The following is a 142,724-nucleotide window of genomic DNA, read 5'->3' as shown; positions in this document are numbered from 1 at the left end:
AGTTTCTGGAGATGCTTCTAATGGAGTCTGCTTGCCTTGTGCTTCCAACAGATGCCTGTTTAGAAACCTTTCCCGGTTTTGAGCTGTTTTTCTCCCTTTTCTGGGGGGAAGAGCTGAATGCTTGAGTTAATCAGATATTGCAGAAAAGCAATGGGGCTGTGGCCAGGGGGAGGGAGGCACACAGAGTGTCTGCGGTGCCTGGTGTGAGTGGGGTGCCTGGGGCGACTGGGGTGCCTGGTGTGAGTGGGGTGCCTGGGGTGCCTGGTGGGTCTGGGGTGACCTGGGTGCCTGGGGTGCCTGAGGTATCTGGGGTTTCTGGGGTGTTTGGGGTTCCTGGCATTGACTGGGGTGCCTGGAGTATCTGGCATGTCTGGGGTGCCTGGGGTGCCTGGGGTGACTGGGGTGCCTGGAGTGTTTGGGGTGTCTGGGGTGCCAGCATCTGGGCAGCTGTGGGCAGGCCCAGAGCCACTGGAGCACAGAGGACATTTCAGCCCAAATAGAGGACAGGGGTGCTCAGGGTGCTCCAGGGGGTACCTGTGCCAGATCCAAGTTAGCTGTTCCAGGCAAGTGGGGTGGAAGGAGGGGTGCAGGGCAGAGGGGACCTTCCTGGCAGCTATGGGACAGGAAGGGGAGGGTGATGGTCAGCAGAGGTGGCCAGGACTGGGTCCACATCCCATCCAGCTGCCAGCTCCCTCCAGCCCCTCCCTGGTCCAGACACATAGAAATGCTGACCATGGCATGACAACTGCAGGGACACATGGAGGAGACTGGAGCTGCCAGGATCCAGAGCTCAAAGCTGGCCTGGGGGTTGGAGAGGGATGAGAAGCAGCAAAGACTCTGATGTGGGCCTCAGGGGCTGGGCTTGAGGCCCACACTGGCACCACAGCCAAGCCATGGAACTGGGCTTGGAGGGGAGCAGAGGTGAGTGCACTCCTTACATAAGGTTGGGAGTCCCAAAGAATCCCTTCTTGTGAAAAAGATTAAAAACCTCACAGCCAGTCTGAGGAAATGGCAAGGCAGCCAGTCAACTGCCAGGGCTTGGACTGGAAATAGAAGCCAGCCAAGAGCTTCGCTGGGCATGGACAGGTACTCAACAAGTATTAATATTTATCAGTGGAATGAAAATGGGTGGCCTTGGCCTGAACCACGGTTGTGTGTAAAGTTGGGGTTTACACTCCTTGTTCCATGGGAAGAACTAGTTAAATTAAAATGCAAACACACCTAGATCTAGTGGAAACCCCTCAATCATGTAAGAAGAGAGTTCCACAAATCAGGGCACAAGAGGCTGCCATGAAGAGAACCCATGGGGTGTTCTCACAGTGAATACACAAACCAGGTTAGGCAGTGACTACTCGAGGCAGCCCTAGGGACTGGCCAAAGAACTGGAGAATGTGCACCCCAAAGGCAAGAGAAAACAGAACTGTTAAGAGATACTTTAAAATAATATGTTCAAAATGTTTAAAGAAAAAAATATAGAAACAATAAGGCAAGAATAGGACACTATGCTTGTAATCCCAGTTCTTTGGAAGGCTAAGGCAGGAAGATTGCTTGAAGCCATGAGTTCGAGACCAGCCTGGGAAAAAAAGCAAGACCTGTCTCTACAAAAAAAAAAAAAAAAATTAGTTTTAAAAAATTAGCCAGGCATGGTAGATGCACTGTTGTCCTAACTACTCAGGAGGCTGAGGCAGGAGGATTACTTGAGCCAAGGAGGTCAAGTCTGCAGTGAGCTATGACTGTGTCACTGCACTCCAGCCTGAATGATAGAATAAGACCCTGCCTCAGAAAAAAAAAGGACATTAAAAATAAAGGAGGTAGGCCAGGCGTGGTGGCTCACACCTGTAATCCCAGCACTTCAGGAGGCCAAGGCAGGCAGATTACAAGGTCAGGAGATCGAGACCATCCTGGCTAACACAGTGAAACCCCATCTCTACTAAAAATACAAAAAAAAAAAAATTAGCTAGGCATGGTGGCAGGTGCCTGTAGTCCCAGCTACTCGGGAGGCTGAGGCTGGAGAATGGCATGAACCCAGGAGGCAGAGCTTGCAATGAGCCAAGATCGCGCCACTGCACTCCAGCCTAGGTGACAGAATGAGACTCTGTCTCAAAAATAAACAAACAAACAAATAAATAAATAATAAAGGAGGTAGATTGTAAGCAAATGAAAAAGAAGCAGAAAGAATTTACAGAAATAAAAATATTGAGTGTAAGAACTAATAGGCTAAATAGTCCATTAGACACAGCTGAAGAGAAAAATTGTGAATTTAAAGGTAGATCTGAGGAAGTCACTTTCTCACAAGGAAAACGAAAACAAGAAAGGGAAATTGAATGAAAAATTCAACACATATTTACTAAGAGTTCCAAAAGAGGGAAAAGAAAGAAAAGAGTGCACAGGCAATGTTTGGAAAGAATCAATGGAAGTTTTCTAAGATTGAAGAAAACATTTTTTTTTTTTTGAGACAGAGTCTCACTCTGTTGCCCAGGATGGAGTACAATGGCACAATCTCAGCTGACTGCAACCTCTGCCTCTTGGGTTCAAGTGATTCTCATGCGTCAGCCTCTAGAGTAGCTGGGGCTACAGGCATGCAACACCAAGCCTGGCTAATTTTTGTATTTTTTGGTAGAGATGAGGTTTCACTATATTGGCCAGGTTGGCCTCTAACTCCTGATCTCAAATGATCCACCCATCTCAGCCTTCCAAAGTGCTGGAATTACAGGCACGAGCCACCACGTCCAGCTGAAGAAAACATTTTCTACTAGAGAATAAATAAAAGCAAATACATGCCTTAATCATACTGAAATGAAAGACTTCTCATCAACCACAGTGATTGCTGAGGTCAGTGGGATAATATCTTCAAATCTTCAATGTGCTGATAGAAAGCAACTGTCAATCAAAAATTCTACACCCAGCTAAATTACTCAAGAGTGAAGGTAAAGGCAGTTTTAGACCAAGATCAAAAGTTTACTATCAGTGAAAGAACGTGATAGATATATTTTTAAATGAAGAAATAGGATTCAAGAAATGATCATGATCAGATAAATTGGTAAACTTGATAGCAAGTCTAAGTATTGAGTGTAAACAAAGTGCATAATATAGAAGTGAAGGACTTCTATATCCAGCAGTATGGCAGATGAAGTACATAATATGAACCAATTAAAAAGAACTATAAATGCTAGATTTAATATGCTTTAAAGATCTTTTTCAGTAAATCACAAAACTATCTGGAAAGTAAGACATCCTCAGAGTCCAGAACCACAGTGAAAGAGGACATCCTGTCAGGTGAATTCACATTGAACATAGGCTCCCTGCTGAGGAAGGGGTAGAGCTCTGGTGACCAGACTTCAGGTTTGGCGATGTGGAGAGGGTCTAGGAGGAAATTCACAATGTAAGTGTATTCATGAAAATGCGTATACACACATACACGTGCACACACAATTTATATGTGCGTAATCGGTATAAAACAAGTATATATACCCATCAGCAGGATTTTAATAGAGTTTGGAATTGCAGATTAAAGGGAAAAGGAAAGGTTATTCAATAATTGATGCTGGGAAAATAGGTTAATATCTAAAAAAAATAAGGAAAATTGATTTCTACCTCCTTCATACATAAACATCAGTTCCAAATGAATCAAATACTTAAACTGGCAACAAAAATGTTTACAAAACTTCGAAGGTCAACATAGAAGAACATACTTATGACCATGGCCTAAGGAATACTTTCTTCAACAAAACCCCAAAAGTGCAAATACTGAGAGAAAAGATTGACAAAGTCTGCAACATTAAAATTCATCAAAGGCAGCATAAATAGATGGGATGCAGACCCACCAACTGGGAAAAGATACTTGCAATGCATTTAGCTGGCATGAACTAGTGTCCAGAATGCATAACTAACTCCACCAAATGAATGAGAAACAATCAAAATTGAATGTGGAAGAGGAATAGAAGCGTCCAGTTAAGAAGTACCTGGTATTCAGGTGAATGCAAATTAAAACCGTCATTTAAAAACGTGTTACAGAACTGTCCACAGTCTGGAAATATCAAGTGTTGGTGAGAATATGAAGAAGGTGCCCTAGGGCAGTGAACATCAGTTTGGGTCATTTTAAAGAAAACTAAGTGAAATTGAGTGATGCTGAGATTGCACAATTGCACGTGCATTCCTCTGAGCGGCTGGAATGTTGGGCACATGTGGCCCCATAAGCAATTTCCCATGTTTCTCACTGTAGCACAGGTGGAAAAGGGCAGAGTGAGGGGAGTGGTGAGGGGCACCAGGCTTGGCCAAGTCACCCTGCAGGTCAAATGGGGGGCATCGTGACCTCCCTGCCCACCTGTGGGAAGCACTAGAGAAACTCCCACTCTGGGCATGTGAGGGTGTGTGCAAGAATGCTCAACGTGGCAATTTCTGTAATGTTGTCAAAAATGAGAGCAGCCCAAGCTCCTAGCAGCGGTAGGTTAGATACATCAGCTGTGGTTCATCGAGACGGCAGAACCCCATGTGGCTGTGGACAGGGCAGAAACCCATGCAGCTGTGGACAGGGAGGAACCACAGGCAGCTGCAGACAGGGAGGATCCCCATGCAGCTGTGGACAGGCTAGAACCTCAGACAGCTGTGGACAGGGCAGAACCACAGGCAGCTGTGAACAGGGTGGAACCCCAGGCAGGTGCTCAGCGTGAGGTGCTCTCAGGGACATCACCCCAGGAGAGATAACGTCAGCAGAATGTGGAGGTACAAGTCCCAGCCAGTGATCCATCTAGGACTAGGCGATCCGGCAAGACATTGCTTAGGGGTCCTTGCCAATGTGGAAACATTATTTTAAAAACCAGGGAATGGGAAACAAAATTCATGGTGTCATTTTCCCCATGGGGGTGGGAGATAGATGGAGCTGAGCAGGGTCCCCACAGCGCTCTTCAGGAATTCTTAGGTTTTTCTGACTGTTTGAGGCTGAGTGGCAGATGTCCAGGTTGGTCTGCATTTCTTATAGGTGCCATGCATTTAATCTAAACAGCCTTCCATCTATTGAAGAAGAAAGAGTGAATCCACACGCCACACGCCTGCACCAGTCAGTCTCCCTTGGCTGCACAGCCACCCCCAAGATAGCAGCTTCTCACAGCAGCCATCAGGACTCTCGAAGCTGTGCACCTGCGGCCCCCTCGTGTGCCAGCAGCCCAGGCCAGGCTCGGCGGGGTGGTTTCTGATCTCAACTTGACCCTCACATATCGCTGGTCAGTGGTTGGCATGGCTGGGGCTGTGCTGGTGGAGGCCTGGTGTGAAGACCCCGGCTGGGGTCCTTGCTGCTCCACCGGCCTGGGTCCCTTCACGAGGCAGTTCAGCAGGGATCCCACAGTGAGCAGGAGGCTCTCAAGCCCCGGCTGGGCCTCACAGTGATGCTTCCACCACATTCCCTTGGCCAAGTAGCCACAGGCCAGCCCTGGCTGAGGGAGTAGACAAGAAGCAGAGTCCACCTTTTTATGGGAAGGGCTGCAAAGAATGAAGGCGGCTTCACACCCCTCTGAAAGCCTGGAGTCAGGGGGACAGATTCAGAGGCATCTGGGTCTCACCACGTTTCTGATGCATGATCCCTGGGCAGAGAAGCTCCCCCTCTCCTGCCTACCGCTGGATCCACGTGTGCCACCAGGCCCCAGGGAGACCCTGGAGGTCAGGTCCCCCCTGAAGGTCTCAGGGGTACCCTCTCGGTCTGGCCCCAGTTCCTGCAGCCTCTCCTGAGCCCCATGGGTTGGAGGAAGTTGCTGCCCACATCGGTCCACACTTAGCCCCAGGCCTTGGCAGCCTGCAGGATCCAGCCCTCCACTCAGGCCTGCTCTGAAGTCACGGAGCCTTTGGAGGAAACCCCGTCCCTCCTCAGTGTGTCCTCAGCCCACCCAAGTGGCTGCATCATGGAGGACTGTGGACTTCTGTGGGCTGTCCTGCCTGCCTTCTTGCACCACAGCACTCACTGTCACTCTCACTCTCTGTCTCTCACTCTCTCTGTCTCTTTGACATGGTTTGGCTCTGTGTCCCCACCCAAACCTCATCTCAAATTGTAATCCCCATAATTCTCATGTGTCAAGGGAGGGACCAGGTGGAAGTGATCGGGTCATGGGGGCGGTTTCCACGTGCCGTTCTCATGATAGTGAGTGAGTTCTCACGAGATCTGATGGTTTTATATGCATCTGGCATTTCCCCTGCTTGAACTTCTCTCTCCTGCCACCTTGTGAAGAAAGTACTTGCTTCTCCTTTGCCTTCCTCCATGACTGTAAGTTTCCTGAGGCCTCCCCAGCCACGCTTAACTGTCAATCAATTAAACCTCTTTCCTTTATATTCAGTCTCGGGTATTCCTTTATAGGAATGGGAAACCAGGCTATCTTTGTGTCTATCTCTCTGCTGTGTCTCTCTATTTGCCTCTCTGCCTCTCTCTGCTGCTCTCTGTCTGTCTCTCTGTCTCTGTCTCTTTCTCTCCTTGTCTCTGCTGCTTTCTCTCTGCCTCTGTCTCTGTCTCTGCCTCTCTCTGCTGTCTTTGTCTCTGTTGCTATCTGTCTCTCTTTGTCTCTGTCTCTGTCTGTCTCTCTGTGTCTGCTGCTGTCTCTATCTCTGTCCCTCTCTTCCTCTCAGGCCCCCTCTCACCCTCAGCCCCCATGGTCTGACAGCCCTGACTATCTTTTGCCCCCCAGAGGAGTGACCAGTGTCCTTGCTGTGGACGCTCCAGGATGGGTTATAGAGGAGGAGAAGGCTCCCATGTGCTTTTAAGAACCAACTGATGTCCTTTCTGAGGGAAAAAATATTGATTGCTGATATCTGCAATAATGAACCCCAGCAAATTACACAAATTACCTCAGACATCCTCTTGACAAGTGTCATCCCCAGAGGTGTCCATAGAAATGTCATTTGCCAAACTCAAATTAAACATCCTCCAAGACAGATTTAAAACAACTTTGGAGGTAAAAGTCTAAGTTGCACAGACATAAAAATGACAACATATGCTAGCTGGAATTATATATTTGTGAATTAATTCTTGTATAAAATTAGAATTTGAGGACTCAACTGCAATGTTGTACATTTTTGTTGTTAGCAATTATCTTGTAACCAGTTTGAATCTATCCTCAAAAAATTCATTTACATTTTTCTCACAATGTGCTGTGTAAGGGAAATTGGCCCTTTAAGAAAACAACTTAAGGGAAGTTTATCTTTTTTTAAAGTCTGAGGCTGTGTGCAGCACTTTGAATCTACTGAGAGTCACGGGATGAGGAGGCGGAGCTAGGAAAAAAATTGTATTTGAATCATGGGAGATCTGGAGCTCAAAGCCACAGGAAGCTGAGGAAAAAGGTGTTTGGGTATATGCTGACTCAAGGCTTGCCCTGGCCCCCTGTAGCCATTACTCCAGGTAATGGTGCTTTTGTTAACCCCGTCAATAACAGACTACAAGCTTACACGTAGGGTTAAAACTCACTGCTCAGATGTTGGTGTTCAGACTTCAACACTGCCTCCTGGTGGCAAGAGATCCAAAATGCAGGAAAAGAAAGAAAATAGCTGCAGAGTTGTTTTGTTTTGTTAGTACTGAATGGCACATCTCAACATATAGCAATACAGGGAATTAATGTTCTTTTGCCCTCTGTCTTTTTCATTTGCTTCATCTGAACAGCACTAACTGATGGTGATCGTTGTAACGAGAACCAGAGGAGGGGCCTTTGGCTGCTGGACACCAAACAGTAGGTCTGGGGAGGTGTGCGCCTGTCCCTCAAGGCTCAACAAGACACTGCAGTGCTTTATCCCTGAAGCATGAGAAGCCAGAGGCTGCTGAGAAGGGAGTCCCCAGAATGGGTGTGATGGCCCTCCTGCAGTGCAGGCTGTCCCCTTGCTACATGTGACATTGGTTCAACCAACAGTTTTAGGAGCTTTTGGAATTTCGGTTCCTCCAGGATGAATATCCTCAAACCCCAACATGGTAGGGTGGAATCAGGAAGAATTTGCTGCATTTCTAAGATGAAGACATTTGTGGAAATTAGAACCTCTTTTCCCATCTTAAAATTAGTTTCCCTGCCAACATTCAAGACAAGCAGAGGTTAAAGATAAACTTCAGTGAGTTCTCTGAGAATGACTGAAACTCTTGCTTTTGTGAAATGTTCTGATCTCATTACAAGCAGGGAATCTACCTTAAGCCCTGGGTTTAAAACAAAATGACCTGTCTTTCCTGCTCTCCCTGCAAGGTGGGGCAGGTCTTGGCACTGGGCTTCAGTGTCGACAGCCCCTGAGTCCTGGCACAGAGCAACTTCTAGAGCGTTGACTTCACATCCCAGTTTACTTAAGAAATCAGTCGCTCTCCCCTAGATTTTTTAAAATGCCTTGTGTTTGACATCTCTTCTCTTTGGAAAACAGTTTCCCTAGATGCAGAATCTGAAAAATAAATTGCAGTCTCTTATGTCTTTTATATTATTTCCTAAATATTTTTGCTCATTATGTTTTTATAGTTTCATATGCCTTTTTTATTTTTGGAGGTTTGGGGGCAGAGTCTTGCTCTGTCGCCCAGGCTAGAGTGCAATGGCGTGATCTCAGCTCACTGCATACTTCACTTCCCGGGTTCAAGTGATTCTCCTGTCTCAGCCTCCCAAGTGGCTGAGATTACAGGCACCCACCACCGTGCCTGGCTAATTTTTGTATTTTTAGTAGAGACGGGGTTTCACCATGTTGGCCAGGCTGGTCTCCAACTGCTGACCTCAGGTGATCTGCCCACCTCAGCTTCCCAAAGTGCTGGGATGATAGACATGAGCCATTGCACCTGGCCTTTGATTTCTATAGAGGAGAAAAAAAAAAAAAAAAAAAAACTTCACTCACATTTTCAGAGAATTCAATTGGAATCTTGAAAGACTCCAATATCTGCTTAGAAGCTTCTTAGGTAAGTGAAGTTTGTTCTTAAAAATCAGTAAGTCATTTCACTCACTAAGTATCCTCCCTGTTTAACATTTCATTTTGAAACAATGGATTTACGTAAGAGTTAAAAATATATTAAAATATTACAGAGAGGTCCTGTATCCCTTCCACTCAGCTTTCTCTAGTGTTAACATCTTATATAACCATGAGGTATTTATCAAAACTAAGACGCTAACATTTGTGCACACTGCTATTAGCTAAATGACAGACTTTATTTGGATTTCACCAGTTTTCCCACTAATCTCCTTTGTCTGTTCCAGGATCCAGTCCAGGATCCCACATTTCATTTAGCCACCAGTTCTCTTTGTCTTCTCTGGTCCACAACAGATTCCCAGAGGTAGAGGTGGCCCTGAACAGAGACCAGGAGACCACAGAAGCCACCTGTGAGACACAGGGAGCGGCATGGGGGTCACTGCAGAGCAGCGTGCATGTGCATGCATGCATCATGTGTGGATGTATTTGTGTGTGCATGCATTTGTGCATGTGTACGCATTTATCAAAACTAAGACACCAACATTGCTGCACACTGCTATTAACTAATGACAGACTGTATTTGGATTTCAACAGTTTTCCCACTAATTTCCTTTGTCTGTTCCTGGATCCAGTCCAGGATCCCACATTGCATTCAGCCACCGGGTCTCCTTGTGGTCTCTGGGGTGTATATGCACATGTGTGCATACGTGTATTTATGTGCTTGAGCATGCATTCATACGTGCATGTGTGAGCACGTGTGTGTCTATGTGTGCAATACACTTGCCTGTGTGTGTGTGCGTGTGGTGTGTTCGTGTGTGTGTTGCATGCATGTGTGTTTGGATGTGCCTGTGTGGCTCCATGTGTTCTGTGTCTCCATGCTCATGCATGTGTGTGCACGTGTTTGTGTGCACGATTGTGTGTACAAATTTTGGTGCATGTGTGTTGAAGGTGTCTGTGTGTGCTTGTAGTGTGCATGTGTTGTTGAGTATGTTGGTGTGTGTACATGTGAGTTTGCGTGTTTGGTGTTTGCACGTGTGTCCGTGTGTGTGAATGTACATGTGTATCTGTGTGTATGTGGTGTTTGTACATGTGTGTACATGTGTGTTCTCATGTTTGTGAGGCCTCCCCAGCTCAGGAGCCAGCAGAGCTGCCACCAAAACCTCTTGACCCTTCACCAGAAGTTGTGGTCAGAGAGGTCAGTTGGCTACAGGCTCCCAGATGACTAAACAGAAGGAAATGCAGAGGCGTAGCCTCAACCGGAGATGCCGCCCCAGGCATAGTTCACAGTGTCTGGAGCCATTTCTGATGTCAGGACTGGGGGTGCTAGTGGCACCCTGTGGGCAGAGGCCAGGGATGGGCTGGACATTGACCTCAGTGGCTGTCTGGAGTCTCCACTGTGAAAATGGGGAGCCTCAGTCAACAGCAAAGCCCTGGGTGGACGAAGAGGGCTGGACGGCAGCCCAGGGCACCAGAGTCATCGGCCACATTGCCCTTTCTCCCATTGTCTGACCTCAAGGTCAGGGGTCACCAGGACACTGAGGCTCTGAAGGGGGGCACCACTCCCAAGGCCTGGGGTCAGGTGCGGCAGGGAAGGGCCACAGGCCTGGGCCGGTCCCAGCATCAGCCCCTTCCCTGCAGTTCATTCTCCTCACATGTGAATTATCAGACGCATCAGTGCCGCCAATAACTCAAGAAACACAGCCCCTTTTGTGAATCATTGTGTCGGCATTCACAAATAATCTGCCCCTGCTTCTTACTGACATAACGGAATCGCAGGCAGGATAATCAGGGTCACCACACGCTCGTCACATCGTTACGATCCCCCCGTTCCAGCCGCGCTCGCTACAGCCCATGATTTATTTTGTTTATGCATAAAAATGTATTTCTGTGGAGAATTGCGACTTCTGTTTTGAGTATAACTACACACCATTTTAAACACACATATCAATTACTTATAGAAAATACTGACTTTTTCAAAAGACTCCCCAGGAGAGAAGAAGGGGTGCAGCCTGGGGGAAGCTCAAGGAGAGTCTGCATCATTAGCGTTATTTATCATTATCATTGTTCTTCTCCTGAGCAAGCAGTAAAGTCCTGAAAAGGAGCAGGCAGAGTGGCCTCCAGGTCACTGAGCCGAGGGAAGGGGTTGCCTGGTCTGAGCAGGCTGAATTTTTCCCGGTGCCTGGCCTGCTACGGGGCTGGGTCCTGAACAGGTGAATAAACGGCGCTACTCCATCCAGATTTGTACCCACGTTCCCCGTGTGGCCAGCGGGGCCTGCTTTCCTTCTCAAAAGGTCCCTGCTGGCCCCTCAGTTCTAGGTACACCCTACAGATAGGGCCGTGAACTGTACAGGGTCTGAATGACCAGAGGACATCCCGGGAATCACAGTGGCTGGGTGAGAAAGTGGCCGCAGTACCCGGGTGCAAGGCAGGGAATGGTGCAGACTGACCGGCGGGCCGAGCTGTGAGGGTCCAGCGTGTGGGGTGAGGGCTGAGACGGCTTCCCCTGTGGCCTCCGGGCAGCCAGCACACTTGCCAACCGCCCTGCCCACCTCCTCCCGCCAGACCGGGGTTCACACAGAGAAAGACGCAGCTCCAGGCCAAAGCAGCCCCCGGCTTCCAGACAGCTCATTTGTCTTGATTATCTCCGCTGCTGCCCCCAGCCCAGCCTCATTTCCGGTAGGTTCTGGAGGCCAGAGAACGGTTTCCAGGAAGATAATCAGCAAGAACAGCTGCTCCCAGCCCAGCCGGGCCTCAGCACCTCAGCCCCACTCAGGGCTCCCCACTCCTGGGAGGGGCTGTGTCCACTCCCCACCCCAGCCCCAGGGGCCTGCTTTGGGGCCACTCCCGGCCCTGGGAGAGGGAGGTGCCTGCTGGGGAGACAGCAGGCCAAGGGACCCCGGCCCCTGAGAGGCCCGCAGCAGGAAGCAGCGCAGACGCGGGGGCAACAGACAGCGTGGGTCTGGCGGGGCTGGTCTGGGGTGGAGGGCAGAGCTCCTACCTGCGGTGCCCACGTAGACTCCCGTGAAAAGGAAGGTTCCATGAGTGCGTCCTCAATACAGCTCCAGGCCTGAGACACCCTTGCGCCATCGCCTTCCAGCCCTTCCAGCTCAGGTGCCTCATGCTCCACCCACGCTGCACAGGTGGCCAGGGGCTCCTTGTCCTGCGGACTCCGCTTCCAGCTCAGGCGCCAGCCAGGTGCTGGGGTTGCTAAGCGGGATGGAGGAGGCATTCCTCACCTTCCCTTTGGGGTGCAGGGCAGGCCCCAGCTCCAGCTGTGGCAGCTACCCGGGGAAGGGGTTTCTCTGCCCAGAGCCCCCAGGAGAACCACGAGGAGGACGGGAGTGTGTGGGGCAAGGGGCCCCTCAGCCCAGGCAGAGCAGAGAGGCCGAGAGGGCGGAGCGGAGTGAGAAAGGGCTGCTTCGTTCTCCTAATGAGAAAACTGGCTCAGCCCAGGCACCTGAGGGCAATCAGCAATCAGTACTCACTCACCGAAGGCTTATCTGCATTACGGTGGCTTCTGTTCCCTTCTGAGATTTTGCATCCCTTTAGATTTCTTTTTTCTCTTTTGCCTACTTGGGTGTATTTTCTGAATTAAGTAGTTTGCTGATGAACACCACTGCCTTAATTTCAAGCAACAAGTAGAATCCAACCTGCTAACGGACAAGGAGGCCACGCAGGGAACCAGCCCTGGATATGCAGGACAGAAGGGCCGCTCTGCCCCAAGGGGAGGGACCGGCACCCCTCAGGTCTCTTCCTGCACCCGCATGGGAGGGGCCGCTTCAGAGCTGGGCGCAGGCACTGGCGCCGGCATAGCAGCTCGGCCTCAAGCTCCCCACACCCTCCACTCAGGGCACTGGCTGACTCACAGCCCAGAAGATCTAAAACCTCAGGGAGAAAATGGGGGAAACAGAAGACAGACAAGCATGGAGCCTTGCAGGGGAAAGATTTTGCTCAGCTGAGAAACAGCAACAAAAAGGCCGAGGCTAAGATGGAGAAAGGGGAAACCATCAGGCCAGCATGAGGCGAGAGCCGCACACGCGGACCAGGCGCAGGTGAGGCCTGTTGCCTCCAGGTGCGCAGCTCCCAGGCTGTCCCAGAAGAGCAGGTGGGGAGCATTCGGTACCATTGCTAGAAACATTGGAGACTAAATCACGTGTGTGCGTGTGCCCATTAACCCGCCTTTTAAAATAACTAATCCAGATCATAAGAATCCTTATGCGCAAAGATATTCGTTGCAGTCTCATTCACGAGATAAAAATTCAGAAAAAACTTCAGTGTCCATCAATAAGGAAATAGGAAAATTACTATATATCCATCTGCCCAGTGACATAGGCACAGATAGGATCTCCGAGTGGCTAAAATAGCATGGACACTATGTTATTATATCACTATTTACATAGTGTATATGTAAATACACTTTATTTACAATAAAGTGTAAATTTAAAATGACAATGTCTTTAAAACATGAGCATGTCTCCGTGTGTGTGTGTGTGTGTGTGTGTGTGTGTGTGTGTGTTTTTTAAAGCCCATAGAGGAAAAAAAAAACCCATTCAATTGAAATAGACCAAACTATAGCAGAAGTCATCTTTGGTCAATGAATCTAGAGATGATTTTTTAAATTTTTTTCTAAGTTCAAGTATTTTACAAATTATTTTAAATAAGCACACACTACCTTTATAATATGGTAATGTACATATTTTCAATGTAGGCAGACAGAATTGGGATGGTAAGTATTCTAAGATCCAAGATTTTTATTCTTTTGATGCATTTGAAAAGTGCAAGGGAGAATCCTGTTTCCCTTCCTCCTCAGGCAGAGGCTTCCTGGGCTGTGCGAGGCTCTGCAGGAGGGGAGCCCTGCCCCTGTCTGTCCCGGATGTGGCCCCTGAAATTTGGTAGCTCTGGGAAACAGGAGCTGAATAAATGAATGCGTTATTGAGGGCCTGCTGGAGCCAGGCCTTGTTAGATTAAGAAATACTGTTAACTAGGTGGGTGGATCACTTGAGGTCAGGAGTTTGAGACCAGCCTAACCAACATGGTGAAACCCCGTCTCTACTAAAAGTACAAAATTTGCTGGGCGTGGTGGCGCATGCCTGTAATCCCAGCTACTCGGGAGGCTGAGGCAGGAGAATCACTTGAACCCGGGAGGCAGAGGTTGCAGTGAGCCGATATCGAGTCATTGCACTCCAGCCTGGGCAAGAGAGTGAGATTCTGTCTCAAAAAAAAGAAATACTATTAAGAAGGCAGAACCCAGACCGGAGCAGCCCCTGGATATCTGCAATCTGGCTTAGCAAATCCATCAGCTAAGTCTGCAGGTGCAAGCCCCCCCAGGGTAGATGACAGCAAAAGAATAAATCCAATTTCAAGAAAAATCATTTGAACTACCAAAGTAAGTCAGAAGTACTCTACAAAAGCAGCTAAAAAGTTCTTAGATGGCGCTGCTGGGCCAGCCTCTCCAGGCCTCTGATGATTCTGGGGCCACCTAAGTCCACGTTGCCTCAACCATCTGGAGGCGCCTGGACCAAGCCAGGGCCCGAGCCTGGCAGAGGAAGCAGCTCCTGTTTTCGTCTCAGAGTCAGAATGTCCTTCTCCATGCAACACTCACACCCTGTCCCGGCTAATTTTTGTATTTTTAGTAGAGACGAGGTTTCTCCATGTTAGTCAGGCTGGTTTCGAACTCCTGACCTCAGGTGGTCTGCCCACCTCAGCCTCCCAAAGTGCTGGGATTACAGGCACAAGCCACCATGCCCGGCCTTCAGTTCAGTTCTGATACTGTCTACCTGGAGATAGCATCAGAGCCACAGGTTGAGGGCTCAGTCCCCAAGACTCTCCCCACTTTCGATGCCAGTTACAAGCCCTGGGTTGTTTTGCTTGCGCTTCTGACTGAAAGGCTATAAATCAGGGTTCCCAAATCCCTTCCTTGGGTTAAGAAAATTAATAAAATTTGCTGGAGGGCTCACAGCACTCAGGGAAACAGTTAATTACATTTCCCGGTTTATTATAAAGGATACTACAAAGGTCACAGATGAAGAGATGCGTAGGGCGAGTTGTGGGGGAAGGGGTATGGAGCTTCTGTATCCTCCTCGGCCACATCACCTTCCAGGTACCTCCATGTGTTCAGCTGTCCAGAAGCTCCCAGAACCTGTCCTTTTGGGTTTTTATGAAGGCTTCATTATTTAGGCATGATTGGTTAAATCACTGACCATTGGTGATTAGCTCAACTTCAGCCCCTCCCCTTCCCGCAGATTGGAGGTGGGCTGATATTCCCAAACTCTCATCCTGCCTTGGTCTTTCCAGTCACCAGCAGCCATCCTGAAGCTACCTAGAGGATGCCAGACATCCGTCAATTCATTAACGTACAAAAACACACTCATCACTTTGGAAAGTCCAAGGATTTTAGGACTTGTATGCCAGGAAACTAGATGGAGATCAAATATACACTTCATGGTGTCACAGCCTGGGATAAGGGAATGTTTTCCTGGAGGAAGCATCAGATAATTTGAACTTGGAGATACCATGAGGTAAAAATCCCGCTGGGAGCTGCCCATCTAGCCTTCAGCAGGGTCAGCACCACCACCCACTCCCCACCGTCCTTCCCAGGCCCAGGCCCTGAGCCCATGCTTTCCCAGAGGAATAAAGGTGTTCCCCTAGGACTCAGACCCCAGTCCAAATGTCAATGGTCCCTTTTCTTTTCTAGGATTTGCAAAGAAAAGAAGAGCTTACCCTTACCAGCTGCCACTGGAATAAGAGGTGCCAGGTTGTCCCTAGTAGGAGGAAGGACACCTGTCCCCAGAAGATCCCATGTGCCCAGTAAGAATGGCCATCTCAGTAGGCATTGGCCCCGGAGCTGTCCTTGCTGCCACCTCCTTCCAAGGGCAGCCAGGAAGGGGCTGGGCTGACCCCACATTTGCACAGTTTTCCAATCACATGGTACAATTATTCTTTCACTCGGGGAAATTAGTCAGAGGCCTGAAATCAGGCATTGACTGGACCTCAGGAAGCTGCCATCAAGAATAATCAGGTAAAGAACTAAGGTCACAGATTCTTAGGAAGGAATAGAAGAACCTGAGAGTGATGACGTATCGCCAACAGCTCACTTTGGACTAAGAACAGGGTCATTTCTCTGGTTACAAACCTATTATTTAAAATGTCACGACAATGAATTTGAAAATTTACATGCAATAGAAAATGTCTTAGATAACTCACCAAAACTGACATAAGAAAAAGAAAATGTAAGTAGCCCGATATCTATCTATTAAATATATTATATCTTATTTAAAACCTTTCCACAAAGAAAACTGTAGCCCCAAGGGACTTCAATGAATTCTGCCAAATAGTTAAGGAAGAAAATGCTGATTATATCCAAACTCTTACAGAGAATTTTAGAAGCATGAAAATGCTACAAGTCATTTTTGAAGCTATTGTGTCATTGATACTTAAGTAAGACTAAGAAATTACAAGAAAATTGAAATAAAGGCCAATCTTCCTCATAAACTTGGATGAAAACTCCACAGCAAAATATTAGCAAACCAGACCTACTAATATAGACAAACAGGAATGTATCACAAATACATCTGGGAGTGTGTTCATCTAGGAATGCAAGGATGGTTTAACATTTAAAAATCGATCCGTGGGATTTGTCACATTAATGCTGAGCTGAGGGGTTCACCACATGAAAAGATTCCTGGAAGGTGAAAACATTCCTTGCCTCCCACTCTGTTGACAGATGTTGATGGCAATCAACCGGCCAACAACCTGTGGAGAAGCAAGGTGGAAACTGGTGGGCTTGGTTGACTGGGAAAAAAATGGCCAGAGGAAGAAGAAGGGAGACAAGGAGGAGGCATTCTCTAAATCTCAGGAAAGCTCCCAAATGCTTCCCAAGCCGGGAATCCAAGACCCACACCTCCCACCATGGGCATTGGTCCCCAAGACCCCTGTCTCCTCAGCAGCAACATTACCCTTAAAGCCCAAATGTAATCAGGTTACTTCCCAATTGACTGAAACTTTAATTGCAGAGGATGAACCCAAAATCCTACTCGGCCTCCAAGACCCTCGGCAAAATGGCACTACACTGCCCTCCAGAGTTACCCACCTGTCTACCTGTGGACCCTCAACCCCCCAAACACTCATGTCCTTGGGAACTTTGATCACACACACCCACCTCTCACACTCCTGCCTCACCCGACACCCACATATTTCTCTTCTGAGTCAAGCCCAATCCTGCCCTCCCTGAGTGCCCTGCATGTCCACCCTCCTGTGTTAGGCCCCACTGTGTCCCAGCACCTGTTCTCAGGCCAGCTCTTCCTCCAGTCCTGGCACCGCACCTCGGTTTTGCATCCCCAGTGCTGGGCACATATGTGATGTCCTCATCTGTTTGGGCTGCAGCAGCAAACTACCATAACTTATAAACAGCAGACGTTCATTGCTCACAGCTCTGGAGGCTGGGAGTCCAAGAACAGGTGGCCGGCAGGCTCTGTGTGGTGGGGACCCACTTCCTGGCTCATAGATGACATCTTCTTGCTGTGTCTTCCCATAGTGGAAGGGATGAGGCTCCTTGGAGAAATGGTTGATTGCAGGCCTGGGGTAGGATACAGACCTGGCGCCTTGAACATCTTGTTATAGCAGAGAGAAAAGAAGCCTTCAGTGACAGCTGCATCACATCAAAAGGATTCAAAACTCAATCTTGTAAAATCTGCTAGTTCAGAACGGTAAGAAAGAAACCCCACTGTTCCTAGTTTTTTGAAAACCAGTAAATAAAAAGGAAGAATCAAGCCCTAACCTGACTTTCCTGCACAAACGATATCTTGAAGTAGTCAAGTGGTCAAGGAGGGAAAGAGTCTCCCGAGAGAAGAATTGCAGCCCTGCATGGGGAAGGAGCAGTGGAATCGTTGCTCACCCCTTTGCAAACTCCAGCAGCAATGGTGGGTCTGGACACTGACCATCAACAGCAGTCATGTGGCCAAGGGCCTGCCGGGCACTGAGTGCACCCTGATGAAGAGCACAGGACCACCGTGGGCCATGCTTCTCCCCAAAAAAAGCCATCCTGAAGCCCACCAGGCCCATGATCTGACTGTAACCTCACAGGGAATTCAGGGCAGAAGAATGCATCTGAAGGCCGGGCGCGGTGGCTCAAGCCTGTAATCCCAGTACTTTGGGAGGCGAGACGGGCGGATCACAAGGTCAGGAGATCGAGACCATCCTGGCTAACACAGCGAAACCCCGTCTCTACTAAAAACACAAAAAATTAGCCGGGCGAGGTGGCGGCGCCTGTGGTCCCAGCTACTCGGGAGGCTGAGGCAGGAGAATGGCCGGAACCCGGGAGGCGGAGCTTGCAGTGAGCTGAGATCTGGCCACTGCACTCCAGCCTGGGCGACAGAGCGAGACTCTGTCTCAAAAAAAAAAAAAAAAAAAAAAAGAAGAAGAATGCATCTGAAATCAGCACCACAGAATGCAACCAGCAAAATCCTCAATGTAGAGAAATCAGCAGGCCCAGCGACGCGGCCTCCTCAACGTGTTCCAGAGAAAAAGGAAGGAAGAGAGCCATTTCCGCAGAACTCTGAGACACACCCAAGACCCGCCTGCCAAGGCAGCCCGAGGCCAGGCTTGGGCCCTGACCAAACCAACCAGCACATGAGATGGGAGACACCTGGGGAAATGTGGACACTGACCGGATATTTGTTGATAGGAAGAAATTGTGGGCAATTTTAGAGGTGGGAGTGATACTGCAGTTGCTTTTAAAAAGGAGTTTTTGTCTTTCAGAGATACAAACTGGAATGCCCCACCCATGAAATGCTGAGCTCTGATGCTTCCTGATGTTCCAACAAGAGGAGCTCTGAAATGAGAGCATCCGAAGGCCCTGTCAGAGGGGGATGGGTAGAGCGGGTGATGGTGCAATGCTTTTTCTAAATACATTCGAATTTTTTCATAATAAAAGGCTCTTTTTAGACAAAGCTCCAGGAGGGGCTCAAACCAGCCCAGCTGGGATGCGGGCCCCTCTTGGCCCATGCTCTGTGGCCGGTCAGAACACAGGTCAGCCCTGCCCGCAGACAGGCCAACCCCAGAGCCCCGCCAGGCTGGGCCTGAAGTCAGCACCACGGACAGCTCTGGCTGGGCGGCGAGGAGGAGCCCCTTCGACGTGGAGGCCACGGCTCCCCGGCCAGCTCCAGCCTTCCCAAACCAGAGTTTTCTCAAACTCGGGATTCCGAAAGAATTTATGGGGAGACACAGCCCCCTATTCGGATAACATGGTCAGAAGGGCTTTTCCCAGAGAACGATTGAGCGGGGCACGGCTCAGAACAGCAACGTGGCAGCCACCGTGGCAAGACCCAGTGGGCTCTGAGCCGTGGCTGGGGCCAGGGCTTTGCCTAGGCTGCCCTGAGAGAGAATTCAGAAAGCTCACTTCCTAACTGCAAACGTCTTTTTACTGAACTCATTTCTAATCCTCACGGATACCAAGAGCTGCTTCCACTAAAGCCCCCTCTTCCTCCCCGGGTCACCTGGCACCTCCTCCCAGAGGCCTCGGACACCAGGACAGGGCTTCTGAAACGAGGACTGAGGCAGCTGCCAGCTCCCAGGCTGGGGCTCTGGGTCTGGTCTGCGGGAGGAGGCCGAGGAGGCTGAGGAGGCCGAGGATGTCTGAGTTAAGGGCCGGAGACTCGAGGCAATATTGATTATGCATCTTTATCACACGAAATCAAATTCCCTCCACAGAGAGCTTGAATTGCCGGGAAGAGCCGCAGAGTCAACACGACAATCACATACCCCATCCTCGGCGGAGAATTGGAGATTGTATATATTTATTTGGAAAAGGCCTGGGCTACTTGTGGCATCCTGCCAAGACAATTTGAAAGGTATCAACAGTTTAAATGACATTTTCACCTTCAGCAAATACATCTCTGCCTGCTCAGCTCAGAATGGGACGCTATCCTGCCCGGGCAATCTATGATACAGTCGCGTCAGAAATAGGTGTCAGCTCTCATTACATTCCCGAGGATAAATCCCACTTATCAGGGCCTGCAGAGTCCCAGGCCTCCTGACATCCCATTTCAGACAGCGGCCTCCCAGCCCCGCCCCTCCTCTCCCTAAGAGATGCCTTCGGAGTTTTCAATCACTGAGCTCCTGCTGGATGGGAGGAGACGGGCAGGCAGCCTGAGATTTTCGGGGCATGGTGGACAGGGCACCCTGTGTTATCAAAGACACCTCGGGTGATCGAGCCCCCAGCCTATCTGCTCCCTTGCTGGAAGGTTTTCTATTGTCAAAGAGAAAGACTCTGTTGCTCAGAGGCGTGAGTCTCCAGGTCATAGTCTCAGCTACCCCAAAGGGCATCTTCCCTAATCCCAGGGGCAATGAACTAAGAAGCACAGGGAGCCGTGGAGTTATGGAGCCCCCAGGGAGCAAGAGAAGTGGGAGAGCACAGCCGGCGGAATCCTGAGAGTCAGACTTTGCAGGTGGAGGGAAGTCTGAAGGGGCAGATGAGGGTGTGTTTGTAAAGCATCAGACGCCTGCTGACTCCACCAACCCTCCCTTCCCCAAGGGCCCTGCACTCTCAGGTGCTTCCTCCCTCAGCCACTGACCACACAGCCACACAGATGCATTCCCTGGTGACCCATCCCAAGGCAGAGACCAGCACCCACCACTACCCAGGGGCACTGGAGGAAAGAAATCCCCAAATCCCACCCACAGCCGGTCACCACTTGCTGGGCGCAGAGAAGGAGAGTGCGGAGGGTTCCCCGGGGCCTTCCTCCTCTTGGTGGGTGCTCAGGCCAGACACCCTGGCCAGGTCCTGGAAGCGTCGTGCTCCAGTCCACCTGCCCCAAGAGCCTCCCTGGAGGCCACTGTCCTGAATTCAGTGTGAGGCGCATGTGCCTTTCTGCAAGGCCCACTTTGCCGTGGGATGTGGTCTGGTTGGTGAGGCTGGAATCTTGGCTTGTGGAGCGCAGGGCATCCAGGAGGCAGTCGAGGTTGGCACAGCCAGAGCTCCTCAGCACAAGTTCAGCCTGCACCAAGGTAGGGAGGGCTCGGGGCAAGGGGTGCAGGCTGCCAGGATTCAGGCAGGCAACCCTCAGTCTAGCACCCCAGAGAGGCCTGTCCTCCCTGAGAAAGCCCTCGTCGAAGCCTGGCAGTAGCCCGAGTGCGGGAGAAGCCTCTGGAGAGGCCCAGGAGGATGCCAGAGGCGCAGGCAGGGCTGGGGTGGGGCCTAAGCCAGGGCCACACCCAGCGCTTGTCTCTGCTGAGACCATCAGGACTAGCCTCACCTGAGGCCGCCAAAGCCTGTCGTGGAGTGAGAGACACCTGCTCCCATGCAGGTGCTGGGCTGGCGTGAGGCTCCGAGGCCTGGACGTGGCGGCTTCCTTCCGGGACAGGCTCTGTCTCTAGCTCCTGAGTGACTGTGAGTGTGGGCAAGTCTCACCTCTCTGAATTTTAGGTTTCTCATCTAGAAAATGGGAACAATAGCTAACGAAGGCTCAAAAGGGTCTTTCCCGAGCAATAAAAAGGCCAGCTCTTGAAGAGGCCGTCACAATGCTATACCTCACACACTTAGTAACAGGACCACAAACACCTGACACAGGAACTGATCTAATTTCCAGCATAAACAGACAAATCCACAGTTATGGTAGATTTCAACATGCTCTCAACATGCCCTCACAATTACTGAGAGAACAAGTAGACCAAAAAAGTCAGTGAAGATAAAGAACACTTGAACAGCACTATCAAACAATGTAACCGAAATAACAGTTCTAGAACATTCCACAACAAGTGTGGAATTACATTCTTTCCAGGAACCATGGAACACTCACCAAGGTGGGCTATGTTCTGGGCCATAGAATAAGTCCCAACATGTTTAAAAGGATGCAAATCATTCTAAGTCTCTCCTGTGACCATATTGAAATTAAATTAGAAATCAATAACAGAAAGATATCTGGAAAACCTTCAAGTACGTGGAAATTGAGTAACACCCACTTTGGAATAACCCATGAATTGAAGAGTATTTTTTACTGAATGAAAATGAAAATACAACATATTAAAATGTGTAGGATGCAGCTAAAGCTACTCAGAGAAAAGTTCATAGCACTAAATGTATTAGAAAATATAAAAGTCCTCAAATCAATGGCCTGAGGTTTTACCTTAAGAAACCAGGGGCAGGGAGCTGGCAGGAAGCTAACATATGAATTAAAAGTATTCAGTATAAAAGAAAAAGATCAGAGAGAAAATCAATGGGATAGAAAAAAGAAAAAACAATAGAGAAAATCAGTAAAACCAAAAGCAAGGTCTCAGAGAAGATCGATAAAATTGTAAATCTCTATCCAATTAATAATGAGAAAAGAGAGAGAAAACAAATAACCAGCACTGTGGGAGGCCAAGGTGGGAGGATCGCTTGAGCCCAGGAGTTCGAGACCAGCCTGGGCAACATACTGAGATCCTGTCTCTAAAAAAAAAACAAAAATAAATTCATAAAAATTTTAAAGACATTTTTAAGCATTGAAAAGACAATCCACAGCCCAGAAGAAAATATTTGTAAATTACAAATCTGATAAAGGAATAGTAAGAAAAAATAAACACACAAAAAGTTTGAACTCATATGTCACCAGATATACAAATGGCCAACAAGCACGTGGAAAGATGCTCAACACTGAGTCATCAGAGAAATACAAACTATGAGGTATCTCCAGACCACACCTTTTCGAACGCCCAGAACTCCGACACGGGCTGTAGCAAGGGCTGGTGGGAACTGGGGGCATCAAGAGGCAGATACCCTGCTTGCCGCTCCAGCACTTCGGAGATGAGTTTCGTGGTTTCTGCAGAAGTGAGGGGGACGCACCCATAGGACCGGGCCATCCCGTGGCCAGTGATCTCCCGAGAGGGGTGAACGCATGTGTCCAACTGAAGACACGCACGTGTTCACAGCAGCTCCCCTTGTAATAGCCAAAACCCAGAAACAGCCCAATGTTCCCAATGGGAAAATCATAAACAATGTTTACTACAGCCAGGCAGTGGAATACCACTCAGAGATAGAAATAAAAGACTTATGACTGATACACAAGATGACATCCATGAATTTCAAAAAGATTAGGCTGAGTGAAAGAAGCCGGATAGAAAAACTAAAACCCTGCAAGGCACACGACTCCATTTGCATAAAGCCCTGAAAAGGCCCCTACACGGCCTCACATGGTGGCTCACACCTGTAATCCCAGGACTTTGGGAGGCCGAGGCAGGCGGATCACAAGGTCAGAAGTTTGAGACCAGCCTGGCCAACATAGTGAAACCCTGTCTCTACTAAAAATACAAAAAATTACCTGGGCGTGGCGGCCAGTCCTGTAATCCCAGCTACTTGGGAGGCTGAGGCTGGAGAATTGCTTGAATCCGGGAGGTGGAGTTTGCAGTGAGCTGAGATTGCACCACTGCACTCCAGCCTGGGCAACAGTGCAAGACTCTGTCTCAAAAAACACGGTTGGGGGGGCCCTACACCCTGCACTCAGGGCAGTGCTTACCTGGGGAGGGGTGTGGGGAGGCGGGTGGGTGAGGGAGGGCGTCTGCAGAGGGGCACAGAGAAGCTTCAGGGGGCGACCTGTTCGTTCTTCCAGTGGTGGGCATGGTTTCACGTCCAGCCTTATCAAAGTGCACCCTGCTCAGTCCTGAGCAGCTCCTGCGTGTCCGCTACACACGGATAAAGCCAGACCCGACTCCTCACTGGGCACAGGGCACCAGCAGCATCCCAGATGCTTTGGGGATCCATGAAAATGTTTTCATTTCTTTTAAAATGTGGCAGAGTGTGACCCTGGAGACTCAAAGCAAGTGTTTTAAAATGTGGGGGAGTGTGACCTGGGAGATTCAAAGCTAGTGTTTTAGTTTTTTCTCACATTGGAAAACAAAATGAAAACTTCAGGGCCCATGAAAATCTGTTGAATTCTGCCTATAACGGGGAAAAAATAAGATGTCCAAAGATTGAGCTATGTCCAAAGTAACTTTTAATGTTGATACTATTCTGAGGCGAGGAGCTCACAGTGGCCAAAGCACCGTGGGTGGTGAAAGTCACACTGCAGCCCTAGGGAAGGCTGTTCTGTGTTTTGTGTTTTCAGGATCCCAGCACGGAGTGTGCGGTTCCGGGAGCAGGGTTGGCCGGGCAGCAGAGGCCAGCGCAGCCCTACGCTGGCGATGCAGGGTGGCCTGTGTCATCGGGGTCCTCAGGCTCCCACCAGCACCCACAGCCTGACCTCACCTGAAGGTGGCCCCAGACCCCTTGCAGGCCTTGTCCCCAAGGCTTGGAGAGGAGAGGCCAGCACACCTCAGAGCCGGCTGGGGAGGAAGGTGCTTGGAATCCGACGTTTTATTTTCCCAGGCGTTTGGGAAGTCCTCGGTCTCCCCTTGCTTGCTTTTAATTTGTTGTTGTTGTTGTTGTTGTTGTTGTTGTTTAGAGACAGGTCTCGTTCTGTTGCCCAGGCTGCAGTGCAGTGGCTCAGTCATGGCTTCCTGCAGCCTCCACCTCCTGGGCTTAATCGATCCTCCCACCTCAGCCCTGCGAGTAGCTGGGACCACAGGCACACACCACCATGCCTGGCCATCAGCTTTTTGATTTTATCAGAGAACTGACCTGTAAAGGGAAGGAAGCAGTGCCTGTGGTTTAGGAGAAGACACCACCACGTAGGTCACCAGATGCCGTCTGCGCCATCTGCCCGGAGGGCCCCAGCAGAGGGTGGATCCCACTGTGACCCGGTTGAACGTCCGCATGAAATACATCAGGCCGTGTCCGGCCGTGGCCCTCTCTACCCTCACAGACATGAGCCTGAATCCATTGACATTCACGTCTCCTTTACTGAGTCTCCCAGAACAGCCCTCCTTCCTCCTCCCAGAAGTCTCCGATTTCCTCCATCGCTGCTGCTGGTGCTGCAAACCTGGGGCGCACCTGAGTCCCCATCCTCGGCACACCTGCTGCTCTGGGGAGGCTCTCTGTGAATGGCAGACACTCTGGGCTCCCTCGCTGGGCTCCCAGCACCTTTGAGAAGGAAGACGTGCATTAGCAGCAGCATCTCAGGACAGGGGAGGGGAGGGGAGTGCCCCAGGGGCGGGGCCCGCTGCTTGTGACGCTTCCCACTGCCAAGCCCTGTCCCCAGCTCTTTCTCCCCAGTGCGAGAACGGCCCCAGCACAGAGCCTTTGTTCTGGGCAGGTTCAGAGGAGCATCCGGCCCAGGGAAGAGGAGGCCCAGTCAGGTGGGGCCCGGCAGCCCCGAGTGACCAGAGCCAGGACGATGGCAAGGGCCTAGAACAGAAGAACATGAAGACCCAGGGTCAGGAAGGGAGGGCCAGCAATGCCACCTGAGCAGGTGTGCGACCAGACCAGACACAGGAACGAGGGCTCCGGGCAGGTGCCAGAGTGGGCAGGAGCCACACGCACTTAAATCCACACACTTCACACAGAGACACTTAGGCACATGCATGTATGACACATACCTGTGGTAGTGTATGACACCTGTGTATGACACACACTACACAGACACACACCACACAGGCATGCACGCAATATGACATGTCTACACACACACACAAGGAGACACATGCACACAACTTAGGCACACATCACCCACGAGGACATGTGGTACACATGTTCACACCACACAAGACATACAGTCATCCCTCCGTATCCGTGGGGACGGGTTCCAGAACCCCCCACAGACACTAACATCCACAGATGCTCACGTCCTTTATAGAAAACAGTGCAGCATTTGCTTGAAACCCAGGCACATCCTCCTGGATGCTGTCAATCATCTCCAGGCCCCCTGTGACACCGAGTCCGATGTAAATGTTATGTAAACAGTTGTTATATGGCACAGGTTTTCTAATTTGTTTGTATTTTTTTAATTGTTGTTTTGTTATTTTTTAATTTTTTTGATATTCAGTTAGTTGAATCCACAGACAAAGAGCCCACAGATGTGGAGGGGCCGTCGTATACACATGTGCGCACATGCACACACAGACACATGAACACTCACACACACACCCAAACAGCATGACACACGTACACACATGTGTCCACACTCACACACACACACGCCCTGCAGACCCGGGGACTTGGCTGTGCCCTGGGGTCCACCTGAGGGTGGACACTGCCCGTCCGCCCTCCCACATAGCCACGGTCACTGCTTTCGGAAGTGCTCATGAAAACCTTCTGCACACGAGAAGCAGCAGCCGAGCCACCTGGAGCCCAGCAAGCCTGTCCCTGGAGGCCGAGGCCGATCGCCATAATCCACAGTCCTATTTACATCTTGATTTCATTCTGGGAGCCGCAGCTGCCGGCATTTGCATAACTCACGGCCGGTGGCGTGCGCCCTGCCCCAGGGAACGCAGACCGTCTCCTCCCCATCAGGTCTAGGACCCACCTGATTGGCAATTTGATTAGGAGACAGAATAATGCCAGGCAATAGAGTATGTAATTTATTTAAATGGAACAAAACGTGACACGCTATCGCTGGAACCCGGGACCGCACCTGTAGGAGCTTATTTGACACAAATTGAGATTTCAGGGTTTACAGGTATTGCAAATGAAAACTCCCCATAGGGTGTCAATAAGAGTTCAATGGTTCCTTTTATTTGGTTCAAATTAATCACAAAATAGGGAAAAAGTAGGTTCTATTTTTTGAAGGTTTTTTTTAATAAAATCATTCTAAGAAGCATATATTTCTTCCGGAGATATAATTAAATTTCCAAATTGCAGTTTCCGGCTCTCACCCTCTGCAGTCAGTGCTGGGAAGGAATCTTGCTAATATTCAGGCACCAGGAAAGTTCTCACTCAGTTCCTAGCCCGGCAGAGCCATTGTGCCCTCTCGGGAGCCACAGAACACCCATGAGGACAGCGCCTGTGGCCTTCAACCAGAAGCCCAGCCTGCACCTCCCCTCCGCCTCCCCTTCTTCTCCTTTCTCTTCCTTTCTTCTTCCTGGCAAACTGCAGAAATACCTTGCTATGAGCTAGGCCTGGACTCCTATCTGTGCAGCCACTCACGGTGGGCGGTTGCATCCGTCAGCCACTGCTGTGTAACAAGCATCCCACGCTCAGTGGCCTGAAGTGATCAAAAAGGGGGTCCTGCTCACACCTTTGTGGACAGCTGGGCAGGTGTGGTCTCAGCTGGGTCCACTCACGTGTCTGAGGTCCGTCCTGGGTCCCAAGGCGGTTCTCTCCCACGTCTGGGGGTCAGCGGGGTGCCAGCTTGCCTAGGATGGCCTCGACTGGAACAAATGGGCACTCCTCTCTCCTCTCTCATCCTCCAGCGGGCCAGCCCCCGGGTCCGGCAGGGGTCTGAGAGAGCAGAGACGTGCAGGTCCCCTTGAGGCCCCAGACGACAGCACATTCTTGTTTCCCCCACAATCTATTGGCCAAAGTAAGCCTCAGGTCCGGCCCAGATTCAAGGCATGATGAAAGAGCCTCCGTGTCTTTTGGGGGGCAGAGCTGCAAGGTGACAGGACAGAGGGTGTGGGTCCTGGGAGACCTTTCTGTCCTCCACAGCCGAGTGACTGCAGTGGGCCCCAGAGCTGCGTCCCCTGGCCTCAAAAGCAGAACAGCCATTGCTGCCCCACTGCCCACCCTGGTGCCTCTTCCCCAGACCACACGTCTGAGTCTGGGGCCGCTGGAGAAGATGGCATCATAGCCCAGCCAGCCTGGCACACATGACGATGCTCACGGCTGGTTGATCCTGCCTGGCACACGTGGCGATGCTCACGGCTGGCTGATCCCGCAGGAACCGCAGGGAAGCGGCTGATTAAAGGCATCTCAAGGCAAATACTTGTAAGTGGCAAAACTGCCTGGGGAAGAACAGACAGTGAGTCCACTCTGGTCCGTCTCTAAATCCTCCACTTGCTCAAAGCCAGGGCCTCAAGCTTTTAACAAGTTGATCTGCTAAACACGTCTCCCCGTGAAGACCCAGGAGGTCAACAGCAGTCTCGGCTCTATCCACGGTGGTGTCCTCCAGAGCCTCCTGACGGTATAAACCGGAAAGGTCTCAGTATTACAGGGAATAAGGAATTCCTTCTCTTCGATGGGCCATCAGTAACCCTGCACTTAAAGTTAATTTCCAAACTCACGCGAACAGCAGGCTGCGGGCATCCGTCTTGCCCGCGTTTCATGAGACAGGAACACGAGCGTCGCCTCTGAACATCGCTGCCACTTAGAGGGGCATGAACTAAATTAACCCACAGAATCAGCGTCGTGGCTGAGGGCTCTTCTATGAAATGTCTGTAAATAGGTTCGATGTGTGTGTTTAACATTTGCCTGCTTGACCACGAAGGCAAGGAGTGGGCGTTGTCACGAGGATGAACAAACTGAGAGGGAAAGTCGCCACCTCGCAGTCAGGTATTTCCGAGAAAGAGACGCATGAAACGTATGTGGTTTTTCACATTTGGAGAATGTGACGACTCTAAGAAGCTGACTGGATAATAGTGGGGAAAGCTCTGAGCGTAGGTAGCAGGAGTGCGCCCGGCATCTGCCGGTAGCTACACGGGCTCCTGGGAGAATCACCTTGACTAAGCGTCGATTTCACAAAGCTCCCAGGTCCAGGAGGGATTTCCGCCTCTGCCTCCCTTTGCGGCAGTGACTGTTCTGGGGAACTGGCCTCAGGTGGCCCCTCTGCCCGTGGCGCGGCTCCAGGCGTGAGTCCTGCCTGTGCCCAGGGTCCCACAGGCCCCGGCTCGGTGTGGCTGGGCATGGCTGGGGGATGGGCCCAGGCACAGGCTCCTGTCCTTGGGTGGAACCCAGCAGCCCCCACCTCCAGGACTGGACCCCTCCGGGGGCCTGCACTTCCCAGCTGAGCAGGTAGGGAGGCTGCCACGCAGACGCTGTGGTTGGAGCAATTCCAAAGCACAGGCTGCCGTGTGAACAGGAGGCGAGGATTAAACACAGAAACAAGAAGTTCTCTCTCATCAAGCTTGGCAGTGACACACAAGGTCCTTCTTGGCAGAGTTTCGCTCTTGTGCAATGAGAAGTTCTCTGCATAGAGGGTGGTGATGACCACACAATGACGGGCCTGCACCTGGCACCAACTGACTGTATGGAGGCCTAAACATGGGCAAAATGGGGAATTTTATGTATTTTACTAGAATTTGTAAAAGTCATAATGAGCCCAGTCTTTGCAGCAGAGGTATGCCCAAGTGCCCTGTTTTCTTTTTTTTTTTTTTTTTTTTTTTTTTTTTGAGACGGAGTCTCACTCTGTTGCCCAGGCTGGAGTGCAGTGGCACAATCTTGGCTCACTGCAACCTCTGCCTCCTGGGTTCAAGTGCTTCTCCTGCCTCAGCCTGCTGAGTAGCTGGCATTACAGGTACATGCCACCACACTTGGCCAACTATTTTGTATTTTTAGTAGAGACAGGGTTTCACCGTGTTGGCCAGGATGGTCTTGATCTCCTGACCTCGTGATCTGCCTGCCTCAGCCTCCCAAAGTGCTGGGATTACAGGCGTGAGCCACCACGCCCGGCCAAGTGCCCATTTTTTTAAAAGTCCCTCTGATGGTCGCCCACTCACATGAAGACAAGGCACTGAGTGCCCACATCGGGAGTAAAGCCAACGGCCCCAAAGGAAGCAAGCAGGGCTTGTGGGCACCTGAGGCCACATGAGGGAGACGAGTCTGTCTATTTCCTCTCTGTGAATCTGGGTGGGTCACGTGCTGGGGCACCAGGTCAGACGTGCTCCTGGGTGGGCTCCCAGCCTGGACTCCAGGGCACCCAGAGCCTCTGCTTGCCCATCCTGGGACCCCAGGGCCGTGGTGCAAAGAAGCCCCAACTGGACTCCCGGGTGGAGAACTAAGGGCTCAAACCCCCAGCTCTGCCAAAAACAACTGGAGACTCCCAGAAGCAGAGCTGCCTCGCTGCCACGGGGGCCACAGAGCGACCTGGCTCACCCACCCAAAGTGCCAGCCCTCCGAGTCCTGAGCACGTGAGCGCTTATTGGTTTTCACTGTAAGTTTTTATTTTGAGCTGGTTTGTTACACAACAAAAGCTAACTGATTAACCGATAAATGTGAAAATTTAGATAGCAAGAACAAATATAGAGAAAATGTACAAAAGTGATACAAGAGAAACGGAACATCTCAATGATCTTTTGTCTGTTAAAGAAAACGAACCTTCGGGCTGGGCTTGGTGGCACACACCTGTAATCTCGGCACTTTGGGAGGCCGAGGCGGGCAGATCACTTGAGGTCGGGAGTTCGAGACCAGCCTGGTCAACATGGTGAAACCCCGTCTCTACTAAAAATACAAAAATTAGCCGGGCATGGTGGCAGCTGCCTGTGATCCCAGCTACTCAGGAGGCTGAGGCAGGAGAATCGCTTGAAGCCAGGAGGCGGAGGTTGCAGTAAGCTGAGACCATGCCAGCCTGGGTGACAAGAGCGAAACTGCATCTCCAAAAGGAAAGGAAAGGGAAGGGAAAGGGAGGGGAGGGGGAGGGGAGGGGAGGGGAGGGGAGGGGAGGGGAGGGGAAGGGGAGGGGAGGGGAGGGAGGGGAGGGGAGGGGAAGGGAGGGGAGGGGAGGGGAGGGGAGGGGAGGGAAGGGAGGGGGGGAGGGGAGGGGAAGGGAGGGGAGGGGAGGGGAAGGGAGGGGAGGGGAGGGGAGGGGAGGGAAGGGGAGGGGAGGGGGGGGAAGGGAAAAGAAAAGGGAAAAGAAAAAAAAGAAGAAAGAGAAAAAAGAGAAAGAAAGAAGAGAAGAGAAGAGAAGAGAAGAGAAGAGAAAAGAAAAGAAAAGAAAAGAAAAGAAAAGAAAAGAAAAAAGAAAAGAAAAGAAAGAGAAACTTCAACCTAAAACTTTCTCACAGCAAGTCTCCAGGCCAGGTGGGTTCCCTGGTGAAATTTTTCAAACATTCAAGAAAGAAGTAAACCCAACACACTGAATGATGCCAGTGTAATCTTGGTACCAAAAGCTGACCAAAGGAAAGGTGGCTATGGGGCCAGCCCTCATGAGCAGACGTGCAAATCTAAACAGGTGTCAGCAACCAGACCCAGTGATGTCTTAAAGGATCTTGAACTGCAGCTAAATTATTTGTCTTTTCTGTATTAATTTTTCCAATATTGAACAAATACCCTTTCACTGACACTAGTCCTCTATTTAGCCACATATGAGCTTTTAATTTAAATTACTATGTTTTGTTTTTAACATTTTGGCTGGGCGCAGTGACTCATACCTGTAATCCCAATGCTTTGGGAGGCTGGGGCCGGAGGATCAGTGAGCCCAGAAGTTCAAGGCCAGCCTGGGCAACACAGTGAGACCCATCTCTACAAAAAAAGTTGGGGGGAGGTGGGTGTGGGATTACTGGGATTACGGGCTGGGATTACAGGCTCACGCTTGTAATCCCAGCACTTTGGAAGGCCAAAGCAGGCAGATCACCTGAGGTTGGGGGTTCGAGACCAGCCTGACCAACATGGCAAAACCCAGTCTCTACTAAAACTACAAAATTAGCCAGGCGTGGTGGCACATGCCTGTAATGCCAGCTACTCAGGAGGCTGATGCAGGAGAATCACTTGAACCCGGGATGTGGAGGTTGTGGTGAGCCAAGATCGAGCCACTGCACTCCAGACTGGGCAAGAAGAGTGAAACTCCATCTCAAAAAAAAAAAAAAAGAAAGAAAAAGAAAAAATTAACCACGTGTGGTGGCATGCACCTGTGGTTCCAGCTGTTCCGGAAGCTGAGGCAGGAGAGTGTCCAGGAGGTGGAGGCTGCAGTGAGCTGTGATCACACCACTGCATTCCAGCCTGGGCAAAAAAGTGAGACCCTGTCTCAAAAATAAATAAATAAATGATTTCTACTTTGTTCTTTGTCTAGCCAGTTGTTCTTGTTCCTAATACTCTGTTCTTGTTTTATGAATGAAATCTTTTTTCATCTCTCTGAAGATGGAATTTTGAGCGGACTCACTGTGAAGCTCTGACTACTCTGATTACCTCTGGTTTCTCCGCTGTGACTCCTCCTGTCTGTTGAGGCAGCAGCCTCTTTCCAGAGCGGGACTTCTTTGGATGTTCAGGGATCCTGGCTCCTGGGGTTTCTCTCCCGCACGTGCCCAGGCTTGAAGAGACCTCTGTCTCCAGCACTTTCACTGCTCTGCTCTTGCCCTTCAGGTTGGATGTCAGTGCCTTGAGTTACAAACCTGTGTCGGGGGCTCTATCTGTCACCACAGCCGGACACAGTGACACACACCTGTGCTCTCTGATACTCATGGGGCTGACGCAGGAGGATGGTTCGAGCCCAGGAGTTGGAAGCTGTAACGCACAGTGACTGTGCCTGTGAAGAGCCACTGCCCTCCAGCCTGGGCAACACAGCAAGCCTGTGTCTCTAAAAAAGAAATATATATATATATACACACACACACGCACATATATATATGTGTATATATGTGTATATAAATATAGCCACAGCTGGTAACGCAGTGGGTTGAATAGTTTCCAAGATGTTCATCCAGAACCTCAGACTGTGACTGTATTTGGAAATAGATTCTTGGCAGCTACGAGTGATTAAGTTTAGATGAGGTCACACAGGAGCAGGGTAGGCCCACAGTCCTACAGTCCTATGACTCGTGTCCATATAGGAAGCGGAGGGGACACAGAGAGGAAACAGGTGCCCGGGAAGACGGCCGTGTGCAGACAGACACAGAGATCAGAGCGATGCAGCCACAGACGAGGACACCTGGGGACACCGGGGCGGGAAGCTGGAAGAGGCAGGAAGGAGCTTCTCCCGGAAACCGCTGGGAACGCAGCCCTGCCCTGAAGTCAGACTTCTGGCGGAGGATAACATGTTTCTGCTGTTTTAAGCCCCGCAGTATTGGGGTCTTTGTTCCGGCAGCCCCGGGGCACCCTGTGGACACCCTGCCTGAGGGCGCCACTGACCCTCCCCGCCCCGTTCTGTGCCCAGGCGTTTGTCCCACCCGCACCCTGTGGACACCCTGCCTGAGGGCAGCACTGTCCCCCCGGTTCTGTGCCCAGGTGTTTGCCCCGCCCGTCCTGTCCTGAAGGATCCTGACCGGGTCCCTGTGGCAACACAGTTGGTCCCTGTCCCCACAGAGCAGCTTCAGCAACTCGCATGACATCAGGCGCCGCAACCTCGGGACCCCAGTGACCAGGAAAAAAGAGACTTGTGCATCAGCAGAACCAGCATTTTCCAGAGAAACTCCAGAACAAAAAATATATGCAGGGCATTTTGGAGAAGGAGAAACGGGAGTTGAGACCTGTCAGAAACAGCAGGAGTCAGGGACCTGCACCTGCAAACCGTCGCCGCTCTCTCCCCCTCCACGGGAGCAGGAGCCCGCCTGGTGTCCCCCACCGCGCAGGGGGCAGGGAGGGCGGCCTCCCACGTCGCAGCTCCGGGACCCGGGCCGACCCCTGCTCCAGGCAGCCGCAGCCTCACACCAGCCGCCGCCGCAGACAGCCGAGCCCGGCCCGACGCTCATTCCTGGAGCTCCTGCTCCCTCCTCCGGGCTCCCCGGGAACTGGGCCCGGACTGCGCCGGCCAGGCCTCTCCCTGCACCGAGGCGCTGGGTGCTGTTTGCAGAACGGACCCGTGTGCAGAGACACCCAGGCCGGCCCGCCCCGAGAATCGCCCGGGAGCCCGGCCAGGTGGTCCCCACGCCTCCCTGGCCTGTCCCAGTCAAAGGTCCTGATTTATGGGGGGATTTTGTAGGACTGGAAACTGCCTGGCTGAGGGAGTGGGGGGAGGACCTCACTCCACTGTCTGAGGTCTGGCTGCTGATGGCTTTGAAGGCTCCCCTCTCCCTCCTCCCTGGGCCCCACACCGGGCGGGGCTCCCTTTAGTGCCTGTGAAAGATTCCAAGTACAGAAGCCCCTGGCATCCCGGGGACCCCCCGCCCCGTCCCGGCCCCACCCCAACCGCGATAAACCCCGGCCTTTGGACCGGCTCCGGCGGGGCGGGGGGGCTCCTGCTCCCTGGAAACCTCAGTGGTGTAGGGGATGGGACGTCCTCACCCTCCTGGTGTGCAGGTGGCATCTTCAGTGTTGGCATGCGAACATGGGCAGGGGTCCCTCCTGTCCTTGCAGGGTGACCGTCACCAGGATGCCCCGTCTCCAGCTGAGCAACAGCTTGTGCGTCCCAGACCTGAACCGCGAGTGGAGATGGCACCTCTGTGCCACCGCAGGGCTCCCCCCGCTGCCTCGGCCGCCCAGGCCCTCCTGGGAGGGATCCAAACCGCTGACCAGGAATCACTCCTGAAAACCGGAACCCGGGTCCGGGGGTCACACACAGCCCAAGGGACGGCCTGGGTGTGGGAAGGACGGAGGCCACAGAGCCCGGCTGTGAGGGCATCATCTGGGCTCGGAGCTCAGCCGCCCTGTCCCCTGACCCCCTGCAACTCCGCATGTCAGGCGGGCAGTCTGGTTTTATCCCCAGAGCACCGTCCGGGAGAAAACCAAGGACACAGCTGGGTATGAGGAGCACGGGCTCCTGGTTCAGAATGAGCTTAGACAAAAGAAGGTTTATTGGCTGGATTTGGCTTTCCGTCTGTTTATTTGCTTTTTTCTCTGGTGTAAATGTCATGAGGAGGCTGAAAACTGAGAATTAATTAGGAATGGTCCTAAGTTACTAGTGTCTGAAACTGAAGGGGAAGTCCAGGGTGGACCCAATGCTAAGTGGCTTGGAGGCTTCAGGAATGGCTGGATCCAGGAGCTTATGTGACATTATCAGATCTCTCTCTCTTTCTGTCTCTCCTCTCGCCCTGTCTCCCCTTCTGCCCGCCGCCATCAGTACCCATGAACCTGCTTCTCTTTGAGTCAGGCCAGGCCCCTGGACCCTCCTGACCCACAGTCATGAGGAAGACGCTCTTCCCCACAGCCAGCTTCATGCAGACTCCCCAGTTGGCCCTGCTGGGGCAGGAAGATGAGGCACCTTCCCTGGCCAGCCATGGACCAAGTGGTGGCCCCTGGGGCCAGGAGGCGAGGGGGTCCTGTGATGACGGCGTGGGTGCAGCGCAGCTGCCCTCATGAAAAAAAAGAAGACTTCAGGCAAAGATCTAAGGGACTCCAGAGTCTACAGTACCCCAGCACCTGGGGGGGATGCAAGAAACACACGGCGTAGAGTTCAACTCAGCAAGAAGGGGCGGCACGGCTCAGAGTGACGGACCCTCACACCCACCGCCTGCCTCCCACCACCCGATGCCCACGACGGCTGGGCAGGCTGGGCTGGGGGAGGTCAGCGTCTCAGACGATGGTGCTAGGCCACCTGATTAACCCTCGAGTCCGCCGTAGTCTGCTGCGTGGAAAGGTTACTCAGCACTGGGCTTTTGCAAGGATTTCACGCGTTGGTTCCTGATTAGAATCTGGCCCCGACCACAGGCCTGATGAGGCTTTGCCCGGCAGGCCTCAGAGAAGCTGCCCTCCCCGCGCCAGGCTTCAGCAGCCAGCGCATCACAGCATCTGCAGGGAGCCGCAGTCCCGGGCCCAGCGGCCACCCCAGCCCCAGCCGGCCAGGCTCCCACTCACGTCCAGAGTCCTAGGCCAGGCACCAACATCCAGAGGCCTCCTTAGCGGGGTGGGGGTGGCAGCTGAGCCACTTTCCTCCCCTCACACCCTTCCTGCCCCTGGCCCCAGAATGTGTGTTTTTAGAAGCACTGTCTTGCTGTGTTGCCCAGGCTGACCTCAAACTCGTGGCCTCCAGTGACCCTCCCGCCTGGCTTCTCCAAGTGCTGGGATTGCAGACGTGAGCCGCCACTGTGCCCGGCTCTGCCAGGAGCCTCTAGTTGGCGGCTCCTCCTCTTGAGGCAACCCCCACATCTGCACTGCACCCGGTCAACCCTCACCCGTCCCCTCCGTGGGAGGAACGGGAACGGGACACGGGAGCCGGTGCCTCCCTCTGCCTCTGGTCTGTGGCCACAGTGGTGAGTAAAGGCTTGACGGCCGCGGTCAGCCTGGCTGGTCCTCCTCACTGCCCTCCCAGACACCTCGTGGCTCAGCAGCATGTAACAGCCTCCGTAAGCCCCAGCGCAGGACGCACTCTCCAGGTAGCCCTGGTCCCAGGCCTGAGCCAGCCCTCTCACACCAAGCTCAGGCCAGCTCCCAGGAGGCACCACTGCCCTCCACCCTGGAACAAGAAACCGCAGCCACCGTGAGATTCCGGCTCCCTGCCCGCAGCCCGTCGGCCATCCGGTCCCTTCCTTCCAATTTTGTCCAGCACTGCCCCAGCCCGGTCCTCCCGGGCCCTGCTTGTACCCATCCCCACAGTGCCGAGGAGACGCCTGCCCAAAGCCGACCTCAGCCCTCTCACGGTGGCCCCCAGTGCCCGTTTAGAGAGCGAGTGAGTTCTTCGGAGGAAAAGGAGAAGACGTCTGAGGCAGCCTCTGCAGGGCGAGTGTTCTGCGGGGCAGGTGTGGGGAAGCTGGGAGTGGTCCCAGCCCTCGTTGGGAGGCCTGTGGCAGCCCTGGCTCTGGAGTCGTCAGCCCTCCCTCCTGGGAACCGACAGCTGTCTGTGAACTCTGACCTGGCAATTCGGATGTGGCCGAGGGGACCGTGTGTTTGGAATAGGGGTCTCCATTCCTCCGTTAACTGGAGACGCAGTGGGGACAGTCCCTGAGACCCCAGGGGAAGGGACGCCTCACAGGAACCAGAGCAGAGAAAACACAGGCCTGTCTGAATCCGCTTCTAGCATCTCAGTAATTCCAGAACATCAAGCAGAGCTCAGCCATCAGAGGCAACAACTGAGGCTGGAGGAGGTCCTGCTTCACCCCGAGAGGTTTCCCCAGCCCCGTGAACCGTTGTTCTGAAGAAGTTCCCCACCTCCTTCCCCGCTCCCCACAGCCCCAAGTCGTGAGCAGCTTCCCCCGGGTGAGAGACACCCCTCGGCCTCCACTCTCCCTTTAACGTCGGTTTCCTCTGCACGGGGCACAAAACGGGCTGCTCAGCGGCTGTTGATTTGTTTTCTGTGGAATTTGTTGAAGAATCATGTAAAATGGACACTTACACGGGAAAGTAAATTTAAACCTTCAAAAGAAAAGTATACACCAACCTGGCTGGGGTTGAGGAGGCCCTGCATTCTCTCCAGTTGTTGGCTGTGTTAGTCAGAGTTCTCCAGAGGGACAGAGCCAGGGGGTCGTGTGCAGGGAGAGGTTGATTATTAGAGATTGGCTCCCATGGTTAAGAAGCTGAGAGCTCACCATCCGCAGCTGGCGAGCCAGACACCTGGGAGAGCCGGACAGCCGGGAGAGCCGGACACCCGGGAGAGCCGGAAACCTTAGGGAGTCGGACACCTTAGGGAGCCGGAAACCTTGGGGAGCCGGACACCCGGGAGAACCGGAAACCTTGGGGAGCCGGACAGCTGGGAGAGCCGGACACCCGGGAGAGCCGGACACCTTAGGGAGCCGGACACCCAGGAGAGCCGGACACCTTAGGGAGCCGGACACCCAGGAGAGCCGGACACCTTAGGGAGCCGGACACCCGGGAGAGCCAGACACCTTAGGGAGCCGGACACCTTAGGGAGCCGGACGCCCAGGAGAGCCAGACACCTTAGGAAGCCGGACACCTTAGGGAGCCGGACACCCAGGAGAGCCGGACACCCGGGAGAGCCGGACACCCGGGAGAGCCAGAAACCTTGGAGAGCCGGACAGCCGGGAGAGCCGGACACCCAGGAGAGCTGGACACCTTAGGGAGCCGGACACCTGGGAGAGCCGGACACCTTAGGGAGCCGGACGCCCAGGAGAGCCGGACACCTTAGGAAGCCGGACACCTTAGGGAGCCGGACACCCGGGAGAGCCGGACACCCGGGAGAGCTGGATACCTTAGGGAGCCGGACACCCGGGAGAGCCGGACACCTTAGGGAGCCGGACACCCGGGAGAGCCGGACACCCGGGAGAGCCGGACACCTTAGGGAGCCGGACACCCGGCAGAGCCGGACACCCGGGAGAGCCGGACACCTTAGGGAGCCGGACACCCGGGAGAGCCGGACACCCGGGAGAGCTGGAAACCTTAGGGAGTCGGACACCCGGGAGAGCCAGACACCTTAGGGAGTCGGACACCCGGGAGAGCCGGACACCTTAGGGAGCCGGACACCCGGGAGAGCCGGACACCCGGGAGAGCCGGACACCTTAGGGAGCCGGACACCTGGGAGAGCCGGACACCTTAGGGAGCCGGACGCCCAGGAGAGCCGGACACCCGGGAGAGCTGGAAACCTTAGGGAGTCGGACACCCGGGAGAGCCGGACACCTTAGGGAGTCGGACACCCGGGAGAGCCGGACACCTTAGGGAGCCGGACACCCGGGAGAGCCGGAAACCTTAGGGAGCCGGACACCCGGAAGAGCCGGACACCCAGGAGAGCCGAAAACCTTAGGGAGCCGGACACCCGGGAGAGCCGGACACCCGGGAGAGCCGGACACCTTAGGGAGCCGGACACCCGGGAGAGCCGGACACCCGGGAGAGCTGGAAACCTTAGGGAGTCGGACACCCGGGAGAGCCGGACACCTTAGGGAGTCGGACACCCGGGAGAGCCGGACACCTTAGGGAGCCGGACACCCGGGAGAGCCGGAAACCTTAGGGAGCCGGACACCCGGAAGAGCCGGACACCCAGGAGAGCCGAAAACCTTAGGGAGCCGGACACCCGGGAGAGCCGGACACCCGGGAGAGCCGGACACCTTAGGGAGCCGGACACCCGGGAGAGCCGGACACCCGGGAGAGCCGGACACCCAGCAGAGCCGGACACCCGGGAGAGCCGGACACCTTAGGGAGCCGGACACCCGGGAGAGCCGGACACCCGGGAGAGCTGGACACCTTAGGGAGTCGGACACCCGGGAGAGCCGGACACCTTAGGGAGCCAGACACCCGGGAGAGCCGGACACCTTAGGGAGCCGGACACCTTAGGGAGCCGGATGCCCAGGAGAGCCAGACACCTTAGGAAGCCGGACACCTTAGGGAGCCGGACACCCAGGAGAGCCGGACACCCGGGAGAGCCAGAAACCTTGGAGAGCCGGACAGCCAGGAGAGCCGGACACCCAGGAGAGCCGGACACCTTAGGGAGCCGGACACCTGGGAGAGCCGGACACCTTAGGGAGCCGGACGCCCAGGAGAGCCGGACACCTTAGGAAGCCGGACACCCGGGAGAGCCGGACACCCGGGAGAGCTGGACACCTTAGGGAGCCGGACACCCGGGAGAGCCGGACACCTTAGGGAGCCGGACACCCGGCAGAGCCGGACACCCGGGAGAGCCGGACACCTTAGGGAGCCGGACACCCGGGAGAGCTGGAAACCTTAGGGAGTCGGACACCCGGGAGAGCCAGACACCTTAGGGAGTCGGACACCCGGGAGAGCCGGACACCTTAGGGAGCCGGACACCCGGGAGAGCCGGACACCTTAGGGAGCCGGACACCCGGCAGAGCCGGACACCTGGGAGAGCCGGACACCTTAGGGAGCCGGACACCCGGGAGAACCGGACACCCGGGAGAGCTGGAAACCTTAGGGAGTCGGACACCCGGGAGAGCCGGACACCTTAGGGAGTCGGACACCCGGGAGAGCCGGACACCTTAGGGAGCCGGACACCCGGGAGAGCCGGAAACCTTAGGGAGCCGGACACCCGGAAGAGCCGGACACCCAGGAGAGCCGAAAACCTTAGGGAGCCGGACACCCGGGAGAGCCGGACACCCAGGAGAGCCGGACACCTTAGGGAGCCGGACACCCGGGAGAGCCGGACACCTTAGGGAGCCGGACACCCGGCAGAGCCGGACACCCGGGAGAGCCGGACACCTTAGGGAGCCGGACACCCGGGAGAGCCGGACACCCGGGAGAGCTGGAAACCTTAGGGAGCCGGACACCCGGGGAGCCAGACACCTTAGGGAGTCGGACACCCGGGAGAGCCGGACACCTTAGGGAGCCGGACACCCGGGAGAGCCGGACACCCGGGAGAGCCGGACACCTTAGGGAGCCGGACACCTGGGAGAGCCGGACACCTTAGGGAGCCGGACGCCCACCCGGACACCCGGGAGAGCTGGAAACCTTAGGGAGTCGGACACCCGGGAGAGCCGGAGTCGGACACCCGGAGAGAGCCGGACACCTTAGGGAGCCGGACACCCGGAGAGAGCTGGAAACCTTAGGGAGCGGACACCCGGAAGACCTTAGGGAGTCGGACACCCGGGAGAGCCGGACACCTTAGGGAGCCGGACACACCCGGAGAGCCGAAAACCTTAGGGAGCCGGACACCCGGGAGAGCCGGACACCCAGGAGAGCCGGACACCCGGGAGAGCCGGACGCCTGGGAGCCGGACACCCGGGAGAGGTGGACACCTGGGAGAGCCAGCACTGCCAGCTCCAGGCCTGGTCCGAATCTGAAGGCAGGACAAGCCCACGTCCAGGGAGAAGGCTCCACACCTCCAACAAGTCCCCGCACTGGGAGAGGAACCGCTGCATTACTCACCCATGAACTCAAGTGTCCTCCTTACAGCCCAGCCACAGTGACACCTCAGTTCCGCATCACATCAGCAAGTGCACGGCCTCCAGGTGGCTGCGTGCCCTGCGTACTCATCACGCTTAGCCCAGCGGAGCCTGAGTGGCTTCACCTGACCTTGTCTACTGGGCCAACTTACCTGCCAGGTCCCCAAAGCCAGGGTCTGTGGCGCCCCTCCCTCCTGTCCTGCTCCAGACAGCGAGGGGCTTCTCCGCGGTTGAGGGCAGGGAGCGTGGTCTTTGACAAGCCCACAGGCTGCTCCCAGGACGGCAGGCAAAGGCAGACGCAGCCCGGCCCCGGGGGCAGGTGTGGGCTCTGGCTACACAGAGGAGATCTCAGAATCAGGAAATACGGCCACTCTTGGCACCCAACTTCTTTTTGAAATATTGAAATATTGTTCTTTTCACAAAAATGTGTTGCGTTCAAATGCTATAGGTTTACTTTTGTTATATGGAAATGAATGAATACTGTCTAACTTCTCGGTTTTAATTTCAATAGTGTAGATATCAGTAGACCTAAGCCACATAAACCGAAGCTTGCTGGGGTCCTCAGTAATTTTGTTTTTTTGAGACAGAGTCTCACTCTGTCACCCAGCCTGGACTGCAGCGGCACAATCTCAGCTCACTGCAGCCTCAGCCTCCCTGGATTCAGGTGATCCTCCCACCTCAGCCTACCGAGTCACTGGGACCACACCTGCCTAATTTTTGTGTTTTTTGTAGAGATGGGGTCTCACTTCATTGCCTAGGCTGGTCTTGAGCTCCTGGGCTCAATTGATCCACCAGCTTCGTCCTCCCAAAGTGCTGGGATTACAGGCATGAACCATCACACCCAGCAAATAATTTTTTTTTAATTTTTTTATTTTTTGAGATGGAGTCTTACTCTGTCGCCCAAGCTGGAGTGCAGTGGCATGATTTTGGCTCACTGCAACCTCCACCTCCCAGGTTCAAGCGATTCTCAGGCCTCCGCCTCCTGAATAGCTGAGATGACAGGTGTGCACCACCATGCCTGGCTAATTTTTTGTATTTTTAGGAGAGACGCCTGTAATCCCACTGTAATCCCAGCACTTTGGGAAGCCAAGGGGGGAGGATCTCTTGAGCCCGGGAGTTCAAGACCAGCCTGGGCAACATGGCTACACCCCATCTTCACAAAAAATTTTTAAAATTAGCCAGGCATGGTGGTGAAGGCCTTTGGTCCCAACTAAGGAGGCTGAGGTGGGAGGATCACTTGAGCCCAAGAGTTGGAGCTTGCAGTGAGCCGTGATCACACTGCTGCACTCCAGCCTGGGCAACAGAGCAAGACTCCATCTCAAATAAATAAATAAACAAATAAATAAAATGTACCATCTTAGCCACTTTTAAGCGTGTGCTTCTGTGGTGTTAAGTACACTCACATCCCTCTACAGCCATCACCACATTCATCTCAAGCACCTGTCATCTGCCCAGACTGAGACTCTGTCCCCATTAAACACTGACTTGTAATTTCCCTTCCCCACAATTTCTACTTTCTGTCTGTGTATTTGGTGACTCTAGGCTCCTCACATTGTAGCAGGACGAGCCGCAGACAAAACTCCTCAGACACCGGATTAAAGCAGGAAGTGGTTTTTATTCGGCCGGGAGCGTCGGCAGACTCGCGTCTTAAGAGCCGAGTTTCCAGAAAAAGAAAATCTTGGCCTTTTTAAAGGCTTACAACTCTAAGGGGTCCACGTGAAAGGGTCGTGATAGATGGAGCAAGCGTGAGAAACGTGACTGGGGGCCACATGCATCAGCTAACAGAACAAAAAGTTTTACAATGCTTTTTTCATACAGTGCCTGAAATTTACAGATAACACAAGTCATTTAGGTCAGGGGTTGATGTTATTATTGTTACTTTTTTAACTCCTAGGGCCGGGTGGTGGTGCCAAGGTTGTCTGGCTATTTATCTTACTTTTGTTTTTTTCCAACTTTTTGCTTTCTCTCTTTCCTCCTGTCTTGTGAACTAGGCAAGGTGGGGGGAGGAGGGCAGCAGGAGTAGCAGTGGTCTCCTTCCTTAACATGAGCGGAATTATGCAGCATTTCTCTTTCATGTCCAGTTTGTTTCACTTAGTAAATTTTTAAGGTTCATCTATGTCGTAACATATATCAGAATTTTCTTTTTTTTTTTTTTTTTTTTTTTTTGAGATGAGGGCTCACTCTCTTACCAAGGCTGGGGTGCAGTGGCATAATCATGCCTCACTGCAATCTCCCCGCTCCCAGCTCCAGGTTCAACCAATTCTCGTACCTCAGCCTCCCAAGTAGCTGGGACTACAGGTGTGCACCACCACGCCCGGCTAATTTTTTGTATTTTTGGTAGAGACAGGATTTCGCCACATTGCCCAAGCCGATTTTCTTCCTTTTCAAGGCTGAATAATATCCCACAGGACGCGCGGACCACATTTTGTTTACCCATTCATGCACTGACGGATGCTTGCGTTGCTTCCACCTTTTAGCTGCTGTGAACATAAATGTATAAATATCTGTTCAAGTCTTGCTTTTAGTTATTTTGAGTGTATACTTGGAAATGGAATTTCTGGATTACACGGTCATTCAGTTTGATTTTTTGGGAAGCCAGCATCCCGTTTTTCCATAGCTGCTGCAACGTTTTACGGCCCCACCAAGAGTGCACAGAGTTCCAATTTCCCTCTGTCCTCGTCAACACTTGTTATTTTCTCTGGCTTCCGTAAGAGCCATCCTAAATGGCATGGGGTGGGGTCTCACCGTGGTTTTCGCTTGCATTTCCCTAGTAATTAGTGATGTGGGGCGTCTCTTCATGTGCGTCTTGGACACTTGTGTAACTTGTTTGAAGAAATGGCTACTCAACTTCTCCGCCCACGTTTTATATTGTGGTGTTTGGTTTTTGTTGTCGTTGAGTTGCAGAAGTTCTTCACACATTCAATATATTAATCCCTTATCGGGTATATTATTTGCAAATATTTTCTCCCTTTCCATGTGTTGCCTTTTCACCTTTTTGATAGTGTCCTTCAAAGCACAAATGTTTTTAATTTGGGGCCGGGCGCGGTGGCTCACACCTGTAATCCCAACACTTTAGGAGGCTGAGGTGGGCGGATCACCTGAGGTCAGGAGTTTGAGACAAGCCTGACCAACATGGTGAAATCCCGTCTCTACTAAAAATACAAAAATTAGCCGGGCGTGGTGGTGGGCGCCTGTAATCCCAGTTACTCAGGAGGCTGAGGCAGGAGAATAGCTTGAATCTGGGAGGCAGAGGTTGCAGTGAGCCAAGATCGCACCAGTGCACTCCAGCTTGGGTGACAGAGCAATACTCTGCCAAAAAAAGAGAGAGAGAGAGAGAGAGAAAGAAAGAAGAAAGAAAAGACAGGAAAGAAAAAGAAAGAGAAAGAAAGAAAGAAAGAAAGAAAGAAAGAAAGAAAGAAAGAAAGAAAGAAAGAAAGAAAGAAAGAAAGAAAGAAAGAAAGAAAGAAAGAAAGAAAGAAAGAAAGAAAGAAAAAGAAAGAAAGAAAGAAAGAAAGAAAGAAAGAAAGAAAGAGAAAGAAAGAAAGAGAAAGGAAAAAAGGAAGGAAGGAAGGAAGGAAGGAAGATTTTTAATTTTGATAAGGTCTGATTTACCTATCTTTTCTTTTGTTGCCTGTGCATTTGTGTCATATTCAAGAAATCCTTGCCAAAATCAGTATCATGACGCTTTTCCCTTATGTTTTCTTCTGAGAGTTTTAGCTTTTACAGGTAACTCTTTGATAAATTTTGAGTTACTTTTCATGTCTGGTGCTAGGTAAAAATTCTATTTTATTCTTTTACATGGGGATAGCTAGTTTTCTCGGCAGCATTTGTTGAATGGACTGTTCTTTCCCCATTGAATGGTCTTGGCACCCTTGTCAAAAATCATTTGTACATCTGAAGGCTTATTTCTGGGCTGTATCCTATTCCCTTGGTCTACATGTCTGTGTTAATGCCGGTACCACACTGTTTTGATGACTGCAGCATTGTAGTAAATTTTGAAATTAGAAAGTGTGAGTTCTCTTACTTTGGTCTTTTTTTTTTTTTTTTTTTTCCAGACAGTTTTGGCTAGTCAGGGTCCCTTGAGATTTCACATGAATTTTAGAATGGGTTTTTCTATTTCTGGGGGAAAAAAAAAAAGTCGTTGGAATTTTGAGAGGAATTGTATTGAATCTGCAAATTGCTTTGGACAAGATGGCTGTCTTCACTCTAATAAGTCTTCTAATTCATAAACATGGGGTGTTTTTCCATGTATTTATGTCTTTTTATTTTTTCAGCAATGTTTTGTACTTTTCAGCGTACACGTCTTTCACTTCCTTAGTTAATTCCTAAATATTTTATTCCTGGCCGGGCGCGGTGGCTCAAGCCTGTAATCCCAGCACTTTGGGAGGCCGAGATGGGCGGATCACGAGGTCAGGAGATCGAGACCATGCTGGCTAACACGGTGAAACCCCATCTCTACTAAAAAATACAAAAAAAAAAAATTAGCCGGGCGAGGTGGCGGGCGCCTGTAGTCCCAGCTACTCGGGAGGCTGAGGCAGGAGAATGGCGTGAACCCAGGAGGCGGAGCTTGCAGTGAGCTGAGATCCGGCCACTGCACTCCAGCCTGGGCGACGGAGCGAAACTCCGTCTCAAAAAAAAAAAAAAAAAAAAAAAAAAAAAAAAAAAAATATTTTATTCCTTGGAGTACCATTATGAATGGAATTTTTAAATTCCTTTTTTGGATAGCTCATGGTTAGCATATGCAAATGCAGTTGACTTTTGTGCATTGATTTTGTGTCCTGCAACTTTGCTGAACTCACCTATTCTGTTAGTTCTCACAGGTTTGGGGTGGAATCTTTAGGATTTTCTACATATTCCATCACGTTGCCTGTGAACAGAGATAATTTTACATCTTCCTATCCATGCTGGATGCCTTTTGTGTGTTTCGTCCGACGGCTCTGGCTGGAACTTCCAGCGCTGTGTTGAACAGCAGTGAAGAGCATGGGCATCTTTGTCTTGTCCCTGGTCCCACAGGAGAAGTTTTCTGCCTCTCACCATTGAGTACAACGCTCACTGTGGGTTCTTCCCACATGGCCATTGTTATGTTGAGGTCCTTTCATTCTAGCCTGGTTTTTTCCATGTTTTTATCACAAAAGGGTGTTGAGTTTGCTCAAAGGCTCTTTCTGCATCGATTAAGGTCACGCAATTTCTTTCCTTCATTTGGTTACCATGGAATACAACATCGATCGGTTTTCGTATGTTGAACCGTTCTTGCGTTCGGGAACAAATTCCACCTGGTCCTGAAGTAGAATCCTTTTAACACACCGCTGAATTGGGTTTCTGCTAGTATTTCATTGAACTTTCCATTCTATTTCAAAATAAAGTGTTTTTATGTTTCATTGATTCATTCTCCTATTCGGAAAATACCGAAAATGCACATGGAATCCCTTTCATATGTGTCTTCGGTATCCCTGTGACCAAGAGCAAGAGAGAGTCACAGAGAGGCAGAGATCCCCGGAGACCCAGGGCTTTGAGCTGGATGCAGGACTGGCCAGGCCCCTGGGGCGTCCTGTGGCGGTGAGGATGGGGTCCTGTGGGTTCCACGTATGGGAAAAGTGGTGAAGCCACGACTTGATCATCTGATGATCAGAAGAGTGTGGGTGGCAGGAGCTGGCAGGTGTCACCAAAGCCACTTCCTGTTGTGCTTAGGCACACAACCAAACTATGTTTTCCAGCCTCCCTTGAGTTTGAAGATTATCACAGGACTGAGTTCTGGCAAAGGAGTATGGGCATCGGGTGTGCCAGCCTGGTCTCCAGGACACCCTGGGAAGCTGCCCCCAGGTTCTTTTCCCCTCTGTCTGGAACCAAGGTGATCCCAGGGCCATGTCTGGAACCCCATATAGAAGGTGGAGGAACCCTAGGAGAAGGAATCCCGTTCCTGACCGTTAGGAACAGAGCCATCCATGAGCAGCATTGGACTCAAGAGCAAAATACACTTGACTGTGTGCGGCAGCAGAGATTGTTAGGGTTTTCTATTATCCTCACTGAGGTATTAACCCAGGTAGCCGTGCCACCATCTCTGGGTGTTGAGCTGCACTGGCCCTTCCTTCTGGAGCACTCTGGCCTCTCAGTTCTCTTCCTTCTGAAACACTCTGACCTCCCTGTCCCCTCTCGCCTGGCTCTGCTGCCTGCTAGGCTGTGTCCCAAGGCCAGGGCTACAGAGGAGAAGGGGAACCTCAGTCTCTCAGGTGGAGAAACGTTGGGGAACTGACTCAGCCTCACGCCTCTGGGGCCCCAGTCATTCTCCCACCTCCCCGCTACTGTACCCACCCCACCCCTTCGGTTGTACACCTGCCCCACGGGAACACAGTGGAGCCTCTAGAAAAGGAACACAGCGGAGCCTCTAGAAAAGGGATCACGGCGGAGCCTCTAGAAAAGGGATCACGGCGGAGCCTCTAGAAAAGGGATCACGGCGGAGCCTCTAGAAAAGGGATCACGGCGGAGCCTCTAGAAAAGGGATCACGGCGGAGCCTCTAGAAAAGGGATCACGGCGGAGCCTCTAGAAAAGGGATCACGGCGGAGCCTCTAGAAAAGGGAACACGGCGGAGCCTCTAGAAAAGGGAACACGGCGGAGCCTCTAGAAAAGGGAACACGGCGGAGCCTCTAGAAAAGGGAACACGGCGGAGCCTCTAGAAAAGGGAACACGGCGGAGCCTCTAGAAAAGGGAACACGGCGGAGCCTCTAGAAAAAGTCCAGGTGCTGCTTCCACACAGGGGCCGAACCTGAACAGCAGCACAAAGGAAGGCGCTTGCAAGACTCACCCAGAGATAATAATGCTGCAGTTTCCACAACTGCTCTGTTTTAATATCAACTCCCACGAATTGAGGAGATGTCATTTTCCTTATTTACAGATGAGGAAAGTGAACCCGGGCAGCCCATCCCACGCACCCTCCTGCAGCAACACCCCCAACACCCCTCTGCCCACCCTGCTCCGGATGCCTGAGCCGCCTCCCCTACGTGACGGCCTCAGAGGTCTCAGCCGAGGACCCAGGGGTCACCTGTGCGGTCCAGTGCATCTGAAGCCACATCCACACGTGAAGACTCAGGCTCACTGAGAAAGCTCAGCCTCGGCTCGGCTGCTGGGGCTGCAGGGGAGGCCAGGATGACCCGGAGGGAGGAACCAGCACCAGGTTCCAGGGAGGGGGTGGTGGAGAATACTGGAGAGGAGAGTATGCAGCAAGTCCCAGCTCCGCCATGTGGCCAGGGACACCCCTGCGGCCTGGCGGCCTGTCCCTGCCCTCCAGGGCTTATTCTCCCTCAGGTCACCCAAGAGGAGAAACCTTCCCCTGCCCTCATACTCTCACTGCAAAGTCTGGGTAGGGCTGAGCCATTTCGGAGGGAGGCCCACTGCCCGCAGAGAGGATCAGCCTTCTCCAGGGTTCTGGGGAGGGGACGGTGGCAGGAGGCGCCTGGTGAGATCTGGTGAGCACCAGTTCCAGAATGAGGGGGCGGCGGGGGAAATGTGGGGCGCTGTCCGAGGTCCTGACCCTCCCTGGAGGACCTGTCTATGTCAGGTTCAGGACTCAGAGGACCTGTGCAGCAGCGAGAACAGAGGGGTCCGAGGTGGCAGAGACGGGGGAGATGGGGCTCACAGCAGCACCTGTCGTGCAGACTCGGGGCTCCTGGGCATCTCTGATACTCAGGGGCCATGGGGTCAAGACAGGTTCAGGGATCTGGCCCGGTCTAGGGACTGAGCGGCCTCAGGGCTGCCTCCACCCACCGCACTCACAAGTCCCCACGCGGTGTGAGTCAACCCAACCTGGAGCTCCGGCCAGGGGCAGTGCAGGACTGGACAGAGCCCCCACCAGAGAGGCCAGTGGTGGTGGACACGGAAGGGACACCAGCCTTGGAAGGAGAAAGGGTTTATCTCCTGGAGGAGAGCCGGCCGGCCGGGGACGTGACAGCGGCCTGGGGTCCAGAACGGAGGGAAGGAGTACTGGGCTTGGCGTCCCGGCTGCACTTCAGCCTTCTGGGAGACTCAGCCCCCTGGGAGGCTGCCCACAAACGGGCCAGGCGTCTGCCTGGAGGAAGGGGCTCCCTGTCAGCTCTGTGGCTCCCCAAGCTGGCAGATATATCCAAGTCAGAAGTCAGAGAAGTGTGGTCTCCACGTGGAGTGGCACCCAGACCCCCTGCCCGGGCCCCACTGGGAGACCTTAGGCCCCTTCCAAGCCATTAAGCCCTCATCCCAAAAGTCAGACGTGCTGATCCCTGAAGCCAGGCCTGACGCCAGGGGCCTGGTTTTCTGCTCTTGACGGGAATAGCTCACAGCTGTGTGTCTATATCGGAAGCCACTTCTACCAAGCCCAGTTATTTATATGCCTCCTTCCCAAACGGAAATATAAGGAAATGTGTTAGCAATTTTGACTTTATTTCATAAAACACAGGATGAGGCCAAATGGAAGTCTGTTTCTGAATAAGATTACAGATTACAGATCTGAAAAACCAAGTTCACTTTCAGCTGCAAATATCATTTAGAGAAAATGTCTTGTTTTGTAAAAAGAAGCTGTGTGTTGACAGATTTCTTCCCCTCAAATTCTAGAGGGATTTCAAAGCCCTCAGTGGGCGTTCTACCTGTGGGGGAGGCAGTGCTCTCATCCCAGACACACCCTGACGCCGTAGGCCCGGTGCAGTGGAGTCCCCAGACACAGCTCCGTGGCCACAGGCTTGGTGGCAGGGGCAAGGCTGGCTGCCATGGGGGCAGGGGGGACGCCACCTCCACCCTGACCAAAGCCTCAGGTGCACTGGCCCAGCAGTAGGATGTAGAGGTTCCGGGGTCCCCATAGCAAGACAAACATCCTCGCCCTTCCCTGGGAACCTGGAAACCCAGCCATGCCGTTGAAGCCTTCCAGGGAGGTGCATGTTGCCCACCCCCAGCTTGTCCCCCATCCCTGGCTTGTCCCCCATCCCCGGTTTCTCCCCCACCCCACATTTCCCTTTAACTCTCGCTCGGCCTCATGTAGAGGTTAAAGGGAACACCCCCGGGCAGGTGACGCCTCCCCACCATCGGGTGACCCACCTGCTGCCTCCCACAGCCCTCCCACGTGCCCCCTCCCCCCGCCGCAGCAATGCCCCTGAGTTCGCTCTGCCCACCCTGCTCGGCAATGCCTGAGCCGCCTCCCCTGCATCATGCCTGAGCCACCTCCCCTACATCATGCCTGAGCCGCCTCCCCTACATCATGGCCTCAGAGGCCTCAGAGGCAAGTCTGACGCCCCCCGTGCCATGCCCACCCTGCCCACAGGACCCTTGAAGACCCCAGGTGTCTGCGGGCTCCCTCATTTCGGTCCCCCAGTTCCTCACTTGCTGGTGGTCTCTCCTCGCCTGCCACCTCCCCGAAGGTTTCCTTGGTGTCCAGGTGCCTCGCAGTCCACACCTTCCTCTTCCCGCCCCAGGTGTCGCATCTGCACACGTCAGTCAGCGCATTTGCGCTGGTCTCTCCCTCCCGCTGCTGGTCAACCCCGCCAGGCATCTACCATAGGCCCTACACCCATGACAAGGACTGGCAGAGCCCTGGGGAGGGCACCGAACCTAGGAGGGCTTCCTGGAGGTGGGTCAGAGCGGAGCTGGGAGTGGGAGGAGGACCATCACCCCTGGACTGCGCTCCTGCATATGTGAGAGAGGAGAGCGAGCCGTTCCCGCATATACAGATAGGAGACTGTATCATTCCCACATACACAGAGAGGAGAGCGAGCCGTTCCCGCATACACAAAGAGGAGAGTGCACCCTTCGCGCACATGCGTAACCTCATTGCATGCTGATGAGAAGCCCCGGGCGTGCATGTGCACGGGCAGTAAGTGACACGCAGCTCTTTCCAGCGATGTCCCTTCTGTCTTTAAAATTATGGTTAGTAATTAGCACAGAATTTTTTCTTAAAAAAACAAGAGTAAGAAGTCATTTAATGATTTCCAAACTAATTACGAATATGGCCATACTTGGAAAAGCCACTCCCTAAAAGCGATGATTTGGCTCGAGCTGCTGTGAGAACCTGAGCGGAGTCATCCTCACTGAGAACCTGCCCAGGAGGCACCGGCAGTGAGAACCTGCCCGGGAGCCACCTGTAGTGAGAACCTGCCTGGGAGGCACCTGCAGTGAGAACCTGCCTCGGAGACACCTGCAGTGAGAACCTGCCTCGGAGGCATCCATGGTGAGAACCTGCCCGGGAGACACCTGCAGTGAGAACCTGCCTCGGAGGCACCCACAGCCGTCAGTGCCACTTTTCACCCCGGCCCGAGGCAGCGACCCCTTCGCATCCCCACCCCGCCTGCCCTGCCTCCTCAGTGGGGTGAATGGATAAAGGACGTTGGTTCTGGTTATCATCTTTGAGCTGCCAGGTTTTTTAAGGGCTGCATGGGGATATCATTTGCATATCCTCAAACTCACACACTTAACGTGTCCAATTCAGTGCCTTTTAGTATATTCACAGAGCTGTGCGTCTATCACCACAATTTTAGAACATTTTATCACCTCAAAAAGAAAAGAAATCCTGGCCGGGCGCGGTGGCTCAAGCCTGTAATCCCAGCACTTTGGGAGGCCAAGACGGGCGGATCACGAGGTTAGGAGATCGAGACCATCCTGGCGAACACGGTGAAACCCCATCTCTACTAAAAAAAATACAAAAAACTAGCCGGGCATGGTGGCAGCGCCTGTAGTCCCAGCTACTCGGGAGGCTGAGTCAGGAGAATGGCGGGAACCCGGGGGGCGGAGCTTGCAGTGAGCTGAGATCCGGCCACTGCACTCCAGCCCGGGCGACAGAGCCAGACTCCGTCTCAAAAAAAAAAAAAAAAAAAAAAAAAAAGAAAAGAAAAGAAAAGAAATCCTGCTTCCCCCAGCCATCACTCTGAGTCCCCCGTTTTCCCCAGCCCCTGTCCATCATGAAGCCACTCTCTGTCTCTGTAGATGTGTCTGTTCAGGACGTTTCACATCAATTCAATCATACACCACGTGGTCCATGGAGACCAGCTTTGTTCACTCAGTGTGATGCTTTCGAGACTCTGTGGGGGCGATCTGGCTGCGGCATCTGTCACCCCATTGATTACCAGGGTTGATTCCACTGATGTGGCCAGCTCAGCACTGTTCCCTTCCCACCTCACCGTTCCATGTGCCTCCTTCCCAAAATTGTGTGCTCAGCCAAAGAAAATGACCTTCCCAAACAGAGAAGGACCATTCTTCAGTCCGGGGTGTCCGAGCAGCCACACTCCCCTGCTAGAATCTCCAAAGAAGCTCTCGAGGTCCATCCATGGTACAACTGAACTCAGACCTCTGTTGCCTTTTAGGGTTTAATACAATTCTATCGTATGGATTACATCACATTTTGTGTAACCACTAATCCCTTGGCAGAAATTGGGGTCATTTCCACTTTTTGGCTATCAGTAATCAATGCTGCTGTGAACACGTATGTACAGCTTTGCCCGTGGACACGCCTGCCCTTCTCCTGGGTAAATGCCTAGGAGTAGAATTCCTGGGTCATCTGGTAACTCTACATTTGACATTGGAGGGAAAATGAGACTGTTTTCCACAGTGACTGCACCATTTGCCACTCCTGCCAGTGACGGATGAGGGATCTGGTTCTCCACATCCTCCCAACACCTGTCATTGTGCCCGTTAGACGACAGCCGTCCCAGTGGGTGTGAAGCACTGCCCCTTTGTGGCTTTGATTTTCCTGTTCCTGAGGGCTGCTGACGTTGAGCATAAGTCCACGTCCCTATTGGTCATTGGTGTGGTTTGGTTGTGTGTCCCCACCCAAATCTCATCTTGTAGCTCCAGTAATTCCCACATGTTGTGGACGCGACCCAGTAGGTCCCCACCCAAATCTCATCTTGTAGCTCCCATAATTCCCACATGTTGTGGGAGCGACCCAGTAGGAGATGACTGAATTTTGAGGGTGGGTCTTTCCCGCACTGTTCTCGTGGTAGTGAATAAGTCTCATGAGATTTGATGGTCTGATAAAGGGAAACCTGTTATGCTTAGCACTCATTTTCTCTGGCCACTGCCATATAAGAATTGCCTTTCACCTCCCACCATGATTCTGAGGCCTCCCCAGCCGTGTGGAACTGTAAGTCCAATTAAACCTCTTTTGCTTCCCAGTCTTGGGTATGTTTTTATCAGCAGCATGAAAACAGACTAATACAGTAAATTGGTACCTGTGGCGTGGGGCATTGCTGAAGAGTTCCCCGAAAACGTGGAAGTGACTTTGAACTGGGTAACAGGCAGGGGTTGGAACAGTCTGGAGGGCTCAGAGGAAGACAGGAAAATGTGGGAAAGTTTCAGACTCCGTAGAGAGTTGTTGAATGGCTTTGACAAAAATGTTGATCGTGATATGGACAATGAAACCCAGGCTGAGGTGGTCTCAGATGGAGATGAGGAACTTGTTGAGAACTGGAGCAAAGGTGACTCTTGTTATGTTTTAGCAAACAGACTGGCAGCATTTTGCCCCTGCCCTAGAGACATGTGAAACTTTGAGCTTGAGAGAGATGATTTAGGGCATCTGGCGGAAGAAATTTCTAAGCAGCAAAACATTCAAGTGGTGACTTGGGTGCTGTTAAAGGCATTCAGTTTTAAAAGGGAAACAGAGCATACAAGTTTGGGAAATTTGCAGCCATCGATAGAAAAGAAAATCCCATTTTCTGAGGAGAAATTCAAGCCGGCTGTAAAAATTTGCGTAAGTAGCAAGGAGCAAATGTTCATCCCCAAGACAATGAACAAAATGTCTCCAGGGCATGTCAGAGATCTTCATGGCAGCCCCTGCTTTCACAGGCCTGGAGGTTTAGGAGGCAAAAGACGTTTCATGGGCTGGGCCCAGGATCCCCGTGTTGTGTGCGACCCAGGGACTTAGTGCCCTGCATCCCAGCCACTCCAGCTGTCACTGAAAGGGGCCAATGCAGAGCTCGGGCTGTGGCTTCAGAGGGTGGAAGCCCCAAGTCTTAGCAGCCTCCACTTGGTGTTGAGCCTGGGAGTGCACAAAAGTCAAGAATTGAGGTTTGGAAACCTCCACCTAGATTTCAGAAGATGTATGGAAACTATTACTGCTGTAATTGTACCATATATAATTCTTATACATTCTAGATGTAAATTATCAAATATTTGATTTGCAAATATTTTCTCCCATTCACTGGGTTGTCTTTCATTTGCTATAATAGACATAGTGTCCTTTGATGCACAAACGTTTTTAATTTTGATGAAGGTCGGCCGGGCGCGGTGGCTCAAGCCTGTAATCCCAGCACTTTGGGAGGCCGAGACGGGCGGATCACAAGGTCAGGAGATCGAGACCATCCTGGCTAACATGGTGAAACCCCATCTCTACTAAAAATACAAAAAACTAGCCGGGCGAGGTGGCGAGCGCCTGTAGTCCCAGCTACTCGGGAGGCTGAGGCAGGAGAATGGCGTAAACCCGGGAGGCGGAGCTTGCAGTGAGCTGAGATCCGGCCACTGCACTCCAGCCTGGGCGACAGAGCGAGACTCCGTCTCAAAAAAAAAAAAAAAAAAATTTTGATGAAGGTCAACATAGGTGTTTTTTCTTTTGTTGCTTGTGGTTTTGGTATCATATGTAAGACACCATTACCTAATCCAAAGATTTACACGTGTGTTTCCTTCTGAGAGTCTTATAGTTTTATCTCTTGCAGTTGGATCTTTGACCTGCTTTGACTTAATTTTTTGTATGTGTGAGGTAGGAACTCAAATTTATTACTTTGCATATGGATATACAGCAGTCCCAACAGGGTTAGTTGAAAAACTATTCTTTTCTCTCAATAAATGGTCTTAATGTCTTTGTCAAAAACCAACTAAGGGTTTAATTTCTGGGCTCTCCATTCCACTGATCTGTGTGTCCAGCCTTGTAGCATTGTCACACTGTCTCCATTACTGGTGTTTTGTATTCAGTTTTGAAATAAGGAAGTGTGAATCCCCCAACTTTGTTCTTTGTAAAGTTTTGAGTGTTGAGGTTATACTCAGAGTCTTTTTAGATTCCATACTAATTTTAGGATGGATTTTTTTCTGTTTCTGCAAACAGGTCAACTTGGGTTTGGATAGGGATTGCACTGATTCTGCAGATCAACTTGGAGAGTATTACCATCTATTCAGTATCAATCTTATGGTCCATGAACTTGAAATGTCTTTCATTTATTTAGGTTTAATTTAATTGCTTTCAGCAACGTTTTGATGTTTTCAGAGTTTAGGGTCTCCACTGTCTTGTTAAACGTATTCTTAAATGATATTCCATCTTTTATTTCTGATTTTAGTAAGCCCAGTCTTCTCTCTTTTTTTCTTAGTCTAGCTAAAGGTTTGTCAGTTTTGCTGATCTTTTGGAAGAATCAGCTTTTATTTTACTGATTTTCTCTATTTTCTAATCTATATTTCACTAACTTTTTTCTATTCTTTTCTATTTCCTTCCTTTGTCCTGCCTGAGGTTTAGTTTGCTCTTCTTTTGTCACTGTCTCAAGTTGGGAGGTTAGGATGTGGATATGAGAGCTTTCTTCTTTTTAAATGTAAGTGTTCTCAGACGTAAACTTCCTCTCTGCCCTGCTTTAGCTGCATCCCATACGTTTTGGTATGTTACATCTCCAATTTCATTCATCTCAAAGTATTTTCTTATTTTCCTTGTAATTTTGTCATTAATCTGTTTTGTTATTTAGGAATGAATGTGTGTTGCATAATGTACACATATTTGTGAATTTCCCAAGTTCCTTTCTATGTTTTATTCCTAATTTCACTCCATTATACTCAGTGATTGTGTTTTGAATGGTTTCAATCCCTTGAAAGTTAATGAGGCCAATGGATTTACAGCCAAATTCTACCAAAGGTACAAAGAGGAGCTGATACCATTCCTTCTGAAACTGTTTCAAACAATAGAAAGAAAGGAACTCCTTCCTAACTCATTTTATGAGGCCAGCATCATCCTGATACCAAAACCTAGCAGAGACACAACAAAGAAAGAAAATTTCAGGCCAATATCCCTGATGAACATCAATGCAAAAATCCTCAATAAAATACTGGCAAACTGAATTCAGCAGCACATCAAAAAGCTTATCCACCACAATCAAGTCAGCTTCATCCCTGGGATGCAAGGCTGGTTCAACATATGCAAATCAATAAACATAATCCACCACGTAAACAGCGCCAATGACAAAAACCACATGATTATCTCGATAGATCCAGGAAAAGGCTTTGATAAAATTCAACATCCCTTCTTGCTGAAAACTCTCAATAAACTAGGTATGGATGGAACATATCTCAAAATAATAAGAGCTATTTATGACAGACCCATAGCCAATATCATACTGAATGGGCAAAAGCTGGAAGCATTCCCTTTGAAAACTGACACAAGACAAGGAAGCCCTCTCCTATTCAACATAGTATTGAAAGTTCTGGCCAGGACAATCAGGCAATAGAAAGAAAAAAAGGTATTTGAATAGGAAGAGAGGAAGTCAAATTGTCTCTATTTGCAGATGACATGATTCTATATTTAGAAAACTCCATCGTCTCAGCCCAAAATCTTTTTAAGCTGATAAGTAACTTCAGCAAAGTCTCAGGATAGAAAATCAATGTGCAAAAATCCCAGGCATTCCTATACACCAATAATAGACAAGCAGAGAGCCAAATCATGAGTGAACTCCCATTCACAGTTGCTACAAAGAGAATAAAATACTTAGGAATACAACTTACAAGGGACATGAAGGACCTCTTCAAGGAAAACTACAAACAACTGCTCAAGGAAATAAGAGAGTACACAAACAAATGGGAAAAAAAATTCCATGCTCATGAATAGGAAGAATCAATATCATGAAAATGGCCATACTGCCCAAAGTAATGTATAGATTCAATGCTATTCTCATCAAGCTACCATTGACTTTCTTTGCATAATTAGAAAAAAACTACTTTAAATCTCATATGGAACCAAAAAAGAGCCTGTATAGCCAAGCCAATCCTAAACAAAAACAACGAAGCTGGTGGCATCACACTACCTGATTTCAAACTTTACTACAAGGCTACAGTAACCAAAACAGCATGGTACTGGTACCAAAACAGAGATATAGATCAATGGAACAGAACAAAGACCTCAGAAATAATACCACACATCTACAACCATTTGATCTTTGACAAACCTGACAAAAGCAATGGGGAAAGGATTCCCCATTTAATAAATGGCGCTGGGGAGAACTGGCTAGCTAGCCACATGCAGAAAACAGAAACTGGACCCCTTCCTTACACTTTATACAAAAATTAACTCAAGATGGATTAAAAACTTAAATGTAAAACCTAAAACCATAAAAACCCTAGAAGAAAACCTAGGCAACACTGTTCAGGACATAGGCATGGGCAAAGACTTCCTGACTAAAACACCGAAAGCAATTGCAACAAAAGCCAAAATTGACAAATGGGATCTAATTAAACTAAAGAGTTTCTGCAAGCAAAAGAAACTATCAGGGTGACCAGCCAACCTACAGAGTGGGAGAAAATTTTTGCAATCTATGCATCTGACAAAGGTCTAATATCCAGAATCTACAAGGAACTTAAACAAATTTGCAAGAGGAAAACAAACAACCACATCAAAAAGTGGGCAAAGGATATGAACAGACACTTCTCAAAAGAAGACATTTATGTGGCCAATAAACATATGAAAAAAAAGCTAATCATCACTGGTCATTAGAGAAATCTCACACCAGTTCGAATGGCAACTATTAAAAAGTCAGGAAACAACAGATGCTGGCAAGGCTGTGGAGAAATAGGAATGCTTTTACACTGTTGGTGGGATTGTAAACTAGTTCAACCATTGTGGAAGACAGTGTGGCAATCCCTCAAGGATCTAGAACCAGAAATACCATTTGAGCCAGCAATCCCATTACTGGGTATATACCCAAAGGATTATAAATCATACTACCATAAAGACACATGCACACGTATGTTTATTGCAGCACTATTTGCAATGGCAAAGACTTGGAACCAACCCAAATGCCCATCAGTGATAGACTGAATAAAGAAAATGTAGCACATATATACCATGGAATACTATGCAGCCATTAAAAAAAGAATGAGTTCATGTCCTTTTCAGAGACATGGATGCAGATAGAAGCCATCATTCTCAGCAAACTAACACAGGAACAGAAAACCAAACACCACATGTTCTCACGCATAAGTGGAAGTTGAACAATGAGAGCACATGAACACAGGGAAGGGAACATCACACACCAGCGCCTTTTGGAGGGTGGGGGGCAATGGGAGGGAGAGCATTAGGACAAATACCTAATGCATGCGGGCTTAAAACCTAGATGATGGGTTCATAGGTGGTTTGATAGGTGCAGCAAACCACCATGGCACATGTATACCTATGCAACAAACCTGCACATTCAAGTACAGTATCTCAGAACTTAAAGCAAAATTAAAAATTAAAAAAAGAAAGTTAGTGAGGCTGATTTGGTGGTCTAGTATGTGATCTATCATGAAGAACAACCCACATGTGCTTGAGAAGAATGAGTGTTCTGCTGTTGTGTGGAGTGGTCTGCAGATATCACTTAGATCTACTTGGTTGTAATGTGTTTGAGTTTTTCATTTCCTGTTGCTGTTCTGCCTGATTGTTCTATCCATTATTGAAAATGAAGCATTGATGTCTTCGTTATTGTTGAAATGTCTATGTCTCCATTCAATTCTGTCAGTTTTTGTTTTACATATTTTGGGGCTCTGTTGTTAGGGGCTTATGTTTACAATTGTTATTTTACCAGAAGAACCGGCTTTTATCTTTGTAAAATATTTCTCTTTATCCCAAGTAACAGTTTTTCTTTTAAATTGCTGTTAGTACTCCAACTCTCTTCTGGTTGCTATTTGCATGGTATGTACTTTTCATCCTTTTACTTTCAGCTTTTTTGTATCTCTGAATCTAAAATCTGTCTCCTTTAGACAGTATATAATTGGATATTGGTTCTTTATCCAATCTATCTCTACCTTTTTATTGGATTGTTTAATCCATTCACATTTAATGTAATTATGAATATAGTTGAATTTATGTCTGCATTTTACCTTTTGTTCCCTATATGTCTCGTGGTCTCCTGTCTTTTTGTTGTTATTGTTGTTGTTAATCTATTCCTTCCTTACTGATTTCTTGTTTAATTAAGTGAATATTTTCTGGTGCAACTTTTTTTATTCCTTTAATGGATTTTTTTGCCAAATTTTAAGTCATTTTCTTAATGGTTGCTCTACAGCTTACCACATACACTTAGCATATCAGAATCTATTTCAGATTTATATTAACTCCAATTATATGTTGACATGTTATCTTTATGTTATTTGTTACATTTACCTTGTTTATATTATATTTTCTTATTTACCACTTATTATTCTCTTCATTTGTCTTTTCTTTAACTTTATTTTTTTTATATATATATATACACAAGGCCTCACTGTGTTGCCCAGGCTGGTCTTGGAACTCCTGGGTTCAAGTGATCCACCATCTCAGCCTCCCAAAGTGCTGAGATTACAGGCATGAACCACCCTGGCCACCTTCATTTGTTTCTGTGGGTCTGAGTTACCATCTGTTGTGACTTCTTCAATACAGTGTTGTTCCCCATACCTCCTTTGTGCTATTATTGTCAAATATATTAAATTTTTATGTGTTACAGGTCCAGGAATACAACCATATACATATTATTTTACACAACTGATTTTCAAATCACTCAAAGAAAGAAGAAATGTGCGTTTATACTGTCTTTTATAATTCATTATTACATTTCTAGTGCTCTTTTTTTGGTGTGGATTCAAATTTCCATCTGGGATCACTTTTAAAGCAGATCTGCCAACCATGAATTATTTTGACTTTTGTTTATCTGAGAACCTCTTATTTGGCCTTCATGTTGAAAGATCGTTTTCGGGCTATGACAATCTGGATTTACAGGTTTGTTTGGGTTTTTGTTCAGTCCTCTGAATATGTCATCCTACTGCCTTCAGGCCTTCATTGTTTCTGATGAAAAGTCACCTGTCAATCTTGTTGGAGTGCCCTTACCCATGACCATGAGGAGTCATTTTTTTCTCTTGCGCCTTTCAGGATTTTTTTTATTGTTTTTGTTTTGTTTTGTTTTGTTTTCTGCTTTTAGCTTTCAGTATTTACTATGATGAGTCTGCATGTGGATTTCTTTGCATTTATTCTGCTTTGAGGTCATAGGGTTTCTTAGATGTATAGACTAATGTGTTCAGCAAATTTGGGAAATTTCCAGGCATTATTTGTTCAAATATTTGTCCTGTCTTTTATCCTTTTCTTCTCAAGTAAACCTGTGATGAGGATGTTGGTGGACTGAAAGTTGTCCCACATTTCTCTGAGGTTCTATTCATTTTTCTTCCATTTTCTATTTTTCAGATTGCATAATCTCTATTTATCTATCTTCAAATTCACTGATTCCTTCTTCTGCCAGTTCTAAACTACCATTGACCCCCTCTAAAAACTCTTTTTCAATCATTGTATTTTTCAACTCCACAATTTTCACTTGATTCTCTTTTACAGTTTCTATCTTTTTATTCATAGTCTGTATTTGAGTCTCTATTGATAGTTTCTCTTCATACTCTCACTGTCTTCATATCTTCCTTTACTTCTTTCTTGCAGAAAGTAAAAGTTCCTCTTGAAAGTTTCCCTTCTTGTTAAAGAATAAATCATAAGTATTAGAAATAATAGTTTCCTTTAAAGACTAACTTTATGCTAGACATGCTCATGGACATGTAGTACGTTCTATGTCCTTGTACTTTAACCAAGATACCTGTGCTGGATGTGCTCGCAGACGTGTCCCGGCTCACAGCCTATACCCCTTCCTTATTTGGGAATGTTATTACTTTTCTAATTTCTTTCATAGGCAACTTCCTCTTTTCCTTTATCTTTCCATTACTTTTACCTATTTAGAAAAGTTTTAAACTGTTAGCCTATCAGGTTTGAGTCTAAATTGTGCCATCTGGCTCCAGCCAATGGAGACAGGACACAGTAATAGGGACAAACTGCGTAAGGGATAACGCTTGCTTCCCTCCTTTGTTCAAGTGTGCTCTTGCCTTTATTCCATCTGCGAGGAGCACCCTTACTGCAGGAAGTAAAGATTGCCTTGCGGATAGAATTAAATTTATGTTCAAGTGCTATTTCTTTGCAGCACCAGGGAGCAAGCATTTACATATAACATTTCTGCGTGGTTTTCTTTAGTTCTTTGAATGTCTTAATGACGGATACTTGGAGGTCCCTGTCTGTTACGTCTGGCGTCTGATCCCTCCCATGCGCAGCTTCCATTACTGCTCTTTTCCCTGTGCATCGGGTCATGCATTCCTATTGATTTTAATGTCTCTTAGGTTTTGTTAAAAACTGGACATTTTGGATAACATTTTGTAGTAACTCTGGATACTGATTCCCGACCCCCACTCCCTAGGGCTTGTTTCTGTTGTTGTTTGCTTATCTATTTTCTGACTTGCCCAGGTTACTATGTAACATTTATTTCCCCCGTAGTGGGAAGCCTTCAGTGGCATTATCCGGTGGGCTCAGCCCTGGGTGTATACACAACCACCCTAGATGACAGCAGTTTTGTTTTCACTGGGGCCATGCTTGTCTCTTTCCCTGATCTCTCTGCTAAGTTCTCTGCCTCATTTGCCATTACACTCAGACTGTTAGGCTCCACTAATTACCTGCTGGCTGCTCTATTGTTTTTCACTAAGCCCTGGGGCATTAATTGCTCAGTACATTAATTCAATTAAATTCAGGCAGAAATAGTTTTGAGTCCAGTCTTGGGTTCGTTCTGACCCAGGAGGGCACCTCTTAGCTCTCTCTTTCCTTAGTTCTTTCTAGCAAACTAGCTGGTCCATGGTAACAGCGCATTGCTGTTAATTAGGAACTATTGTTTTCTTTCTTTTTAACTTTTATTTTAGGTTCAGAGGTCCATGTGCAAGTTTGTTATACAGGTAAACTGTCATGGGGGTTTGTAGTGCAGATTATTTCATTACTCAGGTACTACGCCTAGTAACCAATAGTTATTTTTTTCTTATCCTCTCCCTCCTCCCACCCTCCACCTTCAATTTTAATAGCACCTGACATATGGAAGGAACTCAACGGTTTCCTGAATTTTTGACTTAGGTTTCTTACAATAACATATGATTTACACTTGTCTCATAAAAGAAAAAGAACTATTTTTTCAAGAGCACTCAGGCTTAAACTTCTTAATACTCTGTTTCAGATAAAGTCAGTTCCTTTGGTGAGAGCTTTAGGGTTCTCTTTCCCTATGAGCTGCCTCTCCTCCTGGACAGAGTCTCTGAGTCACCACTCCGGGCATTGGGCAGGGCAGCAGTCCGTGGTCTCTGGAGTTTGTTTCTCCTGGTGGGAAATCTCAGCTCTACAAGTGAGCTAGGGAAAGGGTGGCCAGGTCCCCAGAGTTCTCAGCCTGCCACACCTGGGGAGAGCCTGAAAGCTGTGGATGTGCCTCACATTTTTTTTTTTTTTTTTTTCTGAGGCAGTCTCACTCTGTTGCCCAGGATGGAGTACAATGGCACAGTCTTGGCTGACTGCAACCTCTGTCTCTTGGGTTCAAATGATTCTCGTGCCTCAGCCTCTGGAGTAGCTGGGACTACAGGCATGCAACACCAAGCCTGGCTAATTTTTGTATTTTTTGGTAGAGATCAGGTTTCACCATGTTGGCTAGGCTGGTCTCAAACTCCTGACCTTGTGATCCGCCTGCCTTGGCCACTGCACTCCAGCCTGGTGACAGATTGCACCACTGCAGTCCAGCCTGGTAACAGAGCAAGACATTGCCTGTGCACTCTTTTCTTTCTTTTCCCTCTTTTGGACTTTGGACTGTGGACTTTTGAGTTACTGCTGAAATGAGTTAAGACTTTAAGGGACTTTTGGGAAGGCATAATTTGTTTGAAAAGTGAGGACATGAGATTTGGGAGGGGCCAGGTGTGGAATGATGTGGTTTGGCTGTGTCCCCACCCAAATCTCATCTTGAACTGTAGCTCCCATAATTCCCATGTGTTATAGAAGGGACTCAGTGGGAGATCATTGAATCATGGGGTGGTTTTCCCCATACTACTCTCCTGGTAATGAATAAGTCTCACAAGATCTGATGGTTTTATACGGAGTTTCCCCTTTCACTTGGTTCTCATTCTCTCTTGCCTGCCACCATGTAAGACATGACTTTTGCCTTCCACCATGATTGTGAGGCATCCCCAGGCTCACGGAACTGTGAGTTTATGAAATCTCTTTTTCTTTAGAAATTACCCAGTCTCAGATATGTCTTTATTAGCAGCGTGAGAACAGACTAATACACCTGGTGTTCTAAGGTGAGAGCCTCGGTGATTGATGTTAGATCTTTTTCTCTAGTATTTTCATCAAATGCTATAAATCTTGCTCTATTCCCTGCATTTGCACATCCCACCAACTGTAGTAAGTTGTATTTTCATTTTCCTTTAGTTCAAAATATTCGTTAATTTCTCTTGAGACTTTTTTGATCCCTGTGTTATTTATTCTTCAAATATTTTAAGATTTTTTAGCTATTGATTTCTAGTTCAATTCCATTGTGATCTGAGAACATATCTTGTATGGTTTCTGATCTTTTACATTTGTTAAGATGTGTTTTGAGGCCTGGAATGTGGTCAATTTTGGTGAATGTTCTGTGTGTGTCTGGGAAGAATGTGTATTCTGCTGTTGTTAGATGAAATCTTTTATAGCTGTCAATTAGACCCAATTGATTAATGGTGCTGTTCAGTTCAAATATCTTTACAATTTTCTGCTTGCTAAAGCTATCAATTACTGACAGAGTGGTGTGAGCGTCTTTAACTGTAATAGTGGATTTGTCCATTTCTCCTTGAGGTTCTACCAGTTTTTCCTCAGTATCTGGACACTGTTTTAGTGCTAGGCTAACGCATATGCTTTTGCCAGAAGCCCAAGGTTGGCAAAGAGAGGACAGTGCACCAGAGAGAGTCAATAACAAAAGCAAAGGCTGAGGAGACTTCGTAGGGGGCAAGGCTGGAAAAAGGAGGGGTGGGGTTCAGGCTGGACAGAAGAGGGGGCGGGGATCAGACTGGACAGAGGAGGGGTGGGGTTCAGCCTGGATAGAGGAGGGGGTGGGGATCAGCCTGGATAGAGGAGGGGTGGGGATCAGCCTGGATAGAGGAGGGGTGGGGATCAGCCTGGATAGAGGAGGGGGTGCAGTTCAGCCTGTACAGAGGAGGGGTGGGGTTCAGGCTGGAGAGAGGAGGGGGTGGGGTTCAGGCTTGTTCTGCAAACCCCACGTGAGTATCTTGGCCTTTGTTTTTCTTTTTTCTTTTTCTTTTTTTTTTTTTGCGGGGGATGGAGTCTCGCTCTGTCACCCAGGCTGGAGTGCAGTGGCGCAATCTCAGCTCACTGCAAGCTGTGCCTCCCAGGTTCATGCCATTCTCCTGCCTCAGCCTCCTGAGTAGCTGGAACTACAGGCGCCCGCCACCTCGCCCCGCTAATTTTTTTTTTTTTTTTTTTTAGTAGAGACGGGATTTCACTATGTTAGCCAGGATGGTCTTGATCTCCTGACCTCGCGATCCACCTGCCTCAGCTTCCCAAAGTGCTGGGATTACAGGCGTGAGCCACCGCGCCCAGCCAATCTTGGCCTTTCTTATTCCCAGCATGCACTTGGAGCCTGTGCCCCTCACCTGAAGGCACCCCCAGCTCGAGGGATTTGTACCCCTGACTGGTCTGTCCCCTCCCCTTGGGTGTTGCTGGGACCTGTTCCTTGCTCCTAAGTCACATCGTAGGGATGAAGCAATGGAGTGTCCACAGCTAAGTGTGTGTGTGTGACCACACCACGTACAACTGACCCCGCCTTGCTGGAGCTGCTCTCTCCTTTGCTAAGGGAACACAGCAGCCGTGTTGGGCAACACCGCATGCCTAGGACCTTCAGTGGCCTCTAGCACCAGAGTGCAGCCTCTGGACAAAAGCCAGCAAGAAAATGAAGCCGTCAGTCCTACAGCTGAAAGGACAGATGGGTGCCAGCACCCAGAGTGAGCGTGGAGGTGAACTCTGCCCCAGCTCAGCCTCCAGCCCAGCTGCCACCTGATGGCAGCCTGCGGGCCGAGCAGGGGACACCACTAAGCAGCACCAGACCGCTGGTCACAGAGACTGTGTGATGACAGATGTGTGTCATCTCGAGCTGCGAGGTTTGTGGTGACCTTGTTACACAAGGACAGACGCTAATACGACGGGTTCCCACAGCGGGTCTCCAGGGCTCAGGCAGTTCTCATCACAAGACCTCAGGGGGTCTCTTGGCTGAGTGCAGAGGATAATGCAGCTGAAGGTCATGGCCAGACTCCTGGGGACAGATCACCAGCCCCTGATACCCTCAGCATCAAGAGTTGCTGCCGAATTGTGGCCAGGCCCGTTTCTTTTCTTTTCCTTCCTTTTTTTTTTTTTTTTTTTTTTTTTTTTTGAAACAGAGTCTTGCTCTGTCACCCAGGCTGGAGTGCAATGGTTCGATCTCAGCTCACTGCAACTTCTGCCTCCCGGGTTCAAGCGATTCTCATACCTCAGCCTCCCGAGTAGATGGGATTACAGGCATGCATCACCACACCCAGCTAATTTTTGTATTTTTTGTACAGGCGGGTTTTTACCATATTGGTCAGGCTAATGTCGAACTCCTGGCCTCAAGTGATCCGCCTGCCTCGGCCTCCCAAAGTGCTGGGATGACAGGTGTGAGCCACCACACCTGGCCAGCCAAGCTCATTTCGAAGAAAATCCATGGGAAGGAAGGAGGGACGGAGCGAGGGCCAGCACCACTCTAAGAGCAGAGTGATGGGTGCGGGTGGGGAGTGGGGCTGGAGGGGGCCCAGGGGCTGTGGTTCGTGGACCCAGGCCCTGGCCAGTCCCCAAACGCTGCAGCTCCTGCCTCTCAAAGCGGTTTCCTAGGGACCATCAGTATAACTGTGACAGCAAACCCATCCGTAATGTGATTTAATTAAGAGATAATGACAGTGGGACCGGGAATTGTGTTGTGCGGGTAATGGGTTCTCATTGCCTCACAAGCCCTGCAGTAACTCGGAGCTCGGGATATTAATTCGTCACCGTGTCATTGTTTGGGGAGAATTGCCATATTTCTCAAATGCCTTCAAACTTTTATTTTCCTTCCACGGTCTCTGAGTTTGCTCCAGCCCCTCACTGATTAGTTCCAGCTAAATCTGCCTTTTCTCATTAAAAGAAAAGCTCATGCATTTTATTTTCAATTAATTTGCAGGAATCTATCAGGAGAAAGTCCAACTGAACCTCGTCATTCACAATGCAATTTCTCAGAACCACCAGGGACGGCAGGTGTAGTCCAGGGTGGAGCTGGCCTCCCACCTGCTGGGGCACGTGCACCCTAAGGGCTCTCTCGGGCCAGGGCCGCTGGGCTCAGCCTCCTGCACAGACCCACCTGCTGGGGCACGTGCACCCCAAGGGCTCTCTCGGGCCAGGGCCGCTGGGCTCAGCCTCCTCCACAGGAGTGTGGGGAGAGGCCTCATCACACTTCCCACCTGGTGGCAGGTGCCAGGACCCCTGAGTCTCCTCCGCTCTGCCCTCCAGTCTTGTCCCCTTGAAGACACATGGGGCAGGGCCGGGAGGCTAACGTGTTAGGATATGGGTTCTGGCCTCTGGCAGCTCTCAGAGCCTGCCTGGCACTCCTTTAGTGAGCATCTCGCCTCCGGGCACCTCTTGACTCCCCTGGCAAGATGGAGTGGCCTGAGGGAGCCATTGGTCCCAGGGGACACTCGCCAGGACCCTCCCGCAGGCTGTGGATGTGTGTGGCCTGTCCTTGGTTTCCCTGGACCAGACCTGCCCATCAGCCTCCATTACACATGGGTCCAGTGGGTTTAGCCACTGAAACCTCACCTTCCTCACAGCTCTTTCCTCTCATAAGTTCGCACCTTTCTCTAGGCCCCAGCTGTGCCCAGTGGCAGGGGTGAGATGAGATGTTCTGAAGCACTCATCCAAGGCCCGGAGAAGCATCATGGGGGACAGGAGGGGAAGGACTCCTGGGGGCCCACCCTGGGCCTCTGCCCGGAGGCCCGGTGTCTTCCTGCCAGCCTCTGCTGCCGGGCAGCAGCACCTGCTCCAACACCTCATGCCGAGCATTCGGTGTTTTGTTTGGGAAGTCGCCGGGCACAGCCTCTCTTGTAGGATGCAGGAGAGGACACTGGAAATATCATCACTCGTCATCAGGACAACCCTATTCTCCAGGGCTCAGCCCTCACCTCCACTCCTCAGGACATGGACAGGTGGGCAGGGCCGGGAGCCTCTGCAGCCCGCACCCCTGTGAGGGGTCTTGCAGGAGGGGAGGCATCTGCGGCAGAGCCCAGCGTCCCCACCGCCGGCGTCCCTGCCTGTCTGCAGTTCAGCCTGGCTCCCAGCAGGCCCGGCAGCGTCTCCTCTGTGAACCCCCAGCCCCTAAACATCGCAGGGCAGCCCCATCTCCCCATCCCCAGGAGGACAGGGCCCCTGAACATCGCAGGGCGCCCCACCTCCCCATCCCCGGGAGGACAGGGTCCCTGAACATCGCAGGGCGCCCCACCTCCCCATCCCCGGGAGGACAGGGCCTGAACATCGCAGGGCAGCCCCACCTCCCCATCCCCAGGAGGACAGGGCCCCTGAACATCGCAGGGCTCCCCACCTCCCCATCCCCGGGAGGACAGGGCCTGAACATCGCAGGGCTCCCCACCTCCCCATCCCCGGGAAGACAGGGCCTGAACATCTCAGGGCAGCCCCATCTCCCCATCCCCGGGAGGACAGGGCCCCTGAACGTCGCAGGGCAGCCCCATCTCCCCATCCCCGGGAGGACAGGGTCCCTGAACATCGCAGGGCGCCCCACCTCCCCATCCCCGGGAGGACAGGGCCTGAACATCGCAGGGCAGCCCCACCTCCCCATCCCCAGGAGGACAGGGCCCCTGAACATCGCAGGGCTCCCCACCTCCCCATCCCCGGGAGGACAGGGCCTGAACATCGCAGGGCTCCCCACCTCCCCATCCCCGGGAAGACAGGGCCTGAACATCTCAGGGCAGCCCCATCTCCCCATCCCCGGGAGGACAGGGCCTGAACATCGCAGGGCAGCCCCATCTCCCCATCCCCAGGAGGACAGGGCCTGAACATCGCAGGGCAGCCCCACCTCCCCATCCCCGGGAGGACAGGGCCTGAACATCGCAGGGCAGCCCCACCTCCCCATCCCCGGGAGGACAGGGCCCCTGAACATCGCAGGGCAGCCCCACCTCCCCATCCCCGGGAGGACAGGGCCCCTGAACATCGCAGGGCAGCCCCATCTCCCCATCCCTGGGAGGACAGGGCCCCTGGAGCGGACACAGGAGTGGGGCCGCCTCACATTTGCTCCCAGAGCAGACCCTCCTGCTTCCCTCCACTGCAGGCAGCCCCTTCCATGCCCTGTCCCCCACACAGCAAACCCCCCACCTTCACCCCAACCTGCCCCACCCCCACTGCAGCCCCTTTCCAGCCCAGCTCCTGCCCCTCCAACCCTCCTCCTTCCAGAAGCTTCTCCCCTTGGCATTCAGGTGAAGTAAGAGACTGGCAGGACTTGCTTTCTGGTCCCAGCCCCACTGACCCAAACAGGACCTGGTCCAGGCAGGATGAAGTGAAGAAACCAGCAGGAACCAGCAGACGGTGAGAGGCGGATCCCTGGCTGCCCTCACTGTTCACTGGCATCAGACACGCCCACCAGCACCACGACAGTTTACAAATGCCATGGCAACAACCCATAAGGTGCCAGCCCTTTCCATGGCAATGACCCAGAAGCTACCGCCTTTTTCCTAGAAAATTCTAAATAACTTACCCCTCAATTTGCATTGGCCCATCCTTAATTTGCGTGTAATTGAAAGTGGGTTCACAGGGGTATAAATACAGCTGCCAAACACCATATGCTGTGGGTGCACTGCCTAGAAGTTAGCCCTCAAGAAGCAGCACCGTTCAATGGAAGACCGCGGTCCAACACCACCAGCTCACCCTTGAATTCCACTTGGGGAAGCCAAGAACCCTTCCAGGCTAAGTCCCAGTTTGGGGTCTTGCCAGTCCTATAACATGGGGGGCCTTCCTCTGCCACTTCACTGGCCCTTCCTTGTTCCCCCTCCAAGTGCAGTGCCCAGAACCCCGACACCATCCACTCACGGGACCTCCCCATTTCCAGAGAATTCTGGGTCTTGGCCTGGCTGTCCTAACTCCCCTCCCCACAGCTTTTGACTTTCACCTCCACTGGGCTGGGCTCCAGCCCAGCCAGGAGCCCAACCTCCGGCCCCTTCCTGTTACAGCTGGAGGGTCCTGACTCCCACGTCCACCACAGGGGCCCCCAGCCAAGCACAGCTCCAGACTTGTGGGCCCCAGGCAGGTGCCATGGTTCATACCTGTAATCCCACCACTTTGGGAGGCTGAGGCAGAAAGATCTCTTGAGCCCAGGAGTTACAGACCAGCCTGGGCAACACAGCAAAACGTTGTCTCTAAGGAAATAAAAGCAAAGATAAAGAACTTCAAGATGGCAGCAGCAGAGTAGATCCTCCTCTACATGCTTGCCCAGTGCATGGCTGGAGTCCTGCCTGCTCTGCCCCTCGTGGCCATGCCCCTCTCCCTCGGGTGACTGATCAGAGCGGGTCCCCCCACGCCTGGCCGTGTCCCTCTTCCTCGGGTGACTGATCAGAGCGGGTCCCCCCACGCCTGGCCGTGCCCCTCTCCCTCAGGTGACTGATCAGAGCAGGTCCCCCCATGCCTGGCCGTGCCCCTCTCCCTCAGGTGACTGATCAGAGCAGGTCCCCCCACGCCTGGCCGTGCCCCTCTCCCTCGGGTGACAGATCAGAGCGGGTCCTCCCATGCATGCTTTGCCCAACATGTGGCTGGAATCCTGCCAGCTCCGCCCCTCTTCCTGCAGGTGACTGATGGGGACCCTGCACAATGCCCCCTCCTCAGAGACACCTGCCCTGATGTCCGCACAGTGACAGCCCCGCCCTCTCCAGCCCCTGCTGTGTCCCTCCACCTTCACCCCACAGCGACTGTGTGCTTCTGTCCGAGTCCCCACACACAAGCCCGTGATTGAGGGTGTCTGCCTGTTGCTGAAGCCCCAGTCCCTGGTGTGTCCTCCAGGCTATGGTAGGGGTCCCAGAGCATCTGTCGACCACTGTAGCCAGTTCCAGTTTCAGACATCAGTGTCCACAGGGGCTTCAGTGCGGATGCCAGTGCTTTGGGCTGGCCTCTTCTACAACTCACCTCCAGCCATGTCATGGCCTCAGCTTAAATCCCTTCAGATGCACAACTGACCAGGCCAGCACAGCAGCCCGTCCACCTGTCCGGGTGACCCTCCTGCCCTGCTGGCCTTCTCTCGGGGCCAGGCTGCAGGTTAAGGCTACAGTGAGCTGTGGTTGCATCACTGCACTCCAGCCTGGGTGACAGAGCAAGACCTTGTCTCCAAAAAAATTATCAAAATCAAAAATGAAAGATGGGATATCACTACAGATCCTCCAGAAATAAAAAGGACGATAAGAGAATGCCATGAACGATTGTGTGCCAACAAATTAGATAACAGATTAAATGGACAAATTACTGAAAGAAACTACCAAGGCTTACTCAACAAGTAAACAGATTGAAATAGTAATTTTTGAAATTTCCACACTGAAAAGCACAAGGACGGATGACTTCACTTGTGAATTCTACCAAACATTTTTTTAGTTGCTGTCAACAAGTTTATTGTCTTTATCTGGAAAATCCTCATAGAAATTGTTTGGTTTAGCTTTCAGCAGCCTGCTCTCGAGCTCTGAGGAAGCTTGCCTTCTTTCGAACTACCCGGTATTTCTTCTGAGCAAGGGACATTTTCACCTCTTCTTTTTAACTTCTTTCTTGGGCTTCTTTTCATAGACTGGATTATCTCATATAGCAGCATGAGCTTTCTTTTTTTTTTTTTTTTTTTTTTTCTGAGATGGAGTCTCACTCTGTCACCCAGGCTGGAGTGCTGTGGCGCAGTCTTGGCTCACTGCAAAACCTCCGCCTCCCAGGTTCAAGCAACTCTCCTGCCTCAGCCTCTTGAGCTGCTGGGATTACAGGCATGAGCCACTGCACACGGCCACAGCATGAGCTGTCTTATACATCTCCTCCATCGTGTCTGGAGTTATGCTTTTTTTCTTTTTTTTGATGGAGTCTCACTCTGTCATTCAGGCTGGAGTGCAGAGGCATGATCTCAGCTCACTGCAACCTCCACCTCCCAGGTTCAAGTGATTCTCCTGCCTCAGCCTCCCAAGCAGCTGGGATCACAGGTACCCACCACCACATCCAGCTAATATTTGTATTTTTAGTAGAGATGAGGTTTCACCATGTTGACCAGCTGGTTGCAAACTCCTGACCTCAAGTGATCACCCTGCCTCGACCTCCGAAAATGCTGAGATTACAGGTCTGAGCCACTGTGCCTGGCCTACCCTGTTCTTTATGTATTGAGAGAACTGCTTCTTGTAAGCATCTTCATCTTCCTCCATTAAGTAGCACATGTAATCTGAAATATTCTGGCCTATGATGTGCTCCCATTGCACTTCTGCATTAAATTAGTTGCTTTCAGAATCATGACCAGGGAATCGTTTGGTACTGAGAAGGATAGACCAGCCTCCACCCACAGCTCCCTTCAGGGCACCAAAAACTTCATTGCCAGTGGGAGTTCTGGCAAGGCCTGCATCCAAAGAGCAGGTGAAGGCACCTGGCTGACCATCTATGCCTTCCACGTTGTATTCATCACCAGTCACTTCCACTTGGCCTTCCTAGATCTTGTCCAGGCCAAACCTATTGAGAAGCCTGTGGGCCAGCAGCAGGCCAGGGCAATATGCTGCAGCGTCATTTGTCAGGCCAACCTTCACACCGTATTTCAGCAGTTCGTGGGCATATGCTACGCAGACTATCACATCCCCCTCGATACGGGCATAAGCAACCTGACAAATGGTATCTCTGTTTGTTACACAAACTATCATCCCGTATTTGGGTGTAAATATCCCGTATTTGGGTGTAAATATCCTGTATTTGGGATAAAAGTCGTATTTACTTTCATCCTGTACCACCAAGCGTTTCTGAGCATAGTGACCAGTTTTACCTCTCCTCATCTTCCACATTTCACTTGGTATCTCTTAAAGTTGGCCTTATTCTCAACTTTAACAAACTCCATCCTGTGGAACAGACACCCATGTCTGTGGCTCAACAGAGACCTGCAGACCCAGCAGTGCTGGGCAGGGAAAGGCTCTACCAAACATTTAAATAAGAAGAAATGCTAATCCTTCAAATATTTTTTCAAAATAATGGAGGAGAAGGTAAGACTTCTAGATATGCTTTGGATGTCTTGTCCCCTCCAAATCTCATGTTAAAATAAGATCTCCAACGCTGGAGGTTAGGCCTGGTGCGAGGCGTTTGGGTCACAGGGCTGGATCCCTCAAGAACGGCTTGCAGTAATGAGTGAGGAGAATTCACTCATTATTCCTGAGGCCCTTACCAGAAGCAGATGCCAGCATTCTGCTTCCTGTGTAGCCTGCAGAACCAAAGCCAAACAAACCTCTTTTCATTATAAATGACCCAGCCTCAAGTCATTCTTTACGGCAGTGCAAATAGGACTAACATGTTTCCCAACTAATTCTGAGGCCAGTATTACCCTGAAACCAAAACCAAAGATACCACAAGAAAACTGCAGACCAATATCCCTTCTGAACACAGATACAAATATCCTCAACAAAATACAGAATTCAGCAATGTATAAAAAGGATTATATCCTAAAACCAAAAAAGAATGTATCCCACGAATGCAGGTTTGGCTTAACATCCAGAAACCAATTAATGCATTACATTAATAGAATAAAGGACAAACCACATGATCATCTCAAAAGACACAGGAAAAAACAGAAAATTGCAAGTGTTGGTGGAGATGTGGGGAAATTGGAACCTCGTAAATTGCTGGTGGGAATGTAAAATGATGCAATTGCTTTGGAAATCAGTCCAGCAGCTCCTTAAAATGTTAAACAGGGCTGGGCACAGTGGCTCACGCCTATAATCCCAGCACTTTGAGAGGCCAAGACAGGCAGATCACCTGAGGTCAGCAGTCTGAGAACAGCCTGGCCAACATGGTGAAACCCCATCTCTACTATAAACACAAAAATTAGCCCAGTGTGGTGGCTCATGCCTGTAATCCCAGCTACTCAGGAGGCTGAAGCAGGAGCATCACTTGAACCCAGAAGATGGAGGTTGCAGTGAGCCAACATCACGCCACTGCACTCCAGCCTGGGCGACAAGAGCAAAACTCCATCTCAAAAAAAAAAAATCATCTGTACCCACACACCCTCACATCTGTACACACCCACACACAATTTTGTTCTCCCAGGTGAATGATTCAACAGCCAGCTCCAGACTTCATATGATGTTACCCTCCCATATTTCAGCATATATCTCTAAAATAGAAGGGTTCTAAACAAAGATAACCACAATATCACTAGCAAACCTAACACTTTTATTAAACAACTGTTCCTGTCATCAGCTATCTTGTCAATGGTCAGATTTCCCCAGTCGTCTCATATATTGGATCAAATCGGGATCCAAACGTTGTCTACACATTCCAGCCAAATCTTTACGGAGACCCCAATAACTACCCAAATTTTATAAACTCAGTTTCACATTTAAACACAGCTTCTTCAGTTCAGTTTTCTTTTAAAATGTAGATTCTGAATGGCTGGTAGTCTAAGCTCGTCTGGGCCCTGAAGCTCCCCTTGGTTGCAAGTGACATCAGCCCACACCTTCAGGTTGAATAAGTCCATCTTACAATCTAGTTAAGAAAAAACAGCCAGGCCTTTTAAAAATGTTTTTATTCTTTCTTGTCAGGGAGTAGAGAAAGCAGCAACTGTCCTCCAGAATATAGAGCTTATTTATGGTAACATTGTTTATGACAAATTCAGATGCGAGCTAACCCAAATGGCCATCAGAAAGAGCTTGACTAAACAGACTAGGTTACATTCAACCAGTGGAAAACCATGCCACATTTAAAAACAATGAGGTGGCCAGGCACGGTGGCTCATGCCTATAATCCCAGCACTTTAGGAGGCTGAGGCAGGTGGATCACTTGACGTCAGGAGTTCGAGACCAGCCTGGCCAACATGGTGAAACCCCGTCTCTATTAAAATGCAATAATTAGTCGGGTGTGATGGTGGGTGCCCGTAATCCCAGCTACTTGGGATGCTAAGGCAGGGGAATCGCTTGAACCCAGGAGGTAGAGGTTGCAGTGAGCTGAGATCGTGCTGTTGCACTCCAGCCTGGGCGACAGAATAAGACTCTGTCTCAAAATAATAATAATAATAATTTAATTTTAAAAATAAAAAATGAAAACAGTGAGGTCACTCTACCTGTGATAACATGAAAGTGCCAAGCTATGCAGGTGAGTAAAAAATTAAACCGTGTGGGAAAAGCAAACTTGTACACAAATCTTCACAGCAGCGCTATTCACAGTCCCCAAAGTGTAAACAGCCCAAGTGTTCGTCTGCTGATGAATGGATAAGCAAACCGTGGAAGCCCCATGCAACGCAGTGTCCTTCAGTGAAGCTCTGACACCTGATCCAGCCAACGCGCTTTCAACCATCGCACTAGGTGCGGAAGCCGGGCACGAGAGGACCAGTACCGTGCGCTTCCACCCACAGGAGCCGTCCAGAACAGGCAGCGCCACACACTCAAAGTCGATCCGTGTTGCCCAGGGGCCGGGGGCAGAGGAAGGAGGAGGGACTGCTGATGGGACGGGTGTCCTTTGGAGGTGATTAAAAGATTCCAAAATGGACTGTGATGATGGTTACACAGCTCTGAGAATGTACTAAAAACCACTGAGTTGTGTGCCTTAGATGGATGAATTTTCTCATGCCAATGATCTCTCAGTAAGGCTGGAAGGACGCAGACCTGGTCAGCTAGGAGGAGGGCCTGGTCCTTGCTAAATTGGGCAGAGTCCATGGAGTCCGTTGGCCCAACCCAGCCTCTCTGTGCAGCCCTGGGGTCTGGCTCCTGCTGCTGCACCCCAGGAGCTGCCGCCTCTCCCCAGCCAGGGCTCCAGGCCTGCTCTTCTCTGGGCTGAGCATCACCTTTGCCAGGGGAAGGTCAAAGCACCTGGACCCCAGCACCCCAAGGGCCTTCACAGGCCTCTTCCGGGTCCCACCTCTCAGTGAGCGCCGCGGGTGAGCACCCCTGGGCCTGAGGGCTGGGCATCCCCCAGGTGTGCCAGGGGTTCTCCGTGTAGGGCTGTGAGCAGAGTGAGAGGAGCCTGCTGGCGTCCCCACCAGCCCCCAGCCTGGGCACCCGACCCAGGGAGCCCGGCTCCCAGAGTCAGGGGCACTGATTAATATTGGCACAGGCAGCAGAGAGCTGCTGAACCCTTCTGAACACGGGGCAGGGGAGAAAGTTGAAGCATCTGCTATCTATCAATCAAAACGAATTTACTGTTGCTCTAAGGATGGCCGCTGTAACAGGCCGCAGCCAACAGGTCACACGGTGTGATTTGTGCACGGGAAGCCAGTGCTCACGCCGGGTGCAGAAGATTCGAAACCCCGAGGGGACCCGCTGCTCCACGGAACCCGATAGAAAGCTCAAGGAAGGCCGGGCTTCAGGGGTCACAGGCCGGTGCTGGAGCTGCTCACACGGGCGGTGCTCCAGGGAGCCCTGGGAGGAGCCGTCAGCCCAGGCAGTGGGTGCAGATGGGCTCCGCCTTCACCGGCTCCGCCCAGCCCCTGGGTCGCCACCACAGCCCCGGCCGAGACGCGCAGATGCCAAGCCACACTCGCCCTTAACTCACATCCTCACTACAACGTAGTTGTCGAGTAAATGCTCTCCATGGGTTAAAAATATAAGTAGAGACAGCCAGGGCGGTGGCTCACGCCTGTAATCCCAGCACTTTGGGAGGCTGAGGCAGGTGGATCGTGAGGTCAGGAGATCGAGACCATCCTGACTAACTCGGTGAAACTCCATATCTACTAAAAATACATAAAACTAGCTGGGCGTGGTGGCGGCACCTGTAATCCCAGCTACTGGGGAGGCTGAGGCAGGAGAATGGCATGAACCCAGGAGGCGGAGCTTGCAGTGAGCCGAGATCGTGCCACTGCACTCCAGCCCGGCGACAGAGCGAGACTCTGTCTCAAAAAAAAAAATACATATATATATGTAGAGATATGAATGTCAATTCTTATGACACTTATTTATTCATGAAACCAATGGCTTAGAGGCCAGAAATTCAGTCCCTGGGTTGACACCAAACCCCACTGTTGACTTTTCCTGCTGAATGGAGGAGCTGGGAGAAGCCTGCCTCCAGCTGGAGCCTCACACCTGTGTCCACCTGGCAGGCCCCCACCCAGGCAGGGACAGGCCACTGGGCAGGAGGCACTGGGGCATTGCTGGGGCTCAGGACACTTACAGGATGAGTGAAGGAGGAGGAGAGGGAAGAAGGCAGAGAGGACCACCTCAGCCACTCTGACCTTGCGTCCTGGCCATGCCTGGGTTCTTAGAGGCAGGAGCTGGGGGGCCACAGGGCTGGGGGCCACAACCTCTTTCAGCTGCTGCCACCCTCCTTGGCAACGAACCCCAAAGCCCCCCTCACCTTGCGGGTGCCACCCACAGGCCTGGCGCAGGTTCCACATGATCCGTGTCAGTGTTTCCCACACAGGGCCAAGAATTACCAGGAAGCCACTATCATGGCCCAGCTGCATCCATCAGCCACCATTCACCTCATTCTGGCCCCAGCTAATCATGTCAGGGTGGGGAGAAGCCCAGGAAGCCGGCTCCCCACAAGCCCCTGGCTCAGCCCCACAGCCTGACTGCATCATCTGAGCCCTTGGTCCTGGCCTGCCCTGACCCTCCTATCCCCAGGCCTGTTTCCAGCCTCCAGTATCTGAAAACAGAAAAGGACAGCACCCTGCCCAGGGGCTTCCCTCATGACGGCCCCTGTGGGGACTGAGGCCACCCCATTGCAGGTGGGCCTGTGCCAGCTGCACCTGAGGCAGGGTTGGGAGGAAATGACCACCCAGGTCAGCCAAGCCAAATGGGAACAGGATGCGGAGGAGCCCAGGGGGCCCGTGGCCTGCAGCCACCCCCACAGCAGCACGCCCAGGGCCGGGTGCATGGGGACCCCAGGCCCTCAGGGGAGAGCTGGACCTGAGTCCATAGTGGGCACGGGAACCAAACCAACCGGACTGCTGGACAGGGGCCTTCCAGCCCCATTGACCAGCCCCGTGGCCAAATGGACATCAAAGCAGGAGTGCCGCATGTCCACCAAGAGCCAGAGCGGGAGGCTGGCACAGCCCTCAGGCAGGTGTGGGCACGCAGCCCCAACCTCAGCAAGGTCTTGCCTTTTTTTTTTTTTTTTTAGTCTAATTAAAGGTTGATCAATTTTGTTTATCTTTTCAAAAAGCTAACTTTTTGTTTTGTTGATTCTTTGTCTTGTTTTCTAGTCTCTATTTTGTTTAGTTCTATCTCGATCTTTATGATTTCCTTCCTCCTATTAATTTGGGGTTTGGTTCATTCTTGCTTTTCAATTTCTTTGATACGCACTGTTAGGCTGTTTACTTGAAGTCTTTCTATCTTTATATATATAAAGTGTATCTCTTTATCTATCTAGATAGATAGATAGATGATAGATAGATAGATACAAAAAGACAGGGACTCACTCTGTCAAACAAGCTGGAGTGCAGCGGTACAATCATGGCTACCTGCAGCCTCGAACTCCTGGGCTCAGGTGCTCCTCCCCACTCAGCCTCCCAAATAACTAGGACCACAAGCACATGGCACCACGCCCAGCTAATTTTTGTATTTTTAGTAGAGACAGAGTTTCATTATGTTGGCCAGGCTGGTCTTAAACTCCTGACCTCGTGATCCACCCGCCTCGGCCTCCCAAACTGCTGGGATTACAGGCATGAGCCACCATGCCCAGCCCTGACTGTGCATTTTCCAGTAGCTTGTCTTTGAGCTCATCGATTCTTTCCTCTGCTTGACCCATTCTGCGGTTGAGAGCCTCTATCAATTTTCCAGTTCAGCAGATGTTTTTCTCAGTTCCAATATTTCTGTTTGATTTTTTAATTTCAATATCTTTGTTAAAATTCTCTGACAAGTCTCTGAATTGATTTTCTGGGTTGTCTTGGAGATCACTGAGTTTCCCCACAACTGCTATTTTGGATTCTTGATCAGAGGCTCACATGTGGCTATCTCATTAGGCACGAGATACTTCGTCCCATTAAGTGGTTCGTAGTTCCCCGTTTGCTTGTTTCTTGTGAATGCACATCTATGTCTTTGCATTGAAGGATTAGTTATTTATTCCAGTCTTCTCTGTCTGGCTTGCTTTGGTTTTTACTGGATATGTTTGTTTAGAGATTCTTTGCAATGTACCTGTTGAATTTTTTTTTTTTTTTTTTTTTTCTGCTAGGTTGCTGCCTCCTTCTTCGGCACTAGAGGGCAACATAAGCCCAGGTTTTGCTCAGCTCCAATAAAGGATCAGAGTGAGGCTTCCCGTCCCAAATCGGGGAGGTCCCACAGGTGGATACCCCGGCAGTGTGGGAAGACTGGCGGGAGGTCTGCCCAGGGAACCTATGGACTGTGCCTCCTGCCGTGTAGCTCAACAGGCTGACTTGGTGCCTCCTTTGGCTGCATTACAGGGCAGCTTTTAGGGCTGGAGATGCTAGTCCCACCTCTTCCCTTTGTCTCTGGCTGGCCTCAGGGGTATTTCTCCTTTAAGCATTCTGAATGCTTCCCTTGGGTTGAAACAGAACAAGTCTCCTGCCAGGGAGCCCAAGATAGCAGGGAAGCTGGTAGTCCACCTTAATCTCATTTTTCCAGTGCAGAAGCCGTGAGTCAGGGGAGATGTGCCCATGCTTGGTGCAGGTAGACTGGGCAAAAGGGACATCATAGATAGAGAATTCCAGTTCTCTTACTGCTTGCTCAGAGTTTATTCACTTCTCTGTGGCCCTGGGAACTGTCTGTCTTCGTATCTGAGTTCTGGGATGTTGCTGGAGATTATCTTGGTGCTGAATATTTGTCTTGGATTTTCTGTGGCAGAGAGTGAAGCCAACTGGCTTCTGTGCTGCCGTCTTGGAACTAACCATCTCCTCAATGTTTTTTTCATTTGCTTTTAATTCTAGGTGATAATAACAACTGAACTCCATAAACCAGCAGGTGCCACATGTGGGTGCATTTGCCACATATTGATCCTCCAAGGTGGGGGTTGGTTAACCCACCCTGGGCTCTACTTCCCACCCCCACCTGGCTATCCCGTGGGGGTTGCTGAGCCCCAGAACCTGGCTGTCCTCACCTGTACAACAGGAGGGGGTGGGGAGTCAGAGGAGGCAGGGGGGCCCTGGAGGGTCTTGGTGCTTCAGGGTGGGAGTCCCCACAGCTGGGCTGATGTTAAAACTCAGGCAAGGGACCAACAAGAGATGTGTTTCATTTGCAACAGGAGAAACACTGTCATGAGATAAGGTAGAGCTGCATTAAGAGTCGGTGAGCAGAACATTGTAAGTGAATCATAATTTCATGAAATATCCACGCAGGACACTTTGGAATCATCGCAGCCTCTCTGAGCAGCCCGCCCTCCCGCTGACAAGGCCCACGACAGCCTCAGAAACGGGAAAACAGATCGACTTTCTCCAAACTGCTCACGCCCCAAGCTAGGAAGGAGCAGCTTAACTTTGAGCCAATTCCAGAAGCAAACAGTGCTGGGTTTAGGGAAGGCGGAGCCAGACTCCATGTGAGGGCGTCAGATGCCAACCCTGCACAGTTGGGTGGGGGGCTGTGCCCAGGAGGAGCAGGTGCGGGGGACAAGGCCAGCTGGACACATCTGAGCGGGAAGCTGGGATCCCACGCTGGATACGGAGCCCCCTGCCTGCACCCAAGACCCCACCAGCCAGTCATCGTGCAGACTCCAGACCCCCAACAGCCAGTCATCATGCCGACTCCAGACCCCCACCAGCCAGTCATCGTGCCGACTCCAGACCCCCACCAGCCAGTCATCGTGCCGACTCCAGACCCCCACCAGCCAGTCATCGTGCCGACTCCAGACCCCCACCAGCCAGTCAACCCAGGGAGGTGAGCATGACTCAGTGGGCGCCCCCACAGTGGGTCAGCTTCGCTAGGGCACAGCCCGGGAACCCAGGGAAAGTGAATTGCTGTGCTCTATTTTAAAGGCCTTTTCACATCAGCGTACTAAGCTCCTCCTCATTCTTTTTAACCCACTGCCAAGGGTTTTCCAGCCAAGGCAGGGCCGAGTGGTGTCAGAACAGGAGGCCACACTGTGAACTTGATTCCCAAACATGGCGGCTTCGTGCCCTGAGTGTTCCGGGTCTCAGCTGCCCACCTCGAGGTGCTCCTCTGGGGCCTGGGAAGAGGTCCTAGCCAGGTGGGGAGGCTGCAGGGAAGTCAGTGGGGTGGGGGCGGTGTGGGCAGCCCCCAGCCCCAGCCAGCTCCGGTCCTGGTGGTCTTGGGCCAGAATGGATCTGTTCATGAGGTGGGCGCCAGGCCCGTGGGCTCAGGGAGATGTCAAAGCCTCTGGTTTTGGTGGGAAAGGTAGGGGACCTCTTGCTCCCTCCTCCTCCTGAAAAGCCAAGACGCACCAACCTCCCGAACCTACACTCCCACCCTCCCCACACTGAAGCGGAGTGCACCGCCCTGGAGGACTGAGGACCGTGGCCAGGGCGCGCCCTGGGAGAGACAACCCTGGAGAGCAAGACCGGACGGCGGGCGAGTCCGGGATCTGCGTCTGAGCCGCTGGGAACCCCTGAGCGCCGTCCACGGAGCTGAGGAAGGGGTTCCCCGACGGGATGAGAGCCGTCTACACAGCGCGCTTCCTCTTCTCTCGTTAGCGCCGCGGAACCAGCCTCTGGTTCTGCACCTCGGCTCTGGGAGCAGCGCCCGGCTTTGATGAGCGCTACCCCGGGACTGCCCAGCCTTTGCTCCGCTGGCCCCGCCAGGCCCGGCTCCGCGAAGCCCCCCGTGTCCAGCCCAAGGCCCCGATTCCGCAAGGACAGGGCCCTGGGGCAGCATTGGAGCAGGGCGCGGAGGCCAGTCCTCCGAGCATGAGGTCATTGCAGGTTTTGAGAAAAAAAACAGCGACCCCGCCCCCTCTAGAACGCGGTACCTTGTTTAAGGAAGCTCCTGGGCCTTCAGGGAGTCCCGCCAGCTCCTCGGCACACCCCTTCCCTCCCTCCCCCGCACCACCGCCTCCCTGGGAGCCTCCCCTCGGGCTGCGCTTTCCGCCAAACACCGGGAGGTCTTCCAGGAGCCTGCCCAGTCCCCACAGCAGCCCAGAGACGCGCACCCCCACCTGTACCTGCCAAGCCCTCAGAGACGGCGCCTGGACACGCCCCGCATGGGAGGAGCTCCGCCTCAGCACCCCTGCAAGTGGCACAACCCTGAAAACCTGTGAGAGGCCTCTGAGCAGCCCAGAAAGTGGCTGGAAGACGCACAGCAGCTCACCCCTCTGTAAGGGCAAGGACCAGACAACACGCTGAGCCCTGCTTTTGCAGAGGGGCGACGCTCCAGGCCAGGCGCGCTCGGCAGGTGCCAATCCTATTTCACACCTTTGTGTTTACATCATCTTATTTTGCATTTTATGTCTAATTAATAATATGCAGCTGGCCAGGTGCAGTGGTTCGAGCCTGTAATCCCAGCACTTTGGGAGGCTGAGGCAGGTGGATCACTTGAGGGCAGGAGTTTGGGACCAGCCTGGGCAACATAGCAAAACCCCATTGCCAATAAAAATACAAAAATTAGCCAGCCGTGGTGGCAGGCATCTGCAGTCCCAGCTACTCCGGAAGCTGAGGCAGGAGAATCACTTGAACCCAGGAGGCGGAGGTGGCAGTGAGCTATCGAGCCACTGCACTCCAGCCAGGGCAACAGAGAGAGACTGTCTCAAAAAAAAAAAAAAAATTGATATGCAGTTGACCACATATTATGTGGTCAGTCCAGGCAGTACCGCTCCCCCCCCCACCTCAGCCCTCTGTCCCTACAGCTCCAGGCCCTCCCCAGCGCCTCCCCTGGACAAGACATGATGCCCAGAGGGTGAAAATCCACCAAGGTTAAGCCAGAAACAAAAAGCTCAAAGCTTCAGCATCTGCCTCCGCTCAGACCCATACTTAGAAAGCAGATTCCGCTCGACAGCACCATGAGGCTGTGGGTGGGAAAGAGAAGGGACACAAACTGCACCCGCCCTTAGCTGGGCCTCTCAGCAGCCCTGAGTGCTCCTGGGCTCCACCTGGCTCCTGCATCCGATTCCCTTCTGCGTGGGCGGTGGGTGATTCTGGGGGCCACCAGCTGCTGGCGGTGGGGAGGGGCCTGCCGGGCGGGGCTGGCTGTGGGAAGGAGAGCTACGACAGATAGGAAGCACCTGCCAGATGCAGGACAGAAACTATCTAAGGAAAGCTTTATTTCCAAGTTTATTTTTATTTATTTATTTTTTTTTTTGAGACGGAGTCTCGCTCTGCCGCCCAGGCTGGAGTGCAGTGGCCGGATCTCAGCTCACTGCAAGCTCCGCCTCCTGGGTTGACGCCATTCTCCTGCCTCAGCCTCCCGAGTGGCTGGGACTACAGGCGCCCGCCACCTCGCCCGGCTAATTTTTTGTATTTTTTTAGTAGAGACAGGGTTTCACCGTATCAGCCAGGATGGTCTCGATCTCCTTACCTCGTGATCCGCCCGTCTCGGCCTCCCAAAGTGCTGGGATTACAGGCTTGAGCCACCGTGCCCGGCCTATTTCCAAGTTTCTATGGAGATGTTACCAACGGTGTAGGCTTAAAAAGCATTTAAAACTTTTATGTAATTAAAATTTTAAAATAAAATATGATCAGGTGAAATAATACATACTGCCATCCCATAACAATTTTTAAGATAAAGGCGTGTCCCCGCCCCTCGCAGTCAGCACCCTACCTGTCCTCGGGGCTCACCCAGCCGTCTAGGGCTGTAGGAATAAAATGGCCACACCGTCCAAATCTTGACTTTATTTTTAATATAAAAAATGCAAATTTGGAAACCCACCCTACTTTCCCCAACATAATGCTTTACCTCTTAAAAATAAAAATAAAGTACTAATTCTATATACATCACATGTACCATACAAAAATGTATCCAAAGTTTCTATTGCTACCAAAGTGTTCTAAATTAAAACAAGTTACAGAAAGCCCCTCATTGTAAACAAAAGATTACAAGTTATAAAATCAAAGTACACACAGGCCAGAGTCATTTATACAACGCAATGCATTCTGCTCCCAAGCCGAGTTGAATTTTTATGTGCCTGTATAAAAATGCATATCAATATACCTTTGCAAATGTATTTTTCATTATAAAGCAAATGAATACACTTTCTACAATAAATAATCCGCTGGGAGGCACACCTGCGGGGTGGAGGCGGGCGGGACGGCGGGCGCGGGCAGCGGGCGTTTTTGGTGATCTGCAAGTGATGTGCACAGCATAACTTTATTCTCCCCTTTCCACAAAGTACCATTCAAAATAATGTCCTTTTCTTTCTTAAAATACACATTTGTCATTGTAAATTTACATCCCGTCTTATTAAATAAGTGGTACTCTGTGTAAAGAGGATGATTTACAAAATTATTAAACATTCAAAAGTCTTTAAGAAAAAGCTACATGTCAAAGACAGTGACGCCAGCAGCACGGCCCGGGGTCGTGTGACAGACGCACTGTGCTGCCCGGACGCGCCCACCCCACTCACAGCGCCCAGACGGAGATGGGTTCCTAGAAAACGTGGAAATAAAACCTCCCCCTCCCTGGGGAAAAAGAATTAAAGAGCTACAACTAAAAACCAGAATAAGTTAAGTTTTGAACAATATACAAACATGTACAGCTTATCAACACTATGGACAAGACCCGTGCTGGCAGCCGGGCCGTCAGTCAATGTCACTGAGGTCGCTGGTTGGCTCCCCGTGGACGCGGCTCAGGTGGTTCATAGCGCGGTCAAAAGCGATCCGCACGGCCTTCCGGATGCTGGAGTTCCTCCCTTCCATCATCTTTAACTTGTCTATAGTTTCGTCGATACCAAGGGGAACCATTTTGGACTTAGGAAGCCACTGCCTTTTTAAAAGGAAAAACATGGGGAAATCATTGCTTGCATGTGGTGCTTCAACGTGCTCCATGTAATCATCTAACACATCCACTGCCCTCTGATAGAAAGGGACCCTGCTCAGCACCACCAAGACAGCTGGGCCCTGTGTAGGGACAGGCCCGAGGCCAGGGGTGCACCCCTCCCTTCCCCTCCCTTCCCCTCCCTGGCTTGGGGATATGGGGAGCTAAGTAAGGCAGAAAAACCATCACCTCCTCCTCCACCTCCAAAACGTTCCCAGTGCCTGCCGAGTGACAAGACATGCACACACGAAGCCCAGAGCCAGGGTGGGCCCCGGAGCAGGGGCCGGTGGTTGGGGAGACCCCATCAAAGGGGCCCTCGATGGACAAGGTGTGGGCCTCGCTCAGGGCCTGACAAGGAGCAACGGCCGTGTGGCCAAAGAGGCAGAGGTCGGGGCAATGAAGAGAAAGACGGTAGGGATGCCTGTGTTGCCAGCCATGCTCCAGGCACACCATACGCAGGTGGCCCTGAGCCTCTGCGCCAGGTCCCCAGAGCAGCCAGCTCCACGGGGAACCAGGAAGCACCTGCCTGGGCCACGTGCGCAGGGCACAGCTGGGGCTACATCTCTTCCCAGAGGCATGTGCTGCCAGTGCGTCCCACACAGAGGCGTCCTGGGGTCTGAACCCTGGCACATCAGAGTCCCAGGCACTGTGCGAAAAAGCAGCCCAGGGCACAGGGGGAGCCTCCTGTGATGGGATAGACGTCTGAGCAGAGCTGGGTGACGCCAGGACGGAAGGCTCTAAGCACAGGGCCAGAGGCCAAGCCCGGTCGGGGGCCGTGTCCTGCAGCACAGGGGTCCAGGAGCCCAGCAGTGGGACCCCCAACACTATAGCCGACACGGGTAAGGAATAGAGAAGAGATAGCCCGGGCCAATGGGCTCAGGTGAGAGTGAAACAAAGCCATCAGACAGAGACAGACCCTGTGCTCAGTGCCCATCCCACAGTCCCAGCAGGGGTGCTGGGCAGTGCCCTTCTCCACCAGGCAAACAGCAGAGCACCCACCTCCAACTTTAGCTCTGCCAGGGCCCAGCAGATAAAGAGGCTGCTCACCACAGGGACACTCGGGTCACCAAGCCCACGGCCCCCACACAACCACCCCAGCCGGTCCCCGGAGTCTAAGGCCTCCTGACTCACCAACTTCTCTTATTATCAAAAAAGAGAACGAGGAACAGCTTCTCGTCGGACTTGGTCTGCATGTGCTCCCCAATCTTCAGCACGTCTAGGGGTGGGGCCGGGATGGTGACGCCATTGTGGTGGCCAGGCACGCGCGGCATCTTCGGGTCAATGATCTGCACGAGAAGGACCCACTGAGGTCACTGTGAGGCTCACACCCACAGACGACTGCACCTGTCACCGCACCACCCCCACCCCCCCCCAGCTGTGTGAGCCTCCTCGGACCACCCCCACCCCCCAGCTGTGTGAGCCTCCTCGGACCACCCCCACCCCCCAGCTGTGTGAGCCTCCTCGGGACCCACAGGTGCTGGGGCCCTGGGCACCACGAGAGCCATACTCACCAGTGCCGGGTAGGAGGGGTAGCCGCTGCACTTGGCCCACACCACCTTCAGGGGCTCCAGCACTGAGGCGGCAGCATCGGTGGAGATCCACATGCTGTTCTGGCCAACTTCTGCGGAGAGAGGCACGGCGTCAGCAGGACAGAGGGGGCGTGCCCTGCCCCCCAACAAAAGGTACACAGCAACAGGGTGGGGTCTCCGGAGCACAGCCCAGTTCCCAGGCCTTTCTCACCCACCCCCGGCAGCACCACTGCCTCTCTTGTGGAGTCCAGGCCCCTGCATCCCCCCCGTCCCTGCAGCCCACCTGGGGACCCACCAGCCTCCCCCGGACCCAGAGAATTTTCTGCCCTCCGGGCTGGAAGGCTCTGACTCCAGGTGCCCAGCACAGTCCCTTCTGAGACCTCCTTGCCCCAAGGACGGGGCTCCCAGCGTGCTCCTGCCTCATTTATGCAGCTGACACCCCAAATCCGAAACCAAAGTCCTGGCTCCCCCTCCGCCAGACCAGCTCCCTGCTGTCCCTCCCACCGGGGGGGTCTCCGTCCTGATGCCCCCTCACAGCATGGCTGCCTTCCACAGTGAGGGCCGTGCCAACCCCAAACCCCAGGGCCTCCCCCTCTCCCAGGAGCCTGAAGCTGGGGGCACCCCCTCTGCAGTCAGTCCCCTGTGCAGCCACAAATGACCACTGAACCTCAACAACCCCAGACAGCCTTGACAGTGCCCGGCAGCCAGGAGCCACACAGAGCTGGACGTTCCACAGGGAAACGAAGGCAGGATGGAGGAGGCGCCACCTCCACAGGCACCCCAGCAGGGCTGCAGCCCAGAGCCCCTCGGCGTATGATGAACCCCTCCCCAGGAGGCTGGCCAGGGTGGGGCTCCACACAGGGCACCGTGCTCCCTGAGCCAGAGTCCAGTCCCCAGCAGTCGAGCCCTAAGACGCTAACCGGGAGGTGTGGAGAGCCACGGACGCAGGTCCGGGCGACTCACCGGCTGCGATCCTGGCCGCCTTGGCGTAATTCCCATTCTCGATGCAGGAGATCAGCTCACTGCGGTCCTCCAGCGTGTGCCTTCGCACAAGAGCCGGTTTGCCCCGCCCACATTTGGGCACACTAAAGCTTTGGGAGGAAGAGCAGAGGGAGTCAGGTGTCCCACCCCTGGCTTCAGCCTCACTCAGGTTTCGTCCCGTGGGCTGCCCGCCACCAAGCTGGCCACGCGTCCTGCCTGACACCCCTGCAGCCAGGCAGGCCTGTGGGTGCACAGGTCTGGAGGGAGTGAGCCTGTGGCAGGGGGTACTCAGGAGGCCAATGAGACAGGCAGGGCTGTGCTCACTGCCAGATTCTGGGAGGAAAAGATCAAGTATAAACTTAATTGCAGTTTCTAAAATTGCATTCCTATTTCACGTTGTGTTTTTCCTACTTCTGCTTGAATTCTACAAAGCAGATTGATATGCAGCACGGGAAACCACCCACAAGAGCAGAGCACACATGAATCCCAGGCCAGAATTTTTCAGAGGGCACTAAGATGGGAGCTGGAACGTCCTGGTCTCCAGGACAGCCAGGCAGGGCGGGTGGCTCGGGAGCTGCGTGGCAGGAAGTGCGGGGCCGCGGTGCCCACCTCGAGTCGCAGAGCGGGCTGTTGCTGGAGGAGATGCTGGACTCGGAGGCGCAGCGTCGTCGGGGTGTGGCTTTCCTCCCCAGGCCGCCGCCTGGCTCCTGCTCGCTCCTCGTACCCCCAAAGCCGTTGGTGAGACCTGGAACACAGGCAGGCCAGCCCTGAGCTCAGCGCAACCAGGGCGCGCCCAAGCAAGACTCAACTAGGTTTCACTTGGGACACATCTTACAAGGAACGTTTCACAGACAGGTAAGACAGCATCTTCCTCTCCACTCCCAGAGCACAGTCCTTACAGTAACAAACACCAAAGTTACTCGTTAAATGAAATCAATGTAACACATTGCAGTCAGCTCTGACCACAGTAGTTTGCTGAGCACCGTGAAGATGCTCCCCTTGACAAGCCCAGGTCTTTAAACAGGTTCTGTGAAGGCGAAGAAAGGATGCCGTGAGCCTGCCACAGGAGCAGATGTGCAACCTGTGAGTGCAAACACGGGGGTGGCCTGTCCACGTGGGCACACGCCGCATCGGGACGGACCCTTCACCAGGCTGAAAGGGTCACCAAAGACACAAAATCGTGTTCACAGGAGCAGAGTTCCAGGGAACAGGAAATCAGGTTTTAAAAAGAAAAAACCTTGGTTCAAAAGACAAGTGTTAACATGAAGTCAAAAATGCTGACGAAACACTTTAAAACAGAGAATCCGGGGCCATGGCCGTGTCTGAGTGTCTCCGGCCTCACTCACTATGAAGCTGCAATCACTGGCATTCAAGTATTATACACAGCTACACAAAACACAGTCTACAATTCCATCATCTCAACATTTGAAAAATAAGGCATATCTCAGTCTTTTCCCCCTAAAAAGGCCTGACTTTATGTCAGTCAACAGGAAACAACACATGTGCCCAAGGTCCCCCCCATGAGATCCCCCACGGGAGTCACAACGGGGGACGATGTTCCCGCCAGGGCAGCCTCTGGGTGTGAGAGCTGAAGCGGTGTGTAAATTTTTTTTTTTTTTTTTGAGACGGAGTCTCGCTATGTCACCCAGGCTGGAGTGTAGTGGCGCGATCTCAGCTCACTGCAAGCTCCGCCTCCCGGGTTCACGCCACTCTCCTGCCTCAGCCTCCCGAGAAGCTGGGACTACAGACGCCTGACACCACGCCCGGCTAGTTTTTTGTATTTTTAGTAGAGACGGGGTTTCACCGTGTTAGCCAGGATGGCCTCCATCTCCTGACCTCGTGATCCGCCCGTCTCAGCCTCCCAAAGTGCTGGGATTACAGGCGTAAACCATCGCACCCAGCTGTGTGAATTTTTTTTATCCAAAAAGAACCCCATTTTCTTGCCTACCTCATCCTTAAAAATTTTTAAATCTATTTCCAAAGGAAACTGTGTAAATTTGTAAATAAAGCATTAATGTAGAATTTTTTTTTTGGAAACGATGTCTTGCTCTGTCACCCAGGATGGAGTGCAATGGACTCCACAGCTCACTGCAACCTCGACCTCCTGGGCTCAAGTGATCCTCCTGCCTCAGCCTCCCGAGTGGCTGGGAGACATGTTTCAAAGGGAATGGCTGGACTGTGGGGTTTTCCATCTGATTCGAACGCTTCCCGTCTGTTCTCAATGAGCACGACTGACTGAAACAGAGGGGCTAAATCAACCTCGGTGAACAGCTCAGAAGGAAATGCGCAGACTAGGAGGGCACCGTGCTGCCCTCCACAGACTCAAGTCAGACACTCGCTCTGTGTCTGCTGGACTGGAATGTACCGTGAGCTCCAAACGAAGCTCTGTGTTTCTCATTTTAACCTCGGTCATTTTAAGGCAGGAAATACGGCCAGGTGGGGGTGTCATACTCATTTTTGGCAAGGGAACAAATAAACGCAAGAATCTACAGTAGAAGGCCTTGAGCCACATGCTGAGCTGCCCCAGGGCTCCACATCCTCCCCACACTTATCACAGAGCGGCTCAGACCCTGCACACTCAGGCCCTGAAGGTGTCTCAAGAGGGAGTTTAAAGTCCTGTCCTGGCCCCTGAGGACCCCTCAGGAGCAAGGACTCCATCCCTACTCCCACCTGAGTGGGTGAAGGCAGGGGAAGCCCACCTGGCTTGCATCAGCAGTGGACGGATGGAGCCCAGCACCCCTGCCAGCGTTCAGCCCACAGGCCCAGGGACGGGTCTGCCAACGCGTGTGAGCCGTCTCCAGACAGCAGCCACCAGCCTGGCGACCCACACCCCACAGCCAGGCCCCCAGCGCACTTCAGACCCCAGGTACAGGGTGAGCAGACGTGGCCCAGGGCCTGGGTGGGGAGGCTTTGAGTAGTTACTGCTCCGCCGAGCAATGGCCACCTGGGGGGAGACGAGGACCAGTGCAGCCTTCACAAGACTGCCCAGTGACGCCAGCCTGAGGGCCCCAGCACCAGAGCACCCGCAGCTGTGCCGGCACCTGCAGCCCCAACACAGCCAGGCCATGCACAGGCCACTCACTAGCCATGACGGCCCCAGCTCCATGAGCACCACCGCATGGAGTGGGGCCAGGCAGGGGATTAAAACACAAGGCAAGTCCTTAATTCTCAGGAAGAGAAGAATGATAAAATGCCCCTCTTAATTTTCCTAAGCATTCAGTGAGTGCACATATGACGCAAGTACACACAGAGGTTCCGCGTGTCACCCGTGAAAATGTGACAGCCCCCAGGAAGACGTGGGCAGCACGGACAAACCCAGACCAACCAAGACGCCACCCAGCGAGAGGCCTGGTGGGGGCGCGATGGCCGCAGGGCCTGACAGGCAGTTCGGGAGCTACAGCAGTGCAGGGTCACCCCAGAGGCCAGACCAGGCCACAGACACGGCCCGGGAGGCTCTGCGGCCACTGCCTGGAGTCCCCAGAACCTCAGGGGAGCTTCGAGGTGGCCTGTGCTGCCCAGACCCTCCCAGCCTCCACCTGGGCCACCAGAAAATAATCGAAGACAGCTATGGTTCTGAGATCTCTCCATCTCAGCCCTGCCAACTCCCGCCCTGTGAGGCTCTTCCGGCCAGCTGGGAAATGTCCATCATGACGCGCACCCTCGGCACCCCTGCAAGGACCTCAGCCCAGAACATTCTGAAGCCCAGGCCAGCCTTGAGGTGGGAGCCAACGTGGGGAACCCAGGGCCTGAGGTCTGCAGAGAGGGGTGCCTGGTCCATGAGGCATTTGCAAACTGCAAGCACTGACATCGGGCCCAAGTCTCTAAATTGTGTATACAGCAGGGGGCAACTTTCAGCAACTTTTTCAGCACGAGGTGTTTTTTTAATGCTGAAAGTAAAGCTAGTGATCGTGCAAAATACATTAAAAGAGGCGGCGGCTGCCAGGGAAGGGCCACTGTCCCGTCAACACAGGAGCTGCACAAATTCCCACAGTGGCCAGGGTCTGCCCACCCTCAAGGGGCCTTCCCAGTGACTTCCTAGGAGGCCAAAGACTGAACACAGAAACGTCCCTCTCTGCTCCCAAAGGAGATGGCACAAAGGAGATGACGCAAAGGTGTCCCACAGCCCAGTCAAGCGTGGTCCCTGGAAGCCTGCCTGTCACCAGGTATATCCACAGCACACCTGTAACTGCCCTGGGAGGTCCCCAAAGGGTCTTCTGAGAGACTGCAGGCCACGGCAGCTGGGACATCGCCCCTCCCCACAGGCAAGAGAAGCCCCAGGGCCCACCTGGGGAGGCGGAGGCCTGCAGGTCTGACTGATGGGCCATAGTCTCCTCTAGCCTCAGGTTCCCAGCCCCTAACCCATATGGACACCACAAATCCTCCAGGCCACAGGTACAAGAACACCAGGCCCTGATCAGTGGCTGCCGAGACGCCTGAGGGCAGGGAGCCATGGGAACACATCCCCACAGCCCAGGATACAAGCCCGCCCCTGCCCACCCCTGCCACCAGCACCCAAGCTGCCGCCTCGGCTTCTCTGGCTCATAGGAAGCTTGGCTGTATGAAGCAGGTGGGCTGAGCCTGCACCCCGAAGACCTGAGCCCTGAGGGCCCCACCCAGTGGCAAAGGCTCCAGCATCCACGCTGCCCCAGAGGTGGGAGAGCCCATTATCTTCTGTTTTCAGTTTCACTTTTACCGTCGTTAAAAGGAGAGCATTTTTGGTGCATTTTTCAACCTCTCAATAAAAACACACACAGAAGAAGAGTCCAACAGCACTCTGCTCTCGCTGGGACCCGCTCGTGATAACACAGCCGGGACGGTCAGAGACAGACCCAAAGCCCAGGCCAGACGCCTGCACAAGACTTGCTGGGACCTGCTCCATGACAGTGCAGCTGGGGACAGTCAGAGACAGACCCAAGGCCCATCTCGCCGGGACCCGCTCCGTGATGATGCAGCCGGGATGGTCAGAGATAGACCCGAGGCCCAGGCCAGACGCCTGCACAAGATCCCAGGCGTCCAGGGATGCCCCATCCAACGAGCAGGACTTCTCAGTTGGCCGCAGGGACACTCAGCGTGGCAGCCAGCAAGAGATAAACAGCAGCACTGCTCAAGAATCCACTGGGGATTATGGGGAGAAAACAGAGGAAGGGGAAGTAAGGGGAGAAGAAAATCAGGTAGAAAACCCAGAAATAGAGAAGATGCTAGCAAGTGAGTGAGCACGCACTGTCCATGCCACATCCTCAGATGGCGCCGAGCCAAGTTCCTCCATACCCCACGGCACCAACACAGCACAACGCGCCTGGGCATGGCCGCGGCACGCGAACCAAAGGTCACTACGGGATGGCTCCACACGCTCAGGACAGCCTCAGAATGCTGTCCACTGTGTCGTCGGCTGCAGCAGGCTCCCAGCCGGTGCCGGGCTCTCCTCTGCGTCCTTTTGTGACTATCCAGAGGGAAGGCTGAGGCGCCGCGACATCCCACCAGCTCCAAGCGTGCACCGGGCGCCAGCACCATTCCCACTGCCGGGCTGACTTACAGAGGGGGCGGGCTGGGGTGGGGGAGAGCTCCTCCAGGGCTGCTGTTTGTGTTTGTGTTTAGAGGATGTTTGAGCTGATGATTCCAATGGGATCCGCAAGAATTAAGTGAAAGGCAAGATGCAGTGATCTTTGTGTGTTCCAAAACGGCCGCTTAGCAGAACTCCAGTCCAAGTTGAGGTAAGAGAAAATGATTAGGGTCCAAAGAGTGAACTACCCAGCACATTAGTGGTTAAAGTGAGAACCTGGAAAACAGTGAAAAAGCCATTTAGTCTGAATGAAAGGGCAGGACAGCTCAGCCTCCTCCCTGAACCGCCGGAGACACCGAAGACACCTCCGCGCTCTCACGCCCCACCACGTGCACACGGAGACTCTCGCGGCAGGGGCCTCCGAAGGGCGGCGAGTGGACAAAGACACCCCCCGCGGTCTCACACCCCAGCATGTGCACACGGAGACTCGCGGCAGGGGTCTCCGCAAGGGCGGCGAGTGGAACACCGCTTCAGGTGACGGTTCACTGCTGGCGAGCGCGCAGCCGCGGGGGAAGGAAGCCACGAGCCAGGGCCAGCCTCTGGGGCTGGGCCATCGCGGAAGCAGAAGGCCGCTGCACCGCACTCAGGCGGGAGGCCCACAGTGAGTGCTTCGCCTCCGGACCAGCAACCCTGTTCAGCCTGACTCAGAATCGTGCGCGTGCTGGTAAATGCCAGAGCACTCCTTAAAGTTCAGAGCACACAGAAGAATGTTTGGAAAACATCAGAAGGTTCCGAATAATTCCTGTCCTAAGACTGAGAAGAACTGCAGCTCGGAGCAAGAAATCCCCCATGTGCAGAGCACCAGAAGGTTCCGGTGAACCCAAAGCGAGGGCGGATGGTGGGACTGGCACCATTCAGAGCACGCCCAGCCCTCCCCCGGGCACCTGGGCCGCAGCAGTGGAATGCTCCTGCTCCCGAGGGCCTGGTCTTAATGCTGCTGAGGCTCCCCGCTGCTCAGGAGAGAGCTCAGGAACTCGCCGCGCCTCCACGGAAATCCACTGTCACTCGGGAATGAGAGAGCAGAAATCTCCACTTCAGTCAGGACCAAAGGGCACCACAATTCTCAAAAGCCACCATGGGCCACGCTCACTGAAGGTCTGCAGTGAGACTGCTCTACACCACTGTCACCACGGGAATCCCGCACAACACAACACTCCACTCCGGTGCAGGACAGTGGCCTGCAGGGGACACGTGCGCTTCTACAAGGGACATCTGATGCGCGAGCCTGAGCGGTTGCTGAGGACGTGGCCGCCAGCCGGCAAAACCCTGTCCACAGGGGGAGCCACAGCCGGGGCAGGGCCCGGTCGCTGGCGCCCCCTGGTGGAAGCCACCACATGAGCATCCTGCCGAGTGCGGAGGGGAGGCCGCCCCAAACCCCGCCCCGCGGCCAGCAGGGCCTCCACGCACGGAGCCCCACACCTCCGCCACCGACAGACGTGAAACCCCCAGGAAGCGGAGCGCCAGCCGAACTCCAAGTTCTGCGTGCGGAGGGGACGCCCACACCTGCACCGAACCAACCCCTAGTACCCAGCGCACAGCACCCTGACCCGATGCATCGCAGGACTTCCAGGGCGCTTGGAAAACCAGGTCAAAGAGTCTTTCGCCAAAGGTGGCTGAGAAAGGCCAGCGTGGTTAAGAGACATCCCCAAGTCCTGAGTCAAGGGCCACCTATCCTTATTGGTATCTTGTGAAGGATTTCAATAGCCTATTACTTAGAAATCAAAAAAGCTTTTTCAAATTATTTTAAAATGCCAATTTAGTATCAATCCATCAAAGTAAAAGCACATGGGCAGAAAATTTCTACACAATTCATTTATGTGCAAAATTTTCATACAAATCAAAATGACATTTACCGGAAATTACTTTGGCAACAAGAGGCATGACCTGATCGCTGGCAAGGGTGGGAGGTGCCCTTCCTTCCGCACAAAGACCTAAAGACAGCACCTGGTCTCGCCCCCCTCCCCGACGCTTCAGGCCAGAGACCAGCAGAAGGAGCAGGGTCAAGATGTGAAGAGTGGCCTGGGCGGGTCTCGTCCACCACAGCCTTCCGTCTGCGACCGGCCCGGCGAGGCTCCACGACACAGGGCTCACTCGCCGCCCCTCTGGGAAATAAGCAACACCACCCAGCCCCACTCTCTCTCGCTGCCGAAGTGCACGAGGAACCACCGCACACCAGCACAGCCAGAAGAAAACGCGCTTCCCCTTATCTAGGTATAACAGGCAGACAGGACAGCCGGGAACCAAGCCTTGACTTGGGACAAAAACCAGAATGACAAACATGCTCCAAACACGCTTCCAGAAAGGAGACACTGGCAGCCTGACCTGGCACCTCCAGAAGCGCAGCCGGGACTGAACAAGCAAACCAAAGACAGGGGCTCCTCTTAAAAGGACACAAACTCCTCGACTTCCTCTGAGGGGCGGGGAGCAGAGGCTGCAGGAACACAGCTGCCCTCCTCAAATGCTCTCGGCACACACACGGGAACACCCCCGCCGAGTAATTCAACAGAGTTCAGTTACGAAAGCGCAGGAAGAGATGAGAAGCACTTTCCGGTGCTATTTCGGCAGGTCCTAATACCTCATCACATATGTGGCTAACAGGGCCACATAAAACAGTGAGGAAACGTTGCTGAAATCAACTGCAAAGTACCGCATTTACCATGAGGGCAGGTCCTCTCAGAGGCCCAGGAAGGGCCAGGCCCAACCCCGGTGTCCTAGGTCTGTGGGGCTGCAGGAGACCTGACTGAGGGGTGCAGAGTGGAGCTCCCACAAGTGCTGGGAGCGGCCAGTCACCAGTTTACCCAGATGTGCACAGCAAAGTCAAGATGACCAATTAAAACTACACTTGAATTCATTCTCAGTACTTTTTTAAAGATCAGAAGGGGCCAGGTGCAGTGGCTCAGACATGTAATCCCAACACTTTGGGAGTCAGAGGCCAGGAGTTCAAGACCAGCCAGGAGAACACAGTGAGAGCCCATCTCTACCAAAAATTTTCGAATTAGCCGGGAGTGGTGGCGGCACCTGTAGTCCCAGCTACACAGGAGGCTGAGGCAGGAGAATTGCTCGAGCCCAGGAGTTGGAGGCTGCAGTGAGCCACTCACTCTAGCCTGGGTGACAGGGCAAGACTCTGTCTCTCTTAAAAAAAAAAAAAAAAAAAATCAGAGAGGAAGTATGTGCAGAAGACAGGACCAAGGACCACGGACCCCTGGCCCAGGGCAGCCCGGCAAGGCTGCACAATCTCTCGTGGCAAACAGACCCCCCCATGAGGGCGCCGACCTCAGAACCACAATTCAAGGCTTTTGAAAGAAAAAACTGCACTGCTGTCTTCCCTGGAAATTCAGAGAATGCTGCAAAAACAAGCTCGGCACCCCCCCCCCCCATCACACCAAGGATCCTGAAGGACGCTCCCGGCACCGGTCGGCAAGGGCGCCTCTCAGGGCCGCCCGCGGCATTTACCTGCATCCAGGCGCTTTCCTGGGGACTCCTCCTCCACCTCGGAGTCTCCGCATGTGCTCCGCGACCTTTTCCTTGGCTGCAGAAGAGTCTCCAACCTCGGAAGGACTACAGACAAAAAGGTTTTGGTCCCTAGCTGAGGAGAAGTTGGCTGGGTTTCAGTGTTCTTGGCAGACTTTGGGGGGCTTACACTTTTCGATTTGCAGAAGAGAACAGAAGTGCGTCTGTTTACATCGCTTGCTGGCTCCGCCACCGCGGAGGCCGCCGCCGCCGGCACATCGCCACTACTGGCGCGGGTGGGCTCTGGAGGGCGTCCGCTTACCAGTGCGCTCTGAGTGCAAGCGCTATGTGATTCATTATCAAATGTGACTCTTTTGAAAAGTTTACTCTGCTCTGGGTTGAGTTCTACTGGTTTGAGGGTTGGTGGTTCTGAATTAGTCTCCGAGTTTGAAGGAAGAGGTAATGCATCTGATGGTTCAAGTTTAGGGGGAGAGTTATCTCCTGAAAAAATTATAAATAAAGTGATTTTTGAAAACTGAAGATTATAAAATCTATTATAAAACTTACTATAAATGTGAAGCCCACCAAAATACTAATTCAGTTAAGGAAACAATGCATCGCACGTACTGTCTGCTCGGCAGTGCGGCCCCGTGGGCTCGGGCCACACTGTGTGGGCTTCCCTAACGCCAAAGGCTGTGGCCCTGGGTGCAGTGCCCGGGCGCACAGTTACTCTCTGAAAAAAACTGTGAAAGATTATTTCACACACGCCAATATTAAACACATCACTCAAGTTCATAACAATTTCTGCAATCAACAATTCACTTACCTTGAGGAGGAAAAGGTATCTCACATAACTAAAGGAGCTTTAAGTGGGCATTCCCACAGAGCTCTACTGGGCCACGAGGTTCGCAAATAAAAGGAAAGAAACATTAAATCTGATCTCTGGGCCGGGCGCGGTGGCTCAAGCCTGTAATCCCAGCACTTTGGGAGGCCGAGGCGGGCGGATCACGAGGTCAGGAGATCGAGACCATCCTGGCTAACACGGTGAAACCCCGTCTCTACTAAAAATACAAAAAACTAGCCGGGCGCGGTGGCGGGCGCCTGTAGTCCCAGCTACTCGGGAGGCTGAGGCAGGAGAATGGCGTGAACCCGGGAGGCGGAGCTTGCAGTGAGCTGAGATCCGGACACTGCACTCCAGCCTGGGCGACAGAGCGAGACTCTGTCTCAAAAAAAAAAAAAAAAAAAAAAAATCTGATCTCTGCTCAAGGTCTTCCAAGTCAAAAATGCAAAACAAGCAAACAAACAAAAAAAGAAAAAAGCAGAGTGGTGACTGGCTGTGGATGACTCTCAAGAAAGGCAGGAAAAAAAGCCCCGCTCACCCCAGTGCAGAAGTCTGTGCCACGTTCCCAAATACTGTGATGGGAGCTTTCAGGAAAAAAAAAAAAATGTTTTTAAATAAAAAGTCTTTGGAAAAAGACTAACCTCTTTGTAAAGCCTTTTTGACATTATAAAAACCAGAAGTGTGAAATGGTACAGAGCCCGCGGTCAGGGGGACAGGCTCTGTGCGCTGCCCTGAGTCCAGGAGGCTGGACGGGCTCTGGCACAAGGCTGACGGGGCGAGGCGATGCCACACCAGGCCGACCACTGAGGCTTCTTCCCAAGCAGGACCGGTGCTGGCAACAGGAAGTGTGACCACTTTAATCCTTAGTATATATTGTCACCGGGTACAGCTTTCATTTCATTAAACCTGCAAACTTTTCTAAAACCGTCTGAAGTATGTATGGTTACTACTGTAATTCAAAAAGTCGTTTTGAAAATCCAAAACTACACAACAAGGCTCAGAGCAATGTTTTGAGACTGACAGAAAAAGTTCTCCCCAAGGCTGGGCCCCATGATGCCGGGCAGCAGTGCTTTTGGCTGCAAGGTGCCTCTGATTTCAAATGACACTGAGCGCCTTAGAGCGCCTCACAGCCGATTCAAATACAAGGGGGAAAGCCTCACCTCAACAAAAAGTCACCCATGCCAGCCGCTGGGAGCACAGCTGTCACGTGGGAACGCTGTATCCCAAGGCAGGGGCACACACGAGGTGACAAAACTCCTTCCCCTCCTGTTCAACGTCGCCAACAGGCTTAAGGAAAAGGTGTTTGTGAGACACCTGGGAACGCTGGCCGGAGGGAACTGGGCAATGCGGAGAAACAAGGCTGCTCATGAGCATCTACGGCTCCAGCGTCCCTGGGCCTGTGCAGCAGCCGGAGGGGCTCAAGCACTGAGTCTGCAACGTCCTGATGCAGCCAGTGTCTGGGGCACAAGGCCTGGGGCCTCACTTCACTTCCTGCCTCCTCTTCCACCTCCTGGCCCCCCTTCGAGCTCTCGTCCTGATCATGACATTCAACTGCTCACTGCAATCCCAACGGCCTCTGCAGGGCCAAAGCCAGTGGTCAACCCCAGTCTTGGCCTCTGTGAGCACAAGAGCACCAGGCCAGCAGAGATGGAGCCTGAAGGAGCCTCCTCCCAGCACCTCCAAGAGATCCCCTTCCCCGCACTTTTCCACAGCTATCTAACAGGCACTGTAAACCCCCATCTCCTGCTTCTGGCGCAACCCTCAGAACCACCACTCCTGTCTGGCAGCAGCCCCAAGACGTGCAGACGTCCCTGCCTTGCAGAGGGCCCTCCCCCACCATGGGCCACACCCCCTCCTCCACACCTCCAGCTCTCCGCCCAGCAAGGACGCCCCATGTGGGACTCATAACCATCTCCACGCTGCAGGGACTTCCCCAACCCCTGGTCTATCCCAAAGTGGGCCCCCGTGGCCCTGCCTCAGCCATGCACGCCCCCCACATGCACCCCACACGCCCCCGACCTCTCTGCGGCAGCTCCACATGCAGGTCGGGCTCCAGCCACCAGCACACAGGCTGAGGACGTGCTCCTGCAACACTGACCAGAGGCATGAAGGAGGCCGTGGTCAGGAACAGAGGTTGCTGGCACCTGGGTGCACAGCCACCTGCCCAGCCGGGACCACACAGGCCCCTCCCCCAGCCAGGACCAAAAAGGTCCCCGGACCGTTCAGTGCCTCAGTTCCTCATCCATAAAATCAGAAAAAACAGGACCTGAGCCTCCAGGCTCCACGACACAACAGGCAAGCCCAACCCATCCCTCGAGTGGAAATCTGACTGGAAGTTAACATACAAGAAGGAAAACTCCTCTCAAACCTCGCTGACTGCGGGCCACCTCAGGCCGTCACTTAACTGCACATGAGAAAAGCTCAGAACACACTCGATACAACTCGGGCATAAGCCTCTCAGACCCCGTCCATGTATGAGTCAGGATCCTAGAATTCCAGTCCCTGGAATTTGTCACATATTCCAAATGGCAAAATGGTTATCTAATCTAAACCAGCTACTCTAAGAAACTAAAAGACCTAGTTAAGTCTGCAAGAACAATTCTGCAATATTTTGCCCACCTGGCCACCCACGATGTCAATCAAAGGCTTCTGTATCGAAGCCACAGATGCTTTGGAAAATCACAGCCTAACACAGGCAGACATTTTAGCTCACGAGCGGCAACCACACTGTCCCTCCAACAACCCTGCCTCAAGCCTCCATCCTCTGCAATTCTGAAGGGATAAAGCTGCATACTCTGCACCTTCTACCCTGAGGAACACGCATCCTTTCTTGAGGGCCACAGTGCTCCACAGGCTCAGTGCCCGTGCACATGAAGGGCCCACAGCTGCCCTGGACTAAAGGGGACGCCCCAGAGCCTCTGGCAAAGGCATCACTGTGACCGGAAATCCCAACGACTCGACATGCAAGCCCCTTTCACCAGTTCACAGTGCAGACCCTGCTCCTCTTGCCTGCACTGTCCTGCCTCACCATGTCAGCAGACACCAACCTGAGCACACGGTGGAGATGAGCCTTCTGCGAGATGCACATCCGTCCCACAGGCTCATCAGACAGGATGGAATCCCAACTGTGGCATGGCCCCCACCCAGCTGACACGCAGCCCCGGGGAAGTCAGACCTGGCAGGGCCAGCTCACAGCAACAGCCCGAACCTCTGCACTTGGCAGACTGAGTCATGGCTACAGCAGAGCCTGCGGGAGGGCAGGTGCAAGGGAACTGACCGGGACCAACGGCGCAGCCCAGGAGGTGTCTCCTTCCTTCAGATACTAGAGCCTCAGGGGTCTGGCACCCAACGGCTACAGCTTGTTCAAGCTACTTCAAATGGAAGCAATATAAGTATGACATAGGTACTGTTAAATTACAATTTAAGTGAGACTGTATATTTGCCATTGAGGAATTACTATCTTTTCAGGTGTGAAAATATTGTGGTTATATTTAAGAAAAATGATGGAGAGGCTTTACTGATGAGAACGTTCCTGCTGGATTTTTAAACGTCTGATTCTTGGTTTTCGTCCTATTATAAGTATCATAAGTTCACATTTCTATACCAACTAACAAGCTTGCTTGTGGCTGTCTTCCCTAACACTGTGTGACATCCCCATTCCAGTCTGGCGCTTGCCTCTCCAGAGACCCCCGTCTTCTCTAAGAGGCAGGACTCTGCCCGCCCCACCTCTCCAGAGACCCCCATCTTCTCTGAGGGGCAGGACCCCGCCCACCTCGGAGTGGACCTTCAGGCCGCTTGCTTCTCCACCCACTTTCCTGTCGGCTCACAGGAAATGCCCTTTTCATTCACGGAGTCACCGTGAACATCGGGTGTAACAGGTGATTCAAGGCCACCTGTGTCTCAGTCACACTGTATGTGTTTTCTTTAGAATGACCCCAGAAAAAAACTACATAAAAATAAAATGACTCCAGAGCTACAAAGCAACAAAAACGGTCTCCAAGGGCTCCTGCTAAGCGTTGGGGGGTATGAGGAGCCACGCTCACCACAGGGGAGGGCCAAGCGGCTCCAACCGTGCAAGGTCCTCAGCCCTGCGACCCAATAATCGTGCGGGGTCCTCAGCCCTGCGACCCAATAACCGTGCGGGGTCCTCAGCCCTGCAACCCAATAACCGTGCGGGGTCCTCAGCCCTGCGACCCAATGGCGATGGAGGAAGCCACTGATTAAAAAAAACTAAAAAGGTAACTTACTGCTCTACAGTGAAAATGCTACCATTGTGTGGGAAGAGAAGCGCTGGAAGCTATTTTGAGACTGGTGAGTGGACCTGCTGGCAACCTCCTCACAACTCAGTCCTCAGGACACAGGAGACAAGGACGGAAGGGCAGTCCGCCTCGCGGGAGGCCCGCACAGCCTCAGTGAGCTGCATGAAAGCAAAGGCTGCGGGACCAGGCACCAACCTGGACTCCTGGGCACAACGGGGCAGCCCAGGGCCCAGACAGCTGTGGCCACCAGAGGGTCCTCTAGGCAAACGTTCCCCAGAAAAACCACGAGGCCCCCAAAGCAGACGAGGGATCAGGTGCTAACAGTAACAGCCTTTGAGAGAACAGAAAAGCAAGCGCTCACCTTGAAACAGAAAAGTCTTTATTCTATGGACCTAACGTAATTGACACCAGCCCCAAAAGAGACATTCTAGAGTCTCGGTGCTATACTATGGTGAACTAATCAGAAGAATCCCAAAACAGAAAAACAGGCACAGAATGAGGAAAAGGATGCGTAAGAAATTCTCAGCTGCATGCACAGGAGTAAGTTTCTAAGAGAGAGAAAAGCTTAATGGCTCTCATTCAAGTTGCCCAATGCAAACAGGATAAAAGGGGCGAAGCTCTGCAGACAGGAGCCACACGAAGTTCGGGGGATGAAAAGGGCCCTGAGACCGTGAAGACCCGCTGACCTGTGTGGCGTCATGAAGACACAGCGTCACTCAGAGCACAGACGTCCATAAGAGATGAACGTCTTTGTTTCAAAAGAAAATTGTACAACAATTCTGTCTTATTTCAATTGTTTGCTGTTCTGACTTTGATGTGCAGGGGAAGGGCAAGAAGGCCACGAACCAGCTGCTAATGCTGTGGCGAGAGGGTCTGACCCTACTGTCTGCTTCGTGTAACCCGAGCGTGTCAAGGTCAAGGTCAACTCCAGAGACACCAGGCAAAACACAGCGGCAATGACTTTCCACCAGTGTCTCCAAATCCAATTTAGTTTTAAAATTCCCCTTTCACCAAGTATGGGACACACCAGCTCTATCTCCTCACCCTGCCAACCTAGATGGACACAAACCATCACTCGTCAACTCCCTCTTCACCATCCCAAGCCTACATCTGCCCTGGGTTTTGCTAGTTCTCCTTCTGGATAGATGGATTTCTTCCCCTACATTCATTTCTTAGTCATTAAAGCATCTTTGCTGCCGGGACCTTTCCCCAGACATTCTTTGACAATGATCACGGCAGGCTGCTACCTACCGACCGCTGCAGAGGAGCTGGTCAGGGACCCTCCGGGCAGATGAGGCCTCTGCGGTGCCGTCCCTCCCTTCACAGCATCAGGGAGGAGCCTTTAAGTGATAATAATCTAAAACGGCCCTTTGAAAATGCCACATTTGATGGCCTAGTGTATCATTAAATGGCTTCCCGTCAATTTACAAAACACAACAAAAACATTTCTCACTCTTATCGTTCAAGCTACCTTTACTCTTCAACATAGATCTAAACCATTCTTTTCAAATAGTTTTTCAGGCCCAAGTTAAGAGAAAAATTTTATTCTGTGCCTTAAATTTTATCAACTAATTACGTGAAAAAACACAGACAGCACAAATTATAAAGTCTCTTTCGAAGGAAACCACCACCCAGTGGGAAAATCAAGTGTTCTGGGCTTTGTGAATTTTATGGAACTGGCGCTAACCTGAGCCTCCATGCACACCAACGCTGCTGCCCGTGTCTGGGTCTGTGCCTGTGCCTGAGCCCTGACGGCAAGAAAGAGGGGCAGCCCTCACCATGGCTTACCTTCCTCGCCCGCCTCCAGCCCCAGTGAAGCTCCGTCCTCGTCACAGCCTTCCGAGCCTGGCCCCACGGGCGGGGGCTGGCTGTGCTGCTGGCTCAGCTTGTTTCGGAGAAGGGCAATTTCCTTTTTGAGCAGCTTTGCCCGCTTGCTCCGGGAGCCACTGGACTTCATAGCGCAGGTGAGGTCGAGCATGTCCAGCAACTCTCTCAGCTGCTCCTCCAGGCCCAGGTGGGCTCTGTTGGTGGGGTCCAGCAACCTGTCCACTGAACCAAAGGACACACGCTGTCAGTCATCAGGTCCCACGCACCTTCTGGGAACACATCACCGGTCCCATCTTTCAAATCACCTTCGGCCAAGGCCCTGAGAATGGCTGTTAGCAACGAGGCCCAGGCCCTGCTCACCAGAGGCCCCAAGCGGCCCCTCCCCTGCGCTCTGAACCCACCATGGGGCTGCTGCTACAGGAACACCCTGGGATGCTCCTGATGGAGAATTTCTACTCCCATGACAGTCACCGCAGAAGGGGCAGCGTTCAGGTAACATCGCAACCTCTCCTGGACCAGGACCCTCTGAGGCTCCCTGTGCAGAGAGCCCGGCTGGCTGGGTGAGGGCACAACACACAGACCCCAGAGAGAGCCCGGCTGGCTGGGTGAGGGCACAGCACATAGACCCCAGAGAGAGGCGCACGCTCCACCAACCCAGCACAACTCAGATGGACCTGCACTGGCTCTGCAAACAGAGGTGACGACTGGCAAATAATAAGTTAGGGCCACGGCACGTCCTGAGCAGTGTCTCAGCTGAAGGATTCAGACGCTGATCACTATGTGGCTTTATTAAACGGGCTGTAAAATTCACAGATCATTCTGAATTTCAGGCGTATTTACTACAAAGTCCCTAAAAACTTCACTTTCAAAAACACCAAAATGTATAAAGCACAAATTACCTTAAGTAAGAGGTGGCCAAGAAAAGAAACTGCTCCTCAGAGCTGTCTGAAGATAAAACCAGAGCGAGGAGAGAGGACAAAAAACAAAGTAAGACTGCCCAAAACACATGGATTCTCTTCATCTAAACACAGGTGTTTTACTGAAAGCATCTGTCTTTTTGACTGAATAAGTAAAGCAGTAGCAGAAACAAAATGCTTAAATCATTACTCTTTCAAGACTTGTATCCATAACATCACTTTGAACAAATGTCATAGATAATACTCAAAAATGTTCATACAAAAAAACACATCCTTTGAAACCCCAAGAAGAAAGCCTCGAAACCTCCGTTTCTTTTAAAACAAGAGACCCATGGCCTCCAGGTCTGTGGCTCGGGCTCCAGGCAGTGGGAGGTGTCGGCTGTGCTGAGAAGGGCAGCAGGTGCGCCCTCAAGGCACACCGTGGCCACTGGCTCACCTGTGCACTCTGAAATACTGAGAAAGAAGGAAACTAGGACTTCTCATCCTTCATTTTCTCCTTAGCAAAAAAAACCCGAGTGTAGAAATTCACTTAACAACTTGCATGACCATGATCTGAAAGACGCTGACACTCAGAGACCTCCACACCGCTCCATTCGAGGGAGGTGGCGTGGTGCTGGGAGCACGATGTGGGGGAGCACAGGAGCAGGGCCCTAGGGGCAAAGGATGCTCCAGGCTGCTCAGAAGACAGGGAGTCCAAGAGTGATGCGTCTTCCTGCTTTTAAAAAAGGGCAGGCAACCAGCATGCATCCTGAATGGCCGGCACCGGGCACCAGGTGGGCGTCTGACAGCTGATGGCAGGCAAGGCATCCAAGCTAGAGCGTGAAGGCTGTAGGGGGCAGGGGGAAGCTTTCCCATGGTCACCAGAGGCTAGAGAAGGGCCTTCCAGGACAAGCATGAGCCCTGGGCTCACTCTGAGGCGGCTCAGCCCCAGCTCCTCTCAGATCCTCAAGGGAACGTTTCGGAAAACGATAGCTGGTCTGATCAGCCTGGAGAGTGCAGCTTCAGGGAGGGGTTAAAGCTCCACCAGGGTTCACCAAGAGTCAGCAGCACTGTTTGGAGCTTGTGTTTATTTTCTAAATTTCTCCAAGGAAAACGTGTTACTCTTAAAATCAGAGACAAAGCATAAAAATATAATCCCATTCTGTTTTTTCTTCGAGACGGAGTCTCGCTCTGTCACCCAGGCTGGAGTGCAATGGCACAATCTAGGCTCACTGAAAGCTCCACCTCCTAGGTTCACACCATTCTCCCGCCTCAGCCTCCCGAGTGGCTGGGACTATAGGCGCCTGCCACGCCGCCTGGCTAATTTTGTTTTTGTATTTTTAGTAGAGACGGGGTTTCGCCGTGTTAGCCAGGATGGTCTCAATCTCCTGACTTCGTGATCCACCCGCCTCAGCCTCCTTTTCTTTTGTTTTTTGGAGACAGGGTCTCACTCCATCACCCAGGCTGGAGTGCAATGGCACAATCTCTGCTCACTGCAGCCTCCGCCTTCCACGTTCAAGTGATTCTCCTGCCTCAGCCTCCGAAGTAGCTGGGATTACAGGCACGCGCCACCACGCCCGGCTAATTTTTTGTATTGGTAGTGGAAATGGGGTTTCTCCATGTTGGCCAGGCTGGTCTCGATCTCCCAACCTCAAGTGAATCCACCTGTCGGCCTCCCAAAGTGCTGGGATTACAGGCATGAGCCACAGAGTCTGGCCCTATTCCCATGCTTTAAAAGAGTACAGCCCATCCTCCAACGCTCACAGGTGTCAAGTGCTGCGGGACCCCACGGGAAGCAGGGAGCCAGCACTGTTGCCATGAGGGGAACGGACGGTGAAGCAACAATGGCCCAGCTTGGCTGAACCCCACGATGGCAGGAACATGGAGGAGAGAAAGAGGGCCAGGCCTCATCCCAGAAGAAGCAACCTGGCACGGGTCAGTGATTCATCAGGAGAAAGGGTAGGCCAAGAAATCAGGGATATGGGACCTTTTGATAAATGAGCCAAACACACCATGATTTCTGCTCAGTTTGTGGCTCAGAGCTGGAGCTGAGGTGCAGGAGCTCTAGGTACTCTGACAACCCATGTGGGCAGGACACACCCTTCGGCAGACAATCCCGGAGGTGCAATCAACAAGCAGGGTGCAGGGGACACCCCTGGTTTCCGAGGACCGGTCTAGAGAAGGGTGCAGGTGACTGCACACGGCTGCAGCACGTGCCTGGGCAACCGAGAAGCGCAGGCCCTGGCTGGAGTCCAGGTGGGCCGTGAACATGCTCCTAGAGCCCTTTCTACAACATGCGCAAACCACGAAGTTAAAGGGCCGGAGGCAAAGCCAGAGTTCCTCCGGCTTCACGCCACCCTCGGAAGTTATCCACTCCTAGAGGCCCACTCTGGATGCAAACCCCCAACTAAGCTACTTTCTGGGTCTGCATCATCGAGACCGGCCACCCCGTAGGGAGCCACAGCCACATGGGTCCTCCTGGCGGGCACCCAAAACACAGCCAGTCTGAAGTGACAGGTGCTGAGTGTAAAATACACATCAGATGGCAAAGAAAGCTTATATATCCTCAGTAACGTTTACACTGATCCCATGTTGAAATCAACTCTTTCATATACTGAGTAAAATAAGATACATTATTAAAATAAATTCCACCTGCTTTTTTTCCATTTTCCAGTAAGGCTACTAGAAAATGTAAATGATGTATGCGGTTGCGTGCAAGTCCTCCCGGACCGTGCTGATATGGAGCTGGCAACACAGAGCAGGACAGAGTCTGCTAGAAAGAGCGTCTTCCAGCTCCTCCGGACACAGCGCCAGTTCTTACCGTCTTCCCAGGAGAAAGGCCGCCGCGGCGCCACAGCAGGCCGCTCAGCCAGGTGCATCCCCGAGGCCTCCTCCAAGCCGATGCTGTCCACCTCGCGCCGGGCCTGCCTCAGAACAACACCTCCCTGATCACGCAGCCTCACCGCGGCTCTATAGAACACGGTGTCCCTGGCATTGTACTTCATGCAGTTATCTATAATGAGATCAAAATCCTCCTCAAACTCATGGAGGTTTTTATACCCTTGAGCTTCTAACCGTTTCCTCATCGTGGCAAAGTCCATGGGCTGTTTAATGTGATCCAAATAATCTGGTACCTAATTTTAGGAAGGAAAAAGAATCATTTACAAACTAAAACAGGATATTAGTTTACTCTGTATTTATTATTCCATAGAACCCACAAGCCCATCCTATCTGAGAGCCACGCACACACACACACGGTACAGACACAAGACCCAAGTACTGCAGGGACCTTCCCGACCCCAGCTCCTTCAGCTAAAGCGCACTGGAGGGTGCCGGGTGCATGCCGCCACAGCTCAGGGTACTGTCTGCACAGGGCCTCTCACCCACTGCACTTTCAATATTTTACAGTGAAATGCATCACTTTTATCATTTAAAAACAAATATGTTAAATAAAAACGAGAATTTTTTTTTTTTTTTTTTGAGACGGAGTCTCGCTCCAACCCAGGTTGGAGTGCAGTGGCCAGATCTCAGCTCACTGCAAGCTCCGCCTCCCGGGTTCCCGCCATTCTCCTACCTCAGCCTCCCGAGTAGCTGGGACCACAGGCGCCGCCACCTCGCCCGGCTAATTTTTTGTGTTTTTAGTAGAGACGGGGTTTCGCCGTGTTAGCCAGGATGGTCTCGATCTCCTGACCTTGTGATCCGCCCGTCTCGGCCTCCCAAAGTGCTGGGATTACAGGCTTGAGCCACCGTGCCCGGCCAAAAACGAGAATTAAGAACACAAGGGACGTACTCTAGCCAGTCACACATTTCCCAGTCAAACGGCAGCACAAATCCACAGTCACACGTGCGGCAGGACAGACGAGCGCCGCAAACACCCACCTCCTTCAGACTCACGGGCTGCGCAAATATCCTGGCGGGGTCCTTGTCCTGCAGCTGGTCCAGCACTGAACGCAGCAGCACCGTCAGCGGGGTCAGCCGCAGCTCCATGGCAACCTGCTCCACCTTCACCTGGGGGGGCCCAGCAGAGCCTCAGCTTTAGGGAGCCCCACACGCACCCCACAGCCACACGCACCCCATACGCACCCCCACAGGCTCCTGGGCTTCTGTCAAGGCAGGGGTCAGTGCAGCCTCCACTTAGGGCCCTGCGACCCATGGCAGCCAGGCACCCGGCCTGGGCTGAGCAAGGCACTGCCGTGGGCCAGGACCCACAGGGTGCAGCCCACCCTCTGCAAGAGCTGCCAGCATCCCACCCACACCCCATGGCCAGAGGTGCACTCCATGCGGGACAGACCCACCCACACCCCATGGCCAGTGGTGCACTCCATGCGGGACGGTCCTACTCACACCCCATGGCCAGTGGTGCACTCCATGCGGGACGGTCCCACCCACACCCCATGGCCAGTGGTGCACTCCATGCGGGACAGTCCCACCCACACCCCATGGCCAGTGGTGCACTCCATGCGGGATGGGCCCAGCCCCACCTGCTCACGCTTGAGCTTCTCCCGCTTGCGCAGCAGCTCGATCAGCAGGCGGGCGCGCTCCAGGTCGTGCCGCAGCCGCTGCCAGTACTTCAGCTTCTCTTTGGCAGCCTTCATCTCCTCATCGTTTTCTCTCTGAGAACAGCGAACACTTCCATCAGTCAAACCCAGAGGCTCCTCCTGCAAAAGGCCTCAGATACTGCGCAGGTAAGACCCCAGGAGGTGTCCACGGCAGGGGCCCTGCAGGCCCATCCTGGGGAGGACAACAGACCCACCCTCACTAGAGAGCCCCGGACAGCACCGGGACAGAGGGGACAGAGGAGATGGAGGGGATGGAGGAGATAGAGGGGACCACCAGGCCAAGGTGAGCAGGGAGGTGGCTCCGGGGCACAGATTCCACCCTCCAGAGAGAGCAGAGGTCTCCACAAGCTGGCGGGGAGGGGCCTTCACAGAACCAGAAAGGCCCACAGAGGTGGGACCAGGACAGAATGGGGGGCCCACGAGGACCCACCTCAAGGACAGCTGGGAATGGAGGGAGCAGCTTTGAAAAGAAACCAGGTGCATAGAAAACAACATGCTGGGCCCATCCTAGCTTGGACAGAGCGTGACGGGGGCCTGGCACACAGCCGACCTGCCGACCTGCCGCCCTGCCCTGCACAGCGCCTCCATCCCGACGCACATTTCCCCGCAGCCAGGGTGTCATCTCCATCGACAGCACCTGCTCCCTTCTCAGTGGGCAGAAGGGTATGCCAGACAGCACAGGCCGCCAGCCTCACCCCAGCCCACATCCACGCCAGGATGATCAGAAGAAAATCAGAGCCCTGCAAAGGCCACGACACAGACGGTCGCAGGAGAGGAGGCCACCTGGGTCTGCCCTCAGCCCCGTCCTCACCATGTCCCCCAGGCCTGGCCATATGAGGCCTGCTCATCACAGTGCCAGGGGCACCCTGACCCTACCTCAAAGGGGAGAGGAAGTCACCGAGTGAGTGGGCCTGAGCGGGCCCCCGATGCCTGTCGTCCTCCACAGCTGCAGGACATGCACGCCCTGCCAGCCTCAGGCCAGCTGTGGCCATCGGTTTCTGGCACATGCTCCACAGCTCTGAGACCCTCCTCTCCCCCAGTGCCTCTGTCCCCAGATTCCCACCCGCCCACCTCAGGGTGCCGTCACAGCTTTCTGAAGGACTGACGGTGTGAAGGCAAAGACTGCTGGACTACAAGATGCAAGGACCCCGGACTCCAAACTGCTCAGAAAAGGAGGCTCAAGGAGGGAGACCGAGTCCCGCACCCCCAAATCCCCTGAGGCCAGGCCTCTCCAGGGCGAGGCGGGGCACTGAGGTGCCAGTGTCCCCTGCAGTGAGGATCTCTGGGTTTTCCTCAATGCTGCTGAACACCCTCAGGCAGGAAATCGGGGCTAACAGTAACAAGGTCCACATCAACTCAAGCAAAGACAGGAAAACATGGGCTCCAAACACCAAGCTCCCCAGAGCATCTGAATACTGCCTGTCCCCCAGCTTGCAATCGACACTTCTGAAAACCGTGGCCAAAAGGACGTCTGGCATGGGAATCTGTTACGAAGCGGAAGAAATCTCATCACCTGAAAGTCCTTTATCACACACTGGCTGCTGAACAAACTTACTAGTCTGCTCCCCAACCTGGTTTAACAAAGAAACGCCACTGGCAGCGGCAAGGGCCCCATCAACGGCACCTGGGCCCTGAGGCCGACCGGCCTCCCGGCTTCGCCATGCAAGGTCCCATGACACACACAGCCTCATCCACTCAGAAGGACCAAGGTTCCTTACTCAGCTCTGAAGTGGTTGATATTTCCCATGTAAAAATCAACACTGGGAGGCTCCACAAGAAAGGACAGAAGTGAAGGAGAAGCACTCAGGTGTCCCCACTGCCGGGAAGCAGCACTGAGCGCCTCCGCGTCCATTCCAGACACACGGGGGAAGACGCAGGGCTGGGGAATGGTCAGGTTAAAATCCCCTCTGCTGGGAGGCACAAACCAGCTCCTGGAGTGAGGCCCAGTGTCACAGAGTGGCCGGTCTCAGCCTCACCGGCCCCAGGCCTCCTGGCAACAGCACCCGGCTCCTGCCACTGGGCCCAATGCCGCCACCCGCTCCTGCCACTGGGACAGGCAGAGGCCACACCCGCAGCACAGCAAGGACAAGGTGGGCAGCAGCGCCCAGCATGCCCCAGAACAGACACTGGGAAAGCTGGAGGATGTGCTCCCAGGACAGGAAGGATGGGCCACGGGAGCAGGAGACACAGTGCGACGCCACCAGCATACGCACAAATTGCTGCTCACCCTAAAGCTAAGCCACCGCCCTCGTTCTCCCTGCGGCCTTCAACAGCCGCACACGCCAGAACAAACACCAGGGCCCTGCACGCGCAGCCAGCACAGACCCGCCATTGCCGCAGCATCCTCGGCACCTGCGGGCCTCTCAGAGACCCCATCCAGCTCGTCCACCTGCCCCCACCCCAGGGTCCTCTCCCAGGGGCAGGCTGGGGCAGGAACACAGAGACACAAAAGAATCAAATGCATCAGGTACTTCCAAAGCTTCGAAACCATGAAACCGCACCACGCCATGGCCGTCCCTGGCCAGAAGGTAGAAAGAAGCACAGTCTCTCCCAACAGCCCATCCACACAGAGGCAGGCTTCCAGGCTCTCCACGCCAACTGCTGTGCTGTGGCTCAAGTCTGGGCAGCTCCTTCTGCCCCAGGTGTCTTCACAAAGCCGCCCCTCTGCCGGAAGAGCTGCTCCGGCCGCGCCGTGGGGATGCTCCCTCCTTACAAACGTATTCTGCACACAACAGGACGTGAGGCCTAACAGGCAGTGGTGAAGCAGAGGGGGCCCAGCTGGCAGGTTCCAGCTGGTCACCTCTTCTTTGCAACCCTCCCCCGCCCTTGCCTGGCTCTACCACACCCCAGGCCACCCCCAGCCGCCTGGGTCCCCGTGGCCCCTGCCCACTGGCCCACATGTCCTGCTACAGCAGGGATCCTGGCCCTCGTGTCCCAGGTCCTGAGAATAGAAATGAAGAGTCCCACCGCGGGACGTCCCCTGTCTGGCCACATCCACGCCCACTTCCCATGGAATCCGCCCTTCACAGCTCCTCTGAGGCTTATCTGGAGTCCTGTCCAGCCCCAAGATGAGACCCAAGATCTGAATCCTCAGCTTCCTCCCAGCCAAGCCTCTCTTCCATCCCCCAACATTGCGGGGCCAAGACCAATGCCTCCAGTCCCCAGAGCTTCCCGCCACTCAGCCACTTCCTGACTCTGCCTCTTTAGAGCACCCCCCCAACTGCGCTCTCCTTCTGGGAGCCCTGGAGGCTACGAGGTGAGGACGAGGAGAGATGGAAAGCAAAGTCACATCACGGAACGGAAGATGCAGTTAACTCATTCAACAGCCAAAAAACATTCACTGAAGCCTCAACTCTGTGGCCATGTGAGGATCCCACTTGGAGAGGGACTGGCTCACAGACTGTCCGGGGAGCCCCAAGTTCCCTGGACAGACACACAGTGGGGCAACCCAGGTAGACGGCACAGGAGGCCCAGAACACTCCACAACCAGGACACACCAAGGCCATCAGAAGACCCTGGACCCCACCACCAAATCAGACCCACAAATCACCAGCTGCCAGACCAGAGCGCCAGACTCTGAATTCCCTGGAGCACGAGGCAGCCACAGCAGGTGACTGAACAGGGCTCACGCTGCAGGGGCAGAGTCTGCAAGGCAGAGACAGCACCGGCCACCGCACAGGAACCCAACTGTGAACCCTGCAGACTCAAGCTTCCCCTGAGCAAGTCGCCACCTCACAGCAGAGCAGGATGGTTCTGCTTCGTGCCCAGGATGGCAGTGAAAAGCACCATGAGGAAATTCCAAGAGGTGCTCAGGCCACGCAACACTGGCCGCAGATAGCTCTTCCAAAAAATCAGCGGCTCCTCACTAGGCAGCGTGGGCAGAGGGTGCTGGCCGCAGGTTCTGGGCCATGTGCAGAGCCATTTATGTTTTCAATTTACTTTTGTGCATCTCACAAAAGCTACTTCACTCTGTAAACCCATTTTTTCAGAACTGTTTCACAATATCAGATGAGTCTATAAACTCAAACCTACTACCAAAATGTAAGAGTTTGAGTTGGTTCTTTTAAAAAGGAAAAGTACTGCTCCTTCCCTTCCACTCTCTCAGCTCTCTCAAGCCCTCCCCACCCTATCACAGTCCATGCTAAACCAGCCTTCAGAGCAAGGCCCTCGAAATAAACCACTCCTCACACATTTCTAAAACCCACACTCCAGGCCCAGCACACAGACCCCCACCCACTGGCCCGGGTGCTCACTGGGTCCCACTCCTGCTGTCCTCAGCCTGGACACTCATGCAGCCACAGCGTAACACATCCCTGAGCATCCCCAGCCCCCAGAACTGGTCACTGCCCATCAGCATGTGTGCGGGTAGGGCGGGGCGGGGCAGGGGAGCACAACTCACAACCGAAGAAACATCCCCCAGTGACAGGCATGGATGAGAATCACCCCCAAAGTCACAGATCCAGGGCCCAGGGCACACCTAACTCCTCCTACAGGTCCGGGTCTGGACGAGACCGAGGCTTCCCAATGGGGAGCCTGGACCCAGGGGGCAGCACCACGTCCAGCCTGAACCAAGTGCCCTCTCCCTGGAGGGTGGGGGCCGTGAGCCACATACCTGCTGTGAGCTTCGCTGAGACTGCAGGCTGGACTGGAGCCGCCGCAGCAGGGGGGCACCATTCCTGGACAGCCGCTTGAGCAGCCAGTAGCTGTGGGCTCGCTCCACAAACTGCTTCTTCCGCTGAATGGCCACCTGATTCGCAATCCTATTTAACCTAAAACATAAACACTCAGTTTATCTTTGAAGCAGTACATTAAGATGTTTCGTCACATAAACTAGAAATGACAGTGTTACTGCTAATAAAACCATGTGTTCATGCTTTTTCTCCCTAAACCATGACACGTGTAATTTCTACTATCCCTAGTGCTGCTAAAATTCACAATCTCCAACCACTTGAAGATTTCATCTACTTTTTAGGTTGGGTGCAGTGGCTCCTACCTGTAATCCCAGCACTTTGGGAAGCCGAGGCGGGCAGATCACTTGAGGCCAGGAGTTTGAGACCAGCCTGGCCAACATGGTGAAACCCTGTCTCTACCAAAAATACAAAAATATTAGCGGAATGTGGTGGTGCATGCCTGTAGTCCCAGCTACTTGGGAGGCTGAGGCAGGAGAATCCGTTAAACCTGGAAGGTGGAGGTTGCAGTGAGCCGAAATCGCATGACTGCACTCTCAGCCTGGGCGACAGAGCGAGACTCTGACTCAAAAAAAAAAAAAAAAAAAAGATTTCATCCACTTCTCATTCACAACATTTATCAGATTGAACATCCAAAAGAAAACATGCTGAGCAAAGCCTTCGACAGTTTTCATTCTTCCTGTATGACCCCATCTGCACACAAGCTGACTTCAACCACATCTGCGTCAGCGGGTTCAAAACCCTAGACCCCATCCACACGGACACCATGGGAGAGGTGGGTGCTGGTCCCCACATCACCTCCAAGAGGAGAGAGAGCTCCAGGTATGAGCCACTGACAGGTGCTGTTTCACTGTGCTCACTAAAATGACCTCGGCCATCTTCAAGTCTCCCAAGAAATGCAAAGTGCTGCCCCTGGGGACACACGGAGCCACCAAGACCCTCGGCGCCTCTCATCCACCAAGGGAACACCCAACACTGCCTCTTCCGGCAGGACCTGGCTCAAGTGTGGAGCCTGCAGGAGAACACCCACCAGACCCAGAACTGACCGTGAGGTGCCTCCTCACAGGTGACCTGCCGGGGGAACTTTGCCAGAGTGACCCATCACCAAGAGCTCCCGTGCAGGTGTGGAACCCCTTTAGGCTAAAACAATCCTGCCCACCACTCCAAGGGCAGTCTGCATGCTCAGGACACCAAACGCCTGCCCACAAAGCACACCCCTCCAAGGACAGCCAACGGAAGGAAGCCAGAGGCGGGGGAGGGGGTCGGCAGGTGCACTGGGACACTGGGCTCCGATCACAGCCCCACGTGGCTCCTCCTCTGCAGACTGGGCTGCGCTGGGCTGGACCTGGTCATCTCATGGGCTGTTGTTTTGGGAGCAGTTTGTTTTTACCACTTTGAACTGAGGCAAACCATGTGCAGGAAATAGCATGACCCTTAACTCTTCCGGTTCAGTGAGTCTTGTTTGTTTGTTTGTTTTGAGACGGAGTCTCACTCTGTTGCCCAGGCTGGAGTACCTCCGCCTCCAGGGTTCCAGCGATTCTTCTGCCTCAGCCTCCCAAGTAGCTGGGACTACATGTGCCAGCCACCAGGCCCAGCTAATTTTTGTATTTTTAGCAGAGACAGGGTTTCACCATGTTGGCCAGGCTGGTCTCAAACTCCTGACCTCAGGTGATCCGCCTGCCTCGGCCTCCCAAAGTGCTGGAGTGACAGGCGTGAGCCACTTACTGGCCGCAGTGAGTCTCAACAGGAATGCAAATGTTTCCACACATGTATACCCTCAGGGTATTTTAATGACCAAATGAGACAATATAGATAGAAGTATTTTTTAACAATTTGAAGATCCAAAGAAATGCTACTTGACAATATGCTCATAAAGAAAGCATCCAGAGGCCAGGCACAGTAGCTCATGCCTGTAATCCCATCACCTTGCGAGGCCGAGGCAGGCGGATCACGAGGTCAGGTGGTCAAGACCATCCTGGCTAACACGGTGAAACCCCGTCTCTACTAAATATACAAAAAATTAGCCGGGCATGGTGAACGCACCTGTAGTCGCAGCTACTCGGGAGACTGAGGCAGGAGAATCACTTGAACCTGGGTGGCAAAGGTTGCAGTGAGCCAAGATCATGCCACTGCACTCCAGCCCGGGCGACAGAGTGAGACTCCATCAGAAAGAAAGGGAAGGAAAAGGGAAGGAAAAGGGAAGGAAAAGGGAAGGAAAGGGGAAGGAAAGGGGAAGGAAAGGGGAAGGAAAGGGGAAGGAAAGGGGAAGGAAAGGGGAAGGAAAGGGGAAGGAAAGGGGAAGGAAAGGGGAAGGAAAGGGGAAGGAAAGGGGAAGGAAAGGGGAAGGAAAGGGGAAGGAAAGGGGAAGGAAAGGGGAAGGAAAAGGGAAGGAAAAGGGAAGGAAAAGGGAAGGAAAAGGGAAGGAAAAGGGAAGGAAAAGGGAAGGAAAAGGGAAGGAAAAGGGAAGGAAAAGGGAAGGAAAAGGGAAGGAAAAGGGAAGGGAAGGGAAGGGAAGGGAAGGGAAGGGAAGGGAAGGGAAGAAGAAAGGAAAAGAAAGGAAAAGAAAAAAGAAAAGAAAAGAAAGAAAAGAGGCTGAGCTAGGCGCAGTGGGTCCGCCTAAAATCCCAGCACTCTGAGAGGCCGAGGTTGGAGGATCACTTGAGCCCACAAGTTCAAGGCCAGCCTGGGCAAGATGGCAAGACCCCATCTCTATAAACAATTTTTTTTTTAATTAGCCGGGCACAGTGGAGCATGCCACCTGTAGTAGTCCCAGCTACTCAAAAGGCTAAGGTGGGAGGATCCCTTGAGGATCTCCTGGGTCCCCAGGAATTCAGAGTGGCAGTGAGCCGAGATCATGCCATTGCACTCCAGCCTGGGCAAACAGAACAAGGCCCTATTTGTTGTTTGTTTTAGAGATGGAGTCTCACTCTATCTCCCAGGCTGGAGTGCAGTGGGGCGATCTCGGCTCACTGAAACCTCTGCCTCCTGGGTTTAAAAAGCAATTCTCCTACCTCGGCCTCCCAAGTAGCTGGGAGCACTGCCACCACACCCCAGCTAATTTTTTTTTTTTTTTTTTTTTTTGACAGAGTCTCACTCTGTTGCCAGGCTGGAGTGCAGTGGCGCAATCTCGGCTCACTGAAAGCTCTGCCTCCCAGGTTCATGCCATTCTTCTCCTGCCTACAGCTGGGACTATAGGTGCCTGCCACCATGCCCGGCTAATTTTTTGTACTTTTAGTAGAGACGGGGTTTCACTATGTTAGCCAGGATGGTCTCGATCTCCTGACTTCGTGATCTGCACACCTCAGCCTCCCAAAGTGCTGGGATTACAGGCATGAGCCACCGCGCCTGGCCCACACCCTGCTAATTTTTATATTTTTAGTAGAGATGGGGTTTTGCTATGTTTTCCAAGCTGGTCTGGAACTCCTGGCCTCAAGTGATCCACCCACCTCAGCCTCCCAAAGTGCTGGGATTACAGGCATGAGGGAAGAACGAGAGAGAGAGAGAAAAAGAAGAGAAAGAAGAAGGAAGGAAAGGAATGAAAGGAAAGAAAGGAAAGAAAAAGAAAGGAAAGAGAAGAAAGAAGGAAAGAAATAAAGAAGGAAAGAAAGAAGAAAGAAGGAAGGAAAGAAAGAAGGAAGGAAAGAAAAGGAAGGAAGGGAGGGAGGAAGAGAGGGAGGGAAGATTGTTTTTATTTCTTCTGACCCTTAAGATGTGAGAAAAGATTCTAACTTCATAAACAAGCCACCATCTTCTCCAGAGTCAGGGCTTCTGGAAATGTGAACAGCCCATGAGTTGTGAGCAAAAAAGGCTTTGATGAAAATGCTTTAAAAACTCAGAGCCAGAGACGGGGTGTACGTCTGTAACTCCAGCTACTTGGGAGGCTGAGGGAGCTCATATGAGCAAGAGGCTGAAAAACCCAAAATTAGAGTGAGGAAGAGCATGGAACAGCAGCTTCCCAGCTGAGATGATGAGCCCCCACCTCAACTCAGACAGAAGAGTTAAGGGGAAACAGACCTCAGATGAGAAAACTAAGCAAAGACATACATATGACAACCACAGAAAGAAGTCCCTGAGGGCTGGCTGGACTGAGATGCCGGCAGAGCGGCAAGATGAGGGCCTGGGTGCAGCAGCCGTGATGCCCACCTCAGGGAGGATTGTAGACAAGTCAGAACCCACAATAGGGAAAAGAACCCTGGAAACGAGGGGAGGTCACTAGAGTTCCAACATCAAGTGTTCCTTGGATTTTTGTTAAGCCAAGTCTACATGCTGACATCTAAACACTTTACCATGGGACCCACTAAATGCACTAAGGAATGTATGACTGGAAGACTGATATTGTTAAGATGTCAATACCACCCAAAGTGATCTATGGATCCAATGCAATTCTTATCAAAATACCAATGATTTCTTTTGCAGAAATAGGAAAATCCACTCTAAAATTCATATGGAAATTCAAGGAAACCCCAACAGCCAAATCACCTTGAAAAAGCTGGAAAAGTCACGCTTCCTGACTTCAGAATTTACCACAAAGCTACAGTCATCAAAACAGTGTGGTGCTGACGAAAGGACAGACATACAGACCATGGGGATAGCAGAGAACCCTGAAGCAAACCCTCCTGTATCCAGCATAGACTACTGACAAGGGTCCCAAGACCATTCAGAGGGGAAAAGACAGTCTTTTCAGCAGATGGCACTGGGTCCAGTAGATATGGCTATGCAAAAGAACGTGAAGTTGGACCTTGCCTCATTCCACATATAAAAATTAACTCAAAATCAAAGACCTAGACATAAGACCTAAAACTATAAATCTCTTAAAACAGAAGGGGAAAGCTTCATGACACTGGATTTGGCAATGATCTCTTGAATAAGACACCAAAGGCACAGGAAATGAAAGAAAAATAAACAGGACTTCATGACAAATGTTAAAATGTGTGCATTAAAAGATACATCGCAGGCCGGGCGCGGTGGCTCAAGCCTGTAATCCCAGCACTTTGGGAGGCTGAGACGGGCGGAACACGAGGTCAGGAGATCGAGACCATCCTGGCTGACACGGTGAAACCCCGTCTCTACTAAAAAAAATACAAAAACTTAGCCGGGCGAGGTGGCGGGCGCCTGTAGTCCCAGCTACTCGGGAGGCTGAGGCAGGAGAATGGCGTAAACCCGGGAGGCGGAGCTTGCAGTGAGCTGAGATCCGGCCAGTGCACTCCAGCCTGGGCGACAGAGCGAGACTCCGTCTCAAAAAAAAAAAAAAAAAAAAAAAAGATACATCGCAGAGTGAACAGGAGGAAACATTTTCAAATCACGTATCTGATAAGGGATGAATATCCAGAAATTCCTAAAACTCAACAAAAAATAAACAACCCAATTCAAAACTGGTTAAAATGCTCAGACAGACAATTCTTCCAAAGTTCAAATGCTCAATAAACACAGAAATGCAAATCCAAACTATGATGTTACCTTCAAACCCATTAGAATGGCTACCAAAAAATACTAACAAAAATTAAAAAAACATTGGTGAGGATGTGGAAACCCCGAACTCTTGTGCACCACAAGCAGGAACGTAAAAAGGTGCAGCCACTGTGGAAAACAGTGTTGTAGCTCCTCAGAAACTTAAAGACAGAAATGCCGTGTGACCTGGCAATGCCACTTCTGGGTACACACCCAAAAGAACTGAAAACGGGCTCAGATACTTATCACCCGTGTTCCTCGCAGCATCACTCACAATGGCTAAAACACGGGAGCAACCCAAGTGCCCATGGAGGAAGGAATGGGTAAGCAAAAGTTTATCTCCACATACAGAGGGTTATTCAGCCTTAAAAGGCAAGGAAGTTGCAATGCATGCAATGACATGGAAAAACTTTGAAAATGTGCTCAGTGCAATAAGCCAGACACAAAAAGACAAATACTGCCTGATTGCACTTACGTGAGGGACTGAAGAGGAGTCAAATTCATGGAGACAGGGAGTAGAACGGTGGGTGCCTGCGGCCAGGGAGGGAGGAATGGGGAGTTCCTGTTTCACGGGGACAGAGTTTCAGACTGGGAAGACAAAAAGGCTCTGAAAATAGATGGTGGCGAAGGCTGCATAGCATTATCAAAGTGCTTCATGCCCCTGAACTACACACTTACAATGGTTAAGACGATAAATTTTATGTTATGTGTACGTGACCACAGTAAAATACTGAAAAAACTTGAAATCAGACAGTTAAATGGAATGTGTACCTTCCAAATCAGTAGAGGAGGAAAAATGCCCCCCACTCAAAAAAAGCAAAACCATCTGAGTCAATACATCAGAAGAAAAAGGCAGCCGGGCGCAGTGGCTTCCGCCTGTAATCCCAGCACTTTCGGAAGCTGAGGAGGGCGGATCACGAAGTCAGAAGTTCGAGACCGGCCTGGCCAACATGGGGAAACCCCATCTCTACTAAAAATACAAAAAAATTAGCCGGGCGTGGTGGTGCACGCCTGTAATCCTATTCAGGAGACTGAGGCAGGAGAACTGCTTGAACCTGGGAGGCGGACGCTACAGTGGGCTGAGATCACTCCAGCCTGGGCAATACAGCGAGACTCCATCTCAGAAGAAAAAAAAAAGGAAAAAGGGAAAAAAAGGATCACGGAAACAAATCTAAAATAGATCAGTAATCCAACTAAGTCAACAGTCTAAACTTGCTAATGAAGAGTTTGTCAATCAGGTTAAAAATTTAAAATTCCAGTTTTAGGCCAGGTGCGGTGGCTCTCGCCTGTAATCCAGGACTTTGGAAAGCAGAGGCAGGTGGATCATGAGGTCAGGAGTTCAAGACCAGCCTGACCAAGATGGTGAAACCCTGTCTCTACTAAAAATACAAAAATTAGCCAGGCATGGTGGCAGGTGTCTGTAATCCCAGCTACTTGGGAGGCTTGAGGCAGGAGAATCGCTTGAACCTGGGAGGCGGAGGTTGTAGTGAGCCGAGATTGCACCACTGCACTCCAGCCTGGGCAATAGAACAAGACTCCGTCTCCAAAAAAAAGAAAAAATTTTAATTCCAGTTTTAAAATACCACAGCAAAGCTGAAGCTGAAGCTGGACATAAGGAAAATGTCCACGTATACACTAAGGAGCAGAAAGTGGGTACTGCTGACCGATCAGCTGAGCTGAGGCCAGAGAAACACCTTGACTGGAGTAAAAGGGCTACAAGGGCTACTGCACCATGATCGAAGGAAATAACCAAATTCCAATGCGTACACACCGCCTAACAGGACATCTTGAAAATATCAAATACAAAACCTCCAGGAGCTACAATGAGAACTGTTAAACTTACAAGCCTAATGAAGCCAATTCACACAAAAATAAATTAAAGACATTAAAAATGTAAGCATGGGCCGGGCGCGGTGGCTCAAGCCTGTAATCCCAGCACTTTGGGAGGCCGAGGCGGGCGGATCACGAGGTCAGGAGATCGAGACCATCCTGGCTAACACGGTGAAACCCCGTCTCTACTAAAAATACAAAAAACTAGCCGGGCGCGGTGGTGGGCGCCTGTAGTCCCAGCTACTCGGGAGGCTGAGGCAGGAGAATGGCGTAAACCCGGGAGGCGGAGCTTGCAGTGAGCTGAGATCCGGCCACTGCACTCCAACCTGGGTGACAGAGCAAGACTCCGTCTCAAAAAAAAAAAAAAAAAAAAATGTAAGCATGATTTATACATTTGACCCAACAAGCTCATATAGAATATTGCATCAAATAAAGAACACACATATTCACAAGCACAGATGGACTATTTACAAAAAATGTATAATCTATTGGGCCATAAAGTCTCAACAAGCATCAAACAATGAATGTGTACCATGCAGGCCACATCCTTTGCCCATAGCACAAGCAATGGATATTAAGAGTTTAAAAAAGAAAGAAGGAAGGAAGGGAGGGAGGGAGGGAGGAAGGAAAAATCCCACATGCTTCTAGACTGCTAACAGGTAAAGGCAGAAATTATCATATAGAGGAATATGGTGGCCAGACACGGTGGTTCACATCTCAGTCCCAGCACTTTGGGACACCAAGGCGAGAAGATCGCTTGAGCCCAGGAGTTTCAGACCAGTCTGGGCTATACAGTGAGACCCCATCTCTTAAAATATATTTATGTGCATATATAAAAATAAATAAAACCAGACCCAGCATGCACACACCGCGCAGGAAAAGGGTGATAAATTTGAGGAGTACAATGAAATTAACAAACTTCGGTTCATCAGACACTATAAAATTAAGGTTGCTTTTAAGAACCTTTACACACTGGCCGGGCGCGGTGGCTCACGCCTGTAATCCCAGCACTTTGGGAGGCCGAGACGGGCGGATCACGAGGTCAGGAGATCGAGACCATCCTGACTAACACGGTGAAACCCCGTCTCTACTAAAAATACAAAAATTAGCTGGGCGCGGTGGCGGGCGCCTGTAGTCCCAGCTACTCGGGAGGCTGAGGCAGGAGAATGGTGGGAACCCGGGGAGGCGGAGCTTGCAGTGAGTGGAGATCGTGCCACTGCACTACAGTCTGGGCAACAGAGCGAGACTCCGTCTCAAAAAAAAAAAAAAAAAAAAAAAAAAAAAAAAAAAAGAACCTTTACACACTGACAAGTGCATGAATGGAATTTCATTACCGGGACTTGCTTCAAAACAAAGGAATGGAAGGAACGGGCAAGTGGAGGCTGGCCAGGCGCGTATAACTTCTGAAGCTGAGTGAAAGAACGGGGGGGCTCTCTCTAAAGATTTCCAAATTAAAAAAGAATGTTTTAAGGATATCACTAAAAATGAAAAGATACACCCACCCACGGGCACAAGCGCACAACATACAGGGCACAGGCAGGGCAACAGTCCCCACAGCAGGCCCAGAGCCCTGGCATGACACACATGCACACCCCATGCCGGGCGGTACAACATGGAGGACGCCGTGCCCACATCCATCGCTCAGGAAACACGAAAGGCCAGCCAGCCAGAGCCCTGAATCTCACCTCAGGGAACTCCTGCACCAAGGCTGGAGCACCACCAAGCCTGCTGCCCATCGCCAGGGGACACCTGCTCTCTTCACACGCCTGACGTGCATGGGGAAGGGCCACATCTGGGATCCTCTCCGACGGGGCAGGGAGGGCACAAAAGGACGCAGCCCCAGCAACAAGCAACTCTATGTAGAGCACCTGGGTAGTCCCTGCTGTCTTTTTTTTTTTTTTTTTTTTTTTTTTTTTTTGAGATGGAGTCTCGCTGTGTCTCCCAGGCTGGAGTGCAGTGGCATGATCTCGGCTCACTGCAAGCTCCGCCTCCCGGGTTCACGCCATTCTCCCGCCTCAGCCTCCCAAGTAGCTGAGACTACAGGTGCCCGCCACCACGCCCGGCTAGTTTTTTGTATTTTTAGTAGAGACGGGGTTTCACCATGTTAGCCAGGATAGTCTCGATCTCCTGACCTCGTGATCCACCCGCCTCGGCCTCCCAAAGTGCTGGGATTACAGGCTTGAGCCACCGTGCCCGGCCTGCTGTCTTTATTTTTGTGAATATTTTGTAAATTTGAAGTTATTTCCACATAAAAAGGTAAAATCAAGCTCCCCACCAGCCCGAGCCCGGGAGGTGCTCTCAGGAAAGCCACCACCGCCTCCAGCAGCTCTAGAAATGAGCCAGTTCATCCACCGGCGACGGCAGGTGGGAACTCGGAGTACCTCAAAACAGCTGCACTCCCCCCGCCCCCGCCCAGGTAGCACCTAGGCTGGAGCAGAGGCGAGAATGTGCGGCAGGAATCTGCCCCGCTGTCCCCAGTAGTAAAGAAAACTTCACATAAATGTTCAACCCTACTTCTGCCAAAAGTAAGTAAATATGGTGAAAGTGAAGAGAGACAGAAGTCAGCTACACTGTGGTGTCTCCCCTCTGCTGAGAACATCCTCTGCATGCCTGGGGTGCTTCAGGAAAGAGAACTAGGCCCAGCAGAACGGTGTCCCACAAAGCTAGGGGTGGGAATGACATGGTTGGGTACCCAAGTTGTGGGGGGCAGGGCAGAGCTGTCTAAATGGCCAGGTGACTGTGGTCCATGGCCCATGGCCCTGCTCTGTGAAATGCTAGCTTTAGTTCAGGAAATGCCAGCATCTTTAGGAGAGTCAGAGTGTGAGAGTGCAGAGGAAGGTGTGGTGAGGCCGGTGAGAAATACAGCCCATCCTGTGAGCACTCCATTCTCCCCAGCACAATTTTTATTTGCTTCAGCTTTTTCAATCAAAACAAATCTAGGCCGGGCACAGTGGCTTATGTCTGTAATCCCAACACTTTGGGAGGCTAAGGCAGGCGGATTACCTGAGGTCAGTCAAGAGTTCAAGACCAGCCTGGCCAACGTGATGAAACCCCATCTCCACTAAAAATACAAAAATTAACCAGGCACGGTAACAGGCACCTGTAATCCCAGCTACTTGGGAGGCTGAGGCAGGAGAATCGCTTGAGCCTGGGAGGCAGAGGTTGCAGTGAGCTGAGATTGCGCCACTGCACTCCAGCTTGGGTGACAGAACAAGACTCCGTCTCAAAAAAAAAAAAGAAAAAGAAAAAGAAAAGAAAAAAATCTGTTCCCAGATACAGTAACATCCATTTCAGTAGAGGAGAATCCCTCCCGCCTGTCAGCCTGCACCGGGAAGAGCTCCATCGTGAGCTGCCAGCTACAATCTGCACTAAAACCCAGAAAACCAACAAAGTCACAGGAGGGCAGGAATGGGTCCAGTGTTTCAAACAGCATTCAGGTCTGTTCCTCACGCAGGAGAGCAAGTGCTCCCGCAGACTGCGTCCACCCAGGTGCCCTCCCGGGCTCCCAAGCACTGGCTGGCCCTGCCCTGCAGCTCCTCCTTCCAATGTGTCGTCCTGGTGCTTCCTTCCCGAGTGCCCACTACTCTAGACCTGATGTAGGTCAAGCACAGGGAGCTGCCACCTGTGGCCTCAGTGCCCCTGCCATGCCTCCCAGTGTCACCCACAGCAGCCAACTCATGCACCCACACTGCCCGGGAGGTGCCCACACAAGGCTCCCCCAGGGGGCACTGAGCCAGAACTTTTATAAAACAAAATTAACAGCCAGAAATATGGAGGAAAAAAAGACTTAAAAACACAAGCCAAAGGGGGCCCCGCCCGGTGGCTCTAACCTGTAACCCTAGCACTTTGGGAGGCTGAGGACCACTTGGGCCCAGGAGTTCAAGGCTGCAGTGAGCTATAATTGTGCCCCTTCACTCCAGCCTGGGTGACAGAGCAAGACCCCACCTCGATTAAAAGAACAAAACCAAACCTCTACAGGTGCCCACCAGGTGACAGCTGGGATCCTCACAGGGCCTACCTAGCAGACTCCATGCCCCCAAGACAGAACAGCTTCCCCACCCTCTGAGGACAGCTGTGCAGCTCAACAGCCTGGGGCTGCAGCAAGAGCCCAAGGGAGACAATGCCTCCCAACAGTGACCCCAGAAAACGTTCCAGAATCAACATTACTTCCAGAGTCAACATTTATTCCAGAGTCAACATTACTACCCTCCAGCATCAAACAGACTAGAGACTAAGGCCGGGGCTGGGCGAGGTGGCTCACGCCTGTAATCTCAACACTTTGGGAGGCCTAGGCAGGAGGATTGCTTAAGCCCAGGAATTCAAGATCAGCCTGGACAACACAGTGAGACCCTGTCTCTATAAAATCACAAATAGACTAGGGCCAGGTGGCCTCCAACAGTGTGGTAAGCGAGTCCGGGTAGGAAAAAAGGGCCAGCAGCCTTCTGAATTCCAGGGCCCCGGGTGCCTACCGGGCAGGGAATGGCAGACAGGCACTCTCTGGACTGTGGGGACTGAGGCCTGCCACCCAAGGCCCTTAGCGGCCGGCATACACCACCTGTGGGTGACCGTGTCTACACAGGACTTTGCTATCCATCCGCCAGGACCTGAGGGGAGAGAACTGCCGGACCCCATTCTTGCCCGTTCTGCCACCATTTCAGACACCCCACAGGGACTCATTTTGGGGGTTCCCACCGACTTCCAGCAAGTCCAAAAGCCGCTCAATGACCCCAGCTTATAGGCAGCCATCTGTCCTTGCCATGCTGACCCTTTTCCCCTGATCTCGCAGTGCCTCAAGCTCCAGGAATGGCTCAGAAGCGGTGCAGAGCCAGTGGTGACGGCACAGTGGGTTGAGGAGTCATCCCTGGAGCGATGTGTCTGGCAGAGGCCTTGGGGAGCTCAAAAGGATGGTGCTAGGGGTGCACGACTGTTCATGAAGACAAAAAGAAATTAAAAGAGGCACCAGAAGGAACTTTCTTCACGTGAGATAGTTCAAGTTCAGACCACCTGCTAAAAACATCTATTAGGACACGGGATGGACCAACTAATCTTCATATCAAATCCAAGACAGGAGATCCAGACGAACTCCATAATGTGTGCCAAGTCCAAGCTCAAACGATCAGCTGGGGGACCTGTCTGCTGAACGACTGGCGGTGATGGGCTAGGACCAGCAGGCGGCCCAGGGGCCCCGAACAGCTCTGTTCACCTCCATCCAACCACATCGCTCTGCACACCAGGCACCATCTCTGTAGGCTCACCACTAACAAAGGGACCAGTACCATCTGAGGACTGCCTTTACCAACAAGACTAAGATTTCTTGGAAGAATATCAATTCCAGGGATCAGTGTTTCTCTTTCTCTAAACATGCCTCACACAGAGGATCTCCAAATGCAGCTGTGTCAAGGAGAACCAAAACTCAAGAGACTGCTCTGGATAACCATGCAAAACCCTTTAGAGACAGGGTCTCCCTCTGTTGCCCGGGCTGGAATACAAAGGTGCGATCACAGCTCACTGCAGGCTCGAACTCCTGGGCTCAAGCAGTCCACCCACCTCAGCCTTCCAGTGTTAGGATTACTAACCCGAGCCACCGCACCCAGTGAACTTCTCTAACAGCTGAAGTCAATCAAACTTAAATGCATGATGAGAAGCAGCTAGGTATTTAAAGTTCGCCGCGCATTTTCACCTGACTGATGCTTCCCTTCCTAAGGCTGACCAAGACCAGTTGATCCTTTCAAACTAAAAATAAAAAGTCCCCAGTGAAGACAGGAGGAACACCCTATCAGGGTGAAGGCGGGAGGAACGCCCTATCAGGGTGAAGGCGGGAGGAGCGCCCTATCAGGGTGAAGGCGGGAGGAGCGCCCTATCAGGGTGAAGGCGGGAGGAGCGCCCTATCAGGGTGAAGGCGGGAGGAACACCTCATTTGAATGAAGGTAGGAGGAGCACCTTCAGAAAGCCTTGCCTATCTGCGGTTCCTGTCCATGAGGTCAGAAGTTCAGGCTCTCTTAGTAGAAGAGCTCCTCTAGAAGATCTGAAGCAGTCAGAGGAAACAAACCAACACAGGCTGTCTGCCTGCTGATCACAGTCTCTTTTAAGACACCTTCTATTTTGCATGCTGATGAACCTAGGAGTTTTGTTAAACAGATTATGCGTGTATTTATCCCTCATTTCATGCAATTAACCAAAAACAGTGACCATGAAACCCTGTTCGTCTTTTCACTGCATGTATGAACCCTCATGTGAATGAGTCCTGCCGCAATTCATGTTAAGGGAGCCCTAATTTCAAACTGGTGCAGATGGAAAAGACTTTCTCTTTTCCTTTAATGCTAAAGACAAAATGCCATCCTCTACAGATGCAGCTCAATCCCTGTTAACAAAAACTGATGTATGCTGGAGAAAGGCAGTGAGAAGAAAAAATAGGGCCAGGCGCGATGGTTCACGCCTGTAATCCCAGCACTTTGGGAGGCCGAGGCGGGCGGATCACCGGAAGTCACTAGTTCGAGACCATCCTGGGCAACATAGTGAAATCCCAACTCTACTAAAAATACAAAAATTAGCCAGGCACCGTGGCTCACACCTGTAGTCCCAGCTACTCGGGAGGCTGAGGCACAAGGATCGCTTGAACCTGGGAGGTGGAGGCTGCAGTGAGCCGAGATCATGCCATTGCACTCCAGCCTGGGCAACAGAGTGAGACTCCATCTCAAAAAAAAAAGAGAGATGAACAGAAAAGAAAAAATAACAATAAATCAATGTAAGGTCTGGCATGGTGGCTCACACCTGTAATCCCAGCACTTTGGGAGGCCAAGGTAGGCAGATCACTTGAGCCCAGGAGTTCAAGACCAACCTAAACCCCATCTCACCAAAAAATAAAAACATTAGCAGGACGTGGTGGCACACGCCTGTGGTCCCAGCTACTCAGGAGGCTGAGGTGAGGGAGTCGCTTGAGCCCAGGAGGTTGAGGCTGTAGTAAGTCATGATCATGCCACTTCACCCCAGTCTGAGCAAAAGAGCAGGACTCTGTTCAAGAGATTCTCCTGCTTCAGCCTCCTGAACAGCTGGGATTACAGGTGTGCACCACCACGCCTGGCTAATTTTTATATTTTTAGTACAGATGGGGTTTCACCATGTTAGCCAGGCTAGTCTCGAACTCCTGACGTTGTGATCTGCCCACCTCAGCACCTCCCAAAGTGCTGGGATTACAGGCGTGAATCACACACCCAGCCCTGCCTGTTTTTCAAAGTGTTTATTTACTGCTGTCTTTTTAAAAAACTATCTTTTTTAGCCTGGTGCAGCGGCTCACACCTGTAATCCCAGCACTTTGGAAGGCCGAGGCGGGTGGATCACCTGAGGTCAGCAGTTCGAGACCATCCTGGCCAATATGGTGAAACCCTGTCTCTACTAAAAATACAAAAATGGGCCGGGTGTGGTGGCACGTGCCTGTAATCCTAGCTACTAGGGAGGCTGAGGCAGAGGTTGAACCCTTGAACCCAGGAGGCAGAGGTTGCAGTGAGCTGAGATCACGAATGGCACTGCACTCCAGCCTGGGCAACAAAGTGAGCCTCTGTCTCCAAAAATAAAAATAAATAAAAGCAGTCAGTCCCTAAAGGCAGATTCTGTTCTGTCCACAGGGAATAAGCAAGATCCCCTTTCTCTAAAATCTCCAAAACATTGCTTAGATGGGGTCACATCCTCTTCCAGTGTGCCTGGCTGGCCTGAAGCTCTAGACAGGCCCTACCCCAGAGCCATGGGTTAGTGCACACCCTAACCAACTAGACTCAGCATCCCTGCCAACAGCTGCACATCGAGAAGCTTCACCATGGGCCAGGCACAGTGGCTCGTGCCTGTAGTCCCAGCTGAGGATGGGAGGAGGCTGAGGCGGGAAGATCGCTTGAGTCTAAGAGTTTGAGGCTACAGTGAGCCATGATCACGCCACTGCACTCCAACATGGGCAACAGAACAAGACCCTGTCTCTAAACACAAAATAAAAAACAAGTAAGAAGCTTCACCCTCATCTACACAAAATTCAAATGCACAGCGGCCGGGCGCGGTGGCTCAAGCCTGTAATCCCAGCACTTTGGGAGGCCAAGTCGGGCGGATCACGAGTTCAGGAGATCGAGAACATCCTGGCTAACACGGTGAAACCCCGTCTCTACTAAAAATACAAAAAACTAGCCGGGCGAGGTGGCGGGCGCCTGTAGTCCCAGCTACTCGGGAGGCTGAGGCAGGAGAATGGCGTAAACCCGGGGGGCGGAGCTTGCAGTGAGCTGAGATCCGGCCACTGCACTCCAGCCTGGGCGACAGAGCGAGACTCCGTCTCAAAAAAAAAAAAAAAATTCAAATGCACAGCTGAGGCTTCCTACATGCACCCAGGGTAGTGCCCAGGGCCTAAGAACAGGGCTGCCAGATCAGCTGCCTCTCAGGCCACAGCAAGGCTATAAACCTGGTTTCAGGCAGCAGTCAGTACTGTGTTGAGAGGCTGCCCCTCACAACCACCCCAGAGATGGGTCCAGCACCATGGTGCCAACAGGCCAGGAGCACTGGGAGCTCCTCCACTGGTGGCAAGGTGGCCTGAAGCACCAGCATCTCCTGGAGACTGGGAAACCCAGACTGCAGAGACTGCGGCCAAGAACACTTGTCCAGGTTTGTTTCTCTCTCTCTACTCAAAGCTAAAATAATAGTTTATTCCTAAGTTAGGAAAAGAACAGAACCACATAGTACGTGGTCTAGCTCCAACACCTGCTTTCAAATATTTAGGTCCAAAGCACGAGTTTTCTTCTCAATCAGCCCTGGCCACTTCAGGCCCCCGCGTCTCTGCATGCAAACGCTGCGTCCTGCAAACAGTCCTGCTTACCCAACACCAGCAGCCAAAGAATAGGGCGTGGGGCCCAGCCAGGCCCTGCCTCTCCCAGAGCAGGTCATCATCTGGTACTGGCCAGGGAAGGGAGCACTTCAGACTTTCGGCTTTTCATTTTGTTAGATCACATTTTGTTTATTTTGCTTCAATTTCAGTAAAGCTGAAATTTTTAGACCTCTTATACAGAAGCTCTTAATACAAACCCTAGACTTTTTGACTCATAGGTAGAAATCCAAGCAAAACCATCTCTTCAAAGTCAGATTAATTTACAAAGATAAACACCTTGGTTTTCACAGGGGTTTTCTCTGGATGGGAAGAATTATGAGCATTTTTTGTTCATTCTGTCTGAACTGACTCATTCTCTGAGTATTTACAGCTCTGTGAAAAGAAACTGCACTTCACTTTGGCAAAGTAGAGTAATATTAACAAAAATCACTTAAAACTTTTTTTTTTTTTTTTTTTTTTGAGACGGAGTCTCACTCTGTCACCCAGGCTGGAGTGCAGCAGCACAATCTCAGCTCACTGCAACTTCCCAGCCTCACCATCCAATGCAGCTCAGCCTGCATGCGTCCCACCTGTGCTGCCCTCCCCTCACATGTGGAGCAGGTCTAACACCTCAGAGGGTCCTGCTCGCTGACCCCCAGCAGTCCTGGAAGGTCTGTGTGGTACTGGGGCTCCAGGCATCTCCCCCAGCCAAGCTGCAAGCTCAGCACTAGGCTGGCTCTCCCCGCCCTATTGACCAGCAGGCCCCGTCTGTGCTCACAGCTTCTCCCCTTGTTTGGCCACCCTGTCCTCAGGGCATCTGCAGCAAGTGGGGGGCACAGCACGGGAAACGGGGCCAACGCCACAGCAGTGGATGTCCCGATGCCAAAGTCACTGGGAAGCCCAGGCCAGAGCCCCTCAGGTTGAAAGTCATACAGAGTTTCTGTGTTGGCTTCATTCCTTCTTAGTCACTGAAATTCTTAAAAATCTTCACCCTTGGCTGGGCATGGTGGCTCACGTCTGTAGTCCTAGCACTTTGGGATGCAGAGGTGGGCAGACTGCCTGAGCTCAGGAGTTCCAGACCACGCTGGGCAACATGGTGAAACCCCACCTCTACTAAAAATACAAAAATTAGCTGGGCATAGGAGCATATGCCTATAGTCCCAGCTATTCGGGAGGCTGAGGCATAAGAATTGCTGGAAGCTGGCAGCAGAGATTGCAGTGAGCTGAGATCGTGCCACTACACTCCAGCCTGGGCAACAGAGAAAAACCCCATTGAAAATAGAGAAAAAAAAAAAAAAAAAAAAAAAGCTGAGCAAGTGCTATAATTCCAGCACTTTGGGAAGCCAAGGTGGGCAGATCACTTGAGGTCAGGCGTTTGAGACCAGCCTAGCCAACATGGTGAAACCCTGTCTCTATTTTAAAAATACAAAAATTTGCCGAGCGCAATGGCTCACGCCTGTAATCACAACACTTTGGGAGGCCGAGGCGGGCGGCTCACGAGGTCAGGAGATCGAGACCATTCTGGCTAACATGGTGAAACCCCGTCTCTACCAAAAATACAAAAAATTAGCCAGGCGTGGTGGCGGGTGCCTGTAGTCCCAGCTACTCAGGAGGCTGAGGCAGGAGAATGGCGTGAACCCAGGACACAGAGCTTGCAGTGAGCCGAGATTGCACCACTGCACTTCAGCCTGGGCGACAGAGCAAGATTCCGTTTCAAAAAAAAAAAAAAAAAATTTGTCAGGCATGGTGGTACTTGCCTGTAGTCCCAGCTACTCAGGAGGCTGAAGCAGGAGAATTGCTTGAACCCAGGAGGTGGGGGTTGCAGAGAGCCGAGATTGCACCACTACACTCCAGCCTGGGTGACAAAGCGAAAACTCCATCTCAAAAAAAAATCTAGAAAACTATAGATCATTCCAAGCCTACAGACTAAAATCTTTTACAACATCTATTCCCCAAAAAGACGTGGTAAACAAGCAGAACCACACTTCAGGGGAATATCAGGAAGCTGCGCCAACAGGAAGCGCAACAATCACCCAGCACGGGCCCTGCAGGTTGTGCCTGCGTCCTCCCAGGGTCCTGCACTGCAGGCTCCTTGTGGACCCAATGCTTGGACACGCTTACCTCTGCGGGGGTATGTAAGGAGCGCACACAGTCGGCAGGACCGCGCAGGGCTCAGCCAGAGCCTTCTTAGCCTTTTTTGCCTTCTTCCTGACCTTGGATGTGGACCTGACCGTTTTGACCGAGCTGTCTTTTCGACACACGCCATTTTTCATTTCGACATCCCCGTAAATATTCAGAGGCCTCCGGGTGCAGCCTGGAGGTGTGTGGACATCACAGTAAGCGGTCTTTCTGACGGAGAAGGTGGTGCCACCACCAGTCAGTTCCTTCACGGGCTCCATTTTCATGTACAGGCCAGCCTTCTGGGCACACGTCACATGGAATGCTGTGTAGCAGTTTGCTTTGTGGCACTGGATGCAGGCACCCACGCCCTTCTGCTTACAGAGGTAGCATGTCAGTTTCCACCGGGCTGGGGGAATGTTCCTCACCCCGTCAATGGGCTCGATGAACACGGTGTTGGCAAAGCCGACCTCTGGGATCCACAGGGCACACACCACGTGACCCCAGCGGTCGTCATCTGTCTTTTTGAAGGCACCACCCTTGTTGGGGCACAGCACACAGTCGGCGGGCCGGGCCCGGGACTGCAGGCAGTGGCGGCAGAGCCACTGGCCCTCGGGGATGTAGGGCACCCCGTAGCACTCCTGGTGCACGGCCAGGTTGCACATGTCGCAGAAGAGGATCACGTTGCTGTTCTGGCACTCCCCGTCCATGCAGATGCAGCACACGGCGTCCTCATCGATCAGAGACTGCTGCTCGCCCTGCTTCTGGTTCTCGCAGTGCGACTCCTTCTCGAAGCGGTCCATCAGGAACTCAAACATGCTCTGCGACACGGCGGGGACGCAGTCGCCCTTGCGCTTCTCGTTGATGATCTCCAGCCAGGCGTAGTCCTCCTCGTCCATGTCGTACTCCACCTCGTTGTCCAGTTCCTCGGCCGACTTCTCGATGAACTTGTAGTACACCGGAGGCCTCCTGGGGGCGGACGGAGGGCTGTACTCCACGATGCGCACCTTGGGCTCTGGAAGGGCGCTGGCCGAGGCCGGCGTGCCGTGGGCGCTGGGGAGGGCTTCATTTTTCTTTTTGACTCTGTTGTTTTTGTGACGCTTAGTTCTTAAGCAGACAGGGGGCCGCTCGCTGTTTTCCTTATTGCTGTTGCATTCACTCATCTCTTGAGCCGTGAGGTCATCTTCTAATATGATCTCCAGGGGATCAAAAATACTGATCCTGTGCAAGCGCCCTTCAATTTCTATCTCTACCATCCTTTGAGCTTGAGCGTAGGTCAGCGTTTCTCGCGTGGGGGAGTGTTTAACACTGCACGGGGAGGAAGGATGCCTCGCTGCAGAGCCTCGATGACATCGTCCTTTCCTCCTCATTTGGTAATGATTACCTAAAATAAAGGCAAAGATAAAGTTAATTCTATGCAGGGTGACCAAAGACTCGAGAAAGCTGCAAAAGTATGCTTGGGCAGATCTAGCTCACCAGCTCAAAACCCAATCAAAGCAAAACTCACAACTAACTTCTTTCCGAGGTGTCAAAAATCACGCATCCAGGCCCAAGCAACTCCCCAGGACCAGGGAGAGAACAGCGGTAATAGGCAGAGAGGCAGCCTGAGGAGCCCTCCTGAGCACCTGCATCCCTATCACTACACACCAGTCCCCTCTCAGACCACACCAACAGGCTGCGGAGACCACAGAAATGCTCCCCAAGAAGGAGGGGTCTGGCCCAGAGCCCACAGCTGGACTTTCCTGGCATGCAGGTGATCCCCCAGGAAGTCCACATATAGGGCTGGACCCCACCAGACACAGAGGCTATTGCCCACCAGAGAGGCATGCTCAGTGGCTACCTGGTCCTATCGGATACTCCCCCTAAACCACTCTTCCCCTCCCCACTGCTCCCAGGAGAGCACCCACATGAGCCCAAAGTCACCACGGTCCTTGCAGCATTCCTGCTGGGCTAGGGGTAGGAGACAGACCACAGTCTGTCCATGCTCTATAGACAGGCCCTCCACACGCACACCACAGCACAGGGGACCAACAGGGGAGCCCTGTACTGGTCTGAGGGGACAGTCTTCGCCCCTGGGAGGCCCTAACCCCACTTCTGCAGAGCCTTGACAGTGACCACCATGGAAACACCCACAGGCCGAGTCAACCTGCCGCTTCCCCTCAGGGGCACTCCTCAAGCCCCAGTGAGACAATGGTGCTGGCCATGTCCTCCTCCTTTCCGAGCGAATCCGGATACGTGCAATACACCAAAGGGCATCTCTCTGTTCTCCCCGGCACACGTGAAGGTAGACACTCTGCTCAGGCTACACAGCGAGGGGCGGCCCCCAGGACCCCCTAGAAGCTTGCAGAGACCCTCACCAGGAGGGTTGCCAGCGCTGGCTCAGGTGCCTGAAGACTTGGTCACAGAGATTTAGGAGAATCTGCCTTTCCAGAGATGGGCAAAATCAGTGAGCTGCCACCCATACCTCCAGCTCCTTGTGGCAGAGGCCTCTGCTGTTCGAACACCACGGACTGTGTCTGTTCCCAGCTGTCCCCGGGGTGCCTCGTGTGTGGGCACCTCCAGTGAAGACCACCACCCGCCGGGCAGTGCCTCCCTCCAAAGCGCCACACTTCACTGACAGGAAGCAAAATGATTTTTCAGTGACTGACTCGCAAAACAAATATTCTCAGCTGAAGCCCAAGGCCCACTCTGCATCTAGCCCTGCAAGGTCAGGGACGCCTGGCCTCGGGGCCCAGGGGGAGCAGGGGCACCCGCAGCAGCCTGGCTTCAGAGCCTCACCCTGGGCCTAGATCTACTGGGCCTCAGAAAAGGCCCTCAGGGAGCAGGCTTCCCTCTGTGAGTCCCGAAAGGAAATCCCAGCCGACTTCAAGGGCACTTCTTAAGACAGACCCTCCAGCCGCTGTGTATCTTTCCCTGTATCAGACAGAAATCCTCATTGTATGTTGAAACTAGATTGCAATTACCTACAGAGAGGACAGGAGAGAAAATGTGGTCAGCCAAACCTCAGCCCCCTTGCATTTCTAGGGCCTCCAGGTACCCACTCAACCCTGGATTCCTGGAGAGCTGTCAGTACAGCCCAGCCGGCCCTGGGAGCCCTGCAGAGGTGACACCACAGCCTGCAGAGAGCTACCCTAGTGCACCCGGGACGGCGACACGCGTCATTACTGAGGTGGGGCAGAAGCAACAGTTGGTCACTCACCAGATCAGAAACGAACCTGTAATTTTCCCCTCGACAGCAAAGTCCTGAGTCGCCCTAACGACAAGCAGCCCCCGGAAACCCACTCTCTCCCAGGGAGCCGCGAAGCTCTTCATCTCAACACTTTCTACAAGGGGGAGAACTGAACCGAAGGCTTCACGGCCACAGCAGCTCTCAACACGGAACTGGGACCCGGGGAGAGTAGACCCTCGGCAGCGCAGGGCGACCCACGCCCTTCCCTGCTTCCCCGCTTCCCCCCTGGGCCGGTTCTGTCCGTGCTGGGACACGCATTTCCACCGGGAGGGATCCGCGGGGGCACACACGTCGCTTCTCAAGGAATAATTCCCTTAAGTACATCCTGAAGAGCTCTGCGGGCCAAAAGCAGGGAAGGCTGCTGCCCACAAGACGGCCGCTTCCCTCTTCCCACCGCCCGCCCAGGGAGAAGCCGACCACGCGCCGGGCCGCTCCCTAAAGGCCACGGGAGCCGCGGCCGCTGAGCTGTGCGAAGTTGTGTGAAGCACACGGCACTCGGGACGGCGCTGGGCCAGGCAAACAAAAACCTCCGCCGATTCCACTAACTACACAACCACCTGGCGACCGACCCTCAAAAACAGACCCGGACGGCCGCGCTTTCTGGGGGACGGGCCCGCACCCCGCGGGGCAGGGGCTCCTGCTGCTGAGGATTCTCAGAACTCCCGCGTCCGCTCACAACAGCCGCGTTTTCCGTGAACTGCGCTTCAATCGTGTCACTCGTTTAAAAGGCCCGGGGAAGCCTCGCGTTCGTCGCGAGGCGTCTCCCTGCAAACGCCCGGGGAGGCGGCGGCGCCGGTTCTCCAGCCCGGCCGCCGCAGGCCGCGCGGCTCCTGGGCGATCTCGGGGCGCGTCCCTGCTCACAGGGAGTTCCCGTCTGGGCAGAGCTCGGCCGGCCTGTCTGTTACATAAGGGGCGGCCCGGCCGGCTCGGCGGCTGCCCGAGGCCCGACCCGACTCGAGCGCGGACTCCGGGCGGGCGCCGCGGCCCAGGCCGCCGAGACCCATAGCCCGACTCGGCCTCCCTCGACTCCCCGGCCTGACCTCCCCGGTCTCCCCGCCCGGCCTCCCAGGCTCCCTGCCTGTCTCCCCGGCCGCCCGGCCCGAACTCCCCGGTCTCCCCGCCCGGCCTCCTCGGCATCCCGGGCTCCCGGTCCGCGGACAATGCGGAGCCGCCGCCGCCGCCGCCGCCAAACATGGCGTCGGCACCACAACCCCGAGAGGCCGGGCCGAGGCGGAGGCGGCGGCGGCGGCGGCCCGGGAGGCCCGGGCGGCCCGCGAGGCGGCGGGGAGGCCTCCACGGCCAGGCCTCCGCCCACTCACCTTCGGGGCGCCGCGGCCGCGGGAGCCCGGCAAGCGGGCGGGCGCGGGGGCCGGCGCGGCCGAGGCGGCGCTAATGGCGCCCGCGGCTCCTCCGCCAACGGCCGCGCAGGCCGGGCCCCGCCGCCGCTCCTGGGCGCGGGCTCCTCTCGGCCGCGGCGGCTCCGGGCCCGGCAGCGGCGGCCGCGGACTCTCGGGCGGCGGCTCGCGCGGCGCGGGCTCGGGGCCCGGCTGGAGGCCCGGCTCGGGGGGCCCGGCCGGCGGGCGCGGGCGGCGGGCGGCGGGCGCGGGACGCGGGGCTGGCTCGGACGCCAGGGCCGGGTCGCTCGCTCGCTCCCCAGCGAAGCAAACAATGCGGCGAGCGCTCCGCCCGGCGCGCTGCGTGCGAGACGCGCCCCGCCCGCCGCCGCCATGACGCGCGGACTCCGCCGCCTCAGCGGCGCGCGGGGGAGGGGGCGTCGCGAGGAGCTGGGGCCAAGTGGGGACCCTGAGGCGGCAGGGACCGGGCTGGGAGTGGGGGGTCGGGAGGATGGAGAGTGGGGGCCCGTGAGTTAGGGAGGACCGGGCCAGAGGGTCCCTGAGGAGGTCAGGAGGATGGAGAATGAGGGGCCCTGAGGCAGGGGGACAGGCCTAGGAGTGGGGGACCCGAGGCAGTTGGGGAGCAGCCGGGAGTCGGGGGCCCTGAGGCAGAAGGGCATTGGCCCGGGGTGGGGTCGCTGAGGCGGGGGACGGCCCGGGAGTGGGGGACCCTGAGGCAGGGGGTACCACCGTCCGGGAATGGGGGACCCTGAGGCCGGGGGACCGGCCGGGAGTGGGGGACCCAGAGGTGGGGGTACCGGCCGGGAGTGGGGGTCCCTGAGGCAGAAGGGCATTGGCCCTGGAGTGGGGGGGCCCTCGAGGGCGGAGGGGGGAGCAGCCGGGAGTCCGGGGCCCTGACAGGGGGGACCGGCCAGGAATGGATGGCCCTGAGGCAGGGCGATTGGCCCAGGAGTGGGGGGCCCTGAGGCAGGGGGCGATTGGCCCCAGAGTGGAGGGCCCTAAGTGGGCAGAGGGGACCCTGTGGGCCCACTGGGTGGAAGTGGAAGGGGCACTGGCCGGGGCACCCAAGTAGGGGAAGGTGGTGCAGCCGGGCTGGGGAGCCTCCCCTAGTGAGTGTCAGGCCAGGTGTGCAAGTAGTCCTGCCAGTGTGAGGGCCCTGCCCAGTCCGGCGTGAAGCAGATGCCCTTTGAGGTTGCAAGAAAAGGCCCCTGCGGGCGCGAGTTGAGAGGCCTGAGTCTCTGCCTTCGCTTTGGCCTTTTGTGTAAACTTTTTTTTTTTTTTTTTTTTTTTTTTTTTTTTTTTTTGAGACGGAGTCTCGCTCTGTCGCCCAGGCTGGAGTGCAGTGGCCGGATCTCAGCTCACTGCAAGCTCCGCCTCCCGGGTTCACGCCATTCTCCGGCCTCAGCCTCCCGAGTAGCTGGGACTACAGGCGCCCCGCCACCACCTCGCCCGGCTAAGTTTTTGTATTTTTAGTAGAGACGGGGTTTCACCGTGTTATCCAGGATGGTCTCGATCTCCTGACCTCGTGATCCGCCCGTCTCGGCCTCCCAAAGTGCTGGGATTACAGGCTTGAGCCACCGCGCCCGGCCCTTTTGTGTAAACTCTAAAATTCAGTGGGGTCATAACAATTTTCACTCCAAGATTAAGTCCCAAAATGTTTTAAGGTGAGGCAGGAGCTCCTTGGTTTCCTTGAGAATCTGTGATCAGGACGATGGTGCTGTGGAATCCCTGGGTTCCAGCAGCCCAGCCTGTGGCATCTAGGCAGGCCCCTCGGGCGGAGCAGCTGTCCACCCTGGGACAGACCTTCCCCATGGGGCAGCGGAGCGGCCCCACTGCTCAGGGCACTGCATCAAACACCTTATTGGGAGTGGGGTGGCTTTGTTCACCCAGGTGTCCCTGATGGGGCAAAGCCCCACAGGACTTTTCCTGGCCAGCCCTCATGCCCATGGCACCGTGCGTGGGTTGTGATGTGAAGACTTGAGGGCAGGTAGGACCCCAGCCAAAGTCCCTAGTGGTCAGTCCTGATCTAGGACTCCCTGCAGACACACCCTTGAGCCGAGAGGGTGCAGGCCACTGGGGCCCTGACCTCTTCTGCACGAGACCCAGGAACTTCGTGTCACCTCCATTCTACTGATGTCTGTTTACCTGTGGCCAAACAAGCAAGCTGAGCCGGAACCCTTCTCTCCTCCACCTCAGGGAAGCCAGATGGAAACAAGCTGCAGGTTCTCCACAACGCAGAGTGAAAGTAAGACACAGTGTCATGAAAGAGAAGATGAAAAGACACGAAACCCTTCACAGAACAGGAGAGAGACGGGGGACAGTGACTTCTCAGACATGGAGGTGATGCTCAGAGGAGAGAAGAACAAAGCCTCGAATGTAGGCATGTCAGAGGGAGACTCAGGAAGGCCTTCGGAGAGAGAGAAAGGATCTTTTTTAGAGTTCAGACTGATCCTACAGAGGAGGGGTTGCCAAAATACTAAGAGAATTGAACCATAACTCATACACAGTGAAACTAGCGTTCCAGTGAGACAGCAAAATAAAGGTGTCTTCACGGCTTGTAAACATCCATGTTTACCACACACGCAGTCTCTAAAAGTACTAGAAGAAATACCTTAACAAAGTGAAAAGTGGACTCAAGAGTAAGACGTGGATGCTAGCAAATAAATCAGTCTGGTCTGTTAAAATCAACCTGAGAGAAATCCCGGATGAGCTCAACATGACACATGGCAAGGCCGGGCGCAGAAGGAAGTGAAAGTGCACGAAAGCTCTTGTATTGTTTGGTTTGAGGATTTTAGAATCAATAGAAAAAAAGGTTAAAAATTTTAGCTGGGCATGGTGGGTCACACCTGTAATCCCAGTACTTTGGGAGGCCAAAGCAGGCGGATCACCTGAGTCGGGAGTTTAAGACCAGCCTGATCAACATGGAGAAACCCCATCTCTACTAAAAATACACACACACACACAAAATTAGCTGGGTGTGGCGGCACATGCCTGTAATCCCAGCTACCTGGGAGGCTGAGGCAGGAGAATTGGTGGAAACTGGGAGGTGGAAGTTACGGTGAGCTGAGATGGTGCCATTGCACTCCAGCCTGGGCAACAAGAGCAAAACTCCGTCTCAAAAAAAAAGAAAAACTATCAGAAAGTTTCCACAAGAATGGTGGGAAAAGAATATACCACTTTCAAAACAGCTGAGGAAAAAGTGAAATGAAAAATGACAGCACCAAAACAACAAAAAAAAACAGGAATGAGTAAAAGATAAAACCATGATAAATATGGAACATAATATGAGTTGGCAGGACTAAGTTCAAACATTTGAGTAATCAGAGGAATGTGATTGGATTAAATTCATCTATTAAAAGACATCCTCTCTGAATGGAATATGAATATGGTTAAATACTGCTGCAAAAAATTCACCTGAAAATAACAGATGAATAAAAAAACAATGGGGCCAGGCACAGTGGCTCACGCCTGTAATCCCAACACTTCGGGAGACCGAGGCAGGTGCATCACCTGAGGTCAGGAGTTCAAGACCTGATGAACATAGTGAAACCCCATCTCTACTAAAAATAGAAAAATTAGCCAGGCATGGAGGCACGTGCCTGTAGTCCCAGCTACTTGGGAGGCTGAGGCAGGAGAATCACTTGAACCAGGAGGCTGAGATTGCACTGAGGCAAGATTGCCCCACTGCACTCCAGCCTGGGTAACAGAGCAAGACTCCGTTTCGTAAATAAAAGGATGGAAATTATCATATGTTTGTTCCTCAAAAGGCACTGTAAAGAGACTGAAGAATGAAAAACTAAAAGATATGTACACCTTGCAAATGATTAGTATTTAGAATATAGAGAGAACCGCTTCAGAACCATTAGAAAGAGAGAAACAAGGCCGGGCGCGGTGGCTCAAGCCTGTAATCCCAGCACTTTGGGAGGCTGAGATGGGTGGATCACGAGGTCAGGAGATCGAGACCATCCTGGCTAACACGGTGAAACCCCGTCTCTACTAAAAAATACAAAAAACTAGCCGGGCAAGGTGGCGGGCGCCTGTAGTCCCAGCTACTCGGGAGGCTGAGGCAGGAGAATGGTGTAAACCCGGGAGGCGGAGCTTGCAGTGAGCTGAGATCCAGCCACTGCACTCCAGCCCAGGCGACAGAGCGAGACTTCCTCTCAAAAACCCAAATCAGCAAAGAAACCCGTGTCATAATCAGGCTTCTTGCAGAGAACATGGAAACGCCTATCATCTTACTAGTAAATTTGGAAATGCAAACTAAAACCACACCAAATAGGCACCAACATTCATATGTGGCATTACTCAGCGATGGCAAGATGGCAGAGCAATACCCTGCTGGTCAGAATGTCAAATGGGACAACTATTTGGTAAATATGGCCGTATGGCATTACCCAGTGAAAACGGACATGTTTGTCAGTTTCCTGTTGCTGCAAAACAAACCACGCCCAAAACTTTGTAGCTCAAAACAACAGTCATTCATTTTGTTCACACATACGCTATTTGGGCAGGATTCAGCAGGCACAACTAGACTACTTCCTGCATCCTCACTGGGGCACCTTCACTAGGGGCTGGAAGAGCCACTTCCAAGATGGTGCACTCACGTGGCTGGGACCTTGATCCAGGCTCTGGGCTGAGGGCCTTGGGAACATCCTCATGGAACAGTAGCCATGCTCCAGGAGCAAGGGTATCAAGAGAAGCAGGTGGGACCTGTATCACTTTTCACATCCTAGCTTCTGAAGTCACATAGCATCACTTCTGCCGTAGTGACAAGCCTGTCCAGATTCAAGAGTTAGGGAGATGTGTTATCATCACATTTTAAGAGAAGCATCCTGTATGGAAGAAGTTGTTGTGGCCACTTTGAGAAGATGCAAGCTCCCCGAGTGTGCATACCCATTCCCGGCTGTAGGGTTAAGTCTATTTGTATTCCTAGGTGCATTCCATGCCTGGGTGTGTGCCTGAGAAACTTGTTCATCAGGAGGCATGTGGCATGTGCATGAATGTTCAGAGCAACACTGTTTTTGTTGTTTTTTTTTTTGTTTTTTTTTGAGACGGAGTCTCGCTCTGTAGCCCGGGCTGGAGTGCAGTGGCCGGATCTCAGCTCACTGCAAGCTCCGCCTCCCAGGTTTACGCCATTCTCCTGCCTCAGCCTCCCGAGTAGCTGGGACTACAGGCGCCCGCCACCTCGCCCGGCTAGTTTTTTGTATTTTTTAGTAGAGACGGGGTTTCACGGTGTTCGCCAGGATGGTCTCGATCTCCTGACCTCGTGATCCACCCGTCTCGGCCTCCCAAAGTGCTGGGATTACAGGCTTGAGCCACCGTGCCCGGCCTGTTTTTGTTTTTGTTTTTTTTGTCTTTTTTCTTTTTATTTTGTTTTATTTTAACACTGTTTTTATTTTTATTTTTATTTTTTTTAATTTATTTGTTTATTTTTTTTTTTGAGATGGAGTCTCGCTCTGTCACCCAGGCTGGAGTGCAGTGGCTGGATCTCAGCTCACTGCAAGCTCCGCCTCCCGGGTTTACGCCATTCTCCTGCCTCAGCCTCCCGAGTAGCTGGGACTACAGGCGCCCACCACCTCGCCTGGCTAGTTTTTTTGTATTTTTTAGTAGAGACGGGGTTTCACCATATTAGCCAGGATAGTCTCGATCTCCTGACCTCGTGATCCGCCCGTCTCGGCCTCCCAAAGTGCTGGGATTACAGGCTTGAACCACCGTGCCCGGCCAACACTGTTTTTAATAGCAAATACTGAGGGAAATCTTAAATATCAAAGAACAGTAAAATGGACAAAGTGAGGTATCTCCACACAATGGAATAGCACACAGCAACAGAAATGAATGAAGTCCACCACCAACATGGCCAAATCTCAAACACATAATTCTAAATGGAAGAAAGAAATCTCAAAAGATTACAGAATATGACTCCATTTACACTCAGCAGACAGAGCTAGGAAATATGTAAGTATGTACACACAAACACATACACACACACCTTTTCTGATACCTCTTAGCAAATCTTGAGTTCATACTGATACCTGTACCTCCAGTTACAATCTGGCATGGAGCTGATTCTACTCTTCCATCTTTCTACATAACTATCTATGCCTTCACTTAGTAGCTCAGTACCCCCCTACATAACCATCTCTGGGCTGTACAGAACAGAAAATTGGCCCCAGACACAACCACTGCCCCCATTTATGCACCAGCCAAAAACACGGTTCTGGGGTCATCACTGCTCCCCAGAATGGTTACATCTGCAGGCTGAAAGCACAGCCCAAGAAAAGGCAAGGAGGAGGATGATCATGTTGTTTCTGATATTCTGTTTCTGGCAGGAATAAGACAAAACCCTTTTTCTTTGATCTATCTCACCTTTAATTTATTTAATTTTTATTTTTACCCAGTGTCTACAACAATCACCTTTAATTTAGGAGACTATCCTTTCACAAACAAATGAAACGTTCTTTAAATGTTGTTTTTCTCACTTCAGAATTCAGGAAAAATAGTTTTACTGACATTTACTTTTAATAAAAATGTAGTAATTTGCATTGTTGCAGTAGAAATCTGTCCTCCTTGTCACTAGGATATAATCAGTCAAATTGATAGTGGAGCCCAGGCCTTAAATGGGTGTCATATTTGAGACTAATGTTCCTGTGCTTCCACAACATGCCCACCATTAAGGAACAAGGGTTGTGGCATGTGTGCTGAACCAATGCCCACAGAACCCTCAGACCCATACTGGCCAGGCACCTGTATTCTGGCACACAAGGCCTCAGCCTCACAAGTAGTGAGAAGGACACTTCCTGGCAGGCCAAGAGCCATGGCAAACACCAGAACCCTCTGGAAGATAGAAACTTGCATACGCACAGGTCCTGCAGGCACACCTGAGGAAGGTCGATTTGGTTCTGCTTCCTTACCTAGAAAGATAAAAGCAAATAAGATTAAAAAAAAAAAATATCGGGTGTAATGTAGGCTCAGTCTTACATTCCTTCTGATGACACCTCCCAACAGAAGTTGATTTTCTGGCTTGGTCGTTGCATAACGCCATCTGGTTTAGATGTGTCATGTTAACAAGGACACTCGTGCGTGTTAATTACCACTTCTTGCAGAGCCTGTGTAGATGAATTAGGTCAGAACGCAAGACTAGCTTGCTGTGGTCAAGAATAACCTTCGGAGATTATCATCCCAAGGGGGAGCTAATAAAAATGTCCCAAATTGAGGATTAGACACCCCAAAATGAGTGTATCTATTCAGTGGCAGGTTGTGTTCCTGAGCAAGCCTGTCAGGCAGATTTTCGGATCCTCTGGAGTGTGCACCTGTTTAACTTGCTATTTACTATTGATTATGATATTTTACAACTCAGCAAGGGTAGACTTTAATTTGTTGAAGACAGATGGCCAAGTAAAATTATTCCTGTCTGAAAGCAACACAAATAAATTTTGCCCGGCAGTGAGTGATAGAAATTATTTCTCTCCAGTAGAAAAGATTACAGTTAGAAAAGGTTGCAGTTTGGCCAGGCACAGTGGCTCACGCCTGTAATCCCAGCACTTTGGGAGGCCAAGGTGGACGGATCACCTGCGGTCAGGAGTTCGAGACTAGCCTGGCCAACATGGTGAACCCTCGTCTCTACTAAAAATACAAAAATTAGCTGGACGTGGTGGTGGGCGCCTATAATCCCAGCTACTCAGGAGACTGAGGCAGGAGAATTGCTTGAACCTGGGAGGTGGAGGTTGCAATGAGCCAAGATCACACCATTGCACTCCAGCCTGGGTGACAGAGCAAGACTCCGTCTCAAAAAAAAGAAAAGGGCCGGGCGCGGTGGCTCAAGCCTGTAACCCCAGCACTTTGGGAGGCCGAGATGGGTGGATCACGAGGTCAGGAGATCGAGACCATCCTGGCTAACACGGTGAAACCCCGTCTCTACTAAAAAATACAAAAAACTAGCCGGGTGAGGTGGCG

General features: G+C 52.3%; 1 protein-coding gene and 1 pseudogene across 12 annotated transcripts; both read right to left on the bottom strand.

Annotated features, from left to right (window-relative positions):
• Nucleotides 1-70,001: 70,001 nt before the first annotated feature.
• LOC126929466 (60S ribosomal protein L5-like) lies at nucleotides 70,002-71,421 on the bottom strand (annotated as a pseudogene).
• A 10,791-nt stretch (nucleotides 71,422-82,212) lies between these two features.
• On the bottom strand, nucleotides 82,213-135,088 carry BRD1 (bromodomain containing 1). 12 transcript variants are annotated; one of them, XM_050745814.1, is made up of 13 exons: nucleotides 134,736-135,088; nucleotides 130,191-131,571; nucleotides 111,883-112,039; nucleotides 107,193-107,324; nucleotides 106,591-106,719; nucleotides 105,533-105,845; nucleotides 101,777-102,037; nucleotides 94,892-95,389; nucleotides 86,488-86,623; nucleotides 85,861-85,988; nucleotides 84,880-84,989; nucleotides 84,500-84,654; nucleotides 82,213-83,317 (listed from the first exon to the last, which is right to left on the bottom strand). In XM_050745814.1, exons 2-13 carry the CDS (start codon nucleotides 131,555-131,557, stop codon nucleotides 83,134-83,136), a joined length of 3,570 nt encoding a protein of 1,189 aa, XP_050601771.1. In that variant the 5' UTR covers nucleotides 131,558-131,571; nucleotides 134,736-135,088; the 3' UTR covers nucleotides 82,213-83,133. The 12 variants fall into 12 exon arrangements, 11 of the variants coding, with proteins under 11 accessions (XP_050601771.1, XP_050601777.1, XP_050601773.1 ...); XM_050745820.1 differs by having other exon boundaries at nucleotides 94,892-94,996; XM_050745816.1 differs by having other exon boundaries at nucleotides 106,606-106,719.
• Nucleotides 135,089-142,724: the final 7,636 nt, after the last annotated feature.

The sequence above is a fragment of the Macaca thibetana genome, chromosome 10 (assembly GCF_024542745.1).
Source record: "Macaca thibetana thibetana isolate TM-01 chromosome 10, ASM2454274v1, whole genome shotgun sequence".
In the NCBI taxonomy this organism is placed as follows: domain Eukaryota; kingdom Metazoa; phylum Chordata; class Mammalia; order Primates; family Cercopithecidae; genus Macaca; species Macaca thibetana.
Note: the sequence above shows the minus strand (reverse complement) of the source record. Positions and strands in the feature narration are given on the sequence as shown.

Excerpts from the sequence above, each read along its gene's own strand:
- BRD1 (XM_050745814.1), bottom strand. The coding sequence starts at position 131,557 with ATGAGGAGGAAAGGACGATGTCATCGAGGCTCTGCAGCGAGGCATCCT. Across the intron at positions 112,040-130,190 it reads CCTTACATACCCCCGCAGAG|GTTAAATAGGATTGCGAATC; the intron begins GTAAGCGTGTCC and ends TTTATGTTTTAG. Across the intron at positions 106,720-107,192 it reads AGAAGCTCAAGCGTGAGCAG|GTGAAGGTGGAGCAGGTTGC; the intron begins GTGGGGCTGGGC and ends GGGCCCCCCCAG.